Source organism: Lepisma saccharinum, chromosome 7 (genome assembly GCF_977018435.1).
Source record: "Lepisma saccharinum chromosome 7, izLepSacc3.1, whole genome shotgun sequence".
NCBI classification, from domain to species: domain Eukaryota; kingdom Metazoa; phylum Arthropoda; class Insecta; order Zygentoma; family Lepismatidae; genus Lepisma; species Lepisma saccharinum.
Window position 1 is genome coordinate 27,858,759 of NC_139235.1, and position 127,402 is coordinate 27,986,160.

A 127,402-nucleotide genomic window follows, 5' to 3' on the forward strand; every position below is an offset into this window, starting at 1 on the left:
CGGCTGCGAATTTGGTTCAACCAAGTTTTTGAACACGGGCTAGAGCCAACAGACACCCTTTGAAGTGACTCGTTTCCTCATATGTGCGAATAAACTTGGCCTTCTAGATTAAGTTCCATCCGCATGTACTTGATGTTGGTGTCTTCTGCTTGGCTCTTGAGGCAGGCCAGAACGACATGAAGTTTTGGATGCCACCTATTTATATTGTCGTTCCAACTTTCTACAGCATTAGTAGTTCTGTGGCGCCTTTGGTTAGGTTAGGTTCTGATCGTCAAAATTGTCTTACCATTAATTTGTAAAATGGCCTTCACCGTCAAAATCATCACAATTGTCCGTGATTTTGGCTTCATCGCAATTGTCCTAGATTCACAAATTAACCAGATTTTGATGGGAATTTCCCCACTAGACTACACGTGTCCCGGGCACCAAAAATAAATTTTAACTTCTTTTCTGTGTAACAATATAATTTTCATATGATACCTTAATATTTTCATTACATTTTAAAATGTAATCATTTTCATGATAAAAGCATTATCTTGTTATTTTGCAATGTCAAGAATGCGCGTTTAGCTCTAAGACTTACAGTATGTACACTTCTTCAAAAGTTACATGACCGCTCTGAAATAGTTTCATGTTCAGAAATATTTTATGAAATGTAGATGGCAGAAGCAGGCCGAGGTGAACAAAGTAACAGTATGTAAAGCCTCATCACATTGCAAGCACCTATTATTTTCACTAAAGTGATAGAAGACTTGCTGTTTCCGCCCGAAATGCCCAGTATCTTTATCTCTTCTAGCTGAAAGCTTAGTGAAAAATTTCTTCTGTTCCCTGCATATAGTAATGTATGTTGACATAACAATTGAAGCAATCTACCTCCTAAAATAGCTACACATGTTTCTTTCCTTTGCACATCTTAGAGCTCTTCCTACTTGCTATTGGACCATCGATGAATTCCATACTCGTCATTAGTATCTGCTATTCAGTTGAGGGCATTCACTTTACTACAATCCTTTTTAATGAGTTGCTGTTTACAGAACCGTCTCCGCATATAGTTCTGGTTGATTTGAGATATTTTGGACGGTTCATTGTTTTACCAATTGAAAATATTTTCTTGAAAGATTGCATGGGTTCTGGAGATCATCAAAAAAACAATTTATTTCGAAACAGCTTCTATTTTGTAGACATGATTCTTGCTTTAGTCTCCAAGGCGGAATACGGATTGTTCAAAAATGATGCCACACTTATATACCTATAGATACGATGCAGTATTTCCAAGCCTTATAATATCCATTCCCTGGTGGTATATGAAGATATACTCTCTCTGATTTCTTGAGACATTGAGTTGAATACCCCCGTATCGTTCTTTTCCACACGAATTTTTGTTACTGGTGAATTTTCACCCTCTAAACTTATTCATGTCATTTTGCGGCATTCAGATATATAGCAAACTGTTTTAAAATATGAAATGTTATCCCAGTCAGTTAATCATGATGACAATTTCCATGACTCTGTTGTCAAACAATGAGCGATTTGAATGTTTCCTTTTATTGTTGATGTCCATCATGGCCATTTCATGCCTACTGTTGACTTCCACTATAGGCTCAAGAGTTACATCCCCTAAATGCAGGTTTGGTGCACTTCTATATACAGGGTTATTCAAGAAGATTGTCCGAGTATCAATATTTTTTTTCTGGGCAGGCCATGAAAGATACGGCATATGTAACTGCACCAATTGATGGAGACACTCTCAAAGATTTATTTCGTAAAAGGCAATATTTTTTGTGATTTTTAATAACACTGTATTTTCATGTAAAAGATGTTGCAATATAACAGGATGCATAAGAAATCTCGCTTGCAATCACATGCACTCGAATAAACCCTCTGCTGCCATCTAACGGTACGGTCAAGAATTACTTGCACCTCAGAAGCAGCTTTACATTAGGGATCGTCCGAGATATCTCGTGCCCCCGTATCTACCACCTCCTTTAATTTGGGACGTAAATGTTCCAAATCGGGTGGGTTATGGTGGGCTCTAGCCCCCTAAAATAGTTTCATCCTACCATCTTGAACACCTAAAGAGCCCAATGAGAAATGCCGAGAATCATTTGTAGTGTAGCAAGAATCGCTTACGTCGTCGCCTTGCAATCATGTAGTCCCGGATGCGATTTAAACTCTAGGTCCAGGCTTGATTTGCCTTTTGTGCGTGAAGTGGACTTAGAAAGAAACTCAGAGGACCACACACATAAACATGACTAATGATTTGGTGTGGGTTTTTGTTATTCCTTGTCACTTTTGACTAATCGCGAGGATGAGGATGAGTGATGATATACAATGAACAGCCATGCCTAGCCCGGAATCGTAGAACGGAGGGCTAACCACTAAACACGGAGATCGGAAAAGAGGACTGATGATTGATTTGTTGTTGTTTTAAGTCCACTTTATGCACAGTAAGGCTAATCGGGACTGGACCTACAGTTTAAAGTGGGATCCGAACCACTTGTACCTCCGCCGGGTATCGAACCCGGGACCCCTTGATTACAAGGCGACGACGCTGCCACTGCGCCATCGGAGAGGCCCGGGGGAGAGGACTAATGGATTCCCTTTTAAACTATACGTTCACTCCCGATTAGTCTATCTGTGCATAAAGTGGACTCAAAGCAAACTTTCACTTTGACAAAAAGCACTAAAAGCGAGAGAGAGGAACATGCAGATAGAGAGAGAGGAGGAGAAATGAAAAGGCGTCCAATGAGAAGAAAGACACAAAGGAACAGAGGAACAATAGAGGTAAGCAGTTGAAGAAATGTAGAAACAAAAGAGAGATAAGGAAAGAAATAGAATACAAGGAGCCATAACAACAGAAATTGTGTCGTCCACCCTTTAGCCAATTTCGACAACACTACTTGCTCCAAATTTAAATTGTATCTCATTGGGTAATACATTTTTATTTTCATGCAGCCAAGACCAAAGTAATTTCACTGTAAAATTATGGTTACTTTTTTTTTTACAGTGCACTGAACTGGATGGTGTAACTAAGCCTGCCGTTAAAATGTAATAATCTGCTTGTTATTTTGCCAAAGTGGGAGGCAGTCAGGACAAAAGTGATACACCTTATAATTGCAGTGGCTCGACTGTAAAAAATCTAACGACGCTATAAACACAGGACAATCAATACCACATTTCCCCTTACTTAAATAATTATACACTTCATTCGGATCCCCTCCCGCGATAATAATGAAATACAAGTTTTACAACACCTCTAAAATACATCTTATTTATATATTTTTTTTGTCATGTTTGGTGTAGTAGTTGAATGCATCGTTTCAAAGTTTTTCTTGTTTACTGTGAAAAAAGTATAGAATGAACCAACCGTGAACCAACAATAATTTCTTATCTGTCTGTGTTTCCGGCGGTGCTTGGGTCTAATTCACACTATTTGGTCAAGGTAGTTCCGTTAATTAACGATTAACATTTTTCGATTTCGCTTTGTGTTTGTTCATTGTTGTAAGATAAGTCAATTTTCTGCACCGTATTCGAAGATTTATTTTGTAAGTTTTTTATTCAAATTTATCATGTCTTAAGTCCAGTCATAGCTGATAGGTCGCTTTTTACTCATGACTGCTTTTGATTTTTCAATCCATTCTTTTGCATTTGTATTTGTCTTATTAAGCGTCGATTTTCAGTCACTTTTGGATGAAATTGGTGAATTTGTACTCGCAAGGGACACTCATAATTACCCGGGCACTTCGGTGGCAGGATCGAAAGTCGACCACGTAATGTGCTCGGCTGACGAGCCGGCTGAATCCATTTTAATAGTTATTTACAATTTTCCATTGGAGGTCAATTAGCAGATGAAGAAGTGGGGCCGAAGTCCCCTTGGCACTTCTGCTTCAGTTTTGACAGAATTACCAAACGTTTAAGGAAACACAGATCTATTCTACGTTACATGTTTTTCCCTTTATTCAGTTAAATTAGAATTCATTTTTATTACAATAACGAAGTTCACCTGTGGCCGAAAAGTGCTACAATGTTTGATAATTGTTATTGTTGAAATATTGTTATAACTCCTGCAATATAATACAATGTCAAATGCCTTATAAGCATGACAGTAGTGCGAAAGCAGATAGTATCAAACCAAACCAAACCAAGACAGGAAGAAAGAAGCCACGAATAGCAAAACTTGACGGCAGGGCCACAAATGTTGCTGTAATTTCAACAAAGATGCAAAACCGACATGATTAGTCCTGTCCCGCCAGTGAAGAAGTGTTATTTGGAATCCTGTGAAGAAGGTTTGAACAGTCCAAGCCATATTGGAAAGACTAATGTATTTCCACCATGAATCCAGGCTACCTGTGGTCGGGCATTGTCGTGGTGGAATATAGCGGCAGTAGTGCATGACTTCTGCTTCTAAAACTTTCCAGATGCTGTAGAGAGGACCCTAGATAAGTACCAGCCATGATCTTGAGTTATACCTAGTGTCACACTGCATCATCACACCTGCCGTGGAGGAGCAGTCCATTCTCTGAGATGCGTATTCGACCATCACTGTAGTCTAAGATAAAGCAAGACTCGTCCGAAAACACGAAATTTTGTCCATGAACACGACATTGTGTGTGCTCAGGAGTCCATTGTTGCCTCAAGCGTCGACGGATGAGGGTCACGTAACTCAGCTCCAAAGGAATTCGTGCAGCATTGTGAATCAGACCCCGTCCAATCGTGGAAGCAGATTGTCACACCTGTGCCTTCATGGATGGCAAGGTGCGATAAGCACGGGACACTTTACCTTTCTTACCAGTATGTGGCGTGATACTGTGGCTAACTGTCCGAATACCATGTTTACCTATTTGAGGGTTCACTTCAATACATCTACGTAGTTCAGATATTCAGATTGAAGAAGAGTATTTATGCTGCAAGTGACAGTGTTTACCTCAGTATCCACCAGTTCTGAAATCCTACAGAAATCACATGGAAATACTAAGCAAGTACAAACAGATTCCTTCGAGCTGGAATGTATAAGTGCTTGATAAGCGAGAGCAGCAACACTGTTTACTAACGATAAGTGTCGTGCATCGGCTATTAGTATGACGCTCCAAATTGTCCTAAATATTTTACTTTCCCACCTACTGCATTCAGAACTCAACATGCACATGTTACCTGAATGACTTTATGTATCTGACACACACAGTTAATAGGTCGAATGAATGGAATGAATGACGTAGAATCAAGTGCAAAAGCATAAGAGTATCTACTCCACAAAGAACCAAAAAGAAAACTGAGGAAAGCAAAGAAGCATCCTTCATAGCAATGACCCAAAACCTTACAAGTCATCCCATTGTATAATTCACGCAAATATGATCCCTCTCCTTAGAAACTATAAATAGTAGCATAAGTGGAGCAAAAAGTGGGGCACAAATCAGGGAAACGCCGTGAAGTAATTGGTTAGCGCACCGAATTTGTAGTAAAATCACAGGTTGGCCATAGTCTCGATGACCACCACACAAAAAAGAAATTTGTTGTCGAAATGTTGTGTTAAATAAGTATATTTAAAAACACTATGAAATGGATAATGTACAATTAACATCCCATGCTAATGGATCCGTAGAGGAGAGAAACATAGCTGACCATTCATTTATTCAGCGGAGTTTTGTGAAAGTCCAAAGAATTCCATTCTTGAGAGATTTCTTTCAAGGCTTTGCTTAATGCTTGAGAATTTTAAGCCAAAAATCGTCCTCAGAAGATAAGAACAACATTCCTTTTGAGGAATAAGAAATTGTCGAAATTCCCTGCCTATTTGAGCTCACTGAGAGAGAGAGATGGTTCGAGAAATCATTCAGAGAGAATTTGAACACGCCAGAAGCCTAGGTAAATAGTGCATCCTACTACAATATCGTCAGGTGAAGATGAAGAAGGCATTTCCAAGGTGAACTTCATTCTGACACCAAAGACTATGTTAGTGAACACAATTACAAGATTACAAGAGTTTGGATTGTAGGACCACCCACCACAACATAGTTTGGCCCTTCACTGTATGTGAAATTGTGGTTGCTATAAGAACATCACTCACATGTAGACACTCATAGTAAAGCACAAAAACGATGAAGAAAGAGGACATATATCCAAATGATGGAAACTCTATTAAAAAGCGATATCTTGAAGGCATAGTTTGTTAATTATTGAATAGTAGGCTATAATTGTGTGATTTTTATTGATACAAATACGAGTAAGTGGATAAATTCTTTAAAAAAACATGGGCTGTTCAAAATTAGAGTTTCGGTACATCTCTTGTAGAAGAAGGTCTGCTGAAAATAAATATATAAAATAATAATAAATTATCCTTGTATGTAGTATTATATTTACAATAATACAGCGTGCTTCAAAATGGTTTGAACGATAAGAAACTGTTCCAGGAGCGATAAAACTTTATCAACAATTAAAGTTCTATGTAAATACTTTCAACAATATCCTCGAGTTTTGTTTGCAACGGTATAGTAGTTCCAAATTTCTCCACTAGGTTGCAGAGTGGTAAGTTCCAAGATGGCTTCCTGTGGTGCCGAGAAAGCTTTTTACGTCCTACGGTTTCACAGTTTCACGTTTGTCGGTCTGTTGTTAGTGTTCAGCATGAGTTTCGTACGAAATTTCGTAAAGAACCACCATCCAAGAACTCCATACGTAAGAGGTATGATAAATTCAAGACAACGGGATGCATTTGGAAAGGAAAATCGTCCAGTAGACCATTCACGTCTCAGTCAGATGTGGAGCAGTTCGAGCTAGTTTTCAACGCAGCCCCCAAAAGTCTACAAGGAAAGTGAGTCAAGAGCTAACAATGCCTCGAGCAACTGTTTGGCGCGTATTGTGTATGCATTTAAAGATGTATCCTTATCGAGTGCAGTTGTTACAACATTTAATACCTAATGATCACACGTCCCGCAAAAATTTTTATGAGTCAGTTCTAGAGTTATGCAATGGTGGTGATGATTTTATTGACAAACTTTGTTTCAGTGATGAGGCTACGTTCCATGTGACAGGAAGAGTGAACAAGCAAAATGTTCGCATCTGGAGGACTGAGAATCCTCGTCAAAATGCTGAAGTTGTACGTGATTCACCGAAGACTAATGTGTTTTGCGCCATTTCATCTACCGTACTTCTTTCACGAAGAAACTGTGATTGTACAAACATTCCTACACATGCTTACTACAAATTACCTTAATAACACACTGTCAGACCGCTGGATTGGACGATCTACTCAAAATGATCAACAGTTACTATGTTGGCCATCAAGATCTCCGGATTTAACCCCTTGTGATTTTTTTCTGTGGGGACATCTAAAGGACATTGTGTACAAACCTCCTCTACCTGCAGATGTAAATGAACTGAAAAAGGACATTACTGCTGCAGTGCAAACTGTTGATGCAGACATGTTGAAATGGGTCTGGGCGGAATTGGATTACCGAATTGATGTATACAGGGTAACAAAGGGGGCTCACATAGAACATTTGTGAGATACTGTATTTAAAATTTTATCAAAAAGCTTGGACAGTTTTAGGAATTACATGTAAAATTTAAAGCAATTTGGACGAAAAATAAAAAAAATATATAAGGAGTTGAAATCGTTCACATCATTTTGAAGCGGCCCGTATTATATTTACAGTACCACCAATTATACTCTGTTCCAGCTATCACTAGAGCAAGGCCGCTCATACCGTCACAGAAGAGGAGGAAATCGAGTGTTTATTGGTGGAGCCGTCTCGCGTCACTACTTGCGGAGAGACTTGTTTTCGTTCGTCTGCTCCAGAAATATCTGGGACAGGGTATAGTGTAATGTTATAGATTGCGTTTTCTACTCTTCACACAAATGAGATGTACGAAATATCGATTTTTCTATCATCATACAGTAGACTCAAAGGACGAACATGAAAATGAGAATCTCTTAACATTCACAGAATTATTCATTTCTCAAGCACGGGTCGAATATTTTACACATCTTCATCTAAATATATTCGAGTATATAAAAACATAAAATATGTGTATGGCTTCTACATTAGTCTTCAGCAACTCTCTTATATCAAGAGTTTACAAAAGTCATATTACATTCTCTTTCACTAACATGTTACCATACTATATCTACTCATTAGCAATAGTAAAGTAGACGCATCACACTATTACGGAAAATAGTAAGCCCACACAGCTACAATCAGAAAATACAAAATTATTCCTCAATTGTATAGTAACACATTGTGCAGTTATGTTGATATAAGTAATATGAAATTATTTGAACACAAGTACAAAATATATCACACGTTCATTTAGAATATATTTCAGCACCACTCGAGAAATTTTTTGCAGATATCTTATGAGTATACTGAGAATTTATTTACTCAAAAAACTAGCAAAATGTACACATACATGATAGTATGCCATACAAGCCTCATACACTAAAATATACAAAAAAAAAAAAAAAGGAAATGAACGTGAAAAGTAACTACACAAACAATTTTGTACCTATCTTATAGAACACAAGGAAAAAGTAAAACTAGTACACGAGTTATCAATTTTAATAATAACATTACATCAAGCCTATTTAAAATATCTGTTGCACTATTCATATAGTCTGAGCTTCAGTCATTATATAGCTTAGTCGAAACGTTTAAGTGCATCATGGAAAAAGATGCAGGAACGTGCATTAGAAACTCTTCAAATCAAGCTTTAAAGTGCATCTCGACTGAAAGAAATCCTCACATGCACCATATGATGCACTTTGGTGTTTCTTTCACGACATGCAACAATGCATCAAAATGCATCAAATGTGAATCTGATTCTTCGCAGACACCATAAAAGACACTTTCAGTACTTCAGTCGATGCACTCTGGTGCATCAATCAATATGATGCATTTAGTTCTCTCAGTGTAAGTTGAGTGCACTATATTTTGGTTCAAAGGTATCGTAATGATTCGCTTGTATTTGCAATGCCCTAATAAGTAATTTCATTTGTTCCAGAGGTTCAGCGTAAGGTGGGTAAGTTGTGGTTCACAAGAGTAAAAATCACACGAACTAGAAAATGATCGGAAACTTAATTCTTGTCTAGTATAGGCTATGTAAAGCCCCTTCAAGTGGCGTCTCTTTTCCATAGGTTCAGACAAGGGTGCCTGCAGTGTGGGGCCAGAGGATTGTTCTCCCTTTGAGATATCTGCAAAAGGTAAACTAATTCCAATGGTAAAATGTAGCAATATTTTAAAACTTTCGTAACAAGGGGTGTGCTGGACGGGAGAATTATTGTTGGGTCATGATTCAGAAAGAAATATTTATAATCCTGGCGTTCAAAACTGAAAAAAGTCTCCATCTCCCGACCAGGTCGGAACATTTTGGAAACGGGGAAGTTTCCAAAAATGTCCCAATCAAGAGATCGTCCCAAATTGAACCCTTTCAAGTGATTGGTTTTATACTTCTGGAATATAAACTATAAATTGCAAGAAATTTCAGACACTAATAGTGCAGAAAATATGAAGAATTATCCGCTTTAAAATATGGTCGCTTGGAATTCCTCGGTTGTTCTGGATAACGAAAACTGGGGAAATCTATTTCCCGAACAAAGGACAGTGGTATATTCTGGTAACATACTGCTCGAAATTTCTGCTTCCAAAAGTAGTAGTAATAGCACGTTTCTAAAGTTGTTCTTCAGACACTACACCAACACTGAAACATTCTTGTAATAACATTATTATGATTTGTTTGCATGCTCAATAAACCACTCAGAATGCTCGGCAAGGCAGAATTTTTTACTATTTTTTAAGGTTTCTCTTCTATTCCCAATGCTCTCTCTCAAGTAATTTCCCTCGTTCCAGAGGACCTCCCATATCTCGGTAGGCATTACCTAAGTCCACAAGATTAGAATCTACTTCAAAATGATCAGCACCGTAATGTTTAACAACTATTTCCAATGTCCTCTCAAGTAATTTATTTGTTTAAGAAATTCTCCCATTTCTCCGTAGGCATTACTTAAGTTCACAAGAGTAGAAGCAACTCTAAAATGACCGGCGCCGTAATGTTTCTCTTGTATTTCCAATGCCCTCTCAAGTAATTTCTTTTGTTCTAGCGGTTCTCCCATTTCTCCGTAGGCATTACTTAAGTTCAGAAGAGTAGAAGCAACTCTAAAATGACCGGCACCGTAAAGTTTTTCTTGTATTTCCAAAGCCCTCTCAAGTAATTTCTTTTGTTCCAGCGGTTCTCCCATTTCTCCGTAGGCACTCCCTAAGTTCACAAGAGTAGAAGCAACTTTAAAATGATCGGCGCCGTAATGTTTCTCTTCTACTTTCAACGCTCTCTCAAGTAATTTCTTTTGTTCCAGCGGTTTTCCCATTTCTCCGTAGACATGACTTAAGTTCACAAGCGTGAAAGCAACTTGAAAATCATCGGTTCCGAAATGTTTCTCTTGTATTTCCAATGCCCTCTCAAGTAATTTCTTTTGTTCCAGCGGTTCTCCCATTTCTCCGTAGGCATTACTTAAGTTCAGAAGAGTAGAAGCAACTTTAAAATGATCGGCGCCGTAATGTTTCTCTTCTATTTCCAATACCCTCTCAAGTAATTTATTTGTTCCAGCGTTTCTCCCATTTCTCCGTAGGCACTCCCTAAGTTCACAAGAGTAGAAGCAACTATAAAATGATCGGCGCCGTAATGTTTCTCTTCTACTTTCAACGCTCTCTCAAGTAATTTCTTTTGTTCCAGCGGTTCTCCCATTTCTCCGTAGGCATTACTTAAGTTCAGAAGAGTAGAAGCAACTCTAAAATGATCGGCACCGTAAAGTTTTTCTTGTATTTCCAAAGCCCTCTCAAGTAATTTCTTTTGTTCCAGCGGTTCTCCCATTTCTCCGTAGACATTACTTAACTTCACAAGAGTAGAAGCAACCTTAAAATGATAGGCACCGTAATGTTTTTCTTGTATTTCCAAAGCCCTTTCAAGTATTTTCTTTTGTTCCAGCGGTTCACCCATTTCTCCGTAGGCACTCCCTAAGTTCACAAGAGTAGAAGCAACTTTAAAATGATTAGCACCGTAATGTTTCTCTTGTATTTCCAATGCCCTCTCAAGTAATTTATCTTGTTCCAGCGGTTCTCCCATTTCTCCGTAGGCATTACTTAAGTTCACAAGAGTAGAAGCAACTTTAAAATGACCGGCTCCGTAATGTTTCTCTTGTATTTCCAATACCCTCTCAAGTAATTTCTTTTGTTCCAGCGGTTCTCCCATTTCTCCGTAGGCATTACTTAAGTTCAGAAGAGTAGAAGCAACTCTAAAATGACCGGCACCGTAAAGTTTTTCTTGTATTTCCAAAGCCCTCTCAAATAATTTCTTTTGTTCCAGCGGTTCTCCCATTTCTCCGTAGGCACTCCCTAAGTTCACAAGAGTAGAAGCAACTTTAAAATGATCGGCGCCGTAATGTTTCTCTTCTACTTTCAACGCTCTCTCAAGTAATTTCTTTTGTTCCAGCGGTTCTCCCATTTCTCCGTAGGCATTACTTAAGTTCAGAAGAGTAGAAGCAACTCTAAAATGATCGGCACCGTAAAGTTTTTCTTGTATTTCCAAAGCCCTCTCAAGAAATTTCTTTGCTTCCAGAGGTTCTCCCATTTTTCCGTAGGCATTACCTAAGATCACAAGAGTAGAAGCAACTTTAAAATGATTGGCACCATAATGTTTCTCTTGTATTTCCAATGCCCTCTCAAGTAATTTCTTTTCTTCCAGAGGTTCTCCAAGAGCTCCGAAGATAATACATAAGTTCACAAGAGTAGAAGCAACTTTAAAATGATTAGCACCGTAATGTTTCTCTTGTATTTCCAATGCCCTCTCAAGTAATTTCTTTTGTTTCAGAGGTTCTCCTAAATCTCCGTAGGCATTACCTAAGTTCACAAGAGTAGAAGCAACTTTAAAATGATTGGCACCGTAATGTTTCTCTTTTATTTGCAATGCCCTCTCAAGTAATCTCTTTGCTTCCAGAGGTTCTCCCATATTTCCGTAGGCATTACCTAAGTTCACAAGAGTAGAAGCAACTTTAAAATGATTGGCACCATAATGTTTCTCTTCTATTTCCAATGCCCTCTCAAGTAATTTCTTTTGTTTCAGAGGTTCACCCATTTCTCCGAAGGCAATACTTAAGTTCACAAGAGTAGAAGCAACTTCAAAATGATTGGCACCATAATGTTTCTCTTGTATTTCCAATGCCCTCTCAAGTAATTTCTTTGCTTCCCGAGGTTCTCCCATATATCCGTAGGCATTACCTAAGTTCATAAGAGTAATAGCAACTTGAACATGATCGGCACCGTTATGTTTCTCTTGTATTTCCAATGCCCTCTCGAGTAATTTCTTTTGTTTCAGAGGTTCTCCTAAATCTCCGTAGGCATTACCTAAGTTCACAAGAGTAGAAACAACTTCAAAATGATCAGTGCCGAAATGTTTCTCTTCTATTTGCAATGCCCTCTCGAGTAATTTCTTTGCTTCCAGAGGTTCTCCCATATATCCGTAGGCATTACCTAAGTTCATAAGAGTAATAGCAACTTGAACATGATCGGCACCGTTATGTTTCTCTTGTATTTCCAATGCCCTCTCGAGTAATTTCTTTTGTTTCAGAGGTTCTCCTAAATCTCCGTAGGCATTACCTAAGTTCATAAGAGTAGAAGCAACTTGAAAATGATCAGTACCGTAATGTTTCTCTTGTATTTCTAATTTCCTTTCCAGTAATTTCTTTTGTTCCAAGAGGTTCTCCCATATCTCCGTAGGCATTATGACATTAATTTATTAGTCGTTGTTATTAGTATAGTCTTGTGAATAAAATCCGTTCTTTCAACTTCGTGAAAACTATACAAACATGTTTTTTTGTGGTTATCCTGAAATCGGGCAGTGTTCTGATTCATGTGTTAACCTACCATTCAGTTACATTTGTTCGTTTATTACTTTAAACAAGTTTGATACATTACGCGCCATCCTATATATTTTACGACTATTTAGTTTTGAAAGTAAGTGAAGACAATCGTACAATTTGAACAATGGAGGTTTTTTTTAGCGCTCTCGTCTTTCGACAAAGAAATGAAGCGTTGTCGTATTTTTTACTGTGACGGTCCAACTATCTGAGAAACAATTGCCTGTTCTGAGACTATCTTGTATGGAAGTGTATCTAGAATGAAAAGAAAAACATACCATTAATTTAAATTATCAATGCGGAAATGTGAATCAACCAATGAAACGAAACGTTTTTATGTAACATCATGTCATTAGTAATCAAGGATTTCCTTGAAACCCGCATCTCTCTTAAAATGGAAGAAATCAATGATCAATTATAATTTTAATTCATAATTTACCAACTCGATCAAGCAATGAGAGATGATATTACGTTTTATAGTGTGTGTCATCATGTCAGTAGAGCCATCCTCCGTGGCGGAGTGGTTAGCACATCGCACATTGAACCCAGGCCTGGGTGTTTGTGAGTGACTATTCATTAATTTCGTCATATCACCACTCATCCCCATCTTCTTTATTAGCTAGAAGTACCACATAAAAGGTAAAGGTAAAGTGTTCCCCTGTGCATAGCACCACGCCATGAAGGTGTGATCCGGTCGTGAGTGGGGGTGATGTGATCAGCATCACGCCCTTGACCGCCTTTACCCCCCAGGGTTTCCCCCAGGTACCCATGTTATTCGACGCTGGGTGGGCGCCGAGGCCGCTTCCATCGTTAGAAAGAAGTACCACATAAGGGAGGTAAAATACACGAAATCAATTATGCCAGTAAAGATTTGTGTATTTTGTCTGTAAACATCCACCTGCCAGAAACATGCTTCTTTTCGACACCTCTCTTCTGATACATCTATACGCACATATTGTAGGGATGGAAAAGCTCCACTCAACTATCACACGGCTGTAATACGCGTATGAGTTGTATTGAGTTTGAGTTTTTGATTTAAGTACATTCTATCCACAGATAGGCTAAATGGGACTGGACGTACAGTTTAAAGTGGGATCCTAACCACTACGTGCCTCCACCTCATATCTATCCTGGAACCCCTTGATTACAGGAGGACGACGTTACTCGACAAGGTCCAAAGATGTGCTTCGGGCAATTGTGGAAGGAAGCAGAGTGACGTTTTTTTTTATATTTTAAAGCAAACATGTAACTTGTACGTTCTTACATTTCAGAGCAATAAGGTAATTTGTATTTATAATATTGATTTGATTTGATTTGTTGTTTTAAGTCCACTTTATGCACAGTAAGGCTAATCGGGACTGGACCTACAGTTTAAAGTGGGATCCGAACCACTTGTGCCTCCACCGGGTATCGAACCCGGGACCCCTTGATTACAAAGCGACGACGCTACCACTGCGCCATCGGGGAGGCTGTATTTATAATAGAAAATGCCTTTATCACTGAGCATCCAATGAGATACGCTATTAGGGTCGTCCCCCAGAGACAAGGAGTAACTGTTTCTTCATTTCAAGACATTGAAGCATAATAGGTCTCTATCTCAATTCTATTATTTTCAAAATATGTAGTAATCATCACAACTTGGCCTATATCAAATGAGAGACTTAAGAGAGTGTTCTGGAAAGTTCTCGAACGAGCAACTGAATTACGAAATTATTATTTAAAAAAATGTTTTTATTTTTCAACATATTCTTCCTTGAGATCAATACATTTATTCCAGCGATTGTTGAACATCATTTTCCCGTTCCTGAAGTGGCTTTCCATAAATATGAAAAATATCCCTCTGTAGCATCACGTCTTGATTCGATGAAAAACGCTGACCAGTGTGGAGCAGTTTGTGTTTTGGGGAGAAATATAAGTAGGACGGAGCCAAATCTGGGTAGTAGGGTACATCTTCCAACAATCCATTCGTCAAACCCATTAATTTCCTTATTTGCAAAGTACTTTTGTGGGCAGGTGAATTGTCTTGATGAAACCTTTTCTTCCTTTTACAAACCGGGTCTTTTTTGTCCATTTTCAAGATTGGAATGACATTCACTGGTTATTATATTACCGCTTTGAAGATAACCAATAAATATATACCCCTTTGTATCATAAAATGCCGATTTCACAATGTTTCCTGGTTCTGGATTAGACTATGTTCTTTTTGGGGCTGAACAATCTTTATCTGTACACTGTTTTGACTACTGATTCGATTCCGGTGAGTAACGAAGAATACAAGTCACATCCACGGTTATAACTCAACGCACAAAATGAAAAATGAGTTTTATTGTTGTTAAAGCCGTTCATATATTTTCGTAAGAACGCGTTGTTGATCTGCTGTTATCAAGTTTTGCACCCCTCTTGCTCAAATATTTCTTATATTGAATGCTTCATGCAAAATACAGGGTGGGCCATATTGATGGGACACATTTCAAATGCATATGTGGAGCATGTAGGAGGCAACATTTATTACCAAATATATGGAAAACACTGCCAAAGGACGGGAGTTTTGCATTGTGTTCAGTGTTTGAAGATTACATCCCTAAGATGGACACCACCTTGACGAGAACATGCTTTGGCTCTAACAGTCATGTTCAGCATAGTTTTGCGCAGGGTTTCGCCTGGGATGGCCGCTATCTCCCTTGAGATTTTGTCCTTTAGTTCATTGATGGTAGTGCGCCTAGTGGTGTACACCTTGTCCTTTAGCCCCCCCCCCCCTAAAGGGCACTTGACCTCCCTGAGATTTTTGTAAAGGCTTCACATAATTGAAATCTTGAAATTGTAGCGTGAAAACATGGATGTGAAGTGCAGTGATAGACAGCCGATTAAGTGCCTAAGAAAACATTCTTCATACCCGAAATGAGACGGTTTGGCCTAAGAGATGTGCCTGCAGCAGGATGGTGCCACTAGTCATACAGGAGTAGTGTCAATGACAACCCTTCGACGACACTTCCAGGGACGGCTCATCTCGAGATTTGGTGATGTCCATTGGCCATCCAGATACCCGGATCTAACTCCACCAGACTACTTCCTGTGGGATTACCTAAAGGACAAGGTGTACACCACAAGGCGCACTACCATCAATGAACTGAAGGACAAAATCTGAAGGGAGATAGCGGCCGTCCCAGCCAAAACCCTGCCCAAAACTATGCTGAACATGACTGTTAGAGCCAAAGCATGTTCTCGTCAAGGTGGTGTCTATCTCTGGGATGTAATCTTCAAACACTGTACACAATGCGAAACTCACATCCTATGGCAGTGTTTTCCATATATTTGGTAATAAATGTTGCTTCCTACATGCTCCACATATACATTTGAAATGTGTCCCATCAATATGGCCCACCTTGTATATCCTGCACGTTCTTTCTATGTAGCTGCAGCTTGAGCAAGTTCACGCACTTTAAATTGCTTGTCTACAGAGTGATATCGTGTATTTGTTCTATGGTTTCTGTTCTTGTTGCAATCTTTAGACGTCCTTAACAACGTTTATATTGAGAAGCCCATTTTCATTTTTTTCAAGAGAAGGAGAAGAGTCTTCAAAAATTATATCAGCTTGGTGTTACACATTCATTCATAGAATTGTATCACCACTATATTCAACTTTATCCATTTTAAGGAATACACACAACGCATCTGCTTCAGATAGCTGTATTATGGAACGCATTTGAAGGAATGACTTCCTATTTACATGTGTGTTTATGGAAGATGTACTAAAGTAGGAAAAAATCCAGTGTTCGGAAAGTTACTTTTAAAATGGTAACTAGTTACAGTATAGTTACTTGCTTAAAAAAGTAACAGTTACAGTTACTCATTTAAAAAGTAACTCAGTTACAGTTACCTGTACTTCAGAAGTAACTGTAAGCTACTTTTACAGTTACTTTCGCTGAAAATTTTGTTGCAACCAAATTACACAAATCGATCATTAATTGTAATAAAATATTTTGTGAAGACTAACATGCATTTCACTCATGTTACTGGTACATAATTTAAGTCTCCTGCGATTTGCGCAACGTCATGAAGGCGTATGGGGGGGGGGGGAGGGTGAAGTTAGGACTTCACACTTTCTTGATCACAGCCGAAGGTGGTAGTGATGTGATCGGTACCATGCCCCTGGCGCCTATTACCCCCAGAGTTTCCTTTAGATACCCACTTTATACGATGCTGGGTGTGCGCCGGAGTCGCTCCAACAGGTGGAAAAAATCCCAGTTCTCTCCCACCGAGTATCGAATACGGGTCTCTCGCATGGTAGTCAGGCACCCTTTATTTTATTTTTAAAGAATACCCCTATGCGGTAGTATCCTCCTTTATTCATATTTTCTCAATTTTCTCTGTTTTCTGTATTCTCATTGGGACAAATACAAACATCCATGTCCGAACCGAACTAAAATGCGTGACCCCCGACGTATAGTGCGTTGTGTTAACCACTCCACCACGGAGGTCGACTGATCTACCGTGACTCATACATTTATATTTAAATAAAATTTATATTTATTTTCGTTGTTGTACTTAAGGGATGTCCATTGGAGGGGGTTCTAGAAACTGTATAGAAATACCATGGTTTTATACCATCTAACATACCGGTTCCTCTCATTCGCTGCTCACGTGTGTGTGTTCGCTAAAGGGATGCAGGGTGCTATCTCGACAATTTACCGGGGTCGAACCACATTTCTGTTTCACTAGTAATTTAACTTCAAAATAAGCTTTGTACAAAACATTTTTTTAAATATGGCACGCATTTTTTAAAATTAATAGTTGACGAAAAATTGCCGATTTAAGTTTGTATCCCGACAATGAAAAAGTTCAAGGCCACTTGACGATCAGAACAGATGCTGCGACTAGGCCTACAGGTTAAAGTAAGATTTGACATTCCAACCACAAAACCTATTGAATACAAAGCCATAGCAAGAAACACAACAATATCTCTGAAGGCCATTACTGTGTACATAATTTCATAATTCATTTTTGTTTTGGAACTGATCAAAAGAATGAATTCAATATAGATTCTTCTCTATTTCAGTAATGATATTTGTTCGCTAATGCTACTTGAGAACGTATGCTGAAAACGAAAAATATTTCTAACAAAAAATACCACCTTCCAACTGGCAACGTGTTTCATTTTAAGGGTGTCGAAAGATTATGTATGAGCATCAAAATATCCACTTACAAACTTACTGAGTTCCACCGTATAGGTTGATATAGGGTGTGTTTGTGTGTTTAGGGGGGAGGGAGAGGGAGAGGGAGAGAGAGGGAGAGAGAGAGAGAGAGAAAAATAGCACTCACGTGGCAGAGTGAACGTGCTTCGAAACCAGAGGTTTCTCTATGTATCTCTATGTTTGCCCCACCACAACCTTGTCTTGGATTAACCAAGAGACAAGGAGGCAACGTAATATTGCCTAAGTAAAAAGAATACAGAACAGAGACAGGGGAATTCACATATCGAACGGAGTCGAGATTGTGTATTGCAAAAGAAAATGTGTAACTATTATGGCAATTGTTGTTGGTTGGCGTGAATTGTTAATCTGCCTACACTCTTAAAATACTCTAATATTAGGTTTTCTGTTAAAATTATTATTTCAATTTTGAGAGCCCCCATGACCGAGTGTTTTTGCATACTGCTCTATGAAAGCGGAGACCCTATGTTCGATGCTTGGGTAATATTTAAGAGATTATTATGTTCGTTCATTTATTTTGTCACTCCATCATTCGACCTTATCATTGAAATTAACCAAGAGGGTTAGAAAATGGTCGAAAAAATATCAAAGCTACCACATGCCTATCACGTGCCGAAAGGAATGGCCTTCTTTGCTAGTTTTCTTTTTATAAATTATAACCACAATAACAAAAAGAAACTAACGAAAACACAAACAACGAATTTTGATTAATGAAGGAAATAAATCGCCAGCTCATAACATGATTTCTTGCTAGCCCAAAATGGACAACAAATATTTCTTCTGCGGCCAAATGACAACAGAACGAAACGCTATGCTAATTCCTTGACGACACGTGGCTAACATTTTTCTCCTGTGTAGCGCTGACGACTTTGACAGCTGTGCAGCTCTTCCTTGTCCTGCATACAGTTTCGACATTGACGTTGCAGTGTTTCGAATTCAATTTCGTGTTTTTTTGTTTTTTTTGTGTAAGACGTGAGGTTCAGTGAGGTTCAGTGAGGCCTTACATAAGAATTTCAGTGTACATCTTGGTCTGCATTGGTGCAGGCTAACTTGGCTCTAATGGCTCGACTCAAAGCCTCTGTGAGGCTTCTGTTGTGTTCTGTCAATATGTCTCTGTTATTGTCCTTTCATTAACTACATCTTATCGCAATTCATTCACATCGTCGCGAATAGCCAAAAGTGGCAGAAAAGCAACATAAAATAGCAAACCAATCAATCAATCAAGTTAAGCATTTGCTCTCTCTCTCTCTCTCTCTCTCTCTCTCTCTCTCTCTCTCTCTCTCTCTCTCTCTCTAACTATGTGTGTGTGTGTTTGTCTGTGTCTATGGAATGCGGAATCCATTTTGAAATAGGTCACCCACAACCCTGTACCCACTTAAATAGTCAGAGGCTTATATTATTGTGAGTATTTTTCAACTAGAAAAATTGAAGTTAGTACATGGCAATTCTTCTGCAATCTTTAGCCACTGTTGTCTCGTTCTGATTGTGGTGGTACTGAAATAATATGCCTCACCTGGGTAAAACTTTTATCGTTCACTTTTGTCATTTTCTGGCTTTCGAGACCGGATTCCGCTGATATTGCTTTCAAGTAGCTCACCAACTGCTCTCATGGCGCTGGATCAGCCTTGAAATTGTGCAGCTCCTAACGATGATCGAACCCGGAACCCATCACAACAAAAGGTAAAACCGTTCGGCTACATGGAAAGTCTACTAAATTCCTTGAAATGTAATTGAACAGAAGTTAATTAATTCTGAGGAACTATTGAAGATTTAACCAAATTTTTTTGTTTGTTTTATTTCAATTCGAATTTGAAAGAAACAACAGGGAATGCAATTATCTTGTAATACCTTAAAGCTGACCACATTATAAAGTGAACTGAAGATGGATTTGAACTCATACTCGAACTCATACCAAGCACAAGTGGTTGGGATTCCACTTAGCCTAGCTGTGCACAAAGTGTACTTAGAAACTGGAAGTCATATAATGCATATTGAAATGAAAAATCTGAAGTTAAATTAAATTGATTCTAACTGAATTGATTACGATCAATCATATCACACTAAATGAACGAACATAATGAGCTCTTAAATATTACCCAAGCTTCGAACATAGGGTCTCGGCTTTCATATATCAGTTGCAATTCATCGCAACGCTGAGCCATATAAGGGTACACTGTTTTGTTTACCCTAGCAACATTGATTACATGTATCGTAGAACCGCAGTGCTGCAGGTCAATTGATTTTCATATGAGACACTAACATGCCCTAAATCAATACATGGATTTACTTCAGTAGTTGCCAGCGTTACTGTTTGTGATTTGCAGGCATGCTTGTGGAGTGAGGAGGTTGAAGTTGAGGTTGTAGTTTCACTGCATATTCCATACCATACTATCTTATCCAACAACCCCACAGTCAGTTTTATTGGAGGAATTACAAGTATTGCATCTGCCAATCCATAAGTTATAGTTTGGAAATCTGTTTAATACATTGCGCTTGTTCATTCACTACTGCATCAACTCCCCTACATTGTCTCGAAAATCTATTGAGAAAGTCCGCGTATAACGGTAGGGAAGGGGAGAAACGGAGTGGGTGGAGCGACGCAGGGTGCACTTGCCTTAAGACGTTTTCCATAACGAAATACCGGTAGATATTGATTAATTGTATTGCCAGTTTATGAAAAGTATATTTTTACTTCTAAGTATCATAGGAGTAGTGATGGCCGACTTTAACCCATAAAAAAGATGAGGGAATGGGAGAGAATGAGGTGTGGAAACGTAGATATGTTGCATCAAAAATTATTATTCATTGGAGTTAGAACGAAGTGAAAATACGTACATATATTATGGTGGATTTTTTATAAAACTTATTGTGAAATCGTCGTACAGCTCAATCCTATATACACCAACCCGGGTTTACTCATGCCTGATCCAAGCTGTACCCCTTGTAATTTGACAGGAGCAAGGTGCTGCTGTTCAAAGAAACTATTTTTGGTAGCAAAATACAAAAGTATTTTTGTTTACAAACATTATCTTCCTTCCGAAAAGCATTAAAACCACTGTAAAGCTATTGTACTGTACATTCTGGTGTCAGTTAGTTCACTTGATCTGCACGCTGGGAAAACTTTTCTAAAGGAATGAAAATGAGTTTAAAATGAGTGTAAAATGGTTGACTATGTTAAAGTTTGGTTTTAGGAAACTAATCTTTAGCTTCTATGTGTAGGGGGTACACAATTCTCAAGAAGTAATGGATTGGAAGATAAGATATGAATATGCATCAGAATAGTGGCGCTGAGTTTCACTTTCGAAATTTTCACAAGGATTTTCAGAATCTCAAATTTCCACTATAAAAAACATTAGTTACATTTTATCAAAACTATATGGTAAAGTTATTCAGGAACTAAATTTTGCATTGGAATGAGTAAAAAATCTGGGAAAATTTTTAACATGGGCTAATGTAAAATACGTTACCAAGTCGTCTAAGTATTGAACGTTAAAAACTGAAAAACTAAATATACCTGCCTAATTCTGACAATTTAAGGATATAGTCATATGTCGGAGAAATAAGTGACTGTTCTTGCATTTTAATGTAATTCCCTGATCCCAGAATGTCGTTGAACTTAGCAGATTTTCTGCACCAACGCAGACACCAAGGACGGTAGTGAGACTATGAAATTTTGTTTTCTAACTTCCATAAAACCATAAGAAAAACTAACTATTTAATAGCAAAAGTTCACTTTTGGTCAACATTTTCTTTCTTTTTTTTATCTCTGATACAATTGTCACAAAAGATGTAATTGTGGATTTTTACTATTTCCGAAACACACAAATGAAAACTTTTCATATTCCATCAATTTACGAAAAAATAATATTTTCCTCATTTTATGCATAAATAAGGCATTAAAAATGCCATGTGATTTTAACAAATAATTAATTTGAAGATATTCCGATGATCCTACACAGCCAACTAAGAATAATGAAACGCAATAGAATAAAACGACAGACTGAAATAATCCCATTGGTGTATGTCATATTTTGTATTCAGCAGATAATTTCTTCAGTCTTTCTGAGAGAGCTAACCGATTTTTTCTTAATTCGTCAGGAGACGTTAAAAAAAGTAGCTATAGTTAAATCTATCTACAGAGATTATGTTAAAAATAACCGATTCCTCTCGGTTTCGCCTCGAATATACATATGCGAGTTATTCAGATATAAAGCGGATATCTACCTGATTATTGACAGATAACCCATATATATTTTGTTTACCGTAATTGCAAAGTTAATCAGTCAGTTACAGTTGTAAGCCTGTGCTCCCTGGTTTCATATATTCAGGATACAATTCCGCATTTCGAGAGTTCAGAGCATCGACGTGAGGCATCAAGCAGGAAAACGATATAAGGAAAAACTGTTTTCCTCAATGACCTGTATACTTTTTGAGATATAATGTATACATTGCTTATATTGTACATTTCATGAATAAGACGAGATAAAGAGCCTCCTTGCCCCTCAAGCGGTCTTTAGATCTATCCCGAGAAGCATTTACAACATGTTTTAAAAACATATCTTTAAAATAACCACAAAACCATAGAATTCTAAATAAATACAGTATATGGCCTAAATAAGAACTATTTATGTGAATTTTGTATTATGTTTGTGGAGCTCTAATTATGTACACCTCCCAAATGAAAACCCTTCCTGCGCCACTGTGAGTGGGTGTCATGTGAAAGAACAATTACTAGATGTAATCAGAATCCAAGATATTTTTTAAACTCTGCATGAGATATTCAAGAACTCTTCTTCGTGAAATGTGGGGTTGGATTATCAATTTGAAAATTAACGACAGGAAGACCATTCTTTTAACGTGTTTGAATTTTCTGAATTAACCATTTCGTGTCCCGCTTCTTTTTATGGAATCAATTTTCACTCACCTCGTAACACAGCAGGAAAAATAAATATGAGTATCCGAACTGTGGTAGTCTCCAGAGCAGTACTTGCTTGCACTGATTCTATTTCAGGCTTATTGTTGAACACGAATTGGCGGTTGAATTCTGTAGAGAAAAACAAAACAGCACTTAAACACTCTGATTCACCAACATATGCAGTCACATGGAGTGTTGGGTACAAAGGGAGGATATCAATGCTCGAGATAGGTATTTACACGAAACGAAACGCCTTACTTTTGTTAATATGATGTTGTATTTTTGTGTCTGATTTGATTACTACATCGACGAGATTAAATAACCCGCTCTATTACAATTATTAATAGTAAATATTAAAATATTTACATAAACATAAAATAATACAACACATTCAACACGAGTTTTCTGGAATTTTCTTTAATATTTTAAGATTTCAAAGGAGGGAAATCCTGAATGATTGTCAGCTCGTCCAACCGGTATTTTTTAAAAATTTAATATACGTATCGTCAATGCTTTGTCTTAATAATGCTTATTAAAAGAATCCATTTCTGCAAGTGAAATATATTTCGATATTGCTATTTTGCGTTTCATCAAGAATTGGATTTATTCTTCAGAATGTCAACAGTAAAGGCTCAGCTTATGAAAAATGAGTGGCCATAAAAAGAGAAGCCGAATTTGTGTAAAGAACCTGCGCAGGAGGATATTTCTGTCAGAGTATCGAATTCACAAGACACGACAAATAATAATAATAATAATTGACAAGAAAATAAATAAAATAGATACCAATAATGCACAAAGGATGAAGTCTGCATAGACGTCGTCATACTCTTCTAAGTCCTTCGCAACAACAACTAAATATGGCCTACCTAAGGTTTTCGATTGTTTCCAATGATATACAAAGTCAGAAAGGTAAAACGAATGGCAAGGTTCAAAAGAGGGAACATTTCTGGACGTTTATTGAAAATTGGAGCCCGTTCCAAATAATAACATGATTACAGGGGAAAAAATAACGTTTCGGTCATATTGGGTACATATGTACCCAATATCGTCTAGTCATATATTTTCTTCTTTCAAAAATGCAACAGAAATTGTAAAGACAGTACAGCAATATTATTTTCATAGGTAGATAAGTATATTGATAGACTTAAGTTTTATTTACATAACGATATAATGAGATTACGCAAAGAAATAACATAGTTTAAAAAGCAATAAACAAGAAGTGACGTCAAGACTTGTCACCAGAAGACCATGGATTACACATCACAGTCTGTGCAAAATAAAGGTCCTACATCATATTTTGTAACTCCCAGACACTCTACGTGAACATAAAAGTAACAAAAGTCACATTTGCGCATGCCTTTCACGATATATTCCTATCGTATCAATCCCTAGGATTGTATGTTTATTTTATTAAGTCTCTCTGAACGCTTCATGTTGACCAGGGCATTCACTTGTTTTTCTCAGCTGTCTCAAGCCTCTTAGGCATGTTTACAATGCATTGTGTTGTGCCATGCAAACCTCCTGAGCATTCAGGAAACAGGTAACACTTCTGGGTTTGGTGTCAGCGGTTTGCATGGTAGCAATTATAATAAACACGATTCGGCGATTCGGCATCGAGGAAGAGCTCGATGGCCAGGGAAGATAGAGGTGAGACAAGCTGGGGAGTGACTGGACTTTGGGAATTGAGTTGGTAGAGAGAGGAGGTCAGCAAGACAGGAGGTCGATAGTGGAAGCACGCTTTGGTCAACAGTTAGAGAGAAGCTCACAGAGGACTTCGCTATTTTCATTCAGCTCCGAGACTTCAGTTAGACAGGTAATTATCCTACACCCAGCCATGATACAGGTTCAACAGTTCACAAAATCCAACGAGTTGCCATTGTCTTTTCAGTAGTTTAATTCCTTTTGTGTAATTTGTACCTTTCGCATGCCAAGCAATAACTCGTCATGCTAATGACGAGTGGTCTCATCAAGAGGATGAATGATGAGTAGTTTACATCACCCCATCAATTAACTGGTTAACCTGCTAGATACTCTTAAGATCCCACGAACTTTAAGGGTCGTTACGTGGTGGAGATACGTGGGTCTTTTCATTTCTTACAGGAATGAAAAGAGTTTGTTAGCCAGTTTAAATTCAACCCCACCCCAAATCTCGTTACGTGGTGGAGATTTGGGCTTCTCATCCATTTCCTCGGAAATGCCATGAGAAAATAGAATGTTATCTAGTAGAGGTTTCAACAATCAGTTTTAAATTCAACCCCACCCCAAATATTGACACATGGTCAAATCCCACCCCAAAATTTTGCTCATTAGTTTAGTTTTTTTGGTATGTCCTTGCCAAAATTATTTTTGAAAATACATAGGGCTTAAAGTTTTTTTTTGCATTAATGGGGGGGGAGAAGAATTAATATATGCCATGATAGATGTTTAGTCTAACATGAGGATGAATGCGATGAAATTTATCGACCTCGAGTCTGGGTCGGTAATCAGCGAAATGTAAGAATGCGGAGGAACCTGTGCCCTAGCTCCGTCGCGGTTATCCGCGTCGAGCTGGCGCTTTTGTATCAGGAGCGTCCGGCATTCCGCATGGCGGAAGGTTCGATGTCGGATTTTAGGGAGGCCCATTTCATCAAAAATGTGGCCGGCCCAGGGACGTCCGTGGACGATTCCCTATCAATCTGCTCCTGGTAGCTCTGTGGTTCACTCACGAACCCGGTACCATTGCTACGACAAATTCCCACCTGGGAAATTTTTACCATCCAGAATTTTAATTAAGGAATAAGGAAAAGGCATTTAGATTTGATGATTTCTTGCATTGACAGTGATTTTAGAATTTTTTTTTACATAATCTTGAATACGAAAATTATTACAACGTTGGTTATGAGGATGCAGTAAGCTACAGTGAACAGTAAACGATTTTACCTTTAATATTTTAATTAATTAACAACGTGGATTAAAAGTGGATTTTAAAGTTATTTATGAATGAGGAAAATAAATTAGTGCCACCGAGTCAGAGTCTATCGGCACTATGGTGCATTTTAACGAGTTATGGCACAGAGTATGCTTGTTTGAGTCAATATATTGTTATTATTATTATTATTATTAATTGAAATTTCCTTAAAAGATTAATTTAAATTTGGTTTAAAACTGACCGTAACTTGTAAATGATTTAGAATGCTTGAACTATGACTGCTAAGACTTTTGCAAAGAGGATATTACATTTTTATAAATATATAGTTTTGGGAACGAATAAGGCCCCGAGGACCACTCATTTATATTCTTAATGACTGAAGTCTCCTAGCACCTCATGAAGGGAGCTTAGATTAAGGAGATAGTCAAGTTTATACGAGATAGTCACTTGCCTTACGTTACCTTAACTTACGCATACATTGCCTGAAATTTTTAATTCATGTTAATATGTAAAGAAACGAAACGCCAATTATATTCCTCGACACGCATGTACAAGGTTCGTACCGTGATTTAGGGTATAAACCGCCCGATTAATTAAAAGTTCTAGTTGAGAAGTAATAGATGTATTATTAGGCTGCAGTGACGAGAGATGTCCGTTCACAGGTAAGCAGTAGTGACGAGAATGAATGAATCCGTACACAGATATACATATACTTATATGCTTTAAGCAAAGTTAGGCACAGCCAACTTATTTTTGAATAACTAGAAGAGAATTAGGAGAGCATCACACGGCGTGGACGTTTCTCACATATTAACGAGATTTTTTTTGTTAGTATATATTTATATATTTTTTTTCCTGTCCGAAACAATGTTTCGTTTGACAGTTGAATATTTATCCTTAGCACGTTGTAGCTTCGAATGTTAAAAACTTTAAAATGCAGATTGTTTTAAAATCTTAAATATAAATATTGCAAGTTTGCTCCAAGTTACGGCATTTATTAAAGTGAAACAGGTCTAATATATTAAATCCACTCGCGTGACATAATAATAATTTACAATAAAATAGCACTAATAATATTAAAGATTAAAAGCAGACTTATTATTTAATAATGTGCTTTAGGCACAGAAGTTTTTTTTGCAGTATGTAATAATACTAGCTCAGCGAATACATCACTAGAATTTTATAGTTACTCTTCAGAAGAAGGTATATGATTATATTAGCAAAGTTTATTTTAAGCGCCAGTTATGAGAATATTTATATTATATGAATATGTAGACGTCGACGTCAAGATTTTTTTTTTTGCGCTCCACTAACAAGTATTTTCCTTCGGATATTGGATTGCAACCGATAATCCTGGAAATCCATTCTGCCATCGCAGAATGATTATGATTAAACCACAACGGTTTTAGTTTAAAGCTTTGCCACAATAATATGCTAAGCATATTTTAGAATGAGTAGAGAGAATTAAAGATTCTTCAAGTTTTAGTGATGTTAGTATTTTAATGCATTTAAAGATCGCATAAATAATAATTATTAATTTTCAGGTAGTCAGGAGTAAATCAGACTCAATTTTTTCCTTTACCTTGTACCTCAGTACGGTTCAATTGATGTTAAGTATTTAAGAATAGAAATAACACCTGAAAGTAGATAAGAGAAGTTTGCAGTAAAATTTCAAATAAGATAAGTTAAACAGTGCTAATAAATTTAAAGAATAAATAAATTATATTAAATAAATAAATCACGCAGATAATTTGAGCCTAGAGTCAGAAATAATTAAAAGTTGAGTTAAAATATCTACTACTTAGACTAGGCAGGCTTAAAGTACGTATTAGCTTTGAAGAACTGTTTGTTTTGATTGCCTAAGCAACATGAAAATCATTGCGATTTTAGTTATTTTAAACGGATTTCTTCCATACGTAAAAGCTTCTAATTTTATTTATCTGTTGAACAAGTCCTTTGACTATCCTTATAATATAATTACAATTTTATTATTAACAACATTTATTATTAGTATTTTTATAATTTTCATAATCTGTTATTTTCAATGTCAACGCAAGAAATCTATTACTTATGACCATGAGTGTACCAACGAATTACCGTTAAGCAAACTTAATGATCCACCGTCCATTGATCAGATTTACGACGATATTGCACCGATTGTTGAAGTGGTACCATTAAAAACGAGTCACCCGCCAATTCCCCCTCCACTTCCTCAGTCCATTATTATTCAACCTAGGGTACAAAAAGAAGTTCAAGACGTATCCAGAAATAGTGTAGTCACTACAAACGACAGTATAGATTTGCCGAAGAATATTTTATCCGTTAAAGATAGAGTTCAGAAATTTGCCGTAAGCAAGGGTCCTAATTTTGGTCAAAACAATCGCAAAATGGAAAGTGAATTGCCTATTTCACACTGTGTTCAGCCAGTTGTAAAAGTTAAAGAGTTATTTGCGAATCAGTCACCAATTTCAAGTGTTACTTTAAAAGCAGAAAGTAAGCCAAATTTTCAGGTTCCCGAACCTGTTGTATCGTTTACAGACCATATTTTCTACGACTTCATGTTCACCTAGAATTTTTATATTAATTACGATTCAAATTTTAAGTATAATTCATTTTTTACGTTTGATTGTACCTTATGCAAGGTTTATTAGTCATTTAGTTTGCTAACAGTTTCCCAACTGTTGTTATTTTACCAGCACGGAAGTGTTCAGGTAACACGCTGTCGTAAGCGCAACGAAGTTTTTTTTCCTTTCCATCCAATTTATTACGTCATTTTAAAGACCTTGACTTTATTTCGAACTCCCGCAGCTGTTACTACACTTTGTTCGTAGTAAGTTAAAGTTTTGTAAACAGTTACGCGTCATTCAATGTATCAGCGAACCATCGCCTTGCATTTTCTTTCTCCGTTCCTATGCCCGCTGCTCGAAGCAGCGACCTTTTCCCCTCCACCTTTCCGACGGCACCCGAACGTACCCGAAGTCGCCGAGCACGGCAGCGAACTTGCTAGAGCTCTCGTTGTCGCCATAGAGAAATTTTCAGTTACGTCCAGCGACCACAAATGCAACCTTGCACAATTTAGAATGTCTCGTATCAGCAAATTCCTTTTCTGCTCTCAAGCTCTCTCCCGAGTACTTTGAACACGCTAGAAGCTCAGAAACACTTACCACAGGCTTTGCATATTTTTTTTTTTTCTCGCATCAGTGGCGGTCGTCCTTTAAAATTTTAGGGGATCAGTTTAGTTACGCATATAGCCATCAGAATTTGATTTTTACGATATAAGTTCATGTAAACAATGTTAGGGATATTTTGTTCTATATAGATAATTTTTTTCCGTAAAACGTCGCATTTATGCACTTCAGGTTAATCACGACCAATAATTTTCAAAGGAACAACAAGACGAAATTTTTTTGCGTTTTTCTCGTAAAATTTTCCCGTTTTTCATAGAGATATTTATAGTAAGTAAAATTTTAGGGAATTCGACGCTTTTTTTTTCATTAAAATCAGGATAAAGTCAAACAAAATTTTGATAAAATCAGGGAAATTTCTACAAAAGGGCAATTTTAGCACTTTATGCACTTAGAGTAATCAAGATTATTAGCAACATGCCAGGCTAAGCCTCGGTGATTGGCACAGGCATGTGCAGCAAAAGTCGCCACGGCATCGTTAGCCTTTCCAAATTTAAACAGTGTGGTTTACCACAAATGTTGAATTTGAGAAATTATTATTATTATTATTAATATTTATTATTAGGAAATTTAGTTTACTTACCCAATTTGCACCTTATTCGACAATGCAGCAATAAATTCATTACTTCTTACTGATTAACTTCATGTTAATTTTAGTACAGTAGGTAATAACTATTAATTTGTATTTATATTGTAATATATAGCATAACTATTCTCTATCTATTTTGTTTAAACATACCTAAGGGATTGACACACCATTCTTATATGGGTCAAGTATATTTTTCCGCGGCGGGTCTGTTTACACGACCAAGTGATTTGAGGTATACGGCGGACTCAAGAAGTTTTGAGTGGATAAATTTCTTTTGTTTAAAGAAAATTTGAAATTGAGAAAGTTTTATTATTTTTATTGTGTTTAAAATTTGAATATCACCTTTTTAATTCCCTGATGCTATATTTGTTACCACCTGGAGTTTCAACGAAACTCAGAAGTAGCATTTACTGAAATTTTGTTTTACATTGCATATTAATGAACCACGGCAAATTGCACCGGCCTATCAGTTATTAGGAGGCCATTAGAGGCTTTGTCAAAGCAACTTTTAGCACTCTAATAGCTTGCTTTGCGCAACACAAATTTTATATATTTATTTTAAGGGTTCACACCATAATAATTTTTTTTAAATTTAAACAAGATTTAGAACATGCTTGCAACACTTACCTTTGTTTATTAATTCTACATTTTGTAATTTTGAAGTGAAATCTATTACTGACAATAAATTATTCCAGTTTATTAGGACACGTAATGGTATTTTAATATCAGGCTCAGGTCAATTTATTGTTATTCAGAATTTGAACAATAACTTGAACACACACAGATCAATTCAGCTTAACGAAGGGGAATCTTTATTTTTTAATTATCAGGATTTTTCGCAAATTATTGTGGATCAACAAATTTTACACACAAGAATTTTAGCTTTCGAACAAGTCAAAATGCAGGAAATTGAGTTACTACCTAATATTCCCAAGAATTTATCTGATTTCACTATTCCCCAATGGACTTCGCTTGAACTTGCTTTAAAGCAACTTAATCAATCAATTAGCAAGAACATTTCATTTCAAGAATTAGTTTTAAACCCTTTGCCTATGTCTATATTAGTTTTTGTTATTTGGAATGTGTTATTAACCGCAACCTTAGGATATTATTTTTATAAGCATTATCAGCTTGCGAAACAGATTAATTCAGAGCAGCACAGTAATAATTAATAGGTTAAGGCAACACATTAATCATGGACATTCATATTTTAATTACGGTTGGATATTTTATTTAAATTTTCCTTATTTATTTTCAAAGAGTTATGGCAATTATTTTATCAATTTATTTTAATCATATTTTATTTTTGATGAGACAATTTAATTTAATTCTAAAGAAAAGGCAGTGGAAATTAGTTGGTTTTGTGTACATGCATACTTGAATTATATATACCCATCCTATTGCAATTTCCTTTCTTTGTCATAATTTTTTCCTTTTAACCTACCCTGTCTATACGGAGCGCCATGGACAAGCAATACCCACACCATCCATGGGCATTTTCATGACGGACATCCGCAGGCAGTCTATTACCAGGCAGAAAGACTGATTAATATTCTACGAGGGAGACATGCAGATATTTTAAGTATTATTTCAAGAAGAGACTCGTCACCACCAATTTGAGGGAGACATGCAGACATTTCTACTTATTATTGCACGGAGACTACCTTTTACAGGAAGGATGTAATCAACCATACATTTCCCAGTATAGCGGACTACACATTATTAACAACACATAGTGATGGAGCTAGATAAAATTTCCCTCCACACTGTTTGCAGTTAAAACAACAACTTTTCCCCATCTCCCAAGTTCTACGGGTAATTTACTACATTTTTACATTGCCCCAATGCAGTCAAGACGACAAGCAATCCAGAAAGAAGAGGAAGCAGACAAAACATACATTCTACAAACAGCAGTTCTGGTCACAAACAATAATTACAGAATTGTGCTACAGTGTTTCTACACATACACATGCGAGCTCCTATCATGTGTATCTATTTGGTTATTTAACATGCATTATGGGAAACAATACTTTTCCATAGCCCTTATATACATTTTTTAGTTTTGTGTCATGCATAAGAACTAGTTTTATATGCATGCAAGTGTACATCATACTACAAGGAAGCGACACGCACCAGTGGTGTCAATTGACCAGTGTTAGCATCAATTAGTGCATAATTTTTTTTTTTACGATGAAATTTTGCACTTTGAATAATAAACGGACATGCAAGCAATACAAATAACATAATTATAGCACTTTCGAACATTTTAGAAAGCATGCTTTAGTGCCAATATTTTATGCATATGTTTGTCGCATGCAGGTATTATTGTTATTTTTTTTATCTTTTTCTTTTCACCAACATGGAATATTGAAAGCGACATATTTGTTCGCAAAACATTTTTGATATTTATAACTTAAGCACATAGTTTTGTCACTTGGAAGATTATTAATTTTGTGTGCAGTCATACAAAGGTATTCACCACGCCATAGTTGTGTATACAGTGTACAGTTTAAACGTAGAAAAGAAAATTGAACGCTATAATTAAGTTTTACCAGCGACAGTTTTCAGTGTAACTCACTATATGCATTTGAATATTGTATAATAATACATTGGAATGTGCAACACAGCCATGCAAGTTTATATATTTGGCGATGTTAGGAGTGCAGTGCTACGTAGTTCGTAAAACATACGCACTTTGATATAATCAGGCTTTCACACGGACAAAACAGTGAGATGTGACAATGTTTTACATGCTTACTTACGTGTACTTACTTGTGCACCTTGTTAAGGTTTTTATCTATTTGAAGAGTCTATATCGAGTGACAATATAAACTAACATTGTGAATTTCGTTCAATCTTGCAAGACGCTCCAGCCCAAAAGCCAGCCGTTGGCCTCGCGGGAGACACAGAGTCTTTACCGCGTGGCGAGGCATCACAGACTCTTGACTCGGAGCAAATGGATGAGCAATTATACATAATAAACAGTACGTACGCACAAAATGTGGTACATTAAGAGTTTTTCGCTTAACGACACGAACTTTTGTGATTTCTAGTCCTATAATAGTATATATTATTGTTTTTTACATCGTATAAACATACGAATTTGTTAGTATTAAGGGTATTATTCATTATAGAGTTTAGGGAATAAAATTTTTCTTTCCTTCAGGCTACGGCAAACAAGGGAAGGTATGTTTTGGTGGATTTTTTTCTGTATATTTGGTTTTTTAAGAAAATATATGGAATTGGCGAACCTGAGTCATGTCAAGCTTTGCGATTTGACTTTTAAATTTTCAAAGGAGAAAATTTTTCCTAAGCGGCGCGAACGTATCAATCCCTAGGATTGTATGTTTATTTTATTAAGTCTCTCTGAACGCTTCATGTTGACCAGGGCATTCACTTGTTTTTCTCAGCTGTCTCAAGCCTCTTAGGCATGTTTACAATGCATTGTGTTGTGCCATGCAAACCTCCTGAGCATTCAGGAAACAGGTAACACTTCTGGGTTTGGTGTCAGCGGTTTGCATGGTAGCAATTATAATAAACACGATTCGGCGATTCGGCATCGAGGAAGAGCTCGATGGCCAGGGAAGATAGAGGTGAGACAAGCTGGGGAGTGACTGGACTTTGGGAATTGAGTTGGTAGAGAGAGGAGGTCAGCAAGACAGGAGGTCGATAGTGGAAGCACGCTTTGGTCAACAGTTAGAGAGAAGCTCACAGAGGACTTCGCTATTTTCATTCAGCTCCGAGACTTCAGTTAGACAGGTAATTATCCTACACCCAGCCATGATACAGGTTCAACGGTTCACAAAATCCAACGAGTTGCCATTGTCTTTTCAGTAGTTTAATTCCTTTTGTGTAATTTGTACCTTTCGCATGCCAAGCAATAACTCGTCATGCTAATGACGAGTGGTCTCATCAAGAGGATGAATGATGAGTAGTTTACATCACCCCATCAATTAACTGGTTAACCTGCTAGATACTCTTAAGATCCCACGAACTTTAAGGGTCGTTACGCTATGTAGGCCATATTGAGCCTACCTTGCGTAGTGTTCTTATAAACAGTTCTTTACATTAAAGTCTAAACTAAGTGCATTGTTGTAAAGTACAAATGTCATAATATGGCCTAGAGATATAAACACCTATCACTTGGGAGATGAAGCAAGTAATAACTTCCATATGCAATATTAGATCACGTAGAACACAACACAATCACGTGGTCCAGCTATGTCTTCAGGTTACTGTACTATAAGTACAGCCAAGAGCTTCAGTCATGTCATGCGGACAGTCTAAATGACATGCTAACGTCATCTGTTGAACTAATCTTGTAACTACTTGGAAACGGCAAATAGGCCATATTTGGTACTAGGCCATATTGGGTTAAGGTACCTTATGTATTATTAAAGAGGATTGACAATTTAGTTCACACTGAAAAACAAAATGTAGTGAAATGTGTTAAAATTTCAACGAACCGGAACAGTCCGTTTCCATTTCTGACGATACGGAACGAGAAGGTTCCAGGTACTCACGAACCGGAAACCAGTTCCTGTCCGCACCGGCCCTTTTCGAGCCCTGGTGCATTTACTCCTTAAGGGCTGGCCTTAGGAGTCGACACTTGCACTTTATAGGTCTCGCTCGTCAGAACGACTCCGTGCCAGGTATAAATTAATTGTTTGTTGCGAGTTTGTAGATCAGTCATATCGACACCTAGTTCTCCTGATTCTATGAATTCATATTCACAGATTTATTGGTTAAAGGCTCCACAACCACCATTGATTCGTTGTAGTTGCAACTTAGAAAAATGGAGTGGAGGGTATATTTGTAATTGAGGACCTAACATCGCTTGGGGTTTATTAATTTAACATAAGAACGTGTAATAGCTGTGAGCCTGACGAGGCGGACAGAACAACAGTAAGTACGAGTACGACGGAATTGGTTATTGCGTTTCAAATTCGGAGTATTTACGTTCAATTCATGAGTTGATTTTCTTTTGATCTATTAAAACTATTTCATTTTTATTCATTCACATGCAGCACAAGGCTTAACATAGTATCAAATTGGAAGTGATGGCAGGACAAGTAGGAGACCATAATATAGAACAAGTTAATTGTTTATTAATTAATCATAATATGCAGGACGTGGTCTTTGAGCCTGAGAAAATAAATGCATGGTAACATTTCAAGTAATGAACTACGCGGACATTATTTGCTCTAGGCTACGACTTTTGTAGATACAGTGTACCTGGTAAGCACTGTGCGAATTAAGTTTTTTGCTTTGGGGGAGGGGAATGCCCACTGAGTGACGTATTTTTTATTTCATTTTGGAAAGTACCTTTTTCCTGGAGGTTATGCAAATTTGTACTGTACATGTCACCACTCGGTAAACTCAACTACCACTGGAGGCACATAGTGGTTTGGATCCCACTTTAAACTGTAGGTCCAGTCCCGATTACCCCCTCTGTGCATAAAGCGAACTTACGAACTCAAAATATATTAACTATTGTTTTGTGGTTCTAAGTACCTTTTTTTACAGTGGTTCTGACGTGGGTCATTAAATCTCATAACATTTATACGTAATTTAGAAACACACAGTAAATTTACATTCCGAAGAAAAAAATCATGCACCAAAATAGTTCCACACTTTTATTGCAAAGTTCAAATTTAACGCCCATTTAACCACCTCCAAGGTTATTGTGAACACTTTAATAGATGTAAAATATCAGTATTATGGTATGAAAAGAGACTCGGTGAGGTTGGTCAGTTGCAGAATGGCGTCCTTTAATATTCAAGGCTGCATACTTTTCGGCAGGGAAATCTTTGATGACTGGACCATTAATGAACACGAATGATTTTTCAATTGTGTTCGTTACATAGTTAAGAAATTGTGTACTACGTATATTCTTTCAATTCCAATTTCTTTGACGGGGATAAAAACATCCCTTGGAAGGGATAAAATAATTTTATTTGGGGGGGATACATTCTTTTGTTGAGGGGAATATTCGCGGCCCCCTGTTAATTCGCACACTGCTGGTAAGGAAAGCTTAATGATCATCGCTGCCTAAGATGCATTTGTGATTCATTGACTGACAATTTTTGTAGTATATAATTCACAATTATTACGAGGACTGATGAACAAAGAGTGAGACCATTTTATTATTATTATTATTTTTACACACACACTCACAGCATCCTGTATCGTAACATTTTTTGTAATGTGCAGGACAATATAGAGAGTGCTAAAACATGAGAGATAACAATATATTTACTATCGGGGTTAAGGAGACGGTTCGAAGACGTCGCTGTCTGTAACCAATGCAGGATATGGAAGTGCCTGAATCATTGGCAGGTCTCTTGTCTGTAATATTTAGCTTCAAGATAAAATGGACAATTCCACATAAAGTAACGTGGAACCAAAACATGACCTTGATTCTGATGCCTTCCCCTTGGAAACTTTTCTGAGAGTAGCGATGGTAGTTGCCTAACCGCGTATACCTTTAGCCATGTGTAGTTATTTTAATTTATTGCTTTTAAATGGTTACAAAGACTAAAGGATGCTAATATCAACCACATTATTTTAGGTTTCATTCATGCATGGGCTCATACGAATCTTTTTGTATGGAAGCAATAAGAATAAAGAGAACAATCCTTACCGCAAACAGTTTGTCCAAGATAAAGGAACGTCCTCCTAATGACGTATGTTTCCGGATCTTCTGTAATATAAATTAAAGGTCTTAATCCTGGACAGGCATCGAAGTGCGACGAAGTTGTAGGTTCAAACAATGACTATTGAAATTCACGTGAGGCATATCACGTGGCAAAGGAAGGGATAAAGGTTCAGTTCTTGCACTGAAAAACAAGAACAACAACAACACTTAATAAGCACAATAATGTCAATACTGCCGATTAAAATAATAACAATAACAACTTAGTTTATTCTTTTAAAATCAAGTTTGCTTAAATAGCACTTTCCTTGCCCCAAAAATATAAAACTAAATCAATGCTTGTCATTGTCCCCCACTCGGTAATTGCAAGCTAGCGACGCCTATGAGTTCCACCTGAATTTTTATTATTAAAATAAGTATCTAAATATATTCATGAGACTGCGAAGAAAATTACGTTACTTTTTATGTAAAGTATTATTTTCTAAAATTTACCTTCAGATGTACAAATTAAAATTCGGCATTATATTAGTAGGCATTAATAATTTACACAAGAAATTGTGTTCAGCCTATAGGCTATCTAGAAAACATTACACAAAAGTTTGAGACTTCTTTGAAAATTACGGTATTTCTCCAGTTTTGTTGTTTTATTATTCTATTAGAAAATTATTGCAAAATGCTTACTAAATAAATGGGATTGCTTAGGACCCGTTTAATTTTCTTGCTAGGCCTCTCCGATGGCGCAGTGGTAGCGTCGTTGCCTTGTAATCAAGTGGTCCCGGGTTTGATACCCGGTGGAGGCTCATAGTGGTTCGGATTCCACTCTAACTGTAGTTCTGCCCGACCCTGTGGCCGAGTGATTAGCACATCGCACTGCGACGCCCAGGGTCCCGGGTTCGAATCCCGGTCGGGCTTGGTTTTTTGTGACTGTCCATTCATCAATTTCATCATTTCATCACTCATCCCCATCTTCGCAAATTAGCCAAGAGGCACAAAACGCGAAGTAAAATAAACTAAATCAATCAACCAATCTAACTGTAGTTCCAGTCCCGATTAGCCTTACTGTGTATAAAGTGGACTTAAAATACCAACTCAATCAATCAAATAATTTTCTTCCTAGACACAGCCGTGGTCGCAATATTAAGATATCGGATGATAAAATGCATACATATTTAAAAGCTTTATTAAAAGAAAAATACTACTGTATATAACATGGATTTACCTGCTCTTACCAAGTAAGTGAGCGGATATTCGAACACACACGCATATTTAGCAGTAAACCTTAAATAATTGCCTTCAAACTTACCTGGGACTTTTCAGTTCTTCGTGGTATCAGCACCATGAAGTGATGATATATGTGCTCGAAGAGAAATTGTCCTTGTGGAATGTACAGAGCAAGGCCACTGAATTGGTTCATGCTCCGTCCTCACGCACGTTATTGCACACACGCAATCCACTAGTTAGTTGCGCCACAGGAAGAAATATACCACGGAAAAATCCGATCAATATTATAAGCAAATAGTAACAACAATACTATCTGAGACAAGTTAGTCTTGGCTATGAGTATGAGCATTTTTAAAATTCCCAACAGGAGAATTGAAATAACTTTACAGGGTAGAAATTAGGTAGCCGGACAATTGAGATGGTGAACAATTGCGACGAAGGACAATTGCGGTTAACACAGAAGTGAAAGGGCGGGTGGACAATTGTGATGATATTTTAAATCTTCTATCAAATTGAAGGGTGACTTAACACCCTTACAATACCTCTTACAAGAGAATTGTGTGAAATATTGATATTTTCGGCTGGGAATTTGGTTCAACCAAGTTTTTGAACACGGACCAGAGCCAACAGACACCCTTTGAAGTGACTCGTTTCCTCATATGTGCGAATACACTTGACCTTCTAGATTAAGTTCCATCCGCATGTACTTGATGTTGATGTCTTCTGCTTGGCTCTTGAGGCAGGCCAGAACGACATGAAGTTTTGGATGCCACCTATTTATATTGTCGTTCCAACTTTCTACAGCATTAGTAGTTCTGTGGCGCCTTTGGTTAGGTTAGGTTCTGATCGTCAAAATTGTCTTACCATTAATTTGTAAAATGGCCTTCACCGTCAAAATCATCGCAATTGTCCGTGATTTTGGCTTCATCGCAATTGTCCTAGATTCACAAATTAACGAGATTTTGATGGGAATTTCCCCACTAGACTACACGTGTCCCGGGCAGCAAAAATAAATTTTAACTTCTTTCCTGCGTAACAATATAATTTTCATATGATACCTTAATATTTTCATTACATTTTAAAATGTAATCATTTTCATGATAAAAGCATTATCTTGTTATTTTGCAATGTCAAGAATGCGCCTTTAACTTTAAGACTAACAGTATGTACACTTCTTCAAAAGTTACATGACCGCTCTGAAATAGTTTCAAATTCAGAAATAGTTGGAGCTCTTGAGCACCAGCAGAGAGTAGCCAACTTTACTACAGGCCCCTTTACTAGACGGGGAACACCGTGGAAAAAGAATTACATGTTTGGTTATAGCTTGAAGTCAGAAACTATATTCTTCCAACATATTAATAAGGAACAAAACGGAAAACTTAAGTATGGGGAATAATTTTGGAGAGTACTTGCGATTCGGCATGTTAAAATTGAAAGCAGATAAACAATTGTGAGGTTGGAAACACTGCACTCGCTAGTGGACCAACTGGAGGAAATCGCTGTCAAGTTTAAACACAAAGAGGCATAATTACGATTGGTTCATGCAAAATATATTTAACAGTGCCTTGCAAAGTACTGTGCAATGAGCGAAACTTAATTATTCAACTTGCACGTAAAAGTGTTCGTCGCATAGAAAAGTGGTAGCTTTCGCAGTCATCAATGCGTTTCAAGATGTTTGCTCTATACGGCGTACGCTTTTAGAAGGAACACGAGTTCAGCCAATACGCAACCAGTGCTGTCACGCTGTTGCCAAACCAACTGCTAGCGGAAGAGAAACACAAAGAATTCGTTGTGTTCAATAATCAACTTTTTTATATACGAGGGAGAATAAAATGAAAACCGCAAAAGTGCCATTAAAAATCTGTTTTTCTTTCTAGGCGTTTGGAAATTTGCAGACACAGTCCTTGACGTCTTTCCGAACTGGTAGTACGAAGCAGTGCCGGTAGGTGGTGTTGGATGTGAGTAACAGCTGATTCAAGATGGCGGCACCACTACGCAGTTGCACCAAGCAGGAACAGCGTGGAGCTATTCTATTTTTATGGAGTGAAGGTGTGAAACCGGTTGATATTCATCGGAGAATGTAGACGAAGTATGGGGACGCCTGTCTGTCACAGCGGCAAGTCTACGATTGGTGCAAGAAATTCGCAGAAGGTACGACTTTATTGAGTGATGCTCCCCGTCCGGGTCAGGCTCAGCGAGTTCTGACAGAGGAGTCCATAGCCGCAGCAGATCGGCTTATTCAGGAAAACCGGCGTGTCACCCTGGCTAAAATGGCTTCCTTGCTGAATATGAGCTTCAGTTCAGTACAACATATAGTGCATGACGAGCTCCGCTACAGAAAAGTGTCCGCCAGGTGGGTTCCTCGACAGATGGACTGAAAGTCCGTCGGGTTGATGCTTGTCAAGAGCTGCTGAGGCTTTATGAAGAGGAGGGTGAGGATTTCCTAGCTCACATTGTCACTGGGGATGAAAGTTGGGTGCACCATTTTCAACCGGAGACGAAACGTGCAAGCAAAGAATGGCGACATTTGTTTTCGCCGAAACCAAAGAAGTTTCGCAGCCAGCCCTCTGCAGGGAAAGTCATGTTGACTTTATTCTGGGATAAGAAAGGTCCTATTCTGGAACACTACATGCCCCCACGTACGACAGTGACTAGTGCCACCTACACTGAGCTTCTCAATAACAATTTGAGGTCAGCGATAAGCACAAAGCGAAGGGATTGCTGAGTGCAGGTGTTTTGCTTCAACATGTTAACGCCCGTCCTCATTCTGCTCGTGCAACCATGAAAACCATTGATGACCTACGGTTCAAGTGACTACCACATCCGCCATACTCACCAGATTTGGCACCATCTGATTTCCACATCTTTGGTCCATTAAAAGAGGGCAGAGTTTCAAGTCTGATGAAGACATCCAATCGGCATTGCACGAGTGGCTACACAGTCAACCGAAATAATTTTTTTGATGCGGTATCGAAGTACTACCTATCCGTTGGCGTAAGTGCATTGAACTGGGAGGGGACTATATAGAAAAATAATGTACAACTAAACATAATCCCTGCATTAAAATAGTGGGAAAAAATTAATTGCGGGTTTCATTTGATTCTCCCTCGTATAATGCATGCACGTGACATATGAGTACAATGAAATATATAGTAAAGAATTCTACACAGGATTGTATCATATCATATAGCACTGCAGCATATAAGAGAAACTCGTACCTGCCGGATAGAAGTTTGAAGGTATTTTATTTATTGTAAAGGAACTGCAAGACCATCATCATCGCTCTCGTCTCCGATTTCTGGCATGTTTCCCCAGGAGATTTGAATAGGAGTTCACCGATTTCTGTGGTAGATACGTTACCCTGTTTTATAATACGCAACACAGTGTGCACCATTCACCACACGCTTTGGCCGTAAGTTCTCGACTATGAGAAAACACTGTTTGAGCACACACTTCTTCCGACGCCAATTCCTTGAAGTAAGAATACATTTCAAAACAGTGGCGGCGATTAAAGGGGGCGAGGGGGGGCAGTTGTCCCCCCACTTCTCGCCACTTTGGTGCCTGTACTACTAGTACTAGTTTTCGAGAGCGATATTAATAATTTGATTTATTTTGTTTTATGTTAATTCGTTTTTCTGTCACTTTTGGCTAATTGCGAAGATGGGAATGAGTGATGATGTAATGAAATTGATGAATGGACAATCATGAACATCTATGTCCAGGCTGGGATTCGAATCCTGGACCCCTATCGTCGTAGCGCGATATGCTAACCACACCAACATGGGGGCGGCGCGACAATATTAAATAACACTCACGGAACACACGCTCTAGCACAACTATCGAACATAAGGGCTGCATTTCACAGCGCGCTACGACGTCAGGGGTCCCGGATACGAATTCCGGCCCGGAAATAGGTGTTTGTAAGTGTCCCTTCATCAATTTTATTATATCACCCATCCTCATCTTCGCGATTAGCCATAAGTGGCAGAAAGGCGAAGTAAAATAAATCAAATCAATCAATAAGGGCTGTATTGAAGCCTCTCACAACTGTTCTTCGTGGCCTACGAGTAAAATTATCTTACACCGTCCTTGTTACGAAAACGCTGAACTGAAAGTGACTCAGACTCGCAATGTTCGTGAAAGCCCACGACAATGAAGGGCCGTTGTATATATTAAGCCGAATTTGACACCCATAGCTTTACTAAGACCCAACTCAGCGGGATCAACACGGTGGCAACGAAAAAAACAGACGGAACACGGAATGAAAACGAAAGGGTCATTGTGTGTGTGTAGAGAGACGTTTTTTCCCCCCCGTGTTTCTTCCACAGACGATAACTCCGGCTGTAGGCGACGGAAATTCATGAAACTTGGACAGACAGATTCAAAATGCCGTGCCCCATTGTATGATGAACCTTAAAGTGGCGAGTTTTATGAAAACCTCTTGCGCGTAAGTAAAATATGGAACACGGCGTCTAACTGCGGGCCGCAGTTCCCTAACTGCACAACGTTGCACTCCTGCTATTGGCTGGTCGCCAATGACACGCTCTCCGTAGCTCCGCCCGATATAGCTTCTAAAACCGTGCGTCGTATAATTTACAAGCGATGTTGTACAATATTTGGTGAAGTACTCGCGTCAGAGCTCTCTTTTTTCCAAGGTATTAAGGGTCGCGGATTCAAATCCAAAACTGTCTCATTTTTCTGTTTGTTTTGTTGTGTGGCATTGAGATACATTGAGTATGGAGTGTAGTAATTAAGTTGAATAATTATATTTTCAGAATATTCGCAGTAATTAATTCCGCATGCTAGATGCGAAAAGTAAAGGGACCTGTTTAGAGCGACCACACGTGCACTACCTCTGTGTTGCTGCATTTAGTATATATGTGTACGTATATACACTGCGTTCGTCTTTACTCCTGGCCGACATAGCGCATGACTGCAGAACGGCGAAGCACGGCGCGGATGCCGGCAGTTTCGACCCGTGACGTCCCGCTTACTTTTAAGCACAAATCTTTAGCATGCGGAAAATTGTATTTATATTGCATAGCAAGTACTAATCTTTGTTATAAGAGTTGTTCAAAGCGATGGCCAACTGCATTCACACATTCCTGGAATATTTTGATCAAATTTTGATTTTGTGACCATCAATGTAATAAAACAGTGTGATGGAATGAGGCTTTTCTTTCTCGACTGAACTTTAATCAAGGTTTTTGCCCCCTCCCCCCTAATCAGAGGGTCTGCGCACGCGTATGGGGAAGGGTAGAGTGGGAAAAGCTTACCAATGCCTAAGGAAAGAAAATAACCAAAGCAGAAATAGATCTTGCGGTTGGATAAAATACAACCATCTAAAAATAGCAATGTAATAATAGTAATGAAATATAATAATTGTCTCAAGTCATAATTGATATGTTTGATATTTTTAACAATAGATGTCAGGGGAATTCAGCTTTGTTTTATGTTTACTATCGAACAGAGAGAGAGAGAGAGTGACGCTCAGTCAGTTCGCGATACAATATGGCCGAGTGTGCGCGGTGATTTCATTCCGTCCATCGCGTTGCATTGCAGCAAGTTTGTATATACATGTAATCTTTTGTTTTAGTCAATATATCTTCGTTATTATCAGTGAGTGTCATTTGCAATCATCCGAGTCGAATCACCTTATGGAATTCAATATGGTCCTCCACTCCAGAGGTATGGGTTTGTGATAGCGACACGCAGTAAGTACTATCATTGTCTTTGGCGTGCATCGTACAAATTAGACAGGCAAGCACATTTTGGTTCATCAGTGGCCACACACAAAACATTCATTTTGGTCCAGTGACCGGACGCATTCATTTTTGGTCCTCCGGGCCGGATGTTTCAGCTACGTGATATTCTGTTCAAGTTCAAGGTCAAGTGCTAGTGCAGTGCGGAAACAATAGTTTCTTACAGCAGCCATATTGCCAACAATGCAGCTCCATTGTCGTTCGCAGCAAAGGAATGTAAACAGCTCGGCGATACTTTTCATGCATCATTTTTTTCACGACAACGGCGCAGGAGGTCGGTAAGTATATTTTACTTTGTCTGGCTCATTTCCTTGCATTTATTTCCTTTAACCTTTTCATAAAAATGAGTGAGAGCGAAGTGCAGCAGCGTCTCGTCAGACAACGAGGGACATTAAAAGGAAAATCACTGGAATAGAAACTTTCGTCAATCAATTCAGTGAAAGTGAAGGAAACATTGAAGAAGTGCGTACTCGTTTCAATGCATTGTCTCGCATTTGGGTGGACATTGAGCAAGTGCAAGATCAGTTAGAAGCTGAAACTGGTTCATCGCAGGATGACGTCAGAGACGAATTGGAAACTGCGTACTACAAGTTGAGTGCCCGGATGCAAGCTTTATTATCGCAGTATGATAAGGTTCAAGCGGAGTATGATGTGTCAACACATCGCATGTCACAGTAACCCGGCTCAAACTTCCTACAATAAAATTGCCAACGTTTGAGGGTGATTATTGGCACTGGTTGTCCTATGAAGACACTTTCACGTCTTTTACCTTGTGTTGTGTACGCTGTCATAACGGCTGATACTGTGCTCCTTGCACACCCCACAAGGTTTGAGGTTTCCGTCACCGTGGCTCCAGCTGAACGTGCTCCAACAATCATGCCTCTTTGGAACTCTGTCAGGTCTGACATTGCAGCGTCTCTTGAGAGCGTACGATAGACGAATGCACCACCAATGACTGCTATTGACAGACTAATACCTTCCCCTTCACGGCCACTAGGTGGCAGACTTCAGTGCCAGGTGGAGCTGCTGTACTGCCGGTGTGAAATGTGGCATACTTTTTCACAGGTGTTCGTATTATTTTGTCCCCCATCTGTACCTTTGGCGGACATGTTACTCACTCAGCATTTTGTGTCTAAGCTAGATTCAGGAACTAGGAAAGCGTGGGAACTGCAAAATAGTGAAACAGATTTTGTCAGCATAGATGATTTCTTTTCGTTTTTGGAAAGACGATGTCAAGCGCTGGAAAGCATTCAGCCCGCACCAAGTGATGTAAATAAACAATCAGTCAAACCTCAGCATTACAATGTAAGATCAAATAAGAGTTTTTCGAAATCTTTCATTAGTACAAACAATGCGAACTCTTGTTTCTTTTGTAAAGAGCCGCATGCTCTCTTTATGTGTGCATCATTCATCGCCGCGACTAACAAGCAGAAGTATGATTGTGTTAGAAGGAATAAACTCTGCACGAACTGCTTATCTCCAAATCACATACTGCGTCTATGCAAGGCAGGTTCGTTTAAAAAATGTTCACGCAAGCATAACACATTGTTGCATAATGATGTTATATCAAGAACGTCATTTTCCAGCACAGAATCTACGGAAGAAGGCAAGAACGAAAATTCTCAAGCAACGCAAAACGAGAATCAAGATCAAACTCCACAAGCTTCTTATTGTGCACTCAAAGGGCAACATACATCACGCGTGTTACTTTCCAAGGCAGTGGTAAAGGTCAAGAATCATGCAGGTCAATGGATATACTATAGAGCCTTGCTAGACAGTGGATCCCAGAGCCACTTTGCGTCTGAAGAGTTTGTTCAGCGTCTCAACCTGAAGAAACATCCTCAGCATTTAGCGATTCAAGGCATAAACAATGCTGAGTCACAAGCAAATTTCAAGGTGGATATTCAGTTGCAATCCAGAGTAAGCACATGGCGTTCCAACATTGAATGCTCCATATTGCCGCGTCTCACAAGCAACTTACCTTCACATCGAGTCGACCGAGCATCAATCAAAATACCAAGACATGTAACATTGGCAGATCCGACTTTGATGTGCCAGCAAAGATAGATCTTTTAATAGGCACCCAGATCTTCTTCGAAATTCTCAAGCCTGATCCCATAACACGTTCAGCTGATTTGCCGATTCTACAAAACACTGAATTCGGATGGATAGTCGCAGGACGCATTCCACAACAATGCAGTGGCAACAATTCATCGATATCATGCTTCCTTCGAACGGAAGAAAGTCTCCACCTACAGCTTCAGCGATTTTGGGACCTTGAGGAGATATATACCAGTCATAGAACAAAGGAAGAAATCAGCTGTGAGGGTCACTATTGTGAAAACACGGTGAGGGATGAAACAGGCAAATTCATCGTTCGACTTCCACTCAAAGAAAGCCGAGAAGCATTGGGCGATTCACTTCAACATGCCACCAAGAGATTTCTCCAATTAGAGAAAAGACTTGAGCATCAACCGGAACTAAGGATTCCTTACACAGAATTCATGAATGAATATGAACAGCTAGGTCACATGGTACCTGTAGGACAATTACCGATGTCTCGTGACCACAGGGTAGCCTACTATTTGCCACATCACGCAGTAATCAAACCACAGAGTTCCACAACCAAGGTTCGTGTTGTTTTCGACGGATCGGCCAAAACCACAAGTGGCAAGAGCCTCAATGACATATTGATGGTCGGACCCACCATACAACAAGATTTATTCTCCATCCTGACAAGATTTCGCACACATCCTATAGCATTCACAGGAGATGTAGAGAAAATGTATAGAATGATTAAGGTGCAAAAAGATGACAATCCATTACAGCGAATATTGTGGAGAAGCTCCAACAAGCATCCAATTGAAGTTTTTTGAGCTACGAACGCTTACATATGGCACAGCTTCGGCATCATTCCTAGCTACTAGATGCTTACAGCAACTGGTAGACAGCGAAATCAGCAGGCATCCTCGCATCAGTAGTATCATCAAGGAAGACATGTTAGTTGATGACGTAGTGAGCGGAGCACAAGACGTAGCTGAATCATTGCAGATTCAGGCAGAATTAATTAACATTATGCGGCGTGGAGGATTTACTTTGCGTAAATGGTGTTCGAACAGCACGACAGTGCTAGAAGCAGTTCCACCAGCCATGCGTGAAATGAAGCTTCCAGTCGAATTTCACGATTCAGAAGTGAAGACGTTAGGCTTATCTTGGGATCCTATTGCAGATAAATTACTGATCAACAGCAAAGCTTCTGAAGTAGCGAATAACGTCGAAATATCAAGCACTAAACGACAGGTAGCATCAGTCGTTGCGTCAATATTTGACCCTTTAGGTATCATCACTCCAATTGTTATTACATACAAATCATTTCTTCAACAATTGTGGACATGCAATGTTCAGTGGGATGAAGAACTTCCACAAGACTTGAATCAGAAATGGCAACAGTTGCGCAGACAACTTCCTGCAATTAAACACATCGAAGTCAATCGTTTTGTTCTAATTAATGGAATAGTTAGAAATATCCAGATACATGGATTTTCAGATGCATCTCAATATGCTTACGGTGCATGTTTGTATGTGCATTCAACTAACCACAAAGGTGAAACAGCAGTAAATCTACTTTGTGCTAAATCACGAGTAGCGCCAGTCAAGAAGCTGACATTACCTCGTCTTGAATTATGTGCAGCATTACTCCTATCAAGATTAGTCCACAAGGTATTACCAGTTTTACGTCTGAAGGTAGACGAGATACATCTCTGGTCGGACTCACAAATTGTATTGGCATGGTTAGCAGCACCATCCAACAGATGGAAAACCTTTGTAGCCAACCGGGTAGCAGAGATTCAAGACATTACGCAAATTAGCGATTGGAAACATGTTCCTTCAGCAGATAACCCGGCAGACATAATTTCAAGAGGTATTGAACCCACTTCAATACAACATAGCCATTGATGGTGTCATGGGCCACATTGGTTAATAGATACAGAAGAGCATTGGCCACTTACGCAGCAGCCAAGGAAAGTTGAAATTCCGGAGGGAATAAGCATAACGGCAGTATCAATTTGGCAGAATTCGCTTGAGCAAACAATCGAACGATTCTCCAAATTATCGAAATTAACTCGAGTGATAGCTTTCTGTCAGCGATTCATACATAACTGCACAAAGTCCAACAACAATATAAAAGCAAGTCTTTCAACAAAGGAAATGCAATCAGCATTGCATACATGCATCAAGACTGTTCAGCTATCAAGCTACAAGTCTGAAATTCAGGATCTTCAGCGGCACCAACAAGTTTCAGCCAACAGCACATTGAAGAGCCTGCACCCATTTTTGGACAGCAACAACCTTCTTCGCGTTGGAGGAAGACTCAAGAATAGCAATTTGACTTATGAAACAAAACATCAAATTATTCTACCTTCGAAAGGTCACCTGACACAGCTTATAATAGAAGCGGAACATTTGAGACAGCTTCATGCAGGATCACAGTTATTGTTGTTATCCCTCAGACAACAATACTGGATTGTACGAGCAAGGCGTACAATCAAGCAACTAATTCACAATTGCCTCGCATGTTACAAGTTGAAGGCAACCACGGCCAAGCAACTCATGGGTCAACTTCCGTCACCTAAAGTCACACCGTCAAGACCATTTCTCAACTCTGGTGTAGACTATTGCGGACCTTTCCTATTGAAATGGCATTCGCCACGCAGCAAAGTTCATCGCAAATCATACGTGGCTTTATTCATTTGTCTAGCCACCAAGGCTATACATTTAGAGCTCGTCTCCGATCTCACCACAGACGCATTTATCGCAGCCCTGCGAAGATTTACATCTCGTAGAGGTAAATGTGCCAATCTGTACAGTGACAATGGCAAGAATTTCGTCGGGGCAACAAAGAACTTAAAGAGCTACGTAACTTATTTTCGTCACTGGAATTCACACAAAATATTCATGAATACGCGAGTTCTGAATCCTTCCAAGTGGCATTTCATTCCACCTAACTCACCACATTTCGGAGGAATATGGGAGAGTGGAATACGCTGCATGAAGTATCATTTAGTTAGAGTAGTAGGAAAGTCAACACTGAATTTTGAGGAATTTGCAACTTTGCTCACTCAAATAGAAGCATGCCTAAATTCAAGGCCTCTGACTGTTTTATCCGACGATCCAGAAGATTTAAGTGCTCTCACTCCTGAACATTTTCTCATTGGTTCAGCCCTTAATTCCTTTCCCGAGCCAGACCTCATTGAACTCCCAGGAAATCGACTGTTCAGATGGCAGAGACAACAAAGCTTTCATCAAAACATTTGGCAGCGATGGTCCAAGGAGTATTTAAACGGTCTTTAGCAACGTTCCAAGTGGACTAGCGTACAAGAAAACTTCAAACCAGGTTTGATAGTTGTCATCAAAGACGACCATTTACCTCCCCTATCGTGGAAATTGGGAAGAGTCACCAGCGTCCAGCCAGGAAGAGACGGATTAGTGCGAGTGGCCACAGTGCATACAGCTTCAGGGATCTTCAAGAGATCGATTCACAGACTAGTTCCACTCCCTCAGTGCAATAAGGACGGAGATAAGTGAATTTAGTTGGTCAAACGTTAATTTAGTTGGTCAAACGTTGTTTGACCAAGAGGGGGGAATATGTTTCAAGTCATAATTGATATGTTTGATATTTTTAACAATAGATGTCAGGGGAATTCAGCTTTGTTTTATGTTTACTCTCGAACAGAGAGAGAGAGAGAGAGTGACGCTCAGTCAGTTCGCGAGACAATATGGCCGAGTGTGCGTGGTAATTTCATACCGTCCATCTCGTTGCATTGCAGCAAGTTTGTACGTACATGTAATCTTTTGTTTTAGTCAATATATCTTTGTTATTATCAGTGAGTGTCATTTGCAATCATCCGAGTCGAATCACCTTATGGAATTCAATATGGTCCGCCACTCCAGAGGTATGGGTTTGTGATAGCGACACGCAGTAAGTACTATCATTGTCTTTGGCGTGCATCGTACAAATTAGACAGACCCATCTCGGCCCAACAGGCAAGCACATTTTGGTTCATCAGTGGCCACACACAAAACATTCATTTTGGTCCAGTGACCGGACTCATTCAATAATAATAATAATGTCCTAGCACAATTGAGTAGCGTTTGGTATAATTTCACAGTTCAAGCAGCACTTTTCATGACCGAGTGGATTTCCACTCTACCTCTCCCCTCCATGCCCAAGTAAGATGAGTAGGAAACGCCATTTTGAGCAGTCTCCTGGTGGTTCCATAGCAACAGTTTATTAAGGAAATCTTCTGGCAACACTGGATCTGACCGCGGCGAAGCCTCTTTCCCCCTGCCTCTTCCCTTCACCCGCGAGTGCGATTCAGCACAAGCTCTTTTGCCTAGGTGTTTCCACTATATTAATGTTGGCTACTCTCTGCTGGTGCTCAAGAGCTTTAACGATTACTGAACTTAGAAATATTTCAGGGCGATCAGGTAACTTTTGGAGAAGTATGCCTTTTTATTATCAGAAATATATAATTTTTAAATATTGATCACGGTTGTTAAATTTCCAGGGATCCATTAATTCTAATGGGTTCTCTTGGGTTCCACTGCAGGACCGGAACCTTTTCTCTTACAGAATTTAAATTCGGTACAAATTGCATATTATTTAATTGGAAAAAGGTTCCTGGACTGTATTTAAATTCATCTCGAAGAAAAGGTTCCTGAACCCAATTAAAATTCAGCCGGAAAAAAGATTCCTGGACCGAATTTAAATTCGGCCGATGAAAATGTTCCTGGACAAAATTGAAATGTTTTAAACATAAAAAGGTTATTTACGGTCTAGAACCCCTTTACACTTGATAATTTTCTCTCCAGGACGGAAATTGAATTTATTTACAATTCCTGGACCTTTAACAACCCTGATATTGTTAAAGATCTAGGAAACCATACTTTCTAATCAGGAACGTATCTAGAAATACAGGGTGTCCATAAATTAGCTTTACAACTTTAGACTTGAATAATTTGAAAACTATACTAGATAATGACAAAACTGTTTTCAACATGTGACAAGAAAACTCATAAAGATTTTTTCATTGTCCAGTTGATGCATATATGACGAAAAATGTGGACGCCACAGGAAAAAGCTCAGCGTGTAGCCTGATTTATAGAGATGAAGTCCGTTACCCAAGTGCAATGAAACTTTCGGACACAGTATAGAAAGGAACCACTGTCTCGACCCACCATTAAGGCTTGGCATACGTCGTTCATGGAAACGGGTAGTGTTCTCCATAAACAGGGGGCGGGTCGGCCATCTGTGTCAGACGCCAAATTGGACAGGGTGCGGCAGGCGTTTGCAAGGAGTCCGACAAGATCAGTGCGTACGGCGGCCAGAGAGTTGGCAATGCCACAAGCAACAGTGCACAAAGTCTTGCATAAGAGGTTACATCTATATGCCTACAAGGTGCAGTTGCTTCAGGCACTTAGATATAGAACTTCGTCTCTATAAACCAGGTTACACACTGAGCTTTTTCTTGTGGCGTCCACATTTTTCGTCAAATCTGCGTCACCTGGAAAAAAAAAACTTTACGAGTTTTCATGTCACATGTTGAAAACCGTTTGTGATTATCTAGTATAGTTTTCAAGTTATGAAAGTCTAAAGTTGTAAAGATAATTTATAGACACCCGGTATATATCGAGGGGGATCCGAACAAAGTGTCTCAAAATAATATTAAAAATACTATTGTGTTAATTAACGTATTCAAATTAATTAATAGGGCCTCCTCGATGGCGCAGTGGTTGCGCCATCGCCTTGTAAACAAGGGGTCAGGGTTCGATATCCGGTTAAGGCAGAAGTAGTTCGAATCCCTCTTTAAACTGTAGGTCCAGTTCCGGTTAGCCTTACTGTGGACTTAAAACATCAAATCAAATTAATTAATATTATATTTTATTACATGAGTAGGTAAAAAGATGATGTAAGAATAGTGATATAACAGCACGTATTCATTATTTAGCTTACGTATAACTAAGGTCGGAAAAAAATGTAATAAGAAACAACAACCCTGGCAAGGAAATTAATGTCAAATAGATAAAGAATTGAATTTTGAATAACAAAAAGGATGTTAGATGCAGTTGACGAAAAGTATAGTTCCTGGTAATACTTTATGCATATTATTGTAAGTAGAAATAAATCTTGCATAAATCTTCTTTGGTACTGTCTTTCAAAGTAGTATGATCCCAATATAATCCTTGCCATCCAATTAATTCGGCTGAAATAAATAACCCTCAATTAAACAGCAAGTATATCTTCATTATTTGATGTTATTGATGTTAGTTATTTCACTATTTAATTTTAATAAATGGGTTCTGTTGGGTTCCGTTACAGGACCGAAACCTTTTTTTCTCGCAAAATTTAAATTTGGAACAATACGGAGCTAGGGCCCTATTTAAACTCTTCCGAAGGAAAGGTTCCTGGACCGCATATAAATTCAGACGGAAAAAAATGTTCCTGGAATGTATTTAAATTGACCCGGAAAAAATATTCATGGACCGAATTGGAATACTTGACAGAAAAAAGGTTCTTTAAGGTCCAGAGTAGTTGTTGAGTACGATAAGGACGGACGGTTTTTAGTATTCATAATTCATTTGCATATATTTAGAATTCATTTGCATAATTTAGAATAAATTTGCATATTATTAGAACTAATTTACATTTATGTATTTGCATATTTATAACTTTTATGAATGTTTAATTATTTATTTTATGAAAAATATGAAAATAGAAGTTGTTTAGTGGTAGTCAATGTTATGCATATGATTTTATGTTAATTTCTGTAAGGTATGTAATGTATAAAACGATAATAATTAATGTTTATAATATTGAAAATAATTTTTTACGGATTATTAAACGCTATTTGTGGCGGTAATGGGTAATGGTAAAGGACCGACTACGATTTAAGATGATCCCGGTACTCGAACCCACGATATGTACTGGTAATAATGTTATATGGTATGAAAGTCGGTAGTCTGAGACGCTAGACAGAAGACGGTGAACTCCGCGCAGGTAGACAACAAAGGAATTTGAGGAATGCAGAGCCAAGGTCAAATGACGTCAGAAAGCCAGAACAAAGAACAAACCAATCAGAAAACGCGTCGGTAGATTCTAAGAACTTGTTTTTTCAAGGTTAACTAGAACGGAAGAACATGTGAACGGTATGCAGTAGCGTAGGACAAGGGAGGGATTGAACCAGACAAGAAAGGATGTCTGGGAATGCGCGGTCAAGGTCAAATTTTTGAAACTGCACGTCGCTTGTAGAACCGGTTTCAGCCGCCAATTAATATTCCGCTCAGGCTTGACCCAAGGAACGGGATGCTGTAGCATATGGATTAGGGTAGAGCGCTTGCATGTTAGAACGTGTTTTTGTCAAAGTAGCCCAAGGTTACCGAGAATATAAAAAAAAAAGGAATTTGGGATGCCCAATTAGATTGGAGCAAGAATTTTACCTTGAACAAGGAGAACGAAGCATAAGGGTTTTATCTGTACTAGGAAGAAGGGAATGCTAAGAGGGACTGGGCCTACGTTTTCAAATGGATTCGATTCAATTCGAAATTCAGTTCTGTCTAATAATAATAATAATTTATAAACAATTCACGAATTCCTCTCCTTTCTTCCCTATTTCTTTGACCTCCTTCCATTTTCTCACTAGTTCTCTCTTCTCTTTTCCTGTTCCCCTAGCTGAATCCCATTCTACTTCATGCCCCATTTCTCCACTGTGTTCGAATATGGCATTCCAGTCTCTCTTTAATCTCACATCATCCATGTGTTGCTTTAACCTGTCTTTCAGTCTCTTCTTCGTCTCTCCTATATATACATTTTCGAATCCTCTGCACTTCACCTCGTAGATAATCCCTTCCTCATCTTCCTCTCTCTTTTCTTCCTTCTTCGTGCTGGCTATACTTAAAACATTACTTACTTATACTCCATTCCTATAAGTTCTTATACCCACTTTCCTCAGCACTTTGCATATCTTCTCTGAGGCCTCTACCAAACTTATTATACCAAACCATCTCTCTCTTTCTTTTCCACCTCCTCCTCCTCCGGACAGGAATGCCATATTCAAAATTAGAAATTGTTACAACAAAGTATGGCATCGCACTAATCTACTTTTGATTTTTTTTCTTTGAAATCAACATTTTTTTAGGGAACAAAACTAAAACAGGTATTGCCTATTTCATCACTTAAAGCCTAAGAATCTCTTCATAGGAACAGAGTAGGGATTTATGTGCAAAATCCGGAAACTACTTAGACAGAACTGATGACGATGAAGGGACGTCTATATCGTGAGGGGTCTACGCTGCCGAACTTCTCTTTTTCCCAATTTGCCTATGATGGACAACCCCCCCCCCCTTTTCCATTCCCAATGTCGTAGTGGTGACGCTGTCCGTTTGTAACAAAGGCTTCCCAACTGTAGGTGCATTCCCAATTAATCCATCTGACTAAAGAAAATCGTTGAAAAGGTTTTGGCTTTTCGCCACCGAAGAGTTTATGGAGATCAGAATTCACATCGAGTACACAGAGATCAGCTCTTCCTTGCTGATGGGCTCGCAAACCATGTAAATGTGCTCTTTATCATAACCCATGTGCCTTTGAAAGAGATAAGGAAGGACGCCGAAAATAATCTCCCTAAATGGGACAAGAATAGACAACGTTGTAAATTCTGTAGTCATGCACACTGTATACTAAGCGTATTGTAAATCTTTCTTTCAATGAAGATAACAATTCTTTTACCATTATCATGTGAAAATTGATGAAACGTTTGTGCATATACTCTTTGTATAATATATATTATACTCATAAAGAATGATGGTGTGATCCACGTAGTACACCCAATCGTCAAACTCACTTCCACGTCGTACACACTAGACTGCCTTCGGAAGACTAACGAGGCTCTGGCGTCTGGACCTAAGGCCAGTAAAATCTTCGTAGGACTCTGTGTGTTGTCCTTGTTTGTGCTGAGTGCCCCTTTACAGCTTCAGCTTTTAATTGAATTCAGAATATTTTAGTCTCCAACATTACAGTCACGTGGTTAATTCTATTTTAGATAAGGTAAGAAGCTGTACCCCATATCATGTCTCGGGTTGAAAATAGCTTAAGTGCTGACGCACCCAAAAATAAATTCAATCAATCAATCATAAAGAATGATGAATGACTTTCGTTTTTTTATAATTTACTATACTAGAGCCATTGTGGTTTCGGGTGCGAACCTTCCTCTTTCACCTTGACTGTTCCGTCACTGAGGAGGTCGGAAATAACGATCGCCTTACTTTAATAGAAACCCAGTTTTTAACATCTTATTTTCTGAAATGTAGATGGCAGAAGCAGGCCGAGGCGAACAAAGTAACACTATGTAAAGCCTCATCTCATTGCAAGCACCTATTATTTTCACAAAAGTGATAATAGATTTGCTGTTTCCGCTCGAAATGCCCAGTATCCTTATCTCTTCTAGCTGAAAGCTTAGTGAAGAATTTCTTCTGTTCCCTGAATACCTTTGCACATCTTAAAGCTCTTCCTACTTGCTATTGAGCCATCGATGAATTCCATACCCGTCATTAGTATCTGCTATTCAGTTGAGGGCATTCGCTTTAATACAATATTTTCTGATGTGTAAACAATCCTTTTTAATGAGTTGCTGTTTACAGAACCGTCTCCGCATACAGTTCTGGTTGATTTGAGATATTTTGGACGGTTCGTTGTTTTACCAATTGAAAATATTTTCTTGAAAGGTTGCATGTGTTCTGCAGATCATCAAAAACAATTTATTTCGAAACAGCTTCTATTTTGTAGACATGATTCTTGCTTTAGTCTCCAAGGCGGAATACGGATTGTTCAAAAATGATGCTACACTTATATACCTATAGATACGATGCAGTATTTCCAAGCCTTATAATATCCATTCCCTGGTGAAGATATACTCTCTCTGATTTCTTGAGACATTGAGCTGAATAGGCCCGAATCGTCCTTTTCCACACGATTTTTTGTTACTGGTCAATTTTCACCCTCAAAACTTATTCGTCATTTTGCGGCATTCAGATATATAGCAAACTGTTTGAAAATATGAAATGTTATCCCAGTCAGTTAATCTTGATGACAATTTCCATGACTCTGTTGTAAAACAATGAGCGATTTGAATATTTCCTTTTATTGTTGATGTCCAATATGGCCATTTCATGCCTCCTGTTGACTTCCACTATAGGCTCAAGAGTTACATCCCCTAAATGCAGGTTTGGTGCACTTCTATATACAGGGTTATTCAAGACGATTGTCCAAGTATCGATATTTTTTTCTGGGCAGGCCATGAAACGTACGGCATATGTAACTGCACCAATTGATTGAGACACTCTCAAAGATTTATTTCGTAAAAGGCAATATTCTTTAGTAATTTTTAATAACACTGTATTTTCATGTAAAAGATGTTGCAATATAACAGGATGCATAAAAAATCTCGCTTGCAATCACATGCACTCGAATAAACCCTCTGCTGCCATCTAACGGTACGGTCAGGAAATACTTGTACCTCAGAAGCCGCTTTACATTAGGGATCGTCTGAAATATCTCGAGTCCCCGTATCTACCACCTCCTTTAATTTGGGACGTAAATGTTCCAAATTGGGTGGGTTATGGTGGGCTCTAGCCCCCTAAAATAGTTTCATCCTACCATCTTGAACACCTAAAGAGCCCAATGAGAAATGCCGAGAATCATTTGTAGTGTAGCAAGAATCGCTTACGTCGTCGCCTTGCAATCATGTAGTCCCGGATGCGATTTAAACTCTAGGTCCAGTCCTGATTTGCATTTTGTGCGTGAAGTGGACTTAGAAAGAAACTCAGAGGACCTCACACATAAACATGACTAATGATTTGGTGTGGGTTTTGTTTTTCAGCGTCGCTTTCCTGTCACTTTTGGCTAATCGCGAGGATGAGGATGAGTGATGATACACAAATTACAACCATGCCTAGGCTGGAATCGTAGAACGGAGGACTAACCACTGTAAGCCCATAGTGTACGATAGCTCATTGGTGTCGTATTGAAGACGCAATATACATGTGAATAAGATAGGGTATGCCATTGGCTAGGCTTCTGCGCTGGGTGAGCGAGGAGTTTGGCGTGGCAGACGTAGGAATAGCTGGACACATGCTGAGTATACTGTTTTTCCGTTTATTACCATTTATGGGCCTGCATGGCCTGGTGTAATTTGCCTAGCGTTTATATAGTTATGTCTACCTTTTGAAAATGCTAAAGAGGATATTTAATTTTTAAGGGTAGACTGCTCCGGGTCTTGAAGGCTGTGTGGTTTTGGGCGGGGTTGCAGTTGACCCATATAGCCGTTATGTACTGACTTTTGACGATTTAATTGGACGGGCTGTTACAATTTAATGGGAGATTAAATATGGTTATTATTGTTGAATAAACTAAAATGTTGTTCTTAGGTGTTTATGTGGGTTGTGAATGAACCTTGTGATGCATATATAAATGTGGAAAATATAATCTGATTTGTTAATAAATATTATAGTTGAATGAACATTAAGCTTTACATTAAATAGTTTAATTACCTACTGAAAGATAATTAACTTCCACTGCGCCGATAATATAATCCACGTCTCACTTCTTTATTATTTATAAAAGGGAAAGAAGAGACGTACATTTCTATACCACCCGACACGGAGATCGGAAAAGAGGACTAATGGATTCCCTTTTAAACTATACGTTCACTCCCGATTAGTCTATCTGTGCATAAAGTGGACTCAAAGCGAACTTTCACTTTGACAAGAAACACTAAAAGCGAGAGAGTGGAACATGTAGATAGAGAGAAAGGAGGAGACGTCCAATGAGCAGAAAGACACAAAGGAACAAAGGAATAATAGAGGTAAGCAGTTGAAGAAATATAGAGACAAAAGAGAGATAAGGAAAGAAATAGAATACAACGAGCCATAACAATAGAAATTGTTTCGTCCACCCTTTAGCCAACCCGACAACACAACTTGCTCCGAATTTAAATTGTATCTCATTGGGTAATACATGTTTATTTTCATGCAGCCAAGACCAAAGTAATTTCACTGTAAAATTATGTTCACTTTTTTTTACAGGGCACTGAACTAAGCCTGCCTTTAAAATTTAATTATCTGCTTGTTATTTTCCAAAAGCGGGATGCAATCAGGACAAAAGTGATATCACCTTATAATTGCAGTGGCTCGATTGTAAAAAATCTAACGACGGTATAAACACAGGACAATCAATACCACATTTTCCCTTACTTAAATAATTATACACTTCATTCGGATCCCCTCCCGCGATAATAATGAAATACAAGTTTTACAACAGCTCTAAAATACATTTTATTTATATATTTTTTGTCATGTTTGGTGTAGAAGTTGAATGCATCGTTTTAAAGTTTTTTCTTGTTTACTGTGAAAAAGGTATAGAATGAACCAACGGTGAACCAACAATAATTTCTTATCTGTCTGTGTTTCCGGTGGTGCTTCGGTCTAATTCACACTATTTTGTCAAGGTAGTTCCGTTAATTAACGAATAACATTTTTTCAATTTCGCTTTGTGTTTGTAGCCATTTTCCTGCAACGCATTTGAAGATTTATTTTGTAAATTTTTTATTCAAATTTATCATGTCTTAAGTCCAGTCATAGCTGATAGGTCCCTTTTTACTCATGATTGCTTTTGATTTTCAATCCATTCTTTTGCATTTGTATTTGTCTTATTAAGCGTTGATTTTCAGTCACTTTTGAATGAGTCATGATTTGATGAAATTGGTGAATTTGTACTCGCAAGGGACACTCATAATTACCCGGGCACTTCGGTGGCAGGATCGAAAGTCTACCACGTAATGTTCTCGGCTGACGAGCCGGCTGAATCCATTTTTAATAGTTACTTACAATTTCCCAGTGGAGGCCCCTTAGTAGATGGAGAAGTGGGGCCGAAGTCCCCTTGGCACTTCTGCTTCAGTTTTGACAGAATTAGCAATTTCTCCCTTTATTCAGTTAAATTAGAATTCATTTTTATTACAATAACGAAGTTCACCTGTGGCCGAGAAGAGCTACAATATTTGATAATTGTTATAACTCCTGCAATATAATACAATGTCAAATGCCCTATAAGCATGACAGTAGTGCGAAAGCTGAAAGTATCAAAACAAACCAAACCAAGACAGGAAGAAAGAAGCCACGAATAGCAAAACTTGACTGCAGGGCCACAAATGCTGCTGTAATTTCAACAAAGATGCAAAACCGGCATGATTACTCCTGTCCCGCCAGTGAAGAAGTGTTATTTGGAATCCTGTGAAGAAGGTTTGAACAGTCCAAGCCATATTGGAAAGACTAATGTATTTCCACCATGAATCCAGGCAACCTGTGGTCGGGCATTGTCGTGGTGGAATATAGCGGCAGTAGTGCATGACTTCTGCTTCTAAAACTTCTCAGATGCTGTAGAGAGGACCCTAGATAAGTACCAGCCATGATCTTGAGTTATACCTAGTGTCACACTGCATCATCACACCTGCCGTGGAGGAGCAGTCCATTCTCTAAGATGCGTATTCGACCATCACTGTAGTCTAAGATAAAGCAAGACTCGTCCGAAAACACGAAATTTTGTCCATGAACACGACATTGTGTGTGCTCAGGAGTCCATTGTTGCCTCAAGCGTCGACGGATGAGGGTCACGTAACTCAGCTCCAAAGGAATTCGTGCAGCATTGTGAATCAGACCCCGTCCAATCGTGGAAGCAGATTGTCACAGCTGTTGAAGTGCGGAGCGTGGTGCTGATCACATCACCTCCACTTCCCCTAAATGTTCCTTCATGGCAAGGTGCGATAAGCACGGGACACTTTACCTTTCTTACCAGTATGTGGCGTGATACTGTGGCTAACTGTCCGAATACCATGTTTACCTATTTGAGGGTTCACTTCAATACATCTACGTAGTTCAGATATTCAGATTGAAGAAGAGTATTTATGCTGCAAGTGACAGTGTTTACCTCAGTATCCACCAGTTCTGAAATCCTACAGAAATCACATGGAAATACTAAGCAAGTAAAAACAGATTCCTTCAAGCTAGAATGTATAAGTACTTGATAAGTGAGAGCAGCAACACTGTTTACTAACGATAATTGTTGTGCATCGGCTATTAGTATCACGCTCCAAATTGTCCTAAATATTTTACTTTTCCACCTACTGCATTCAGAACTTAACATGCACATGTTACCTGAATGACTTTATGTATCTGACACACACAGTTAATAGGTCGAATGAATGGATTGAATGACGTAGAATTAAGTGCAAAAGCATAAGAGTATCTACTACACAAAGAACTAAAAAGAAAACTGAGGAAAGCAAAGAAGCATCCTTCATAGCAATGGCCCAAAACCTTACAAGTCATCCCAGTGTATAATTCACGCAAATATGATCCCTCTCCTTAGAAACTATAAAGAGTAGCATAAGTGGAGCAAAAAGTGGTTCACAAATCAGGGAAACGCCTTGAAGTAATTGGTTAGCGCACCGAATTTGTAGAAAAATCACAGGTTGGCTATAGGCTCGATGACCACCACTCACAAAAGGAAATTTGTTCACCTTAACTCGAAACGTTGTGTTAAATAAGTATAGTTAAAAACACTATGAAATGGATAATTTACAATTAACATCCCATGCTAATGGATCCGTAGAGGAGAGAAAAATAGCTGACCATTCATTTATGCAGCGGAGTTTTGTGAAAGTCCAAAGAATTCCATTCTTGAGAGATTTCTTTTAAGGCTTTGCTTAATGCTTGAGAATTTTAAGCCAAAAATCGTCCTCAGAACATAAGAACAACATTACTTTTGAGGAATAAGAAATTGTCTAAATTCCCTGCCTATTTGAGCTCACTGAGAGAGAGATGGTTCGAGAAATCATTCAGAGAGCATATGAACACGCCAGAAACTGAGGTAAATAGTGCATCCTACTACAATATCGTCAGGTGAAGATGAAGAAGGCATTTCCAAGGTGAACTTCATTCTGACACTAAAGACTATGTTAGTGAACACAATTACAAGATTACAAGAGTTTGGATTGTAGGACCACCCACCACAACATAGTTTGGCCCTTCACTGTATGTGAAATTGTGGTTGCTATAAGAACATCACTCACATGTAGACACTCATAGTAAAGCACAAAAACGATGAAGAAAGAGGACATATATCCAAATGATGGAAGCTCTACTAAAAGCGATATCTTGAAGGCATATTTTGTTAATTATTGAATAGTAGGCTATAATTGTGTGATTTTTATTGATACAAATACGAGTAAGTGGATAAATTCTTTAAAAAAAACATGGGCTGTTCAAAATTAGAGTTTCGGTACATCTTTTGTAGAAGAAGGTCTGCTAAAAATAAATATATAAAATAATAATAAATTATCCTTGTATGAGGTATTATATTTACAATAATACAGCGTGCTTCAAAATGGTTTGAACGAAAAGAAACTGTTCCAGGAGCGATAAAACTTTATCAACAATTAAAGTTCTATGTAAATACTTTCAACAATATCCTCGAGTTTTGTTTGCAATGGTGTAGTAGTTCCAAATTTCTCCACTAGGTTGCAGGGTGATAAGTTTCAAGATGGCTTCCTGTGGTTCCGAGAAAGCTTTTTACGTCCTACAGTTTCACGTTTGTCGGTCTGTTGTTAGTGTTCAGCATGAGTTTCGTACGAAATTTCGTAAAGAACAACCATCCAAGAACTCCATACGTAAGGGGTATGATAAATTCAAGACAACGGGATGCATTTGGAAAGGAAAATCGTCCAGTAGACCGTCCACGGCTCAGTCAGATGTGGAGCAGTTCGAGCTAGTTTTCAACGCAGCCCCCAAAAGTCTACAAGGAAAGTGAGTCAAGAGCTAACAATGCCTGGAGCAACTGTTTGGCGCGTAGTGTGTATGCGTTTAAAGATGTATCCTTATCGAGTGCAGTTGTTACAACATTTAACACCTAATGACCACACGTCCCGCAAAAAAATTTATGAGTCAGTTCTAGAGTTATGCAATGGTGGTGATGATTTTATTGACAAACTTTGTTTCAGTGATGAGGCTACGTTCCATGTGACAGGAAGAGTGAACAAGCAAAATGTTCGCATCTGGAGGACTGAGAATCCTCGACAAATCGCTGAAGTTGTACGTGATTCACCGAAGACTAATGTGTTTTGCGCCATTTCATCTACCAAAGTGTACGGTCCGTACTTCTTTCACGAAGAAACTGTGATTGTACAAACATTCCTACACATGCTTACTACAAATTACCTTAATAACAGACTGCCAGACCGCTGGATTAGACGATCTACATAAAATGATCAACAGTTACTATGTTGGCCATCAAGATCTCCGGATTTAACCCCTGTGATTTTTTTCTGTAGGGACATCTAAAGGACATTGTGTACAAACCTCCTCTACCTGCAGATGTCAATGAACTGAAAAAGGACATTACTGCTGCAGTGCAAACTGTTGATGCAGACATGTTGAAATGAGTCTGGGCGGAATTGGATTACCGAATTGATGTATACAGGGTAACAAAGGGGGCTCACATAGAACATTTGTGAGATACTGTGTTTAAAATTTTATCAAAAAGCTTGGACAGTTTTAGGAATTACATGTAAAATTTAAAGCAATTTGGACGAAAAATAAAAAATATATATAAGGAGTTGAAATCGTTCACATCATTTTGAAGCGGCCCGTATTATATTTACAGTACCACCAATTATACCCTGTCCCAGCTATCACTAGAGCAAGGCCGCTCATACCGTCACAGAAGAGGAGGAAATCGAGTGTTTATTGGTGGAGCCGTCTCGCGTCACTACTTGCGGAGAGACTTGTTTTCGTTCGTCTGCTCCAGAGATATCTGGGATAGGGTATAGTGTAATGTTATAGATTGCGTTTTCTACTCTTCACACAAATGAGATATACGAAATATCGATTTTTCTATCATCATACAGTAGACTCAAAGGACGAACATGAAAATGAGAATCTCTTAACATTCACAGAATTATTCATTTCTCAAGCACGGGTCGAATATTTTACACATCTTCATCTAAATATATTCGAGTATATAAAAACATAAAATATGTGTATGGCTTACTACATTAGTCTTCAGCAACTCTCTTACCTCAAGAGTTTACAAAAGTCATATTACATTCTCTTTCACTAACATGTTACCATACTATATCTACTCATTAGCAATAGTAAAGTAGACGCGTCACACTATTACGGTAAATAGTAAGCCCACACAGCTACAATCAGAAAATACAAAATTATTCCTCAATTGTACAGTAACACATTGTGCAGTTATGTTGATATAAGTAATATGAAATTATTTGAACACAAGTACAAAATATATCACACGTTCATTTAGAATATATTTCAGCATCACTGGAGAAATTTTTGCAGATCTTATGAGTATACTCAGAATTTATATATACTCTAAAAACTAGCGAAATGTACACATACATGATAGTATGCCATACAAGCCTCATACACTAAAATATGCAAAAAAAAGGAAATGAACGTGAAAAGTAACTACACAAACAATTTTGTACCTATCTTATAGAACACAAGGAAAAAGTAAAACTAGTGCACAAGTTATCAATTTTAATAATAACATTACATCAAGCCTATTTAAAATATCTCTTGCACTATTCATATAGTCTGAGCTTCAGTCATTATATAGCTTAGTCGAAACGTTTAAGTGCATCATGGAAAAAGATCCAGGAACGTGCATCAGAAACTCATCAAATCATGCTTTAAAGTGCATCTCGACTGAAAGAAATCCTCACATGATGCACTTTGGTGTTTCTTTCACGACATCCAACAATGCATCAAAATGCATCAGATGTGAATCTGATTCTTCGCAGACGCCATAAAAGACACTTCAGTACTTCAGTCGATGCATTCTGGTGCATCAATCGATATGATGCATTTAGTTCTCTCAGTGTAAGTTGAGTGCACTATATTTTGGTTCAAAGGTATCGTAATGATTCGCTTGTATTTGCAATGCCCTAATAAGTAATTTCATTTGTTCCAGAGGTTCAGCGTAAGGTGGGTAAGTTGTGGTTCACAAGAGTAAAAATAACACGAACTAGAAAATGATCGGAAACTTAATTCTTGTCTAGCATGGGCTATGTAAAGAACCTTCAAGTGGCGTCTCTTTTCCATAGGTTCAGACAAGGGTGCCTGCAGTGTGGGGCCAGAGGATTGTTCTCCCTTTGAGATATCTGCAAAAGGTAAACTAATTCCAATGGTAAAATGTAGCAATATTTTAAAACTTTCGTAACAAGGGGTGTGCTGGACGGGAGAATTATTGTTGGGTCATGATTCAGAAAGAAATATTTATAATCCTGGCGTTCAAAACTGAAAAAAGTCTCCATCTCTCGACCAGGTCGGAACATTTTGGAAACGGGGAAGTTTCCAAAAATGTCCCAATCAAGAGATCGTCCCAAATTGAACCCTTTCAAGTGATTGGTTTTGTACTTCTGGAATATAAACTATAAATTGCAAGAAATTTCAGACACTAATAGTGCAGAAAATATGAAGAATTATCCGCTTTAAAATATGGTCGCTTGGAATTCCTCGGTTGTTCTGGATAACGAAAACTGGGGAAATCTATTTCCCGAACAAAGGACAGTGGTATATTCTGGTAACATACTGCTCGAAATTTCTGCTTCCAAAAGTAGTAGTAATAGCTCGTTTCTAAAGTTGTACTTCAGACACTACACCAACACTGAAACATTCTTGTAATAACACTATTATGCCTTGTTTGCATGCTCAATAAGGCACTCAGAATGCTCGGCAAGGCAGAATTTTTTATTATTTTTTAAGGTTTCTCTTCTATTCCCGATGCTCTCTCTCAAGTAATTTCCCTCGTTCCAGAGGACCTCCCATATCTCGGTAGGCATTACTAAGTCCACAAGATTAGAATCTACTTCAAAATGATCAGCACCGTAATGTTTAAGTACTATTTCCAATGCCCTCTCAAGTAATTTCTTTTGTTCCAGCGGTTGTCCCATTTATCCGTAGGTATTACTTAAGTTCACAAGAGCAGAAGCAACTTGAAACTGATTTGCACTGTAATGCTTCTCTTCTATTTCCAATGCCCTCTCAAGTAATTTCTTTTGTTCCAGCGGTTCTCCCATTTCTCCGTAGGCATTACTTAAGTTCAGAAGAGTAGAAGCAACTTTAAAATGATTGGCACCGTAATGTTTTTCTTGTATTTCCAATGCCCTCTCAAGTAATTTCTTTTGTTCCAGCGGTTGTCCCATTTCTCCGTAGGCATTACTTAAGTTCACAAGAGTAGAAGCAACTTTAAAATGATCGGCACCGTAATGTTTTTCTTGTATTTCAAATGCCCTCTCAAGTAATTTCTTTTGTTTCAGCGGTTCTCCCATATCTCCGTAGGCATTACTTAAGTTCAGAAGAGTAGAAGCAACTTTAAAATGATCGGCGCCGTAATGTTTCTCTTCTATTTCCAATGCCCTCTCAAGTAATATCTTTTGTTCCAGCGGTTCTCCCATTTCTCCGTAGGCATTACTTAAGTTCACAAGAGTAGAAGCAACTTTAAAATGATCGGCACCGTAATGTTTTTCTTGTATTTCCAAAGCCCTCTCAAGTAACTTCTTTTGTTCCAGCGGTTCTCCCATTTCTCCGTAGACATGACTTAAGTTCACAAGCGTGAAAGCAACTTGAAAATGATCGGTACCGAAATGTTTCTCTTGTATTTCCAATGCCCTCCTAAGTAATTTCTTTTGTTCCAGCGGATCTCCCATTTCTCGGTAGGCATTACTTAAGTTCACAAGAGTAGAAGCAACTTTAAAATGATCGGCACCGTAATGTTTATCTTGTATTTCCAAAGCCCTCTCAAGTAATTTCTTTTGTTCCAGCGGTTGTCCCATTTCTCCGTAGACATGACTTAAGTTCACAAGCGTGAAAGAAACTTGAAAATGATCGGTACCGAAATGTTTCTCTTGTATTTCCAATGCCCTCTCAAGTACTTTCTTTTGTTCCAGCGGTTCACCCATTTCTCCGTAGGCACTCCCTAAGTTCACAAGAGTAGAAGCAACTTTAAAATGATTAGCAACGTAATGTTTCTCTTGTATTTCCAATGCCCTCTCAAATAATTTCTTTTGTTCCAGCGGTTCTCCAATTTCTCCGCAGGCATTACGTAAGTTCACAAGAGTAGACGCAACTTTAAAATGATTGGCACCGTAATGTTTCTCTTGTATTTCCAATGCCCTCTCAAGTAATTTCTTTTCTTCCAGAGGTTCTCCAAGAGCTCCGAAGATAATACCTAAGTTCACAAGAGTAGGAGCAACTTTAAAATGATTAGCACCGTAATGTTTCTCTTGTATTTCAAATGCCTTCTCAAGTAATTTCTTTGCTTCCAGAGGTTTTCCCATTTTTCCGTAGGCATTACCTAAGATCACAAGAGTAGAAGCAACTTTAAAATGATTGGCACCGTAATGTTTCTCTTGTATTTCCAATGCCCTCTCAAGTAATTTCTTTTCTTCCAGAGGTTTTCCCATTTTTCCGTAGGCATTACCTAAGATCACAAGAGTAGACGCAACTTGAAAATGATCAGGACCGTTATGTTTCTCTTGTATTTCCAATGCCCTCTCAAATAATTTCTTTTCTTCCAGAGGTTCTCCAAGAGCTCCGAAGATAATACCTAAGTTCACAAGAGTAGGAGCAACTTTAAAATGATTAGCACCGTAATGTTTCTCTTGTATTTCCAATGCCCTCTCAAGTAATTTCTTTGCTTCCAGAGGTTTTCCCATTTTTCCGTAGGCATTACCTAAGATCACAAGAGTAGAAGCAACTTTAAAATGATTGGCACCGTAATGTTTCTCTTGTATTTCCAATGCCCTCTCAAGTAATTTCTTTTCTTCCAGAGGTTTTCCCATTTTTCCGTAGGCATTACCTAAGATCACAAGAGTACACGCAACTTGAAAATGATCAGGACCGTTATGTTTCTCTTGTATTTCCAATGCCCTCTCGAGTAATTTCTTTTGTTCCAGTGGTTCTTTCATTTCTCCGTAGACATTACTTAAGTTCACAAGCGTGAGAGCAACTTGAAAATGATCGGTACCGAAATGTTTCTCTTGTATTTCCAATGCCCTCTCGAGTAATTTCTTTGCTTCCAGAGGTTCTCCCATATCTCTGAAGGCAATACCTAAGTTCATAAGAGTAGAAGCAACTTGAAAATGATCAGTACCGTAATGTTTCTCTTGTATTTCTAATTTCCTTTCCAGTAATTTCTTTTGTTCCAAGAGGTTCTCCCATATCTCCGTAGGCATTATGACATTAATTTATTAGTCGTTGTTATTAGTATAGTCTTGTGAATAAAATCCGTTCCTTCGACTTCGTGAAAACTATACAAACATGTTTTTTTGTGGTTATCCTGAAATCGGGCAGTGTTCTAATTCATGTGTTAACCTACCATTCAGTTACATTTGTTCGTTTATTACTTTAAACAAGTTTGATGCATTACGCGCCATCCTGGATATTTTGCGACTATTTAGTTTTGAACGTAAGTGAAGACAATCGTACAATTTGAACAATGGAGGTTTTTTTAGCGCTCTCGTCTTTCGAGAAAGAAGTGAAGCGTTGTCGTATTTTTTACTGTGACGGTCCAACTATCTGAGAAACAATTGCCTGTTCTGGGACTATCTTGTATGGAAGTGTATCTAGAATGAAAAGAAAAACATACCATTAATTTAAATTATCAATGCGGAAATGTGAATCTACCAATGAAACGAAACGTTTTTATGTAACATCATGTCATTAGTAATCAAGGATTTCCTTGAAACCTGCTTATCTCTTAAAATGGAAGAAATCAATGATCAATTATAATTTTAATTCATAACTTACCAACTCGATCAAGCAATGAGAGGTGATATTACGTTTTATAGTGTGTGTCATCATGTCAGTAGAGCCATCCTCCGTGGCGGAGTGGTTAGCACAGCGCACATTGAACCCAGGCCTGGGTGTTTGTGAGTGACTATTCATTAATTTCGTCATATCACCACTCATCCCCATCTTCTTTATTAGCTAGAAGTACCACATAAATGTTAAAGGTAAAGTGCTCCCCTGTGCATAGCACCACGCCATGAAGGCGTGATCCGGTCGTGAGTGGGGGTGATGTGATCAGCATCACGCCCCTGACCGCCTTTACCCCCCAGGGTTTCCCCCAGGTACCCATGTTATTCGACGCTGGGTGGGCGCCGGGGCCGCTTCCATCGTTAGAAAGAAGTACCACATAAGGGAGGTAAAATACACGAAATCAATCATGCCAGTAAAGATTTGTGTGTTTTGTCTGTAAACATCCACCTGCCAGGAACATGCTTCTTTTCGACACCTCTCTTCTGATACATCTATACGCACATATTGTAGGGATGGAAAAGCTCCACTCAACTATCACACGGCTGTAATACGCGTATGAGTTGTATTGAGTTTGAGTTTTTGATTTAAGTCCATTCTATCCACAGATAGGTTAATTGGACTTGACGTACAGTTTAAATTGGGATCCTAACCACTACGTGCCTCCACCTCATATCGATCCTGTAACCCCTTGATTACAGGAGGAAGACGTTACCACTCAACGAAGTCCAAAGATGAGCTTCGGGCAATTGTGGAATGAAGCAGAGTGACGTTTTTTTTTAATATTTTAAAGAAAAAAAACATGTAACTTGTACGTTCTTACATTTCAGAGCAATAAGGTAATTTGTATTTATAATAGAACGTGCCTTTATCACTGAGCATCCAATGAGACACGCTATTAGGTCCTCCCAGAGACAAGGAGTAACTGTTTCTTCATTTCAAGACATTGAAGCATAATAGGTCTCTATCTCAATTCCATTCTTTTCAAATATGTAGTAATCATCACAACTTTGCCTATATCAAATGAGAGACTTAAGAGAGTGGTCTGGAAAGTTCTCGAACGAGCAATTGAATTACGAAATTATTAATTAAAAAAAATGTTTCTATTTTTCAACATATTCTCCCTTGAGATCAAAACATTTATTCCAGCGATTCTTGAACATCATTTCCGCGTTCCTGAAGTGGCTTTCCATAAATATAAAAAATATCCCTCTGTAGCATCACGTCTTGATTCGATGAAAAACGCTGACCAGTGTGGAGCAGTTTTGTGTTTTGGGAAGAAATATAAGTAGGACGGAGCCAAATCTGGGTAGTAGGGTGCATCTTCCAACAATCCATTCGTCAAACCCATTAATTTCTTTATTTCCAACGTACTTTTGTGGGCAGGTGAATTGTCTTGATGAAACCTTTTCTTCCTTTTACAAACCGGGTCTTTTTTGTCCATTTTCAAGATTGGAATGACATTCACTGGTTATTATATTACCGCTTTGAAGATAACCAATAAATATATACCCCCTTTGTATCCCAAAATGCCGGTTTTACAATGTTTGTTCTTTTTGGGGCTGAACAATCTTTATCTGTACACTGTTTCGATTCCGGTGAGTAATGAAGAATCCAAGTCTCATCCACGGTTATAAATCGACGCACAAAATGAAAAATGAGTTTTATTGTTGTTAAAGCCGTTAATATATTTTCGTAAGAACGCGTTGTTGATCTGCTGTTATCAAGTTTTGCACCCATTTTGCTCAAAGCTTTCTTATATCGAGTGCTTCATGCAAAATATATCCTGCACGTTCTTTCGATGTACCTGCAGCTTGAACAAGTTCACGCACTTTAAATTGCTTGTCTACAGAGTGATATCGTGTATTTGTTCTATGGTTTCTGTTCTTGTTGCAGTCTTTAGACGTCCTTAACAACGGTTATATTCAGAAGCCCATTTTCATTTTTTCAAGAGAAGGAGAAGAGTCCTAAAAAAATTTATCAACTTGGTGTTACACATTCATTCAACTAATTTTATCACCACTATATTCAACTTTATCCATTTTAAGGAATACACACAATGCATCTGCTTCAGATAGCTGTATTATGGAACGTATTTGAAGGAATGACTTCCTATTTACATGTGTGTTTATGGAAGATGTACTAAAGTAGGAAAAATCCAGTGTTCGGAAAGTTACTTTTAAAATGGTAACTATTTACAGTATAGTTACTTGCTTCAAAAAGTAAAAATTACAGTTAATCATTAAAAAAGTAACTCAGTTACAGTTACCTGTACTTCAGAAGTAACTGTAAGCTACTTTTACAGTTACTTTCGCTGAAAATTTTGTTGCAACCAAATTACACAAATCGATCATTAATTGTAATAAAATATTTTGTGAAGACTAACATGCATTTTACTCATGTTACTGGTACATAATTTAAGTCTCCTGTGCTTTGGGCAACGTCATGAAGGCGTATGGGTGGAAGAGGGTGAAGTTAGGACTTCACACTTTCTTGATCACAGCCGAAGGTGGTAGTGATGTGATCGGTACCACGCCCCTGGCGCCTATTACCCCCAGAGTTTCCTTTAGATACCCACTTTATACGATGCTGGGTGTGTGCCGGAGCCGCTTCAACAGGTGGAAAAAATCCCAGTTCTCTCCCACCGAGTATCGAATACGTGTCTCTCGCATGGTAGTCAGGCACCCTTTATTTTATTTTTAAAGAATACCCCGATGCGGTAGTATCCCCCGTTATTCATATTTTCTCAATTTTCTTGTACGTCAATTTTCTCTGTTTAATGTATTCTCATTGGGACAAATACAAACATCCATGTCCGAACCGAACTAAAATGCGGGACCCCCGACGTATAGTGCGTTGTGTTAACCACTCCGCCACGGAGGTCGACTGATCTACCGTAACTCATATATTTATATTTAAATAAAATTTATATTTATTTTCGTTGTTGTACTTAAGGGATGTCCATTGGAGGGGATTCTAGAAACTGTATAGAAATAGCATGATTTTATACCATCTAACATACCGGTTCCTCTCATTCGCTGCTCACGTGTGTGTGTTCGCTAAAGGGATGCAGGGTGCTATCTCGACAATTTATCGGGGTCGAGCCACATTTCTGTTTCACTAGTAATTTAACTTCAAAATAAGCTTTGTACAAAACATTTTTTTAAAATATGGGACGTAATTTTTTAAATTAACGAAAAATTGCCGATTTAAGTTTGTATCCCGACAATGAAAAAGTTCAAGGCTACTTTACGATCAGAACAGATGCTGCGACTAGGCCTACAGGTTAAAGTAAGATTTGACATTCCAACCACAAAAACTATTGAATACAAGGCCATAGCAATAAGCACAACAATATCTCTGGGGCCCATTACTGTGTACATAATTTCATAATTCATTTTTGTTTTGGAACTGATCAAGAGAATGAATTCAATATAGATTCTTCTGTATTTTAGTAATGATATTTGTTCGCTAATGCTACTTGAGAACGTATGCTGAAACCGAAAAATATTTCTAACAAAAAAATACCACCTTCCAACTGGCCAAGTGTTTTAATTTAAGGGTGTCGAAAGATTATGTATGAGCATCAAAACATTATACACTTACAAAGTTACAGAGTTCCACCGTATAGGCTGATATATGGTGTGTTTGTGTGTTTAGGGGGGAGGAAGAGGGAGAGAGAGAGAGAGAGAGAGAGAGAGAGGAAGAGAGCACTCACGTGGCAGAGTGAACGTGCTTCGAAACCAGAGATCTTAAGTTCGATCCACGATTAAGGCATTGATGTATCTCTATGTTTGCCCCACCACAACCATGTCTTGGATTAACGAAGAGACAAGGAGGCAACGTAATATATCCTAAGTAAAAAGAATACAGAACAGAGACAGGGGAATTCACATATCGAACCGAGTCGAGGTTGTGTGTTGCAAACGAAAATGTGTAACTATTATGGCAATTGTTGTTGGTTGGCGTGAATTGTTAATCTGCCTAAACTGTTAAAATACTCTAATATCAGGTTTTCTGTTGCAATTATTATTTCAATTTTGAGAGCCCCCATGACCGAGTGTTTTTGCATACTGCTCTATGAAAGCGGAGACCCTATGTTCGATGCTTGGGTAATATTTAAGAGCTTATTATGTTCGTTCATTTATTTGGTCACTCCATCATTCGTCCTTATCATTGAAATTAACCAAGAGGGTTAGAAAATGGTCCAAAAAATAGCAAAGTTACCACATGCCTATCACGTGCCGAAAGGAAGGACCTTCTTTGCTAGTTTTCTTTTTATAAATGATAACCACAATAACATAAAGAAACGAACGAAAACACAAGCAACGAATTTTGATTAATGAAGAAAATAAATCGCCAGCTCAGAACATGATTTCTTGCTAGCCCAAAATGGACAACAAATATTTCTTCTGAGGCCAAATGACAACAGAACGAAACGCTATGCTAATTCCTTGATCACAGGTGGCTAACATTTTTCTCCTGTGTATCGCTGACGACTTTGACAGCTGTGCAGCTCTTCCTTGTCTTGCATACAGTTTCGACATTGACGTTGCAGTGTTTCGAATTCAATTTGGTGATTTTTTTGTGTAAGACGTGAAGCTCAGTGAGACGTTACATAAGAATTTCAGTGTACATCCTGGTCTGCATTGGTGCAAGCTAACAAGGCTCTAATGGCTCGACTCCAAGCCTCTGTGAGGCTTCTGTTGTGTTCTGTCAATATGTCTCTGTTATTGTCCTTTCATTAACTCCATCTTATCGCAATTCATTCACATCGTCGCGAATAGCCAAAAGTGGCAGAAAAGCAACATAAAATAGCAAACCAATCAATCAATCAAGTTAAGCATTTGCTCTCTCTCTCTCTCTCTCTCTCTCTCTCTCTAACACTGTGTGTGTGTGTGTGTGTGTGTGTGTGTGTGTGTGTGTGTGATGGTGTGTGTGTGTGTGTGAGTGTGTGTGTGTGTGTGTCTGTGTCTGTGTCTGTGTCTGTGTCTATGGAATGAGGAATCCATTTTGAAATAGATCACACACAACCCTGTACTCACTTAAATAGTCAGAGGCTTATATTATTGTGAGTATTTTTCAACTTGAAAAATTGAAGTTAGTACTTGCCAATTCTTCTGCAACCTTTAGCCACTGTTGCCTGGTTCTGATTGTGGTGGTACTGAAATAATGTGCCTCACATTCGTAAAACTTTTAACGTTCACTTTTGTCATCCAAACAGCGCAAGAAGTCAAGTATAAAGAGAACATTACGGGTGAATTCGGCCGACGAAAATGCATCTTGCGTTGGAACATGTGGAATAGTATAGTAGATGTCAATATCGCGTACTTCATTAGTGCTCTTTGTGTAAAATCACTTGGCTTACAAAACGTTTTGGCGCGACAGCTCTTCATGCGCAAATTCCTGCCAAACAGCTTTTAATTGAGCAACCTATGATCAGAGCATCGAGTCTCATCGCCGAAGTTTTCTGGCTTTCGAGACCGGATTCCGCTGATATTGCTTTCAAGTAGCTCACCAACTGCTCTCATGGCGCTAGATCAGCCTTGAAATTCTGCAGCTCCTAACGATGATCGAACCCGGAACCCATCACAACAAAAGGTAAAACCGTTCGGCTACATGAAAAGTCTACTAAATTTCTTGAAATGTAATTGAACAGAAGTTAATTAATTCTGAGGAACTAATGCCGATTTAACCAAATTTTTTTGTTTGTTTTAATTCAATTCGAATTTGAAAGAAACAACAGGGAATACATTATCTTGTAATACCTTAAAGTTGACCACATTATGAAGTGAACTGAAGATGGATTTGAACTCATACTCGAACTCATAACAAGCACAAGTGGTTGGGATTCCACTTAGCCTAGCTGTGCACAAAGTGTACTTAGAAACTGGAAGTCATATAATGCATATTGAAATGAAAAATCTGAAGTTAAATTAAATTGATTCTAACTGAAATGATTACGAACAATCATATCACACTAAATGAACGAACATAATGAGCTCTTAAATATTACACAAGCTTCGAACATAGGGTCTCGGCTTTCATATATCAGTTGCAATTCATCGCAACGCTGAGCCATATAAGAGTACACTGTTTTGTTTACCCTAGCAACATTGATTACATGTATCGTAGAACCGCAGTGCTGCAGGTCAATTGATTTTCATATGAGACACTAACATGCCCTAAATCAATACATGGATTTACTTCAGTAGTTGCCAGCGTTACTGTTTGTGATTTGCAGGCATGCTTGTGGAGTGAGGAGGTTGAAGTTGAGGTTGTAGTTTCACTGCATATTCCATACCATACTATCTTATCCAACAACCCCACAGTCAGTTTTATTGGAGGAATTACAAGTATTGCATCTGCCAATCCATAAGTTATAGTTTGGAAATCTGTTTAATACATTGCGTTTGTTCATTCACTACTGCATCAACTCCCCTACATTGTCTCGAAAATTTATTGAGAAAGTCCGCGTATAACGGTAGGGAAGGGGAGAAACGGAGTGGGTGGAACGACGCAGGGAGCGCTTGCCTTAAGACGTTTTCCATAACGAAATACCTGTAGATATTGATTAATTGTATTGTCAGTTTATGATAAGTATATTTTTACTTCTAAGTATCATAGGAGTAGTGGTGGCCGACTTTAACCCATAAAAAAGATGAGGGAATGGGAGAGAATGAGGTGTGGAAACGTAGATATGTTGCATCAAAAATTATTATTCATTGGAGCTAGAACGAACTGAAAATATGTACAAGTAGATAGTAAATATGCCTTTGAGGCCAACCCTGATTTTTTGACCTCTAAGAAAATCGCACCAAAACCTCAAAAACTCACTTTCTATCCACGTTCCGCGCCTCATTTATTGCGCTGACGATGTTTCACAGCGAAGAAAAGCAGTGATGAGTGAATGCACTTTCTCATCCTTGAAGGATGAATGGGCCTTATCGTAATTTTCTAAGTCCGGCCATGTTTATATATCGTGATCTTTGTAAACCTCAAAAATTGCTCCGAACGATGTGATCTCTGCCACACACGCGCGCGCTTCTTATTATTTCTGTATTGTGACGTGTTTTTTTTTTCAAGCAAACAAACAAATAATAATTGTTTTTTTTTGTCCTACGGGACACCTCTGTTTGTCAAAAATTCGAGATGTTTGCAATTTAACGCAGGACTTGGAAAAAAATTTCGGAAAATTTTTTGTTCCATGACGACCTATGTTCACTTTGGTATGGGAGGACAGAGGACACCGAGACTCGACCAACGCACTAAACCCGACCTTTCTACGACTATTCGTTCAAAAGTTACGAGTGATCAAAGTTTGGGGGGGGGGTTAACTTCTTACCCCTTGACCCCAGGACCACCAAAACTTGGTATACGTATTCTACACCTTCAAAATCGACAGGGGGTATCTAAAGATACCGGATGGGGGTGTTTTTCGATATATTTTTTCGATACCTCTTACCATTTTCGAGATATTTGCAATTTAAGATTTTTTTAACGCTGTGGACTTAGAAAATTTTCGATTGATGAAAAATTTGGTTCCATGACGACCTATGTTTATTTTGGTATGGGAGGACAGAGGACACCGAGACTCGACCGACACACTAAACCCGACCTCTCTACGCGTACTATACGTCACCAAAAAAAATCGACAAGGGGAGATTTTTCGATAACTCTCACTGTTTCCAAGGTACTTAGGTTTTTGATAGACGACAACGACGGAGTCATCAATGAGTAAAAAGTAGTGTAATTGGCTATTGGTGCGAGAAAGTATGAGGTATTTTGACTGTATAGAAATACTTAAAACTAAGTCTATAAAAATATCTATAAAATATATATAAATATATCATTTTCATTTGTTAATATTACTCCTAAGTATTTGAATTTGGAAACTGGTTCAAACAAGTTGTTATCAATAATTAGATTTTGATTATTACGTAACACTTGGTTTCGGCCTGTAAGCATATATTTAGTTTTCTCTTTGTTAACTTCCAAATCTATCTCTTTAGCAGTTTTGAAAAATATTTTAGCATTTTTCTTAATTGTATTCACATCATTCCCCAGTAAGTCTACATCATCTGCATATGCTAACAACTGAGTCACACCATTTCATTTTAGTCCTTCTTTAGTTTCTTTTACCTTCCTAACAGAATATTCTAAGGCAAAATTAAAGAGCAATGGAGATAATGCATCTCCTTGTTTTAACCCATCATGAATTATAAATTTGTCAGACACATTAATACCCACACGAATTTTACTTTCTGTTTCACTGGTGCATATTTTTATCATACTAACAAGCTTCTTAGGTATTCCAAACTCGACTAATATATTATATAATTTATCTCTTTTGAAAGAATCATATGCTTTTTTTTAAAATCAATGAATAGCTGATGGACATTTTTGATTATATTCCTACTTTTTTTTTCAAGTGTCTGTCTGATGTGAAAAATTTGATCTGTAGTTGACCGGTTACGTTTAAATCCACATTGATAATCACCTATAATTTCATTAGCATATAGGGTTAGTCTTGTTAAAAAAATGTTAGATAATATTTTATATGTTGTTGAGAGTAGAGAAATTCCACGGTAATTACTGCAGTTCAATTTATCACCTTTTTTTTTAAACACAGGAACAATTATGGATTCTTTCCACTGTTGAGAGATTTCTTTTTTATTCCATATTAAACAAATTAATTTATGAATTTGACATATTAATGAATTTCCACCATATTTAATTAACTCGGCTGGTATTAAATCAATGCCAGGGGCTTTGTTATTCTTTAGCCTTTTAATAGCATCTTTAACTTCAGTCAAGTTAGGTTCTGGAACTAAAGATTCTGCTGTGTAGACTTCATTTACTTCTGATTTATCTCCTACATGGACATTTAAAAGGTCATTAAAGTAGTTCTTCCATCTATTTAGAATATCGCTTGGGTCAGCTAGAAAATCACCGTCTTTATCTTTTATCAAGTTTACTTTAGGTTACCATCCCTTTCTAAACTCATTTATACCTTTATATAAATCTCTGATATTTTTATTTTTGCTGTTTGTTTCAATTTCGTTAATTTTGCTTTTCAAGTAATCTCTTTTTTTTTTACTTCTAAACGTGTAGTTAACTTCTCGCTTTATTCTATTATAATTGTTTAGATTTGTATCATCAGAGTTATTTAACCACCTAAGTCTAGCCTCATTTCTTATTTCTATTAGATTATGACATTCATTATCAAACTATGGCTTACTTTTTCTCGGTTTATGATATCCTATACTTTCTTTAGCTGCTGATTCTATTGCATTACGTATGTGCTCCCAATTCTTATTTACGTCTGTTTCATTTATATTTTCATCATCATTTAAATCCTGCAAAACATCAAATCTATTTGACAGTTTAATTTGGTAATCTTTCTTAATTCTTTCATCAGTAAACTTTCCTGTATCAAATTTTTAGAACTTTTAGATTTTGTTGCTTATGATTTATCACTGAGAGTCTTTCTCTTAATTTAGCAATTACTAAATAATGGTCACTGGCAGAGTCAGTACCTCTATGTGTACGAACGTCAATTATACTAGTTTGCCTTCTCTTATCAATGAGAATATAATCTATCTGATTATGAGTTTTACCAGCTGGAGAAGACCAGATATATTTATGGATATCTTTATGTTTAAAAGTGGTACTTTTCACAATTAAATTCTTTGAGGTTGCAAAAGTAATCAATCTTATACCATTATCATTACTTAATTCATAAAAACTTTCTTTACCAATCATGGGTTTAAATTTCTTTACCAATCTGTACATTACAGTCACCTAACAGAATTTTCATATCATACTGAGAAAATTTATTAAAGACCTGTTCTAACTCTGCATAAAAATCATCTTTAGCATTATCATCTTTATCTTCCGTTGGTGCATGTATGTTTATTAAAATAATTTTACACCACCTACCCTGTAAAACTGCATATGATATCCTATTATTAATAAATTCTACTGTTTTAAGAGCCGAGATAATTCTATTATTTATGAAAAAGCCTGTTCCAAAATTATGATTTTCAGTACCACCATAGAAAAAAAATATAATTTTTAATTTTACAATTCCCTTCTCCTAGTCACCTAACTTCCTGGACAGCTACTACATCTAATTTATACTTCACTATCTCATTAACTGTACACTAAAATGCCCCAGGCCGGTAAAGGCTCAAAACATTCCAGGTGCCTAATTTAATATTCTTATTCCTAACATAGATCTTATCCTTAGTCCAGGGACCTCCCAAAGTAGTCCCCACCTGGAGATTTAAACAGGGGACTATTTTACCTCCGGAATATTTTACCTTGGGAACATCCATGGCCTTATATTTCTGTTTCTTGACATGTCTTTTTACAGTGCAGAGTTGTCAGCTCTACGCCTGACCCCCAATATGAATAGAAATCAAAATTCTATACTTAATAAAACTATGACAAATTGTAAAAACTAATAGCCTACATGCACAAAAATAGAATAAGTATTGATCCACAAAAGCAGTGACCTACAGAAACACTAACCTACCTCAATTGCATGTGCAGACATGCATAGAAAGGCAATGACCTATTGCGTATTGATCTTGTATAACACACGGAGACAGATTGCAACAGCTGCAGGCCAAAACTCTAAATATATACTAATTACAACTAGATGTATCAAATATCAAACTCTTTTATATAAAATATAAGATTCTTGTTCAGTATACTAGAAATATATTTAATATAAATAATAAAAAAATCAGTATATCATACCAAACAGAGCTATAATATGAGGAGCACTGGAACAACACCTCTATACTCTTCAACTGTTCTCACAATATTAACTGATCTGTAATACAAGAACTCTTTAAATAGCATAAGCACAGACCGCATCTGAAACAGTGAGCAATCAGAAGACACCCATTACATCATAACCAACCAATCAGAAAACAACACACATCTAATAATTTGTTGCATAATATTGAATAATAATTTGTTGCACAACATGATGCAATAGAAGTAGAGCAGAAGTAGACTTGTATGTGTATGTGTGGGTAAATATATGTAGGTATAGGTGTGTGTGGGTGGGTGTGTGTGGGTGTAGCTCTTAAGAGCATCTTGGATTAGTTTTAAGTGAAGCCAAAACAGTATTGAGAAAAGCCATATTTTTAACAAATTTATAAACAGCAATTTAACAAATTCAGGTTTAGCCACATCAATCTGAGGGGGGTCATACTTTCTCGGAAGCTTTTTTTTTACAAAAATCGTAGGTTATACACAGTAGCAATAAAATTTTATAGATATTTTTATAGACTTAGTTTTAAGTATTTCTATACAGTCAAAATACCTCATACTTTCTCGCACCAATAGCCAATTACACTACTTTTTACTCATTGATGACTCCGTCGTTGTCGTCTATCAAAAACCTAAGTACCTTGGAAACAGTGAGAGTTATCGAAAAATCTCCCCTTGTCGATTTTTTTTGGTGACGTATAGTACGCGTAGAGAGGTCGGGTTTAATGTGTCGGTCGAGTCTCGGTGTCCTCTGTCCACTCATACTAAAATAAACATAGGTCGTCATGGAACCAAAAATTTTGTCCTGCGTTAAATTGCAAATATCTCGAATTTTTGACAAACAGAGGTGTCCCGTAGGACAAAAAAAAACAATTATTATTTGTTTGTTTGCTTGAAAAAAAAACACGTCACAATACAGAAATAATAAGAAGCGCGCGCGTGTGTGGCAGAGATCACATCGTTCCGAGCAATTTTTGAGGTTTACAAAGATCACGATATATAAACATGGCCGGACTTAGAAAATTACGATAAGGCCCATTCATCCTTCCAGGATGAGAAAGTGCATTCACTCATCACTGCTTTTCTTCGCTGTGAAACATCGTCAGCGCAATAAATGAGACGCGGAACGTGGATAGAAAGTGAGTTTTTGAGGTTTTGGTGCGATTTTCTTAGAGGTCAAAAAATCAGGGTTGGCCTCAAAGGCATATTTACTATCTACTTGTACATATATTATGGTGGATTTTTTATAAAACTTATTGTGAAATCGTCGTACAGCTCAATCCTATATACACCAACCCGGGTTTGCTCATGCCTGATCCAAGCTGTACCCCTTGTAGTTTGACAGGAGCAAGGTGCTGCTGTTCAAAGAAACTTTTTTTGGTAGCAAAATACAAAAGTATTTTTGTTTACAAACATTATTTTCCTTCCGAAAAGCATTAAAACCACTGTAAAGCTATTGTACTGTACATTCTTGTGCCAGTTAGTTCACTTGATCTGCACGCTGGGAAAACTTTTCTAAAGGAATGAAAATGAGTTTAAAATGAGTGTAAAATGGTTGATTATGATAACGTTTGGTTTTAGGAAACTAATCTTCAGCTTCAATGTGTAGGGAGGTACACAATTCTCAAGAATTATAGAATTGGAAGATAAGATATAAATATGCATCAGAAGAGTGGTGCTGAGTTTCACTTTCGAAATTTTCACAAGAATTTTCAGAATCTTAAATTTCCACTATAAACCATTAGTTACATTTTATCAAAACTATATGGTAAAGTTATTCAGGAAATAAATTTTGCTTTGGAATGAGTAAAAAATCTGGGAAAATTTTTACGTTACCAAGTCGTCTAAGTATTGGACGTTCAAAACTGAAAAACTAAATATACCTGCCTAATTCTGACAATTTAAGGATATAGTCATATGTCGGAGAAATAAGTGACTGTTCTTGCATTTTAATGTAATTCCCTGATCCCAGAATGTCGTTGAATTTAGCCGATTTTCTGCACCAATGCAGACACCAAGGACGGTAGAGAGACCATGAAATTTTGTTTTCTAACTTCCATAAATGTTCTGTTTTGTTTTTTATCTCTGATACAATTATCACAAAAGATGTAATTGTGGATACTTACTCTTTGCGAAACACATAAATGAAAACGTTTCATATTCCATCAATTTACAAAAAAGTAATATTTTCCTCATTTTGTGCATAGATATGGCATTGAAAATGCCATGTAATTTTAACAAATAAATAATTTGAAGATATTCCGATGATCCTACACAGCCAACTAGGAATAATGAAACGCAATAGAATAAAACGACAGACTGAAATACTGAAATCGGCGTATGTCATAATTTGTATTCAGCAGATAATTTCTTCAGTTTTTCTGAGAGAGCTAACCGATTTTTTTCTTAATTCGTCAGGAGATGTTAGGAAAAGTAGCTATAGTTAAATCTATCTACAGAGAGTATGTTGAAAATAACCGATTCTTCTCGGTTTCGCCTCGAATATACGTACATTTGCGAGTTATTCAGATATAAAGCGGATATCTACCTGATTATTGACAGATAACCCATATATATTTTGTTTACCGTAATTGCAAAGTTAATCAGTCAGTTACAGTTGTAAGACTGTGCTCCCTGGTTTCATATATTCAGGATACAATTCCGCATTTCGAGGGTTCAGAACATCGAAATGAGGCATCAAGCAGAAAAACGATATAAGGAAAAATTGTTTGCTTCAATGACATGTATACTTTTTGAAACATAATGTATATATTGCTTATATTGTACATTTCATGATAAGACGAGATAAAGAGCCTCTTTGCCCCTCAAGCGGTCTTTAGATCTATCCCGACAAGAGCGACATGCAATTTCATTTCAAACTTAGATCCTGTCCTGATTAGCCTGCCTGCCCATAAACTGGATCTAAAATAAATTTGACAAACTTTGGAGTTGAGACAAAGCAAGATTGAGAACAAGCATTTACAACATGTTTTAAAAACATATCTTTAAAATAACCACAAAACCATAGAATTCTAAATAAATACAGTATATGGCCTAAATAAGAACTATTTATGTAAATTTTGTATTATGTTTGTGGAGCTCTAATTATGTACACCTCCCAAATGAAAACCCTTCCTGCGCCACTGTGAGTTGGTGTCATGTGAAAGAGCAATTACTAGATGTAATCAGAATCCAAGATATTTTTTAAACTCTGCATGAGATATTCAAGAACTCTTCTTCGTGAAATGTGGGGTTGGATTAACAATTTGAAAATTAACGACAGGAAGACCATTCTTTTAACGTGTTTGAACCTTCTGAATGAACTATTTCGTGTCCCACTTCTTTTTATGGAATCAATTTTCACTCACCTCCTAACACAGCAGGAAAAAGAAATATGAATATCCGTACTGTGGTAGTCTCCAGAGCAGTACTTGCTTGCACTGATTCTATTTCAGGCTTATTCTTGAACACGAATTGGCGGTTGAATTCTGTAGAGAAAAACAAAACACCACTTAAACACTCTGATTCACCAACATATGCAGTCACATGGAGTGTTGGGTACAAAGGGAGGATATCAATGCTCGAGATAGGTATTTACACGAAACGGAACGCCTTACTTTTGTTATTATGATGTTGTATTTTTGTGTCTGATTTGATTACTACATCGACGAGATTAAATGACCCGCTCTATTACAATTATTAATAGTAAATATTAATATATTTACATAAACATAAAATAATACAACACATTCAACACGAGTTTTCTGGAATTTTCTTTACTTTTTTAAGATTTCAAAGCAGGGAAATCCTGAATGGTTGTCAGCTCGCCCAACCGGGATTTTTTAAAAATTCAATGTACGTATCGTCAATGCTTTGTCTTAATAATGTTTATTAAAGGAATACATTTCTGCAAGTGAAATCTATTTCGATATTGCTATTTTGCGTTTGATCAAGAATTGGATTTATTCTTCAGAATGTCAAGAATAAAGGCTCAGCTTATGAAAAATGAGCGGCCATAAAAAGAGAAGCCGAATTTGTGTAAATATCCTGGGCAGGAGGATAATTCTGTCAGAGTATCGAATTCACAAGACACGACAAATAATAATAATAATTGACAAGAAAAGAAGTAAAATATATAACAATAATGCACAAAGGATGAAGTCTGCATAGACTTCGTCATACTCTTCTAAGTCCTTCGTAGCAACAACTAAATATGGCCAACCTAAGGTTGCGATTATTTCTACTGGTGTACAGTGTCTCTCAAAAGTTTTAGGACAACGACATTTTAAACTAGGCAACCCAATTTACACAAGGCGTTGGTGGGTTGCGTGTAGAGTTAGGCTCAATTTCAGGGTTGCCACATGCACAATAGATATTTATAAAATGCGCGAAAGGAATAAAAACAAGTAATATTGTATAAAATTATGAAAAATATCACTATTATATCGCAAGTGACAAAATTCTTTCTGAAAGAAAATAAAAAGGTTTCTTAGTATTTCATCGCTGATGAGTGAGTCTACAGAAAGGAAAAGAGGTGAGAGAAAACGAAAGGTGACAAAGGAGAGGAGAAAAAGAAAGCGAAAGGAGAAGAGGAAATGTAGAGGAGAGAAGAAAGATAGGATAAACGAGGAGAGGAGATGTAGTGAGGAGAATGGAAAAAGATTCTAGGAGAGATGAGGAAAATGGAGCAAAGAAGAGAGAAGAGGAGACGAGAGGAGGGGAGTGGAGAGTAAAGTAAAGGAGAGAAAAAGAGAAGAACGAAAAGAAGAGGAGAAGAGTGCAGTGGAGTCGGAAATCTAAGACAAGAGAGGAGATACGAGGAGTGGAGATGAGTGGGATGGAGATAAGATGCGATGAAAGTAGGGAAGGCGATATGAGATAAAAGCAGATCGAGCAGAAGGATGGGAGAGGAGAAGGAGAAGAGAAGAACAGAAGGGACTGAAGAGAAGAGGTAGTTGCAGAAAATATCGTCTCAGCGTCAAGAATTGATGCATTGGTCAAATTATCGACATGAAACATTCAATAACATTTTGAAATGTATTGGAGAATGTATTAGATCGGTTCGAAATGCATTTTGGCTTAGTTCAGAGCAAGGTAAAATCTTCCATGTAAGATCTTTGATTTTGCCTGCGATTATACCACTAAAAACATGAATGTAATTTGAATATTTATAAGAATTATCCAATTTTTGTCCGCTTCTCGGTTCGTTGAAATGGAGATTTTGTAATTCAATTTTTCCCCTCCCCCCATCGTTAATTCCAAACTGAATCATTCCGTTTCACACGGCGTGGACAATGAACACAATGGGATAGGTCTAAAACTTACGAAAATTTTCTGCCACCGGAAGGGTTTGAACCTACGACCATCAGATTGACAGCCCTGAACGGTAAACACTACCCTACAAGCTTTCGCTCCTGAAAATAAGTAGAAGGAGCTGACCAATGTGAAATGTAGATGCAACTCTCCTCCTACATGTAATGTGCAAGCAATACTTGTTTGTAACAAAGAAAACGAAGGTAGTACGACTCGGCGAAAACATTTAATTTAGAATTGCACATGATGAAAACTTTTCATTCGATATTTGCGGAGGTATCCTTGCATTGAACTCGAGTGGGAAAAGGGGTAAAATTAGTATGTCCTGAATTGCCACAAATATAAATAGTTATTTCATTAATATTTGTCAATGTCTTTGAAGCAGTACACAATTATCGTTAGAGTATCATAATTCACGATCTTATACCTGAAAATATCCCTTTGAATGTGTGTCAATTCATTTATTTGTTTATTTTTTTTATAAATTCCAAATGCAGAACAATGTAGCCACTATACACTACTATGACAAATAATGTTACCATGCTCTCCACACCTAGTATGGAGGATCGAACCTGGGACCGCTAGCTGCCCAATCGTGAACTCTAACCACTACACCACGCCCTTACCTTCGATTGAAACAACAATTTTTAAGTATTCTGTCCCTCCAATATTGTAAATGTCGTTGGGTATACATGTAGTTGAACTTTTACTTTAATTTTGAATTGCTTTCTTGTAGTTTAACAGATATCTTCGAGAAATAATTTTCGAAGTGATGAAAAAAAAACGAGAATATTGGTAGTTGCGAATGAGAGTTATTTCTTGTAACTTATTATTGTGATTAGACATTATTAATGGAGAATATCTAGAGGCTTGAACATTGCAGGACGATATTCTTTTCCTGTGATACTGCTACAGACGAAATGATTGTTTACTGACGCAAGTGTCGTGTTCAGAACAGTCTTCTGAAATGTATTTGCTGTTGCGTGAGGTAACACGAAATAATTAAACCGTTTGCGAACTACCAAATCTGCGCAACGTTAGACGTAAACAGGCGGAAAATTGTATTCATAAAATCACTTCACATTTGACAGTATTAGTCAAGAGAGACTCGTGGGACACTACTATATAAAAGAGAGAGAGAGAGAGAAAGAGAGACAGATATTACAAAATAGTTCAAATAGTCCCAGCGCCATTGAAAAGTCATGATAAGTCTATGTTTAGAAAATAATATATTTATAAATTAAATGTTGCGCACTAGGAATTATTATTGCAATAAAGAACATGTCTAATTGTGAGTTAAGAAAAGGCAATAATAAAGAGACATTCTCGCATCACGATTGCAGTTCGAAAAAGTCGGGACAGGGATTGAAAGTAACGCACTGTCCTGACAAAATCGCTGAATCGGACGTCTGGTAGCCTTGCATCAATGATTATAAAACTAAAACCATCCAATATTGCAGCCTGAAGACTTTTGCGCAAGAAACGGATTCATTTATGTAAGAACAAAATTGAAATTTTTACACATTTCTAAAATCGACGATGTTATTTTCGTAGTTATTGATAGGTTCACATTTAAATATTTTTTCAGGGTTCGAGGGGGCATGCCCCCCCCCCCTCCCTGGGTACTGGCCTGACGTAGACAGTGGGAGAGAAATTTCGGAGAATCTTTCTATTAAATTTTATCATTTAAATAATAATAATCCTATATGCTACAGCCCAATATTGGGCCAAGGCTTACCTACCGACTGCTGGCCTCCCTCCCACGAGGGGCAACCAGGGGGGCGTGGAGATCTGCAGCCAGACTAGGGGGACGGGTGGTCGGCCCGACAGACCCCCAGCCGTTGTAGGACTTCGCTACCGGATTACGCTCACTCACTCGGAGCTCCCCAATTTCATTACGATAGTGGGTTGCCACCGGCCCTATACACAGGCCGAATATTCCCGGAGACTGAATACGGGATCGAACCTATGCTGAGATAGGTTAAACCGTTTATTGACAATCGTGAACTTTTCGTTTAATAGATAATATTTGGTTTTAAACGACGGGAGAATATTGGTCAAATTTCCTTTCGTGCTCTTTTGAGAGAATATATACTTCTACAATAGCAATCGCGTTCGGAAACTGTGAAAAAAATTACTTGGTTTTCAAAGGCAGACAAGCTTGGTAGCGTAGCTTGCTCGCATTCAAAGTGACTCACTCACGCTATTCAAGTCCACTTCTTATCGCAAAACACGGTGCGTCGATGCACAGTGTCTGCAGCCAGCATGTTACAAGTGACCAGAGTCGAATTTGAAAGAGAATCTGAAGAATGATAGATTTCGTCAGAGGCAGCTAGGTGGGCACTAGCTCAACATGCAATACTTTAAGTCATAATTTCTGACAAACAAGAAATCTTATTGAATAAGTATTGGGATAGTAATACATGTATCCGCTCCTTTTTAACAATATTAGCTCGAAGACAATCTGTATTCCATTTGTTTATATTGGCAACTTGGTCAACCGGAGGTTATTATAAGGAACTACTTCGTAGATGTTCATGTAACCGTTATAAAATTACAAATAGAGTATATTCACAAGCTTAGATATACTAACAACGAAGAAATAAATTCAGAGTTAAATTTCAAATGCATGTGTATAGAGTAATTCTAGAAGTACAGAGCTATATCAAAGTATTGAACTTCTTTTTGCAGGATAACGTTTACAATATTGACGTGACAGAATAATTAAGAACTGTTGCTCCAAGGGAAACAAAGGGCGTAGTGTATTGGTTAGAGTTCTTGAAAGCATTCGATCCTCCATACTAAGTGTACTATTTTTAATTCTCTTTTTATTATAAACAAGAGCATGGTAACATTATTTGTAATAGCAGTGTATAGTGGCTACATTGTTCTGCATATGGAATTTATAAAAAAATAAACAAATAAATGAATTGACACACATTCAAAGGGATATTTTCAGGTATAAGATCGTGAATTATGATACTCTAACGATAATTGTGTACTGCTTCAAAGACATTGACAAATATTAATGAAATAACTATTTATATTTGTGGCAATTCAGGACATACTAATTTTACCCCTTTTCCCACTCGAGTTCAATGCAAGGATACCTCCGCAAATATCGAATGAAAAGTTTTCATCATGTGCAATTCTAAATTAAATGTTTTCGCCGAGTCGTACTACCTTCGTTTTCTTTGTTACAAACAAGTATTGCTTGCACATTACATGTAGGAGGAGAGTTGCATCTACATTTCACATTGGTCAGCTCCTTCTACTTATTTTCAGGAGCGAAAGCTTGTAGGGTAGTGTTTACCGTTCAGGGCTGTCAATCTGATGGTCGTAGGTTCAAACCCTTCCGGTGGCAGAAAATTTTCGTAAGTTTTAGACCTATCCCATTGTGTTCATTGTCCACGCCGTGTGAAACGGAATGATTCAGTTTGGAATTAACGATGGGGGGAGGGGAAAAATTAAATTACAAAATCTCCATTTCAACGAACCGAGAAGTGGACAAAAATTGGATAATTCTTATAAATATTCAAATTACATTCATGTTTTTAGTGGTATAATCGCAGGCAAAATCAAAGATCTTACATGGAAGATTTTACCTTGCTCTGAACTAAGCCAAAATGCATTTCGAACCGATCTAATACATTCTCCAATACATTTCAAAATGTTATTGAATGTTTCATGTCGATAATTTGACCAATGCATCAATTCTTGACGCTGAGACGATATTTTCTGCAACTACCTCTTCTCTTCAGTCCCTTCTGTTCTTCTCTTCTCCTTCTCCTCTCCCCTCCTTCTGCTCGATCTGCTTTTATCTCATATCGCCTTCCCTACTTTCATCGCATCTTATCTCCACCCCACTCATCTCCACTCCTCGTATCTCCTCTCCTGTCTTAGATTTCCGACTCCACTGCACTCTTCTCCTCTTCTTTTCGTTCTTCTCTTTTTCTCTCCTTTACTTTACTCTCCACTCCCCTCCTCTCGTCTCCTCTTCTCTCTTCTTTGCTCCATTTTCCTCATCTCTCCTAGAATCTTTTTCCATTCTCCTCACTACATCTCCTCTCCTCGTTTATCCTATCTTTCTTCTCTCCTCTACATTTCCTCTTCTCCTTTCGCTTTCTTTTTCTCCTCTCCTTTGTCACCTTTCGTTTTCTCTCACCTCTTTTCCTTTCTGTAGACTCACTCATCAGCGATGAAATACTAAGAAACCTTTTTATTTTCTTTCAGAAAGAATTTTGTCACTTGCGATATAATAGTGATATTTTTCATAATTTTATACAATATTACTTGTTTTTATTCCTTTCGCGCATTTTATAAATATCTATTGTGCATGTGGCAACCCTGAAATTGAGCCTAACTCTACACGCAACCCACCAACGCCTTGTGTAAATTGGGTTGCCTAGTTTAAAATGTCGTTGTCCTAAAACTTTTGAGAGACACTGTACAATGTGCATTTTTGTTCCCGGATAGTAGGAGAAATTAGGCAACACAAAATTATGCATTGTAAAACTATGTGGGTGAATTCTACGTATAGCTTGGCTAACTTTATGGATAGATATTTCCAAATTTCTCTTGTCATTTTACACTCACTTAACCCTCCGTAACCCGCGCGACGGCACTGAGTTCCGCCTTTCTTAAAATGTTTAATTATTTTCCTTACCAGTGCAAAGAAGGTCGGGAAAACACTAGGTAACTTATCTTCACTATTTTCCCGAAAACATAGAGGCGTTGGCGCCTTTAATCAGTCGTTCTTTCATTTGCTTTCACGCATCTGAAGTGATCGGTCCCTCTTTGGCGGCACTCGGTACCCCGTGAGGAATGTTTCCTACCTTAAATCACAGCACGCGAGCCATGAATTTGGTGGAAAAAAGAAGCATAAAACGAAGGTACGTTGTTCGGAATGCAAATTATTTGTATGCAGACACCATTGCAGTACACATACGAAATGTCGGAGTTGTCAAAATAACGATATTGAAAAGTGACAACATTCCGTTCCATATATTTGAGTCAGTATGTATTTTCTTACGTATACGTCGTAAGAGTACCAGAAACAAATTGAGATTTGAACATTTTAAAGATATCTTGTAAGTTTCTTCGAGGTGTGTTTTCTACATTTGATTGCTTTTTCTGCGAGTCAGTAAGATTTTGACAAAGAATTTTGAAACAAATAATTCCTTTCTAAGCCCATATAAATTGTACGATTTCAATTCGTTTTGAAAAATGCGTTGAAAAATTTGAAAAAATGTATGCAATATACCGGGTGGTCCATTTATAATGATGGTATGGAATATCGCATGCAGATATAGCAAAGCTTCACAGGCGAAGCTAATTTACAAATAGGAGTTGACTACGTAATATTTTGTAGCCTTCTAAGATGATACGATGAAGAGTTGGTGACAAAATGACTACGCTAACTGGCAATAGTGGTGGTGGTGCAGTGTTAATGGCCCCCCCTTCTCCTCTGTATTTTCTAGCATACTGATCTATTGCATGCTAACCAAACCCCCCTTAAGCAATATTGGGAGGCAGGCTCTTGTAACGCCACGGGTCCTCCACACGTATGTATGTATGTAATGTGATTTGTGGGAAGAGGGGGCCAAATTTTGAACTTACGGCTGGAAATGTTTCTATAACATGTTTTTGTTCGAAACAAATTCATAGATATTGTTAATAAAGAAAAATAAATATTAATATTTTGCTATTAATTGTAAATATACTTATTGTATTGTAGCAATTAGTTTTTTGGTATCGAAAGCGACTGTGTTCTCTCTCTGTTATCGTATTTGAAAATTATTTTTCTGTGGACATCTAAAAACTACAATTTCGTTCTCCCGTGTGCTAACAATAGTGACAGAATGACAGATTGAACAATAGGTAGGCCTTGGACGGCGGAAGTTTACTTCCTGTTTTTTTTTCAGTAGCTGAATAATAGGTAGGCCTTGGACAGCGAAAGTTACTTCCTGGGGTTTCAGTAGCTGAACAATAGAATTCCTCACTGACGTATACAATTTGTTTGTTCATGTTTCAATACAGACGATGCTATGTAGGCTACAAGGTTACAGCAGTTTTTTTTTTTACATCAGCCTTGGAAACTGTTGACCTCACTAAAAACGGATAAAACTAAAAGCTCTAGTGTGAAAAAGTTCTGTTTCATTTTGAACGTCGGTGAAGAACATTTCAGCAGGATTTTCTCTCACCTCTTTTCCTTTCTGTAGACTCACTCATCAGCGATGAAATACTAAGAAACCTTTTTATTTTCTTTCAGAAAGAATTTTGTCACTTGCGATATAATAGTGATATTTTTCATAATTTTATACAATATTACTTGTTTTTATTCCTTTCGCGCATTTTATAAATATCTATTGTGCATGTGGCAACCCTGAAATTGAGCCTAACTCTACACGCAACCCACCAACGCCTTGTGTAAATTGGGTTGCCTAGTTTAAAATGTCGTTGTCCTAAAACTTTTGAGAGACACTGTACAAAGTCAGAAAGGTAAAACAAATGGCAAGGTTCAAAAGAGGGAACATTTCTGGACGTTTACTGAAAATTGGAGCCCGTTCCAAATAATAACATGATTACAGGCAAAAAAATAACGGTTAGGTCATATTGGGTACATATGTACCCAATATCGTCTAGTCATATATTTTCTTCTTTCAAAAATGCAACAGAAATTGTAAAGAAAGTACAGCATTATTATTTTCATAGGTAGATAAGTATATTGATAGACTTACGTTTTACTTACATAACGATATAATGAGATTACGCAAAGAAATAACATCGTTTACAAAGCAATAAACTAGAAGTGACGTTAATTGTTTATTAAATAATCATAATATGCAGGACGTGGTCTTTGAGCCTGCATGGTAACATTTCAAGTAATCAACTACGCGGACAATATTTGCTCTAGGCTATGACTTTTGTAGACACAGTGTACCTGGTGAGCACTTTGCGAATTAAGTTTTTTTGCTTTGGGGGAGGGGGATGTCCACTGAGTGACGTATTTTTTATTTAATTTTGGAAAGTACCTTTTTCTTAGACGTTATATAAATTTGTGCTGTACATGTCACCACTCAGTAAACTCAACTACCACTGGAGGCACATAATGGTTTGGATCCCACTTTAAACTGTAGGTCCAGTCCCGATTACCCTCTCTGTGCATAAAGCGAACTTTGTTACGTACCCAAGAGGATCAAGTAAGGTGAATAGTTTGCCAAAGACGAATAGAGGTGGCAGCACCAGGCGTGCAAAGTTAAGAATTGGCATAATATATGTGAATAACTTTATAAATAAGAACAAAGCAAATTGGAAAGATGAAAAACAATAGAATATATTATAAGAAGACAAAGAATAAATATGAAAGAAGTAAATTAATATATATATTTTATAAATCAAATCAGTGATCACATGTAAGTTAATATGAAAATTAAGGAAGTCAAAGCACTGATACAAGTTTGTGTCTTTGAACAGATATTGCATCTGTCTGATTGATTTACCATTCCCATAGGGGAAATTTTGTTTACATCAGTGGCGAGCGCGTTCTGATCGACGCCCCACAGCACTTTTTGGTTGCGCGGTTTAACCGTAGCACCTACTTGGATGCGCGTGTAAATCGTTTGCACCAAGTATACACTCTGTTGTACCTAGTTAGTGGTGGCGCGTTCCAATTGCAGCCCCAAGGGAGGATATTAGTATTATTCCCAAAGCTTAGAGGAAACAGTTGGAAAAGTATAAAGGAATTCGTTAAATAGTCAAAACCTAAATAAATTAAAATCCAGAGGGAAGTTCACAGAGAAGATAAGAAGGAAGTCCCGATCCAGACCGTCCATTGAGAAGGAAGTCCCGACTCAGAACGTCCAATAAGAAGTAAGTCCCGATTCAGACCGTCCATTGAGAAGGAAGTTCCGATCCAGGCCGTCCATAAAGAAGGAAGTCCCGACCCAGAACGTCCATTAAGAGGGAAGTCCAGATCGTCCATTGAGAAGGAAGTTCCGACCCAGATCTGCCCATTACGAAGGAAGAAGATTGAGATGAAAATCGACTGTAAACGAGAAAATTATAGAAGAATGTAGCTTATCATGTAAAATTCTTACTCCATGTATCCTGTGTTTAAATAATATATTCGTTTAAACGTCTCCATTGGAAGGCATCCTGTCTGGTTTCGTTGTCTACAAAGAACCCTACCCTGTAGATAAGCTAGCTGAGTTTCAAGATTAAGGTTTATGTACCTTTGCACCAAATGAAGGTAGCATAAATAAATGGCGACCAACTTTTAGGGCTAGAGAATTAGGAACCAGACAGCGAAGAGAGAAAGAATAATTGAAAATGGAGGAAAAGGATAAAGATGGAAATGAGAAGGGAGAAGTTACAATGAAGGAAGACGGAGAAAAAAGGGAAACTTTCATTTGCTGGGGAGAGGAAGGAAACAAGGAAGAAATTATTTTCTGTGTCGCATGCGAGGAAATGAAACATTGGACGTGCGAAGGAATAAGAAAGGAGAAATACATATGAATAAGTAAAAGGGAAGAAGATTATACATGTAAGGAATGCAAGAAGGAAAAGCTAAAAGAAAAGCAGAAGAAGACAGAAGAAATAAACTTGATGGAAATGTTCCAAAAGCTGTCAATGCAGATAAATGAAAATAACAGAGAATTGAAGAAGATTGATGAGAGTAATAGAACAGTAGAAGAAAAGTTAGAAGAAAATAACAAGGAAGTGAAAGAAAGGCTCGATGAAAATAGTAGAAAATTAGAAGCAGTAAGAAATGAAAGCAAGAAAATGTACGAGAAAATAACCGAGACATGTGAAGAAAATAGAAGATCATTGGAAAAGAAAATAGAAGAAACAACACTGCTAATTGAAAGCAAAAGCGTGGATATAAATAGGACGATTGAGGAAGAAGTTTCAAAACTTAGCGAGGAGAACATACACAGAACCAACAGTATGGAAAGAAAAATTGTTGAAAATAAATCGCAAATAGAAGCAGTATCTTCTAGAGTAGATGAAAATGAAAGCAAGATAGAGGAAGCAAAGGTCCTAATGGAAGATAGAAGCTGGGAAACACGCAACAGAATGGAAAAGGAAGTTCTAAAAATGAGAGAAGTAAGTACGCGGGAACTGCAAGAAGTACAAGAAAAAACTAGCAGTATGGAGAAGGACATTGGGGAAAATCAAAATAAAATTAATGCAGCAGATAAGAAGGGAAATGAATTAGAAAGAAAATTAAATGGGGCAGTGTCAAAGATAGAGAGGACAGAAAATAAAGTAGAAGAAGTGGAAAGAAAGTTATGAAAGCTATTCATCAAAGAAGGAAACATAAATCCTAGGTTTCGAGAAAGTGAAGAAACGAATTTTAAGAAAGAGCTGAGAGAAGAGAGTTCAAGCGATGAATCGACGACGGAGGAAGAAGAGAAGCATAAGAGATATAGAATAGCGGGAGGTCACAAGAAAAGGAAATGGAAGAATAGCGAAAATGGAAGTAATAATGAAAGGCTCTTAGACGTATTGGAAAATGAATTCCCGAGAGACGAGAACTATAGGACCAGGATACCTAGGCCACAAGAATTGCAGCATCTTCCAAAATTCAATGGGAATATATCTGATAAATGTCCCAGAAAGTTTTAAAGAGAACTAACAACAAATGTCAGACTTATGAGGATCCCCGAAGGAATAATTTTGAACGTCATAGAGACATGTTTTGAACAGTCGGCAGCAGGATGGTATCAACTAAATGAGCACAAATTTAGAAATTTTAAGGAGTTCAGCCGAAAATTCCTGAACTACTACTGCAGTGAAGACATAAAGAAAAGGCAGCTAGAAGCATTAAAAAGAAGATATGTAGATTGGTCAAAAGTCGCCAGCCTGGAAGAACATACATGGGAGACTCTAAGAAGCTCAAAAACCTAAAGGAAGGATGCAATGAAGAGGAGCTGGCTAAACAAGTTGTCCAAACATTGCCATTAAGAATACAGAGAGCTATAGCAGCGGTTAAGATAAAAGCAGTTGATGATTTGATTGAATATCTAAGAACCGAAGATGTGCTAACAAAAACTCAGAATTCCTGGAACGATAAGGAAGGATGATTCTATGGAAAGAGGCAACATTCAGAAGAAGAAGGGCGCTCAAAACCAAAGTTCCGGAGACAGGAATTTGATGTAAGAAGAATAGAAGTTAGAAAGCAGAGACCAAGTGCAGAAAGAAGAGACGTAGGAAGAAACAATGGAAGATATGAAAGAATCATAGACTCTGTGGAAGAAAGAGATAGAAACGATGATAGATATCGAGGAAATTGGAGAAACTTGAGAGGCCGAAATAATTTCCGAGGATATGGAAGAGGAGGAAATCAGCGATGGAGGAACATATATGAACAGAACGAAAGAGAATACCGAGTAAGTGTGCCCAATGAAAAAATGGAAAGAAGAAATGCACTTCAGGATGTAGAAAGAGACGAAGCCATAGAATTAGCCAGAAATTATTGTAATGACGGAAGAAGATTCCAAGAGGGAATTACAGCAGATGAAGATTCAAGGAATGCAGAAGAGAATAGAGGGTCAAACATGTAATGCTCTTGCAGCATCTCCCAGGTGTGAGAGCAAAAACAGAGATAAATGTAAGGCAGGGAGAAATTGTAAATAGAAATGTACATAGTGAAAGAGAAAGTCTTGAATTATGTTTAATAGAAGAGCCGAATTTCAATGACCTGAAGCCAGGGAGAACTTTTTATGTAAAGGCAAAATTTATAGAATTAGAAGTAAAGTGCCTAATAGATTGTGGTAGTGTGGTAGAAGTAATGAGTTATGATTGTTGGAAAAGGATAAAAGGAAAATATCCACAAGTTCGTCTAGATGCATCAGAAAGGGATAAAATAAGATTGGTCATGGCAGCAGGGAAAGAAGAACATAAAATACAAGGAACCGTCGGCGTAATGATGAACCTTCAAGGGTTAAATTTTCCTGTCAGATTCCTCGTAGTAAAAGGTCTAAGACGTGATATGATATTAGGAATACCATTTTTGGAAAAATATGATGGTCATATCTATATCAAAGATAGAAGATTGAATCTAGAGTCATTGGAAGAAGAAAGACTAGATGTTCCTATGGAAACTGTAAACAACGAAATGGAGAGAAAAGAATGCATTGGCAACCTCAATTTAATGTACGGACAGATGAAGGCAGTACCAAATGATATATGCGAAGAAATTGAAAGTGAAATGAATAAAGAAAATGATGAATACACTGCATCTGTTGAAGAGATAAAGAATAAGGTTGATGAGTGCAAAGATATCTCCAAAGAAGAGAGGAAGCAATTACAAGAAGTTTTGTTAGAGCATAGGAATTTGTTTAGCCAAAAGCCAGGACTCACCAGAGGGTATTCCTACGAAATAGAAGTAGATACAGAAAGACCTATAGTATCTAAACAGTATCCGATACCTTTTGCGAAAAGAAAAGCTGTAGAAGAAGAACTTCAGAAATGGTTAAGATGGGAAATTATAGAAGATTCAAATAGCATACATGTAAGCCCGATGCATGTAGTTGACAAACCCAATGGAGGAGTTAGACCAGTCTTAGATCTGAGAGAACTAAGCAAACACGTATTACTTCCAAGAAACCAGGTGGATAGAATAGATGAGATGCTACACTCATTTGCAGGAAGCAGATACTTTACTTCTTTTGATTTGACACTGGGATACTTTCAAATTGAGATCGAGAAGAAGTCAAGAAAGTATACAGCATTCAAATATGGCTCAAGATTGTTTCAATTCAGAAGATTGCCATATGGTTTAAATTCATCTGTTTCGGCATTTATGACTGCGTTGAACAAGATATTTGGGATAGAAACTAAGCATTGGTTAGCCATATATGTAGATGACATGTGCATTCACAGTAAAGACTGGGATTCCCATATAAGAAGAATAGATTGGGTATTGAGCAAATTAGGAAAAGCAGGATCAACCGTCAAACTGGAGAAATGCTCTTTTGTCAGAAAGGAAGTTAAGTTTTTAGGCCATGTTATATCCGGTGGAGAAATTAAGCTATGTACAGATAAGGATGAAGCGATAAGACTTTTCCCTAAGCCAATTACAAAGAAACAATTACAGAGATTCCTTGGAATGTGTAGTTGGAGAAGCAAGTTCATTAGAGATTTTGCACAAAAGGCAAGACCATTGTATGAGCTATTAAAGAAAACTAACAAGTGGAATTGGGGAGAAGAAGAAGATAAAGCTTTCGGTGTACTGAAAATCGATCTCATATCATCGCCTGCCATAAGCCAACCGAATTTCGAGAAAACATTTTGCTTGGGAACCGATGCATCTAATATAGGACTAGGGGCGTATCTATTCCAGAAGGACGGGAATGGAAAAGACCAAGTCATCCAGAATGCCAGCCGTTCTCTTAAGACATTTGAAAAATCCTATACTATAAGTGAACTCGAATGCCTAGCCATCCTATTTGGAATACAAAAGTTCTCACCATACCTCAAAGGAAGGAGATTTAAGGTATTCAGCGATCACAAAAGCTTGGTCTGGCTAAATTCGGCAAAGCAGTGGAATCCTAGACTTACCAGATGGGCCCTGTTAATACAAGAATATAGCTTTGAAGTGATTGATATAAAGGGCAGGGATAATCAAATTGCCGATGCATTAAGCAGAGCTCCAATAAGACCCCAACAAGAACCAGAAGAGATAATCAAATTGTCCATAAATGCGATTGTGGAGGAAGAAATGAAGAATGTAGTAAAAGAAGAATGGATAAAAGAGATGAAAGAAGATGAAGGACTTAGTACTATATTTAAAATATTGGAAGGAGAAACCATTGTTGGAGAAAGAAAGATGAGAAAAGCCAGAATCAAAGGGAATTACAGAATTATAGAAGGCATGATTTTTAAAGTGAACATTGAAAATCCACACCAATTAAGGTTATGTGCACCCAAAATAATGATCTATAAGATCTTAACAACAGTACATGAAGAGTCAGGACATTTTGGGACAGACAAAACTTTGAGGATGGCACGTCGTTTTTATTTTTGGAAGACTCTGAAAAATGATGTTGTGGACCATGTTAGAAACTGCGTTGTATGCATACAGACTAAGCCATCTAAATGGAAATTAAAAAAGGAAGAACTACGTGTTATAGCTCCAAGGCCATTGGATTTAATATCCATAGACTTAATTGGACCACTGCCGAGATCAAAAGGATTCCAATACATCCTTACATGCGTGGACATAAGTAGTAAATTTGTAATGTGTTACAACATAAGAAAAGCAACATCAAGAGAGATAGTTAAATGTTTCGAAGACGGTTTCACTAAACACTATGGAATTCCTAGAAAGGTGTTAACAGATAATGGTACACAGTTTGTATAGGAGTATTTCATGGACTATATGCAATTCAAAGGAGTCAAAGTAATAAATGTAACGCGATACCACCCCAGCTCGAATCCCATAGAACGATACAATGGAGAAATAGTCAGACTGTTAAGAACATACTGCCACGATAACCATACACGATGGTCAACTGTTGTTAATAAAATAACTAAATTGTTAAATAACGCATTATCAGAAGAAACAGGAAGAAGCCCTGCTGAATTATTTCTCGGATACACGGAGGAACCATATGTGTTTGAAGAATTGGAGTGGCCAGATATGATGGAGCAAAAGAGCGAAATGAAGAAAGTGCTATCAGAGCTGTATAAAAAGAGAAATAGAAGAAAAACAAAGGACGAGAAGAAGGTTAAGAAAATAGATATCAAGAAAGGAGATTTGGTGTTTTGTAAAACACATCCGGTGAGCAAACCTTCAGAGAAAGCTATCAAAAAGCTATTTTTCATATATGAAGGCCCATATGAAGTGATAAGTACTTTTAGAAATACAGTTCTTCTAAAGCACATTAAAACAGATGTAGAAAGGAGAGAGAATTTAGACAACATTAGAAGATATAATTGCACAGAAGAGAAGAAAGAAAGCGTCAAGAAGAAATAATAGAATTGTACATATATAATTTGAAAAAAAATGTATCTGCACATATATATATATATATATATATATATATTATTATTATATATATATATATATTACGACAATTTTTTTTTATGGCCAACGGGGGGAATATTGTGTTACGTACCCAAGAGGATCAAGTAAGGTGAATAGTTTGCCAAAGACGAATAGAGATGGCAGCACCAGGCGTGCAAAGTTAAGAATTGGCATAATATATGTGAATAACTTTATAAATAAGAACAAAGCAAATTGGAAAGATGAAAAACAATAGAATATATTATAAGGAGACAAAGAATAAATATGAAAGAAGTAAATTAATATATAAATTATATAAATCAAATCGGTGATCACATGTAAGTTAATATGAAAATTAAGGAAGTCAAAGCACTGATACAAGTTTGTGTCTTTGAACAGATATTGCATCTGTCTGATTGATTTACCATTCCCATAGGGGAAATTTTGTTTACATCAGTGGCGAGCGCGTTCTGATCGACGCCCCACAGCACTTTTTGGTTGCGCGGTTTAACCGTAGCACCTACTTGGATGCGCGTGTAAATCGTTTGCACCATAAATTAAAATCCAGAGGGAAGTTCACAGAGAAGATAAGAAGGAAGTCCCGATCCAGACCGTCCATTGAGAAGGAAGTCCCGACCCAGAACGTCCAATAAGAAGTAAGTCCCGATTCAGACCGTCCATTGAGAAGGAAGTTCCGATCCAGGCCGTCCATAAAGAAGGAAGTCCCGACCCAGAACGTCCATTAAGAGGGAAGTCCAGATCGTCCATTGAGAAGGAAGTTCCGACCCAGATCTGCCCATTACGAAGGAAGAAGATTGAGATGAAAATCGACTGTAAACGAGAAAATTATAGAAGAATGTAGCTTATCATGTAAAATTCTTACTCCATGTATCCTGTGTTTAAATAATATATTCGTTTAAACGTCTCCATTGGAAGGCATCCTGTCTGGTTTCGTTGTCTACAAAGAACCCTATTCTGTAGATAAGCTAGCTGAGTTTCAAGTTTAAGGTTTATGTACCTTTGCACCAAATGAAGGTAGCAACTTACGGACTCAAAATATATTAACTATTGTTTTTTGGTTTTAAGTACCTTTTTACAGTGGTTCTGCCGTGGATCATTAAATCTCACAACATTTACACGTAATTTAGAAACACACAGTAAATTTACATTCCGAAAAAAAAAATCACGCACAAAAATAGTTCCACGCTTTTATTGCCAAGTTCAAATTTAACGCCCATCTAACCACCTCCAAGTTTCTTGTGAACACTTTAATACATGTAAAATATCAGCATTATGGTATGAAAAGAGGCTCGGTGAGGTTGATCAGTTGCAGAATGGCTCCCTTTAATCCTCAAGGCTGCATACTTTTCGGCAGGGAAATCTTTGATGACTGGACCATTAATGGACACGAATGTGTTTTCAATTGTGTTCGTTACATAGTTAAGAAATTATGTACTTTGTATATGCTTTGAATTCCATTTTCTTTGACGGGGATAAAAACATCCCTTGGCAGGGATAAAATAATTTTATTTGCTGGGGGATACATTCTTTTGTTGAGGGGAATATCCGCGGCCCCCTGTTAATTCGCACACTGCTGGTAAGTAAAGCTTAATAATCATCGCTGCCGCAGATGCATTTGTGATTCATTGTCTGACAATTTTTGAAGTATATAATTCACAATTGTTACGAGGGCTGATGAACAAAGAGTGAGACTATTTTATTATTATTATTATTATTATTTATATATTTTTTACACACACACTCACAGCATCCTGTATCGTAACATTTTTGTAATGTGCAGGACAATATAGAGGGTGGTATAACATGAGGATAACAATATATTTACTATCGGGGTTAAGGAGACGGTTCGAAGACGTCGCTGTCTGTAACCAATGAAGGATATGGAAGTGCCTGGGTGATTGGCAGGTCTCGTGTCTGTAATATTTGGCTTCAAGAGAAAATGGGCAACTCGACATCAAGTAATGTGGAACCAAAACATGACCTTGATTCTGTCTCCGAGCACCCGGAGAGTCAGGACCGGCTTTTTCGCGCGACGTGTTTCTGTGAGTGGTGCAAGCCGAAAATGCAGCGTTCGTTAGAGCAGAGGTACGCGATTAAATTCTGTGTGAAACTCGGTAAATCTGCGACAGAGACGTTTGATATGATCAAGCAGGCTTACCCAGATGATACTTTAGCAAGAAGTGGTGTGTTTCGGTGGCACAAGGCCTTTTCGGAGGGCCGGGAAGTGGTCGCCGAGGAAGACCGTGCTGGAAGACCTTCGACTTCGACAAACACCAACAATGTGACTCGTGTGCGCGAAGTTTTGAACTCAGACCGTCGACTGAGTATTCACTTAATTGCCCAGATGTTAAATTTACCTAAATCTGTGGTTCATGACATTGTGACGGAGCATTTGAACATGCGCAAGGTGTGCGCGAAGATGGTCCCAAAAGTGCTTACTGACGACCAGAAGTTGCGGCGAGTGGAAGTGTGCCAAGAAAATTTGAACATGTGTGAAAATGTGAACATGTGGCCCCCCCGGACTTCTTTTTGTTTCCTCGCCTGAAAAGGCCGATGAAAGGCAAGCATTTTGAGACGACAGAGGGGATCCAAGCATCTTGCACCGCGGCTCTAAAGGCTATTCCGGAGAATGCCTTCCGTGACGCCTTCAATGATTGGAAATCGCGCTGGCAGCGCTGTATCGACGCAGAAGGAGACTACTTTGAAAGTTTTTAAAGAATTGTAACGATTGGCTCAATAATTTTTTTTAAATCGACTCCTCAGTCCTATTACTTTCCGGACAAACCCTGTATAAATGTATTTACCTGCTCTTATCAAACACACACGCATATTTAGCAGTAAACCTTAAATAATTGCCTTCAAACTTACCTGGGACTTTTCAGTTCTTAATGGTATCAGCACCATGAAGTGATGATATATCTGCTCGAAGAAAAAATGTCCTTGTGGAATGTATAGAGCAAGGCCACTGAATTGGTTCATGCTCCGTCCTCACACGCAATCCACTAGTTAGTTGCGCCACAGGAAGAAATAGACAACGGAAAAATCCGATCAATATTATAAGCAAATAGTAACAACAATAATAATACTCTCTGAGACAAGTTAGTCTTAGCTATGAGTATGAACACTTTTAAAATTCCCAACAGGAGAATTGAAAGCATGCAGCTTTACAGGGTACAAATTAGGTAGCCGGACAATTGAGATGGTGAACAATTGCGACGACGGACAATTGCGGTGAACACAGAAGTGAAAGGGCGGGTGGACAATTGTGATGATATTTTAAGTCTTCTATCAAATTGAAGGGTGATTTAACACCCTTACAATACCTCTTACAAGAGAATTGTGTGAAATATTGATATTTTCGGCTGCGAATTTGGTTCAACCAAGTTTTTGAACACGGGCTAGAGCCAACAGACACCCTTTGAAGTGACTCGTTTCCTCATATGTGCGAATAAACTTGGCCTTCTAGATTAAGTTCCATCCGCATGTACTTGATGTTGGTGTCTTCTGGTTGGCTCTTGAGGCAGGCCAGAACGACATGAAGTTTTGGATGCCGTCTTCCAAGCCACCTAATTATTTTGTTGTTCCAACCTTCTACAGAATTATTAGTTCTGTGGCGCCTTTGGTTAGGTTAGGTTCTGATCGTCAAAATTGTCTTACCATTAGTTTGTAAAATGGCCTTCACCGTCAAAATCATCACAATTGTCCGTGATTTTGGCTTCATCGCAATTGTCCTAGATTCACAAATTAACGAGATTTTGATGGGAATTTCCCCACTAGACTACACGTGTCCCGGGCAGCAAAAATAAATTTTAACTTCTTTTCTGTGTAACAATATAATTTTCATATGATACCTTAATATTTTCATTACATTTTAAAATGTAATCATTTTCATGATAAAAGCATTATCTTGTTATTTTGCAATGTCAAGAATGCGCGTTTAGCTCTAAGACTTACAGTATGTACACTTCTTCAAAAGTTACATGACCGCTCTGAAATAGTTTCATGTTCAGAAATATTTTATGAAATGTAGATGGCAGAAGCAGGCCGAGGTGAACAAAGTAACAGTATGTAAAGCCTCATCACATTGCAAGCACCTATTATTTTCACTAAAGTGATAGAAGACTTGCTGTTTCCGCCCGAAATGCCCAGTATCTTTATCTCTTCTAGCTGAAAGCTTAGTGAAAAATTTCTTCTGTTCCCTGCATATAGTAATGTATGTTGACATAACAATTGAAGCAATCTACCTCCTAAAATAGCTACACATGTTTCTTTCCTTTGCACATCTTAGAGCTCTTCCTACTTGCTATTGGACCATCGATGAATTCCATACTCGTCATTAGTATCTGCTATTCAGTTGAGGGCATTCACTTTACTACAATCCTTTTTAATGAGTTGCTGTTTACAGAACCGTCTCCGCATATAGTTCTGGTTGATTTGAGATATTTTGGACGGTTCATTGTTTTACCAATTGAAAATATTTTCTTGAAAGATTGCATGGGTTCTGGAGATCATCAAAAAAACAATTTATTTCGAAACAGCTTCTATTTTGTAGACATGATTCTTGCTTTAGTCTCCAAGGCGGAATACGGATTGTTCAAAAATGATGCCACACTTATATACCTATAGATACGATGCAGTATTTCCAAGCCTTATAATATCCATTCCCTGGTGGTATATGAAGATATACTCTCTCTGATTTCTTGAGACATTGAGCTGAATACCCCCGTATCGTTCTTTTCCACACGAATTTTTGTTACTGGTGAATTTTCACCCTCAAAACTTATTCATGTCATTTTGCGGCATTCAGATATATAGCAAACTGTTTGAAAATATGAAATGTTATCCCAGTCAGTTAATCATGATGACAATTTCCATGACTCTGTTGTCAAACAATGAGCGATTTGAATGTTTCTTTTTATTGTTGATGTCCATCATGGCCATTTCATGCCTCCTGTTGACTTCCACTATAGGCTCAAGAGTTACATACCCTAAATGCAGGTTTGGTGCACTTCTATATACAGGGTTATTCAAGAAGATTGTCCGAGTATCAATATTTTTTTCTGGGCAGGCCATGGAAGATACGGCATATGTAACTGCACCAATTGATTGAGACACTCTCAAAGATTTATTTCGTAAAAGGCAATATTTTTTGTCATTTTTAATAACACTGTATTTTCATGTAAAAGATGTTGCAATATAACAGGATGCATAAAAAATCTCGCTTGCAATCACATGCACTCGATTAAACGCTCTGCTGCCATCTAACGGTACGGTCAAGAATTACTTGCACCTCGGAAGCCGCTTTACATTAGGGATCGTCCGAGATATCTCGTGCCCCCGTATCTACCACCTCCTTTAATTTGGGACGTAAATGTTCCAAATCGGGTGGGTTATGGTGGGCTCTAGCCCCCTAAAATATTTCATCCTACCATCTTGAACACCTAAAGAGCCCAATGAGAAATGCCGAGAATCATTTGTAGTGTAGCAAGAATCGCTTACGTCGTCGACTTGCAATCATGTAGTACCGGATGCGATTTAAACTCTAGGTCCAGTCCTGATTTGCCTTTTGTGCGTGAAGTGGACTTAGAAAGAAACTCAGCGGACCACACACATAAACATGACTAATGATTTGGTGTGGGTTTTTGTTATTCCTTGTCACTTTTGACTAATCGGGAGGATGAGGATGAGTGATGATACACAATGAACACCCATGCCTTGGCCGGAATCGTAGAACGGAGGGCTAACCATCCGACACGGAGATCGGAAAAGAGGACTGATGATTGATTTGTTGTTGTTTTAAGTCCACTTTATGCACAGTAAGGCTAATCGGGACTGGACCTACAGTTTAAAGTGGGATCCGAACCACTTGTGGCTCCGCCGGGTATCGAACCCGGGACCCCTTGATTACAAGGCGACGACGCTGCCACTGCGCCATCGGGGAGGCCCGGGGGAGAGGACTAATGGATTCCCTTTTAAACTATACGTTCACTCCCGATTAGTCTATCTGTGCATAAAGTGGACTCAAAGCAAAATTTCACTTTGACAAAAATCACTAAAAGCGAGAGAGAGGAACATACAGATGGAGAGAAAGGAGGAGACGTCCAATGAAAAGAAAGACACAAAGAACAGAGGAACAAAAGAGGTAAGCAAGAAATGTAGAGACAAACGAGAGATAAGGAAAGAAATAGAATACATGGAGCCATAACCACCGAAATTGTGTCGTCCACCCTTTAGCCAATTTCGACAACACTACTTGCTCCACATTTAAATTGTATTTCATTGGGTAATACATGTTTATTTTCATGCAGCCAAGACCAAAGTAATTTCACTGTAAAATTATGGTTACTTTTTTTTTTACAGTGCACTGAACTGGATGGTGTAACTAAGCCTGCCGTTAAAATGTAATAATCTGCTTGTTATTTTGCCAAAGCGGGAGGCAGTCAGGACAAAAGTGATACACCTTATAATTGCAGTGGCTCGACTGTAAAAAATCTAACGACGCTATAAACACAGGACAATCAATACCACATTTCCCCTTACTTAAATAATTATACACTTCATTCGGATCCCCTCTCGCGATAATAATGAAATACAAGTTTTACAACACCTCTAAAATACATTTTATTTATATATTTTTTTTGTCATGTTTGGTGTAGTAGTTGAATGCATCGTTTTAAAGTTTTTCTTGTTTACTGTGAAAAAAGTATAGAATGAACCAACGGTGAACCAACAATAATTTCTTATCTGTCTGTGTTTCCGGCGGTGCTTGGGTCTAATTCACACTATTTGGTCAAGGTAGTTCCGTTAATTAACGATTAACATTTTTCGATTTCGCTTTGTGTTTGTTCATTGTTGTAAGATAAGTCAATTTTCTGCACCGTATTTGAAGATTTATTTTGTAAGTTTTTTATTCAAATTTATCATGTCTTAAGTCCAGTCATAGCTGATAGGTCGCTTTTTACTCATGACTGCTTTTGATTTTTCAATCCATTCTTTTGCATTTGTATTTGTCTTATTAAGCGTCGATTTTCCGTCACTTTTGGATGAAATTGGTGAATTTGTACTCGCAAGGGACACTAATAATTACCCGGGCACTTCGGTGGCAGGATCGAAAGTCGACCACGTAATGTGCTCGGCTGACGAGCCGGCTGAATCCATTTTAATAGTTATTTACAATTTTCCATTGGAGGTCAATTAGCAGATGAAGAAGTGGGGCCGAAGTCCCCTTGGCACTTCTGCTTCAGTTTTGACAGAATTAGCAAACGTTTAAGGAAACACAGATCTATTCTACGTTACATGTTTTTCCCTTTATTCAGTTAAATTAGAATTCATTTTTATTACAATAACGAAGTTCACCTGTGGCCGAAAAGTGCTACAATGTTTGATAATTGTTATTCTTGAAATATTGTTGTAACTCCTGCAATATAATACAGTGTCAAATGCCTTATAAGCATGACAGTAGTGCGAAAGCAGATAGTATCAAACCAAACCAAACCAAGACAGGAAGAAAGAAGCCACGAATAGCAAAACTTGACGGCAGGGCCACAAATGCTGCTGTAATTTCAACAAAGATGCAAAACCGACATGATTAGTCCTGTCCCGCCAGTGAAGAAGTGTTATTTGGAATCCTGTGAAGAAGGTTTGAACAGTCCAAGCCATATTGGAAAGACTAATGTATTTCCACCATGAATCCAGGCTACCTGTGGTCGGGCATTGTCGTGGTGGAATATAGCGGCAGTAGTGCATGACTTCTTCTTCTAAAACTTCCCAGATGCTGTAGAGAGGACCCTAGATAAGTACCAGCCATGATCTTGAGTTATACCTAGTGTCACACTGCATCATCACACCTGCCGTGGAGGAGCAGTCCATTCTCTGAGATGCGTATTCGACCATCACTGTAGTCTAAGATAAAGCAAGACTCGTCCGAAAACACGAAATTTTGTCCATGAACACACATTGTGTGTGCTCAGGAGTCCATTGTTGCCTCAAGCGTCGACGGATGAGGGTCACGTAACTCAGCTCCAAAGGAATTCGTGCAGCATTGTGAATCAGACCCCGTCCAATCGTGGAAGCAGATTGTCACACCTGTTGCAGTGCGAAGCGTGGTACTGATCACATCAACTTCACTTCCCCTAAATGTGCCTTCATGGATGGCAAGGTGCGATAAGCACGGAACACTTTACCTTTCTTACCAGTATGTGGCGTGATACTGTGGCTAACTGTCCGAATACCATGTTTACCTATTTGAGGGTTCACTTCAATACATCTACGTAGTTCAGATATTCAGATTGAAGAAGAGTATTTATGCTGCAAGTGACAGTGTTTACCTCAGTATCCACCAGTTCTGAAATCCTACAGAAATCACATGGAAATACTAAGCAAGTACAAACAGATTCCTTCGAGCTGGAATGTATAAGTGCTTGATAAGCGAGAGCAGCAACACTGTTTACTAACGATAAGTGTCGTGCATCGGCTATTAGTATGACGCTCCAAATTGTCCTAAATATTTTACTTTCCCACCTACTGCATTCAGAACTCAACATGCACATGTTACCTGAATGACTTTATGTATCTGACACACACAGTTAATAGGTCGAATGAATGGAATGAATGACGTAGAATTAAGTGCAAAAGCATAAGAGTATCTACTCCACAAAGAACCAAAAAGAAAACTGAGGAAAGCAAAGAAGCATCCTTCATAGCAATGACCCAAAACCTTACAAGTCATCCCAGTGTATAATTCACGCAAATATGATCCCTCTCCTTAGAAACTATAAAGAGTAGCATAAGTGGAGCAAAAAGTGGTGCACAAATCAGGGAAACGCCGTGAAGTAATTGGTTAGCGCACCGAATTTGTAGTAAAATCACAGGTTGGCCATAGTCTCGATGACCACCACACAAAAAAGAAATTTGTTGTCGAAATGTTGTGTTAAATAAGTATATTTAAAAACACTATGAAATGGATAATGTACAATTAACATCCCATGCTAATGGATCCGTAGAGGAGAGAAACATAGCTGACCATTCATTTATTCAGCGGAGTTTTGTGAAAGTCCAAAGAATTCCATTCTTGAGAGATTTCTTTCAAGGCTTTGCTTAATGCTTGAGAATTTTAAGCCAAAAATCGTCCTCAGAAGATAACAACAACATTCCTTTTGAGGAATAAGAAATTGTCTAAATTCCCTGCCTTTTTGAGCTCACTGAAATAGAGATGGTTCGAGAAATCATTCAGAGAGCATTTGAACACGCCAGAAGCCTAGGTAAATAGTGCATCCTACTACAATATCGTCAGGTGAAGATGAAGAAGGCATTTCCAAGGTGAACTTCATTCTGACACCAAAGACTATGTTAGTGAACACAATTACAAGATTACAAGAGTTTGGATTGTAGGACCACCCACCACAACATAGTTTGGCCCTTCACTGTATGTGAAATTGTGGTTGCTATAAGAACATCACTCACATGTAGACACTCATAGTAAAGCACAAAAACGATGAAGAAAGAGGACATATATCCAAATGATGGAAACTCTACTAAAAAGCGATATCTTGAAGGCATATTTTGTTAATTATTGAATAGTAGGCTATAATTGTGTGATTTTTATTGATACAAATACGAGTAAGTGGATAAATTCTTTAAAAAAACATGGGCTGTTCAAAATTAGAGTTTCGGTACATCTTTTGTAGAAGAAGGTCTGCTGAAAATAAATATATAAAATAATAATAAATTATCCTTGTATGTAGTATTATATTTAGAATAATACAGCGTGCTTCAAAATGGTTTGAACGATAAGAAACTGTTCCAGGAGCGATAAAACTTTATCAACAATTAAAGTTCTATGTAAATACTTTCAACAATATCCAAAATGAGTTTTATTGTTGTTAAAGCCGTTAATATATTTTCGTAAGAACGCGTTGTTGATCTGCTGTTATCAAGTTTTGCACCCATTTTGCTCAAAGCTTTCTTATATCGAGTGCTTCATGCTAAATATATCCTGCACGTTCTTTCGATGTACCTGCAGCTTGAGCAAGTTCACGCACTTTACATTGCTTGTCTACAGAGTGATATCGTGTATTTGTTCTATGGTTTCTGTTCTTGTTGCAGTCTTGAGACGTCCTTAACAACGGTTATATTCAGAAGCCCATTTTTTTTTTCAAGAGAAGGAGAAGAGTCCTAAAAAAATTTATCAACTTGGTGTTACAAATTCATTCAACTAATTTTATCACCACTATATTCAACTTTATCCATTTTAAGGAATACACACAACGCATCTGCTTCAGATAGCTGTATTATGGAACGGATTTGAAGGAATGACTTCCTATTTACATGTGTGTTTATGGAAGATGTACTAAAGTAGGAAAAAATCCAGTGTTCGGAAAGTTACTTTTAAAATGGTAACTAGTTACAGTTATAGTTAATTGCTTAAAAAAGTAACAGTTACAGTTACTCATTTAAAAAGTAACTCAGTTACAGTTACCTGTACTTCAGAAGTAACTGTAAGCTACTTTTACAGTTACTTTCGCTGAAAATTTTGTTGCAACCAAATTACGCAAATCGATCATTAATTGTAATAAAATATCTTGTGAAGACTAACATGTCTTTTACTCATGTTACTGGTACATAATTTAAGTCTCGTGTGCTTTGCGCAACGTCATGAAGGCGCATGGGGGGGGAGGGTGAAGTTAGGACTTCACACTTTCTTGATCACAGCCGAAGGTGGTAGTGATGTGATCGGTACCACGCCCCTGGCGCCTATTACCTCCAGAGTTTCCTTCAGATATCCACTTTATACGATGCTGGGTGTGTGCCGGAGCCGCTCCAACAGGTGAAAAAAATCCCAGTTCTCTCCCACCGAGTATCGAATACGTGTCTCTCGCATGGTAGTCAGGCACCCTTTATTTTATTTTTAAATAATACCCCTATGCGGTAGTATCCCCCGTTATTCATATTTTCTCAATTTTCATGTACGTCAATTTTCTCTGTTTTCTGTATTCTCATTGGGACAAATACAAACACCCATGTCCGAACAGAACTAAAATGCGTGACCCCCGACGTATAGTGCGTTGTGTTAACCACTCCGCCACGGAGGTCGACTGATCTACCGTGACTCATACATTTATATTTAAATAAAATATGTATTTATTTTCGTTGTTGTACTTAAGGGATGTCCATTGGAGGGGATTCTAGAAACTGTATAGAAATAGCATGGTTTTATACCATCTAACATACCGTTTCCTCTCATTCGCTGCTCACGTGTGTGTGTTCGCTAAAGGGATGCAGGGTGCTATCTCGACAATTTACCGGGGTCCAACCACATTCCTTTTTCACTAGTAATTTAACTTCAAAATAAGCTTTGTACAAAACATTTTTTTTTAAATATGGGACGCAATTTTTTAAATTAATAGTTGACGAAAAATTGCCGATTTAAGTTTGTATCCTGACAATGAAAAAGTTCAAGGCCACTTGACGATCAGAACAGATGCTGCGACTAGGCCTACAGGTTAAAGTAAGATTTGACATTCCAACCACAAAAACTATTGAATATATGGCTATAGCAATAAGCACAACAATATCTCTGGGGCCCATTACTGTGTACATAATTTCATAATTCATTTTTGTTTTGGAACTGATTAAGAGAATGAATTCAATATAGATTCTTCTGTATTTTAGTAATGATATTTGTTCGCTAATGCTACTTGAGAACGTATGCTGAAACCGAAAAACATTTGTAACAAAAAAATACCACCTTCCAACTGGCCAAGTGTTTTAATTCAGGGGTGTCGAAAGATTATTTATGAGCATCAAAACATTATCCAATTACAAAGTTACAGAGTTCCACCGTATAGATTGATATAGGGTGTGTTTGTATGTTTAGGGGGGAGGGAGAGGGAGAGAGAGAGATAGAGAGAGAGAGAGAGAGAGAGAGAGAAAGAGCGCACTCACGTGGCAGAATGAACGTGCTTCTAAACCAGAGTTTTAAGTTCCAACCACGATTAAGGTATTGATGTATCTCTATGTTTGCCCCACCACAACCATGTCTTGGATTAACCAAGAGACAAAGAGGCAACGTAATATATCCTAAGTAGAAAGAATACAGAACAGAGACAGGGGAATTCACATATCGAACGGAGTCGAGGTTGTGTGTTGCAAACGAAAATGTGTAACCATTATGGCAATTGTTGTTGGTTGGCGTGAATTGTTAATCTGCCTAAACTCTTAAAATACTCTAATATTAGGTTTTCTGTTACAAATATTATTTCAATTTTGAGAGCCCCCATGACCAAGTGTTTTTGAATACTGCTCTATGAAAGCGGAGACCCCATGTTCGATGCTTTGGTAATATTTAAGAGATTATTATGTTCGTTCATTTATTTGGTCACTCCATTATTCGTCCTTATCATTGAAATTAACCAAGAGGGTTAGAAAATGGTCGAAAAAATATCAAAGCTACCACATGCCTATCACGTGCCGAAAGGAAGGACTTTCTTTGATAGTTTTCTTTTTATAAATGATAACCACAATAACAAAAAGAAACGAAGGAAAACAGAAACATCGAATTTTGATTAATGAAGGAAATAAATCGCCAGCTCAGAACATGATTTCTTGCTAGCTCAAAATGGACAACAAATATTTCTTCTGCGGCCAAATGACAACAGAACGAAACGCTATGCTAATTCCTCGAGGACATGTGGCTAACATTTTTCTCCTGTGTAGCGCTGGAGACATTGACAGCTGTGCAGCTCTTCCTTGTCCTGCATACAGTTTCGACATTGACCTAGCAGTGTTTCGAATTCAATTTCGTGTTTTTTTTGTGTAAGATTTGAGGCTCAGTGAGACCTTACATAAGAATTTCAGTGTACATCCTGGTCTGCATTGGTGCAAGCTAACAAGGCTCTAATGGCTCGACTCCAAGCCTCTGTGAGGCTTCTGTTGTGTTCTGTCAATATGTCTCTGTTATTGTCCTTTCATTAACTCCATCTTATCGCAATTCATTCACATCGTCGCGAATAGCCAAAAGTGGCAGAAAAGCAACATAAAATAGCAAACCTATCTATCAATCAAGTTAAGCATTTGCTCTCTCTCTCTCTCTCTCTTTCTCTCCCTCTCTCTCTCCCGCAGTGCTGCAGGTCAATTGATTTTCATATGATACACTAACATGCCCTAAATCAATACATGGATTTACTTCAGTATTTGCGTGCGTTACTGTTTGTGATTTGCAGGCATGCTTGTGGAGTGAGGAGGTTGAAGTTGAGGTTGTAGTTACACTGCATATTCCATACCATACTATCTTATCCAACAACCCCACAGTCAGTTTTATTGGCGGAATAACATGTATTGCACTTGCCAATCCATAAGTTATAGTTTGGAAATCTGTTTAATACATTGCGCTTGTTCATTCACTACTGCATCAACTCCCCTACATTGTCTCGAAAATCTATTGAGAAAGTCCGCGTATAACGGTAGGGAAGGGGAGAAATGGAGTGGGTGGGGCGACGCAGGGTGCGCTTGCCTTACGACGTTTTCCACAACGAAATACCTGTAGATATTGATTAATTGTATTGTCAGTTTATGATAAGTATATTTTTACTTCTAAGTATCATAGGAGTAGTGATGGCCGACTTTAACCCATAAAAGATGAGGAAATGGGAGAGAATGAGGTGTGGAAACGTAGATATGTTCCATCAAAAATTATTATTCATTGGAGCTAGAACGAAGTGAAAATACGTACATATATTATGGTGGATTTTTTATAAAACTTATTGTGAAATCGTCGTACAGCTCAATCCTATATACACCAACCCGGGTTTACTCATGTCTGATCCAAGCTGTACCCCTTGTAATTTGACAGGAGCAAGGTGCTGCTGTTCAAAGAAACTATTTTTGGTAGCAAAATACAAAGGTATTTTTGTCTAGAAATATTATCTTCCTTCCGAAAAGCATTAAAACCACTGTAATGATATTGTACTGTACATTCTGGTGCCAGTTAGTTCACTTGATCTGCACGCTGGGAAAACTTTTCTAAAGGAATGAAAATTAGTTTAAAATGAGTGTAGAATAGTTGAGTATGATAAAGTTTTGTTTTAGGAAACTAATCTTCAGCTTCTATGTGTAGGGAGGTACACAATTCTCAAGAAGTATAGAATTGGAAGATAAGATATAAATATGCATCAGAAGAGTGGAGCTGAGTTTCATTTTCGAAATTTTCTCAAGAATTTTCAGAATCTTAAATTTCCACTATGTGGTAAAGTTTGAAAATGGAAATTTTTGTAAAATAAATTTCAGGAAATAAATTTTACATCGGAATGAGTAAATGAGACAGCTCGTTTTTAACATGAAAAGAGTAAAAAATGTGGATTTTTTTTTAACAAGGGGTAATGTAAAATACGTTACCAAGTCGTCTAAGTATTGAACGTTCAAAACTAAAAAACTAAATATACCTGCTTAATTCTGAAAATTTAGGGATATAGTCATTCGACATTCTTCTACACAATTATAGTGCAATGTCGGAGAAATAAGTGACTGTTCTTGTATTTTAATGTAATCCCTGATCCCAGAAAGTCGTTGGGCTTTGCCGATTTTCCGCACCAATGCAGACACCGAGGACGGTAGAGAGACCATTAAAATTTGTTTTCTAACTTCCATAAAACCATAATAAAAACTAACTATTTAATAGCAAAAGTTCACTTTTGGTCAAAATCTTCTGCTTTTTTTTTATCTGTGATACAATTGTCACAAAAGATGTAATTGTGGATTATTTCCGAAACACATAAATGAAAGCTTTTCATATTCCATCAATTTACAAAAATTAATATTTTCCTCATTTTGTGCATAGATATGGCATTGAAAATGCCATGTAATTTTAACAAATAAATAATTTGAAGATATTCCGATGATCCTGCACAGCCAACTAGGAAAAATGAAACGCAATAGAATAAAACGACAGACTGAAATACTCCCATTGGCGTGTCATATTTTGTATTCAGCAGATAATTTCTTCAGTTTTTCTGAGAGAGAGCTAACCGATTTTTTTCTTAATTCGTCAGGAGATGTTAGGAAAAGTAGCTATAGTTAAATCTATCTACAGAGATTATGTTGAAAATAACCGATTCCTCTCGGTTTAACCTCGAATATACATATGCGAGTTATTCAGATATAAAGCGGATATCTATCTGATTATTGACAGAGAACACATATATATTTTGTTTATCGTGACTTCAAACTTAATCAGTCAGTTACAATTGTAAGCCTGTATTCCTGGTTTCATATATTCAGGATAAAATTCCGTATTTCGAGGATTCAGGACATCGAAATGAGGCATCATGCAGAAATACGATATATAGAAAAATTGTTTGCTTCAATGACCTGTGTACTTTTTGAGATATAATGTATACATTGCTTATATTGTACATTTCATGAATAAGACGAGATAAAGAGCCTCTTTGCCCCTCAAGCGATCTTTAGATCTATTCCGACAAGAACCACATGCAATTCCATTTCAAACTTATATCCTGTCCTGTTTAGCCTGCTTGAGCATAAACTGGATCTAAAATAACTTTGACACACTTTGGAGTTGAGACAAAGGCAAGAATGAGAACAAGCATTTACAACATGTTCTAAAAACATATCTTTAAGATAACCACAAAACCATAAAATTCTAAATAAATACAGTATATGGACTAAATAAGAACTATTTATGTGAATTTTGCATTATATACCCATGTACGTATGGAGCTCTAATTATGTACACCTTCCTAATGAAAAACCTTCCTGAGCCACTGTGTGTGGGTGTCATGTGAAAGAACAATTACTAGATGCAATCAGAATCCAAGACATTTTTTAAACTCTGCATGAGATATTCAATAACTCTTCTTAGTGAAATGTGGGGCTGGATTAACGATTTGAAAATTAACGACAGGAATACCATACTTTTAACGTGTTTTAACCTTCTGAACTAACCATTTCGTGTCCCGCTTCTTTTTATGGAATCAATTTTCACTCACCTCGTAACACAGCAGGAAAAAGAAATATGAATATCCGAAACTTGGTAGTCTCCAGAGCAGTACTTGCTTGCACTGATTCTATTTCAGGCTTATTGTTGAACACAAATTGGCGGTTGAATTCTGTAGAGAAAAACAAAACAGCACTTAAACACTCTGATTCACCAACATATGCAGTCACATGGAGTGTTGGGTACAAAGGGAGGATATCAATGCTCGAGATAGGTATTTACACGAAACGAAACGCCTTACTTTTGTTAATATGATGTTGTATTTTTGTGTCTGACTTGATTACTACATCGACGAGATTAAATGACCCGCTCTATTACAATTATTAATAGTAAATATTAATATATTTACATAAACATAAAATAATACAACACATTGAAATCGAGTTTTCTGGAATTTTCATTACTTTTTTAAGATTTCAAAGGAGGGAAATCCTAAATGGTTGTCAGCTGGTCCAACCGGGATTTTTTAAAAATTTAATATACGTATCGTCAATGCTTTGTCTTAATAATGCTCATTAAAAGAATAAATTTCTGCAAGTAAAATCTATTTCGATATTGCTATTTTGCGTTTGATCAAGAATTGGATTTATTCTTCAGAATGTCAACAATAAAGGCTCAGCTTAGGAAAAATGAGTGGCCATAAAAAGAGAAACCGAATTTGTGTAAAGGTCCTGCGCAGGAGGATATTTCTGTCAGAGTATCGAATTCACAAGACACGACAAATAATAATAATTGACAAGTACGAAATTAAAATAGAGAACCCTAATGCACAAAGGGTGAAGTCTGCATAGACGTCCTCATACTCTCATAAGTCCTTTGCAACAACAACGCAATATAATCTACCTAAGGTTTGCAATTGTATCTACTGGTGTACAAAGTCAGAAAGGTAAAACTAATAGCAAGGTTCAAAAGAGGGAACATTTCTGGACGTTTACTGAAAATTGGAGCCCGTTCCAAATAATAACATGATTACAGGGAAAAAAATAACGGTTAGGTCATATTGGGTACATATGTACCCAATATCGCCTAGTCATATATTTTCTTCTTTCAAAAATGCAACAGAAATTGTAAAGAAAGTACAGCAATATTATTTTCATAGGTAGATAAGTATATTGATAGACTTACTTTTTATTTACATAACGATATAATGAGATTACGCAAAGAAATAACATCGTTTACAAAGCAATAAACAAGAAGTTACGTCAATATGTGTCACCAGAAGACCATGGATTACACATCACAGTCTGTGCAAATGAAAGGTCCTACACCATCTTTAGTAACTCCCACACACTGTACGTGAACATAAAAGTAACAAAAGTCACATTTGCGCATGCCTTTCACGATATATTCCTATGTAGGCCATATTGAGCCTACCGTGCGTAGTGTTCTTATAAAGTTCTTTACATTAAAGTCTGAACTAAGTGCATTGTTGTAAAGTACAAATGTCATAATATGGCCTAGATATATAACCACCTATCACTTGGGAGATGAAGCAAGTAATAACTTCCATATGCAATATTAGATCACGTAGAACACAACACAATCACGTGGTCCAGCTATGTCTTCAGGTTACTGTGCTATAAGTACAGCCAAGAGCTTCAGTCGCGTCATGCGGACAGTCTAAATGACATGCTAACGTCATCTGTTGAACTAATCTTGTAACTACTTGGAAACGGCAAATAGGCCATATTTGGTACTAGGCCATATTGGGTTAAGGTACCTTATGTATTATTAAAGAGGATTGACAATTTAGTTCACACTGAAAAACAAAATGTAGTGAAATGTGTTAAAATTTCAACGAACCGGAACAGTCCGTTTCCATTTCTGACGATACGGAACGAGAAGGTTCCAGGTACTCACGAACCGGAAACCAGTTCCTGTCCGCACCGGCCCTTTTCGAGCCCTGGTGCATTTACTCCTTAAGGGCTGGCCTTAGGAGTCGACACTTGCACTTTATAGGTCTCGCTCGTCAGAACGACTCCGTGCCAGGTATAAATTAATTGTTTGTTGCGAGTTTGTAGATCAGTCATATCGACACCTAGTTCTCCTGATTCTATGAATTCATATTCACAGATTTATTGGTTAAAGGCTCCACAACCACCATTGATTCGTTGTAGTTGCAACTTAGAAAAATGGAGTGGAGGGTATATTTGTAATTGAGGACCTAACATCGCTTGGGGTTTATTAATTTAACATAAGAACGTGTAATAGCTGTGAGCCTGACGAGGCGGACAGAACAACAGTAAGTACGAGTACGACGGAATTGGTTACTGCGTTTCAAATTCGGAGTATTTACGTTCAATTCATGAGTTGATTTTCTTTTGATCTATTAAAACTATTTCATTTTTATTCATTCACATCCAGCACAAGGCTTAACATAGTATCAAATTGGAAGTGATGGCAGGACAAGTAGGAGACCATAATATAGAACAAGTTAATTGTTTATTAATTAATCATAATATGCAGGACGTGGTCTTTGAGCCTGAGAAAATAAATGCATGGTAACATTTCAAGTAATGAACTACGCGGACATTATTTGCTCTAGGCTACGACTTTTGTAGATCCAGTGTACCTGGTAAGCACTGTGCGAATTAAGTTTTTTGCTTTGGGGGAGGGGAATGTCCACTGAGTGACGCATTTTTTATTTCATTTTGGAAAGTACCTTTTTCCTGGAGGTTATGCAAATTTGTACTGTACATGTCACCACTCGGTAAACTCAACTACCACTGGAGGCACATAGTGGTTTGGATCCCACTTTAAACTGTAGGTCCAGTCCCGATTACCCCCTCTGTGCATAATGCGAACTTACGAACTCAAAATATATTAACTATTGTTTTGTGGTTCTAAGTACCTTTTTTTACAGTGGTTCTGACATGGGTCATTAAATCTCATAACATTTATACGTAATTGAGAAACACACAGTAAATTTACATTCCGAAGAAAAAAATCATGCACCAAAATAGTTCCACACTTTTATTGCAAAGTTCAAATTTAACGCCCATCTAACCACCTCCAAGGTTATTGTGAACACTTTAATAGATGTAAAATATCAGTATTATGGTATGAAAAGAAACTCGGTGAGGTTGGTCAGTTGCAGAATGGCGTCCTTTAATATTCAAGGCTGCATACTTTTCGGCAGGGAAGTCTTTGATGACTGGACCATTAATGAACACGAATGATTTTTCAATTGTGTTCGTTACATAGTTAAGAAATTGTGTACTACGTATATTCTTTCAATTCCATTTTCTTTGACGTGGATAAAAACATCCCTTGGAAGGGATAAAATAATTTTATTTGGGGGGGGATACATTCTTTTGTTGAGGGGTATATTCGCGGCCCCCTGTAATTCGCAGACTGCTGGTAAGGAAAGCTTAATGATCATCGCTGCCTAAGATGCATTTGTGATTCATTGACTGACAATTTTTGTAGTATATAATTCACAATTATTACGAGGACTGATGAACAAAGAGTGAGACAATTTTATTTTTATTATTATTATTATTATTATTTTTACACACACACTCACAACATCCTGTATCGTAACATTTTTTGTAATGTGCAGGACAATATAGAGAGTGGTAAAACATGAGGATAACAATATATTTAATATCGGGGTTAAGGAGACGGTTCGAAGACGTCGCTGTCTGTAACCAATGAAGGATATGGAAGTGCCTGGGTGATTGGCAGGTCTCGTGTCTGTAATATTTGGCTTCAAGAGAAAATGGGCAACTCGACATCAAGTAATGTGGAACCAAAACATGACCTTGATTCTGATGCCTTCCCCTTGGAAACTTTTCTGAGAGTAGCGATGGTAGTTGCCTAACCACGTATACATTTATCCATGTGTAATTATTTTAATTTATTGCTTTTAAATGGTTACGAAGACTAAAGGATGCTAATATCAACCACATTATTTTAGGTTTCATTCATGCATGGGCTCATACGAATCTTTTTGTATGGAAGCAATAAGAATAAAGAGAACAATCCTTACCGCAAACAGTTTGTCCAAGATAAAGGAACGTCCTCCTAATGAAGTATGTTTCCGGATCTTCTGTGATATAAATTAAAGGTCTTAATCCTGGACAGGCATCGAAGTGCGACGAAGTTGTAGGTTCAAACAATGACTATTGAAATTCACGTGAGGCATATCACGTGGCAAAGGAAGGGAGAAAGGTTCAGTTCTTGCACTGAAAAACAAGAACAACAACAACACTTAATAAGCACAATACTGTCAATACTGCCGATTAAAATAATAACAATAACAACTTAGTTTATTCTTTTAAAATCAAGTTTGCTTAAATAGCACTTTCCTTGCCCCAAAAATATAAAACTAAATCAATGCTTGTCATTGTCCCCCACTCGGTAATTGCAAGCTAGCGACGCCTATGAGTTCCACCTGAATTTTTATTATTAAAATAAGTATCTAAATATATTCATGAGACTGCGAAGAAAATTACGATACTTTTTATGTAAAGTATTATTTTCTAAAATTTACCTTCAGATGTACAAATTAAAATTCGGCATTATATTAGTAGGCATTAATAATTTACACAAGAAATTGTGTTCAGCCTATAGGCTATCTAGAAAACATTACACAAAAGTTTGAGACTTCTTTGAAAATTACGGTATTTCTCCAGTTTTGTTGTTTTATTATTCTATTAGAAAATTATTGCAAAATGCTTACTAAATAAATGGGATTGCTTAGGACCCGTTTAATTTTCTTGCTAGGTCTCTCCGATGGCGCAGTGGTAGCGTCGTTGCCTTGTAATCAAGTGGTCCGGGGTTCGATACCCGGTGGAGGCTCATAGTGGTTCGGATTCCACTCTAACTGTAGTTCTGCCCGACCCTGTGGCCGAGTGATTAGCACATCGCGCTGCGACGCCCAGGGTCCCGGGTTCGAATCCCGGTCGGGCTTGGTTTTTTGTGACTGTCCATTCATCAATTTCATCATTTCATCACTCATCCCCATCTTCGCAAATTAGCCAAGAGGCACAAAACGCGAAGTAAAATAAACTAAATCAATCAACCAATCTAACTGTAGTTCCAGTCCCGATTAGCCTTACTGTGTATAAAGTGGACTTAAAATACCAACTCAATCAATCAAATAATTTTCTTCCTAGACACAGCCGTGGTCGCAATATTAAGATATCGGATGATAAAATGCATACATATTTAAAAGCTTTATTAAAAGAAAAATACTACTGTATATAACATGGATTTACCTGCTCTTACCAAGTAAGTGAGCGGATATTCGAACACACACGCATATTTAGCAGTAAACCTTAAATAATTGCCTTCAAACTTACCTGGGACTTTTCAGTTCTTCGTGGTATCAGCACCATGAAGTGATGATATATGTGCTCGAAGAGAAATTGTCCTTGTGGAATGTACAGAGCAAGGCCACTGAATTGGTTCATGCTCCGTCCTCACGCACGTTATTGCACACACGCAATCCACTAGTTAGTTGCGCCACAGGAAGAAATATACCACGGAAAAATCCGATTAATATTATAAGCAAATAGTAACAACAATACTATCTGAGACAAGTTAGTCTTGGCTATGAGTATGAGCATTTTTAAAATTCCCAACAGGAGAATTGAAATAACTTTACAGGGTAGAAATTAGGTAGCCGGACAATTGAGATGGTGAACAATTGTGACGAAGGACAATTGCGGTGAACACAGAAGTGAAAGGGCGGGTGGACAATTGTGATGATATTTTAAATCTTCTATCAAATTGAAGGGTGGGTGACTTAATACCCTTACAATACCTCTTACAAGAGAATTGTGTGAAATATTGATATTTTCGGCTGGGAATTTGTTTCAACCAAGTTTTTGAACACGGCTAGAGCCAACAGACACCCTTTGAAGTGACTCGTTTCCTCATATGTGCGAATACACTTGGCCTTCTAGATTAAGTTCCATCCGCATGTACTTTATGTTGGTGTCTTCTGCTTGGCTCTTGAGGCATTCCAGAACGACATGAAGTTTTGGATGCCGTCTTCCAAGCCACCTAATTATTTTGTTGTTCCAACCTTCTACAGCATTAGTAGTTCTGTGGCGCCTTTGGTTAGGTTAGGTTCTGATCGTCAAAATTGTCTTACCATTAATTTGTAAAATGGCCTTCACCGTCAAAATCATCACAATTGTCCGTGATTTTGGCTTCATCGCAATTGTCCTAGATTCACAAATTAACGAGATTTTGATGGGAATTTCCCCACTAGACTACACGTGTTCCGGGCACCAAAAATAAATTTTAACTTCTTTCCTGCGTAACAATATAATTTTCATATGATACCTTAATATTTTCATTACATTTTAAAATGTAATCATTTTCATGATAAAAGCATTATCTTGTTATTTTGCAATGTCAAGAATGCGCCTTTAGCTTTAACACTAACAGTACGTACACTTCTTCAAAAGTTACCTGACCGCTCTGAAATAGTTTCAAGTTCAGAAATAGTTGGAGCTCTTGAGCACCAGCAGAGAGTAGCCAACTTTACTACAGGCCCCTTTACTAGACGAGAAACACCGTGGAAAAAGAATTACATGTTTGGTTATAGCTTGAAGTCAGAAACTATATTCTTCCAACATATTAATAAGGAACAAAACGGAAAACTTAAGTATGGGGAATAATTTTAGAGAGTACTTGCGATTCGGCATGTTAAAATTGAAAGCAGATAAACAATTGTGAGGTTGGAAACACTGCACTCGCTAGTGGACCAACTGGAGGAAATCGCTGTCAAGTTTAAACACAAAGAGGCATAATTACGAATGGTTCATGCAAAATATATTTAACAGTGCCTTGCAAAGTACTGTGCAATGAGCGAAACTTAATAATTCAACTTGCACGTAAAAGTGTTCGTCGCATAGAAAAGTGGTAGCTTTCGCAGTCATCAATGCGTTTCAAAATGTTTGCTCTATACGGCGTACGCTTTTAGAAGGAACATGAGTTCAGCCAATACGCATCCAGTGCTGTCACGCTGTTGCCAAACCAACTGCTAGCGGAAGAGAAACACAAATAATTCGATGTATTCAATATTCAACTTTTTTATATACGAGGGAGAATCAAATGAAAACCGCAAACGTGCCATTAAAAATCTGTTTTTCTTTCTAGGCGTTTGGAAATTTGCAGACACAGTCCTTGACGTCTTTCCGAACTGGTAGTACGAAGCAGTGCCGGTAGGTGGGGTTGGGTGTGAGTAACCGCTGATGCAGACGAAGTATGGGGCGCCTGTCTGTCACAGCGGCAAATCTACGATTGGTGCAAGAAATTCGCAGAAGTTACGACTTTATTGACTGATGGTCCCCGTCCGGGTCAGGCTCAGCGAGTTCTGACAGAGGAGTCCATAGCCGCAGCAGATCGGCTTATTCAGGAAAACCGGCGTGTCACCCTGGCTAAAATGGCTTCCTTGCTGAATATGAGCTTCAGTTCAGTACAACACATAGTGCATGACGAACTCCGCTACAGAAAAGTGTCCGCCAGGTGGGTTCCTCGACAGATGGACTGAAAGTCCGTCGGGTTGATGCTTGTCAAGAGCTGCTGAGGCGTTATGAAGAGGAGGGTGAGGATTTCCTAGCTCACATTGTCACTGGTGATGAAAGTTGGGTGCACCATTTTCAACCGGAGACGAAACGTGCAAGCAAAGAATGGCGACATTTGTTTTCGCCGAAACCAAAGAAGTTTCGCAGCCAGTCCTCTGCAGGGAAAGTCATGTTGACTTTATTCTGGAATAAGAAAGGTCCTATTCTGGAACACTGCATACCCCCACGTACGACAGTGACTAGTGCCGCCTACACTGAGCTTCTCAAGAACAATTTGAGGCCAGCGATAAGCACAAAGCGAAGGGATTGCTGAGTGCAGGTGTTTTGCTTCAACATGATAACGCCCGTCCTCATTCTACTCATGCAACCAGGAAAACCATCGATGACCTACGGTTCAAGTGACTACCACATCCGCCATACTCACCAGATTTGGCACCATCTGATTTCCACATCTTTGGTCTATTAAAAGAGGGCAGAGTTTCAAGTCTGATGAAGACATCCAATCGGCATTGCACGAGCGGCTACACAGTCACCGAAATAATTTTTCTCACACGGTATCGAAGCACTACCTATCCGATGGCGTAAGTGCATTGAACTGGGAGGGGACTATATAGAAAAATAATGTACAAGTAAACATAATCCCTGCATTAAAATAGTGGGAAAAAATTAATTGCGGTTTTCATTTGATTCTCCCTCGTATAATGTATTAACGTGATATATGAGTACAATGAAATATATAGTGAAGAATTCTACACAGGATAATATCACATCACTGCAGCATATAAGAGAAACTCGTACCTGAAAGAAGTTTTAAGGTATTTATTATAGAGGAACTGCAAGACCATCATCATCGCTCTCGTCTCCGATTTCTGGCATGTTTCCCCAGGAGATTTGAATAGGAGTTCACCGATTTCTGTGGTAGATACGTTACCCTGTTTTATAATACGCAACACAGTATGCACACAGACACCACACGCTTTAGCCGTAAGTTCTCGACTCGGAGAAAACACTGTTTCAGCACACACTTCTTCCGACGCCAATTCCTTGAAGTAAGAATACATTTCAAAACAGTGGCGGCGATTAGGGGGGGCGAGGGGGGCAGTTGTCCCCAGCTTCTCGCCACTTTGGTGCCTGTACTACTAGTACTAGGTTTCGAGAGCGACATTAATAATTTGATTTGTTTTGTTTTATTTTAATTCGTTTTTCTGTCACTTTTGGCATATTGCGAAGATGGGAATGGGTGATGATGTAATGAAATTGATGAATGGACATTCATGAACATCTATGTCCAGGCTGGGATTCGAATCTTGGACTCCTATCGTCGTAGCGCGATATGCTAACCACACCACCATGGGGGCGGCGCGACCATATTAAATAACACTCACAGAACACACGCTCTAGCACAACTATCGAACATAAGGGCTGCATTTCACAGCGCGCTACAACGCCAGGGGTCCCGAATACGAATTCCTGCCCGGAAATAGGTGTTTGTAAGTGTCCCTTCATCAATTTTATTATATCACCCATCCTCATCTTCGCGATTAGCCATAAGTGGCAGAAAGGCGAAGTAAAATAAATCAAATCAATCAATCAATAAGGGCTGTATTGAAGCCTCTCACAACTGTTCTTCGTGGCCTACGAGTAAAATTATCTTACACCGTCCTTGTTACGAAAACGCTCAACTGAAAGTGACTCAGACTCGCAATGTTCGTGAAAGCCCACGACAATGAAGGGCCGTTGTATATATTCAGCCGAATTTGACACCCATAGCTTTACTAAGACCCAACTCAGCGGGATCAACACGGTAGCAACGAAAAAAACAGACGGAACACGGAAGGAAAACGAAAGGGTCATTGTGTGTGTGTAGAGAGACGTTTTTTCCCCCCCGTGTTTCTTCCACAGACGATAACTCCGGCTGTAGGCGACGGATATTCATGGAACTTGGACAGACAGATTCAAAATGTCGTGCCCCATTGTATGATGAACCTTAAAGTGGCGAGTTTTATGAAAACCTCTTTCGCGCAAGAAAAATATAGAACACGGCGTCTAACTGCGGGCCGCAGTTCCCTAACTGCACAACGTTGCACTCCTGCTATTGGCTGGTCGCCAATGACACGCTCTACGTAGCTCCGCCCGATATAGCTTCTAAAACCGTGCGTCGTATAATTTATAAGCGATGTTGTACAATATTTGGTGAAGTACTCGCGTCAGAGCTCTTTTTTTTCCAAGGTATTAAGGGTCGCGGATTCAAATCCAAAACTGTATCATTTTTTGTTTGTTTTGTTGTGTGGCATTGAGATACATTGAGTATGGAGTGTAGTAATTAAGTTGAATAATTATATTTTCAGAATATTCGCAGTAATTAATTCCGCATGCTAGATGCGAAAAGTAAAGGGACCTGTTTAGAGCGACCACACGTGTACTATCTCTATGTTGCTGCATTTAGTATATATGTGAATGTATATACACTGCGTTCGTTTTTACTCCTGGTCGACATAGCACATGACTGCAGAACGGCGAAGCACGGCGCGGATGCCGGCAGTTTCGACCTGTGACGTCCCGCTTACTTTTAAGCACAAATCTTTAGCATGCGGAAAATTGTATTTATATTGCATAGCAAGTACTAATCTTTGTTATAAGAGTTGTTCAAAGAGATGGCCAACTGCATTCACACATTCCTGGAATATTTTGATCAAATTTTGATTTTGTGACCATCAATGTAATAAAACAGTGTGATGGAATGAGGCTTTTCTTTCTCGACTGAACTTTAATCAAGGTTTTTGCCCCCTCCCTCCTAATCAGAGGGTCTGCGCACGCGTATGGGGAAGGGTAGAGTGGGGAAAGCTACCAATGCTCTAAGGAAAAGAAAATAACCAAAGCAGAAATAGATTTTGCCGTTGGATAAAATACAACCATCTAAAAATAGCAATGTAATAATAGTAATGAAATATAATAATAATAATAATGTCCTAGCACAATTGAGTAGCGTTTGGTATAATTTCACAGTTCAAGCAGCACTTTTCATGACTGAGTGGATTTCCACTCTACCTCTCCCCTCCATGCCCAAGTAAGATGAGTAGGAAACGCCATTTTGAGCAGTCTCCTGGTGGTTCCATAGCAACAGTTTATTAAGGAAATCTTCTGGCAACACTGGCTCTGACCGCGGCGAAGCCTCTTTCCCTCTGCCTCTTCCCTACACCCGCGAGTGCGATTCAGCACAAGCTCTTTTGCCTAGGTGTTTCCACTATATTAATGTTGGCTACTCTCTGCTGGTGCTCAAGAGCTTTAACGATTACTGAACTTAGAAATATTTCAGGGCGATCAGGTAACTTTTGGAGAAGTATGCCTTTTTATTATCAGAAATATATAATTTTTAAGTATTGATCACGGTTGTTAAATTTCCAGGTATCCATTAATTCTAATGGGTTCTCTTGGGTTCCACTGCAGGACCGGAACCTTTTCTCTTACAGAATTTAAATTTGGTACAAATTGCATATTATTTAATTGAAAAAAGGTTCCTGGACTGTATTTAAATTCATCTCGAAGAAAAGGTTCCTGAACCCAATTAAAATTCAGCCGGAAAAAAGATTCCTGGACCGAATTTAAATTCGGCCGAAGAAAATGTTCCTGGACAAAATTGAAATGTTTTAAACATAAAAAGGTTATTTACGGTCTAGAAGCCCTTTACACTTGATGATTTTCTCTCCAGGACGGAAATTAAATTTATTTACAATTCCTGGACCTTTAAAAACCCTGAGATTGTTAAAGATTAAGGAAACCATACTTTCTAATCAGGAACGTATCTAGAAATACAGGGTGTCCATAAATTAGCTTTACAACTTTAGACTTGAATAACTTGAAAACTATACTAGATAATGACAAACTGTTTTCAACATGTGACAAGAAAACTCATAAAGATTTTTTCATTGTCCAGTTGATGCATATATTACGAAAAATGTGGACGCCACAGGAAAAAGCTCAGCGTGTAGCCTGATTTATAGAGATGAAGTCCGTTACCCAAGTGCAATGAAACTTTCGGACACAGTATAGAAGGGAACCACCGTACCGACCCACCATTAAGGCTTGGCATACGTCGTTCATGGAAACGGGTAGTGTTCTCCATAAACAGGGGGCAGGTCGGCCATCTGTGTCAGACGCCAAAATGGACAGGGTGCGGCAGGCGTTTGCAAGGAGTCCGACAAAATCAGTGCGTACGGCGGCCAGAGAGTTGGCAATGCCACAAGCTACAGTGCACAACGTCTTGCATAAGAGGTTACATCTGTATGCCTACAAGGTGCAGTTGCTTCAGGCACTTAGGTAAGAACTTCGTCTCTATAAACCAGGTTACACACTGAGCTTTTTCCTGTGGCGTCCACATTTTTCGTCAAATCTGCGTCACCTGGAAAAAAAACTTTACGAGTTTTCATGTCACATGTTGAAAACCGTTTGTCATTATCTAGTATAGTTTTCAAGTTATGAAAGTCTAAAATTGTAAAGATAATTTATAGACACCCGGTATATATCGAGGGTGATCCGAACAAAGTGTCTCAAAATAATATTAAAAATAATATTGTGTTAATTAAAGTATTCAAATTAATTAATAGTGCCTCCTCGATGGCGCAGTGGTTGCGCCATCGCCTTGTAAACAAGGGGTCCCGGGTTCGATACCCGGTTAAGGCAGAAGTAGTTCGAATCCCTCTTTAAACTGTAGGTCCAGTTCCGGTTAGCCTTACTGTGGACTTAAAACATCAAATCAAATTAATTAATATTATATTTTTATTACATGAGTAGGTAAAAAGACGATGTAAGAATAGTGATATAACAGCACGCATTCATTATTTAGCTTACTTATAACTAAGGTCGGAAAAAAATGTAATAAGAAACAACAGCCCTGGCAAGGAAATTAATGTCAAATAGATAAAGAATTGAATTTTGAATAACAAAAAGGATGTTAGATGCAGTTGACGAAAAGTATAGTTCCTGGTAATACATTATGCATATTATTGTAAGTAGAAATAAATCTTGCATAAATCTTCTTTGGTACTGTCTTTCAAAGTCGTATGATCCCAATATAATCCTTGCCTTCCAATTAATTCGGCTGAAATAAATAACCCTCAATTAAACAGCAAGTATATCTTCATTATTTGATGTTAGTTATTTCATTATTTAATTTTAATAAATGGGTTCTGTTGGGTTCCGTTACAGGACCGAAACCTTTTTTTCTCGCACAATTTAAGTTTGGAACAATACGGAGCTAGGGCCCTATTTAAACTGTTCCGAAGGAAAGGTTCCTGGACCGCATATAAATTCAGACGGAAAAAAAGTTCCTGGACCGTATTTAAATTGACCCGAAAAAAATATTCATGGACCGAATTGGAATACTTGTCAGATAAAAAGGTTCTTTAAGGTCCAGAGTAGTTGTTGAGTACGATAAGGACGGAGGGTTTTTAGTATTCATAATTCATTTGCATATATTTAGAATTCATTTGCATAATTTAGAATAAATTTGCATATTATTAGAACTAATTTACATTTATGTATTTGCATATTTATAACTTTTATGAATGTTTAATTATTTATTTTATGAAAAATATGAAAATAGAAGTTATTTAGTGCTAGTCAATGTTATGCATATGATTTTATGTTAATTTCTGTAAGGTATGTATTGTATAAAACGATAATAATTAATGTTTATAATATTGAAAATAATTTTTTACGGATTATTAAACGCTATTTGTGGCGGTAATGGGTAATGGTAAAGGACCGACTACGATTTAAGATGATCCCGGTTCTCGAACCCACGATATGTACTGGTAATAATGTTATATGGTATGAAAGTCGGTAGTCTGAGACGCTAGACAGAAGACGGTGAACTCCGCGCAGGTAGACAACAAAGGAATTTGAGGAATGCAGAGCCAAGGTCAAATGACGTCAGAAAGCCAGAACAAAGAACAAACCAATCAGAAAAAGCGTCGGTAGATTCTAAGAACTTGTTTTTTCAAGGTTAACTAGAACGGAAGAACATGTGAACGGTATGCAGTAGCGTAGGACAAGTGAGGGATTGAACCAGACAACAAAGGATGTCTGGGAATGCGCGGTCAAGGTCAAATTTTTGAAACTGCGCGTCGCTTGTAGAACCGGTTTCCGCCGCCAATTAATATTCCGCTCAGGCTTGACCCAAGGTACGGGATGCTGTAGCATATGGATTAGGGTAGAGCGCTTGCATGTTAGAACGTGTTTTCGTCAAAGTAGCCCAAGGTTACCGAGAATAAAAAAAGAGGAATTTCGGATGCCCAATTAGATTGGAGCAAGAATTTTACCTTGAACAAGGAGAACGAAGCATAAGGGTTTTATCTGTACTAGGAAGAAGGGAATGCTATGAGGGACTGGGCCTACGTTTTCAAATGGATTCGATTCAATTCGAAATTCA

The 127,402-nt window shown here is 37.9% G+C and overlaps 4 protein-coding genes and 1 long non-coding RNA gene across 5 annotated transcripts; 3 read left to right on the top strand and 2 right to left on the bottom strand.

The window, feature by feature from the left end:
- Positions 1–13,067: 13,067 nt before the first annotated feature.
- Positions 13,068–36,478, bottom strand: LOC145990163 (uncharacterized). Its single transcript, XR_014441938.1, has 3 exons — positions 36,346–36,478; positions 23,030–23,149; positions 13,068–13,150 (listed from the first exon to the last, which is right to left on the bottom strand). It is a non-coding gene; the product is annotated as an uncharacterized LOC145990163 (long non-coding RNA).
- An 8,808-nt stretch (positions 36,479–45,286) lies between these two features.
- LOC145990391 (uncharacterized) lies at positions 45,287–46,216 on the top strand. Its single transcript, XM_083126087.1, has one exon. It carries the CDS (start codon positions 45,287–45,289, stop codon positions 46,214–46,216), a length of 930 nt encoding a protein of 309 aa, XP_082982213.1.
- A 121-nt stretch (positions 46,217–46,337) lies between these two features.
- LOC145990392 (uncharacterized) lies at positions 46,338–47,297 on the top strand. The gene has a single exon (XM_083126088.1). It carries the CDS (start codon positions 46,338–46,340, stop codon positions 47,295–47,297), a length of 960 nt encoding a protein of 319 aa, XP_082982214.1.
- Positions 47,298–47,549: 252 nt separating this feature from the next.
- LOC145990394 (uncharacterized) lies at positions 47,550–48,692 on the top strand. Its single transcript, XM_083126089.1, has one exon. It carries the CDS (start codon positions 47,550–47,552, stop codon positions 48,690–48,692), a length of 1,143 nt encoding a protein of 380 aa, XP_082982215.1.
- Positions 48,693–63,187: 14,495 nt separating this feature from the next.
- Positions 63,188–118,845, bottom strand: LOC145990395 (uncharacterized). Its single transcript, XM_083126090.1, has 4 exons — positions 118,735–118,845; positions 117,420–117,552; positions 81,440–81,559; positions 63,188–63,625 (listed from the first exon to the last, which is right to left on the bottom strand). The coding sequence occupies exons 1-4, from the start codon at positions 118,843–118,845 to the stop codon at positions 63,423–63,425; spliced, it is 567 nt and encodes a 188-aa protein (XP_082982216.1). The 3' UTR covers positions 63,188–63,422.
- Between the last annotated feature and the right edge of the window lie 8,557 nt (positions 118,846–127,402).

Bases quoted from the DNA above. Each gene is read 5' to 3' on its own strand.
- LOC145990395 (XM_083126090.1), bottom strand. From the start codon at position 118,845: ATGAACCAATTCAGTGGCCTTGCTCTGTACATTCCACAAGGACAATTT. The intron at 81,560-117,419 runs GTAAGGATTGTT...TTTTCTCTACAG, and splicing joins TCTTGGACAAACTGTTTGCG to AATTCAACCGCCAATTCGTG. The intron at 63,626-81,439 runs GTGAGTGAAAAT...TACCTTTTGCAG, and splicing joins TTTTCCTGCTGTGTTAGGAG to ATATCTCAAAGGGAGAACAA.
- LOC145990391 (XM_083126087.1), top strand. From the start codon at position 45,287: ATGCTCCATATTGCCGCGTCTCACAAGCAACTTACCTTCACATCGAGT.
- LOC145990392 (XM_083126088.1), top strand. From the start codon at position 46,338: ATGTTAGTTGATGACGTAGTGAGCGGAGCACAAGACGTAGCTGAATCA.
- LOC145990394 (XM_083126089.1), top strand. From the start codon at position 47,550: ATGCAATCAGCATTGCATACATGCATCAAGACTGTTCAGCTATCAAGC.